The sequence below is a fragment of the Triplophysa rosa genome, linkage group LG2 (assembly GCF_024868665.1).
Source record: "Triplophysa rosa linkage group LG2, Trosa_1v2, whole genome shotgun sequence".
Classification (NCBI taxonomy): Eukaryota; Metazoa; Chordata; class Actinopteri; order Cypriniformes; family Nemacheilidae; genus Triplophysa; species Triplophysa rosa.
In genome coordinates, this window is record NC_079891.1 from 3,099,206 (window position 1) to 3,227,285 (window position 128,080).

The window sequence follows — 128,080 nt, forward strand, 5'->3', positions numbered from 1 at the left end:
GCTGCCGTTAATGTAGATTGACACCGAGTAAAATTAGTGTTATTATAATGTTGTGATGCCCTGTTTTGAGCATCTTTGATGCTTTTTTAATGGAATTAACCGTATCATGAATTTATTGTCATGAAATGTATGTTTATTTGACCTTAGCCTTATACGACCAATTAATTACAGAGAAAAATATGAATAAAAATTGATATGTGGACTTATAATATAATATAATTTTCTATGACTATACTACTAAAAAGTGTTTAATGCGCCAGCTCTTTTACAATTGCATTACTAAATTGTGCTGTAAATATCATTTTTACTTATTTCACTGCATTATGTAAACAGCCATTTGATTAGTGGTTTGATGTTTTAATTACACAGATGCCTAATGCCCAACATCTTTGCATCATTTTCTAGAAAAAACTTTAATAAATCAGTTGCAGACCTTTTCGCATTTTGGTACATTTGCATACTTTGAGACAAGTTTTAAATAATTAGACACCAAAATACTAAATATGTGAATATTGTCAGTAACATTTCAACATTCATAATTCTTAAATGTAGTAATCCTTTTAATAACCTTGAAAAGTGTTGCAAGAGAGAAAGTGGGAGAAGAGTTCCACAGTTGACAGACAGATGACAGGAATGATTCTTGCAATTATTACTAAAATTATTGTTATTATTAGCAATTTTAGTGGAAATACTAAATTTCTCTTAATGTAAAACTTGAACAAAATGTAAGCTCTACATTATACCCTTTAAGATTTTCCTGACAGGTTGCTTTGCTTGAACATATTCAACACAAACACTGTAAGCTTCTAAAATATAAAAATATCAATAGTTTCAGCTGACACAAATGATGCATTTTTCTTTACAAAACCAGCACATCGAATAAATCTGTCAGGCTGCTTTCTTTCATTTTCACTAATTAATTGTTGGTAAACTCACTTTGCAACTAAATCACTTTTTTGTATGGCTCAACAGATCAGCTAACCCACATGGAGTGATGCAGCACAAATATGTTTTTTCTTTCAGGATTAGTAATTTTACTTCATCTTTATGAGTTCAATATACAGATTGATCAAGTGTCTGTGAACTAAGGTGATACTTGGCACACTGCTTCACCGTTTATCCTGCTGCTATTATCCTTTCTTTAAAGCAGATTAAAAAATATCAAAACAATAATCAATGAAGACACTTCAGAGTCTCACGTGTAATGCAGCAAAGCAGGGAATGATCTGAAAAGGAGCAGAATTTGAAAACAGCTGCTGTCAGAGTCAGTGGGAGACAGAGACAGGTCTCACACACACACACACACACACGCACGCACGCACGCACGCACGCACACACACACACACACACAGCGGATTTGGCAATTCCAAGCCTCACATTTCATAGCGAGAAGGTTTCTGGTACCAAATGGAGCAGACTTTGTTCAACCAACCTGTTGAAAATGCAAGAAAGACTTATGTGTTGGAAGTCTTGTTTGTAATTAACCACATCATCTATACTTCTGAAATATGAAATCTTTTTAAATGGTGTCATGAGGCTCAAGAATCAGCATTCACACCCCTTTCTTCTTTTTTAAGATGCCAAAGAAGCCGGGCGTATTATCCACTAAAGCACTAAAGTAAAAAAGTCCCTTTCTATTAACGTCCATTATTAAGTCAATTCTCTACATCAAGTCTCTCTGATAATGGAGCAAAAGCTTGTTTTGTCAGCATTTAGGAGCCAGCACATAAATACGAGTTGTATAGCGGGTCAGAAAGGGCTCCCAAACATTAACGACAGACGCATAACCCCCGCGTACTGTTCTCAATTCAGGGGGATTTGATACAGCAACCTGTTACAGTGACAAAACTCAAGGTGAGAGTACAAGGATAAGCAGCGAGCACGCCGGAAACATGCAGATGCGATGGCAATAAAACAAGACCCATCTGCATTATTCCTGCACATAAGTGATGGCATCAACGGGCAATTTGCTTTTGAGAGATAAGTGCATTAAAAGAAAAGGTAAACGCTTGTAAAAGGTAAATACGCCTTTAACTGATGTGTGCATTTACATAATTCACCTATCATTCAGCAAAGAGGGAGAAAATAGCATGAGCCTCCTGGGCACGGGGGCGATCTTGACATTTTACTGGGGAAAACGTCGCCGCATCGAATGATCTGAAAACAAAAGACCTCTTAGTCCACACAATAGTCCACTTACGATTTTTCCTAAAGTTGGCACGAGTCGATTTCGTGACTAATGCATTTCAGAATTCAGGCTGAATGCGGTCCGTCGTGGAAGAAAAGCGAAAACCTCTTTTCCCACCAGAGCCTAAATTTTTAATCAGTGGTTATCTATCTAAAGGTCAGAGAAATAAATGCAGGCTCATCAGTATTTACCCTTCCACTTAAGAGAATATTTCCTGAAATAATCCATCTGCCTTTATGACAGTGTGGCACCACTCTCCCTACATTCACTATTCAATTAAGGGACACCTTCTGGGTCATTACCCAATAATTACTCGTTGGCGAGCAATGCCAAATGTGCTTTTGGCACCGGGGTGTGCGCGTACAGTACGGCTGGCCCATCAATTCCCATGCCGACACCCTCATAACGCGCCTCTTCTCCCGGCTTCCTGTCTCAAACTTTTCAAATGGCCACTTAGAGCTCGCGCGTAGGACATCAATTTTAAGTTGTTGCCATCTGATGTGTAATTACTGGTAAAGACTTGATGGCTGACATCATCGTCGGCCTGACCGCAGATGAGCGAGAGAGAGAGAACGTGTGTGATATAGGAGAAGGTGCGTGCTATGAGCTAAGCGTTTATGGGATGTACATGGGCTTGGTGCAATAGGAAAGCATATGCAGTTCACTAAAAAGTATTTTATAGTCGATAATTGATCAGTATTACTATTTTCAGATATAAAATTATCTTTAAATTTGAAACAAAATGTTATTGTTTAGATGTTGCTCTTTCATAGTTAATGAGATTTGATGGAGTTCTCAGTTGTGTTTCATTGAAATATCAATTTAAGATGTTTCTCAGTAAATAGCGTAGGAGAAAAAATAGAAACAAATGAGACAATGCGCGAAGAGTACGGGGGTGTAAAATGAATGTAGATTGTAGAGGTAAATCGTCTGGATTTGGGTAAATTTGATGAGAAATGTACGAGTTCATGTTGAGATCTTCAATCATGTTGACTTTTGATTGCAGACTTGACAAATCTGAGACATTTGTTTATTTTACAAACAATTCTGAGATGCAAATGAGCCCTAGGCGTTTGTTCTCCATTTAATCTTATTGACATCTAGAAGACAAAATTGAGATATCAAAGAGATTTCATTTGTGATTTTACTTTCTTATGGGTTGTAAGCACAAATCCTCAAAAGCTGTATTAGTCAAATTTTGAGTCTAAAATGTTTAAGTCAAATTTTTAGTCAAATTTGTTTCTGTCACAGTTTCATATCGTATATATTTTGATGTTTTTCAGGAAAACTTAAAATACTTTTTAAATGATTAAATACTTTTTAATACTTTTTATTGGTTAGATATTTGCAAAACCCAGTGACGAACATAAAGGGCGACTAATAATAATGATTTATAGCAAAAAAGAAAAATAAGGAAATATGGAGATGGTTTCAGAAGGACAGCAGCGATGTTTATCCGTTAATAAAAGTAAACATTATGACTATGAAGCACAATCAAAATATGACTGAACCCTTAAGTTTCAAGCTATTTGTTGACCAATGATTTGAAAACATGATTATTTTTGCAATTCTATTCGGTTACACTGATGGCACATAGTGGCCTCACAATGCTAAAAATGCAATTTGCCATCCATGAGATGTCCATCACTAGAAATATTTCTCAAGAGTCTCCTGAAAGAGTCACTTGGACACCCTCTTGGCATTCATTAGAATGTATTCCTCCATTCTACAAATTGCTGCCGGTTGTTATGCAAAGGTGAATATAAAAAGACTGCAGAGCCGCTGTGCTCCGACACGGCCCGATAAAAGGCCTGCGACTCCTCTCGACATTTTCCGCTAACATCCATGAAAATCAGAGACAAAAACAGACAGTGGTCCCAGCCACGAGGAGAAAGGCCATTCGAGGAACACCAGCAGCGGCTACCACCCCCATCACGACCTATGTGCGGGGGTTGCATTGCAACAACAAGCCAAACAGAACCGATTCAGCAGGGGTTATAAAGGAAAAAATCCAGGAGTACCCCCCCCACGCCTTTTTCTTCACCGTGGCAGATTGTGCGCATTCATGAAACGGTTTCCCCTTTCTGCAAAAAAGGCCCTCAAAGACCAGACAGCACCCTCTTCTTTGGGCCGGGCTCAAAAAAAGAGTGGGCCAGAGATGTCCGAACATCAATTACATGTTTGTTCACTTTTGGGGGACACACGGTTGACCCGGGGTGAACTTACGCTGAAAGGGCTGTAAAAAAAGCCGCCTCCTCCTGTTGGCCTTCTCCCAGTGCCAATAGACTACCCTCGGGCCATTAACCCATTGTCAACCAAATGCAACTTCTGCATTAATGAAGCCATTATGAGGTCTACAGTCGGAGAATGAGAGAAATAAAGACACCGACTATTCAATTCATAGAGTGGGCCTTGGCAAGAGGACATAATAAGAGAGTCTCAATGAAGCAGGTTAGGGGTGCCACAAGAGAAGGAAGGCTGGGCGGACAGCTGTGTGAAGGAATGTCGAACGGCTCAGCCGCAAAATCGGCCGATTCGCGTAGATCCCGCCGGTGCGCCGTCGAGGAGCTACTGGACCCCAAAAACTGCTGAGTATGGACAAACCCAACCGTTGGTTTCAATGAACTTAGAACATGTCCCTATTTGACCCAAGCATGGGAGCAAAATAAACTTGCCGTCGTGCGTGTCTCATGGCAACAATGCGAAACGTACTACATGAACCGAACCGTCGTGATCCGCTTGGTGCAGCATATGTAAAACCGCAGTCGCCGCATCCTTCTGTTGCAAACTGTGAAGACCTGCGGTTGCCAGATCCCCGAGAAGCACGTCGCTCCTACGAACGAATCCCGCATGCGGTATCGTAAACGCATTAATCACCCCGGCGAAAAGGTCCAGTGACAGCACCCAGACCGGCTGACTTCCAACCATATTGGCCCGTTTCTTATGTTAATGCAAGGATGGGCCCCTCTAAAAACCAGCTCTATTTGTCCCATTCACCCGCGCACACAAGGCACTTGACATTTCTATTGCTCGCTTTTTTCTTTCTTAACTATCATAGTTGCCGCTGCCCATCCATCCATCCCCGGCCTCCAACACAAACACGGCCACCAGTGCTCATCGCACACTCACTGCGACCAACGGCCCGTCCCTAAATGGTCAATGACTTTTAAATAGCAGGCAATAGAGTGTACGTGAATGGCAAATCAGCTAATTTGACTCTGTCATTCACTCATTCGAGTCCATCGCCTTGAAAACGGCTTTCATTTAAAGCCCGAAGCAATCTTCCAGATGATTGAGGGCTGTTATTATCAACCTCAAACAATTAATGTCACATTACTTTACATGCATTATCCCCTTCATTAAGCACTTTACGTAGGGAGCAAATGGTACTTTTAAAAGCCATATATACATGAGTGGAGAGAAAAAGAATAAAAGTCAAAGAGAGTGAGAGACACACACACACACACACACACACACACACACACACACACACACACTCTCTCTCTCGCTCTCCCACACTGGCCACCCAGGTGTATAGACTTCATTATGAAACTTAAAATGACTTCCTTTCTGAGAGCCGAACCTGGAAAATATTAAAGAATTAACATAATAAAACCTTTTCAATGCTCTCACTCGTGATGTTAGAATAGTCAATGTTACAGATAAAGAAGATCCTGACCTCCAAATAAGAGATCTTACAATATGGTAGAAAACATGAATATATAAAACCTACTGAGGGAAGAAGTAAAACGCATATGAGATACAAGAATTACAAGCCATTCCCTTAAAAAAAAGAAGTTTATTCAAGTGTGCGATTTGTGTGATTATACTTTCAGTCTACTTTTTATAGAAATATACTTAAAATATAAGTACATTTGACTTTGACTGAAATGTATACAAGGCCTATGCTTGTACTTCATTTTTTTGATAGACTTAAAAGTACAATGAAGTATTCAATTATTATAGTTATGTGTACTCTTTTTTTCACATATTTACAAACCGTCTTATAAACGAACTATAAATGTTCAAGTTTATATAACATGTCAGCTTTAGGGTGGAATAGCTTGATCTTTGTATACAGTGATCGAGTTAAAGTATACAGTTCAAGGTATTTCAAGTAAAAAGAATACCTAAATAGGAGCATAGTAATATACTTAAAGTGCAAGATCACGTTTAAATCGTCTGTATGTTGCTTACGTAAAAAAACTTTCCAGGTGAAAACAGTGCACTAAAGCCGTAATTCTCAAACGTTTTCGTTGTTAGGCCCCACTTTGTGTAGAGAGCATCACTTTGCAGCCCCCCAAATAAAAACGTATAATCTTAGAATTTTAATAAAACCAAAAACAAGTTTTGTACAATGCTGGAACATCAATACTTTTGGTTGGTGGTCTTATTTTTCTGATGTTGATTGCATAAAATTGATGATAATTTTCTATATTTCATATAATGACACAAAATCCCTGGCCCCCCTGATTCCGCTTGGGGCCCCCAGTTTGTGAACCACGGCACAATAAAATATAAAGTGCTCTATTTTCACTCGTTCATTTTGTACTTAATATAAAAAAATGATCAACTTAAAAACATCGAAGTGTACTCAATTGTGCCATTTTGAGACACCGTGAATAGAAGTACTAAAGACTATAATTTTTGTATATTAAGTACAAACTTATAGGGAGAACCTAGACGAAAGTAAAGCGGGACGAAAGTAACAAAGCGATTTTCTCAGAGCCCTGACTACTTTTGCATTCCAAGCTATGACAGCGTGTTCAGCACACAACCCTTGACGGAGCTGCCGAATATCACGTGATTTTGTCATTGTTTCCCGCAGTAAAGTTTGCAGTACAAATGTAAAAAAAACATAGTTGTAAACTAGTAGTGCACCCTAAGACTACTATAAGACTTCTGTTATACTTCAAAGTATGCTTTTATAACCTAAATAAAAGTGGGCAAATAGTATAGAAATAGTACACTTAAAAGTATAGCTACTGTTAGTACATTGATATCATACTTACTACATAAAGTATACCTCAAAATTGAACATTGCTTAAGTACACTTAATAAAATGAACTTGAAGAACTTGGGTAATGTGTTTAGGTCAAACATCGAGTCGATGTTTTGTGTGTGTTTGGATGAACAATGTGAATTCATGAGAGAACAATATCAATATGAGTTTATATACTGGGTAAATTGAGTCGACGTCACTTGCTGGTTACCCACTGTGAGCGAGAGAAAGAGATTGGAAGTTAATCTAACTTTTCATCTTTCTTACAAAACTTAATCCAAAAACAAATGCGGCCTCCGTGAGGCTAAAGAAGCAAATTGAAAGTGTAACGATCCAGGACTGATTCGATGAAAATGGAATGAAATGGCTACGTCAATATTTTCTATAACAGACTCTCGGTTGGGAGCTTTCTGCAGTCATCGCTTCAAAATACACGTAAAACGTTCGCAGGTTTAAGGTGGGATCAAACACTTCAACGCTCGTAGATCCAAGAGCTGAGCTGATAATATAATAAACCTCCATGTCTTTCATTCTCAGAATCGGGTATCACATGTTTTTGCATATTAAAATCGACCAACGCACAAAACACGACTGAATGTGCCAAAGATGCACCGTGCCAAATTCTGGAAGGTTAACAAGATTCTTCAGCCTCAAGATGAATGTAAATGCTTCCAGGTGTCAACAAAACAATTGGCAGGGGATTTCATGAATTGTGGCATGAATTTGTATCATTTGGTTATTAAACGTCTCATTGAAGAATACCACTGTTTGCAAAAACCAAAATCCAGTTATGATGGAAGCCCACAGTGCAAAATGGGCTACATTGACTTCCATTTGAACTGCGTAACCGTCAAGACATGTTTTATTTGTTGAAATAAAATGCAATTTTTACGGTAACAGACAGCAAGTCACAAAGTTGTATTTAGCTCGAAAGATTCCTTTAAATCACTTCCATCTCTGTGAGAATTTTAAGAAGGCTTGTAAATGTATGTAAATATGTCTTTTTAAGAGAAGACACTTGCTGTGCAAGAATGTCTACAGTTGAATCGCGGGACTCGGCGGCACGTATAATCTCGCCTTTGAAACCTGCCGTGTTTCCCTCATCACCACTTGAAATTTTGCGTCCTCAAACGGAGCTCAGACTGAAGTTAATCCAGCGGATTCCTGGCCGAACGTTCAAGCGCATTACGACACTGCTCCTTCTTTCCCACCCTTTCCCGTGGCATCTATTTACTTACAAAAGGGAAATAATTCAGGGCCCGCGGGATCATAATGGATGAAAAGATGAGCGTTAGGCTCAACAGTCGGACAGTAGCAGCGCTCCGCACAATAGTGTGTGTCACTCACTGCCAACCTAAAGCCTCTTTCTGTTTCTCTAAAGATGGTTAAGATCTCTCTCTTATTTCTCTCAACAGGACGAGCGTTGAGCAAAAGAGCCGTGAGGAGAGCTGGCTAAAGCGTCTCTACGTTCTCGGACTGTTTGCCATTTCAAGGTCCTATTTGCATTTACGCTGAAAAGACTCCAGCGTGGCCGAGGCTTAATGGACGGGATCTCTGAATACCCACTGTCCCTTTTTCATGTTTTTATGGTTGCTCTTCGAGTGCCAAAATGATTTTCTATGAGAGGATTTAAATACGGTTTAAACATGGAAAGTGAAAAATGCCAGGGATTTATGAATGCATCAGCGGAGGGATTTTTAACGCCAGTCTACCATTTCACGCTTTACTCATAATATTTTTACACGCAAAGCAATCGAGGCAGGACACAAGACAGCCAAGTTTCAATGAATAAATAAGTGGATAAACGCCTCGAATTTTGCCTTTTGTTGAGGATTTATTATTCATATTCAACAAGTTCTGCTTTCCACCTGTTCATATCAATGTCTTACAGGTTTAAAAAGCCAAAGATGACAAGCTGTATTTTAATAAAATAAAAAAAGACAGATGTGATCTCTTTAAAATGTCAATTATTTCTCCTAGACATCAATGCGATGTAATGGACAGTGTTGGGTAAGTTACTCTCAAAAAGTAATTAATTACTAGATACTAATTACATATTCAATAGTGTAATTAGATTACTGTACAAATTACTCTCTCCAAAATGTATTTAGTTACTTATTACTAATTACTTTCTATATCCTACATCAACCTTGATTAGTTAAGTGATTGAAGGATAGACATGAAACGGCTTATTTAATTCATTCAAATAAATAATATTAAACTACATAAAGTACTCTTATTAACTGACCAAAGTATTACAAATGTGAGAATTATACATTAAAGCACAGATTTTAAAGTTAGACTTTGAATTTTGATGTCAATTCCACTATTGCACACACATATATTACACAAAGTATTTAGTTTAATTACATCAAAAGTAACTAGAAAAAACAAGAGTAATCCCTTACTTTACTTTTTCAAGGGAAAAGTAATTAAATTACAGTAACTAATTACTTAGTAACTAGTTACACCCAACACTGGTAATGGAGAGCAAATGGTCACAGACTGAGCACAGATTTGTCAAGTCTGCGATCAAAAGCCAATGTTATTGAAGATCTAAATACGAACTCAAACATTTCTCATCAAATTGACCCATTATTTTAGCTCTACACCTCTATACTCTTCATGGATTTGAACAATAGTCTCAAAAGCCATTTTAGGAGAAACATCTGAAACTATGTTGACGCTTAAATGAAACAAAACTAAACTAAAATCTCAAATCTCATGAGCAATGAAATAGCAACTTCTGAGCAGTAACATATTTTAAAACCATATTGTCACTGGTTTGACGCATTGAATTAATAGTCCCAGCGTCTCCCAATTTCTATTTCGGGTGGATGGAATTCACTTTCACCTACACAATACCCTTCTCAGCTCATCTGATAGGTGATCCTCACGGAGGAAGCCTGACTCGCACCCTAACGGTCCGAAATCTAACCCCACAACCCGAGTGAATGAAGTCAATGCATCTCCTCCTCTGACCCCTCCGAGTGACAGAGGTGACCCAAGACCTGCCCTGGTCACACACCTGGCCTGTAGGTCCAGATGGCACTGATTGGAGCGATAACATAGATAAGAGATGCATTCTTACTGTAGCGGCATGTGTGTGTGAATGCGAGGTTTGGTGGAATATCGCATTACTCTCTCTCTCTCTCTCATGCTGATGACTTATCTATATAGCGAGATCGCTGTAGTTAACAGAAGGTTGAGTTACGGTTTGGCGAGAAGCAAAAATGAGTCATTTATTTTGCCAGTTCTCTTGGAAGTGCAAAAATATTTACAGTAGGACAGGCAAATTAAAATGCACACGTGTGGGTTTTTGTTATTTGATCGAAAGAACAGTTTAGGAAAAATAAAACAATTGCACTAACAAACAGGTGTCATTGCATACACGAAAATGTAAACGTTCAGGGCCACTCACTCGAATCAATGTTGTTGTTTTTTATAAAAAATAACCCAAAGGTGACTATGGGAATTATGCTAAGACTAAACAAATAAAAAATAAATAAAAACTGTGTTATATTTGATCATCTTTAGTGTAGTCAACTTCATCAAGCAGCTTCTTGAGGTCTCACCCCGAGATGCTTCAAACAGTTTTGAAGGTGTTCACATTCATTCTGGACTCCTATTGGCTGCTTTACTTCATTATTTAGTCAAACACATTAATTTCAAAACTAATAATAAATAAAATGTTAGTTTTAATAATTATATTTTTGTCTGCAAAACTGCTTTTAGAGATTCAATCATACGACTTCAGATCAAAAGGTTTGTACGATTTCACTCAATGATACAGTGTTTTCTCACACCCTGTGACATCGTGTTTTCATGGTTGGGCTGTTCAGGTAATCACAACCTTAAACAGGTGACTTCTCATGTTATCAGGGCCATCACTATTATTCACTAAAATTGTAATTGTTATGGGTGGGTCTTCTCTCCCTTAGGCCTGATGATGATGAATGTTACGTTGTAATTGTTATATTTGAATGTTTTACATACTGTATAATGGTTGCATTAGGAAAACGCAAGAATACCAGATATTATAAACGGAATAAAATGGTGTGATATTAATGATATGAAACAATCGCTGATGACATCTCTTTAATAATGGCATTATTTAGACTTCAGTTAAATAAATAAATGGAGAGCAATTAGGAACTTTTGCTTAAATCTCATCTGTGTCGCAGATATTTCTCCTGAGAAAAACCACCAATCTCACAAATGACTTCATTACAGTTTCATAAAAGATCTCAATATGAATTTAAACATTTCTCATCAAATTTGCCCAAATCCAGATTATTTTACCCACACAATCTACTTGTACATTCATTTCACACTTCCATACTCATCGTGGATTTCAACAATTGTCATTTATTTCCTTTTAATGTAATGCTGTTTTAGGAGAAACATCTAAGGCTTAATGAAACTCTGAAAAACCACTTAATAAACATCATCACAGACAACATACTGTATGTCCAAAGTGAAAAGACATTGATTTCCATGAAGTAAAAATGTACAAAGGAGGAGTCTTCTTAACCGTGTGATCCGTTATATCACATGGTTATATCCTCTTATGTAATTTATATCGGCTCACTAAACAGTGTTGAAAGATCCAAGATTCAAAAGGAGGTCAAACAGACCCAAGACAAGAGAATCAAGAACTACTATTCAAAAATAAACCTCAACAATAGTGACGCTGGTCTACAGACTCATTTGGTAAATGATCAAACCTTCCCGAGGCGAGAAACCTCGCAAAAACGTTATTTCCTTTCAGAACAAAACCTGCATCTTCACTAAGGCGAGAGGCCATCGGAGACAAATTGCCTTCATTTTTTACTAAAGGCGAGCGTTACAAAAGGATCCAAATGAAAACAAAATTACTTGAGGTAGGTATCTGTCTGAAATGACAACACATAAAAGCTCTGCGGAGGAGAAGAAAGAAAACAGTTTCCGCTCCTGTAAGAAATCCTCAATTGGATCTCCGAGGGTCCTCTTCTGTCTTATTACACTCCCCCTTAGCTTTTATTCATCTATGTATCTGTATTTTAAATGACTCAATTACCCAGAACCCTGTGGTGAAAATTACATACGTTTCCCCCGTGTTTCCTTTTTTGGGGGCCGGTGCACGGGAGCCTTTGGTGTACCGCATCCCCCCCACCCGGGTCTGCTTTTACCTCTCTATTCTTTTGCAGACACACAAATATCAAAGTCCACGGTGAGAGAGACCGACAGAAAAAAAACACCCACTGAGAAAAAAATCATTCAGCGTTTATAATATTATCAAACTGTTTATGAACTTTCTGAAAATCGCTCCGCAGGCACTGCACGGTGACATCAGAACTTTATCTGTGTCAGACACTCCATTTATTCTTTAATGCTTCAGGTCTCTATTTTTTATTCCCAACACTCCACTACTTCCTTTCAGACTATTAACATTCTTAGTTCTCCCATCTGTTTCAATCAACGGAGGCCTTTTCATCCTTGAACTCAATATGTTTCACAATAGCCTGTCCATTTTCAAGAGAACTGGCGTTTGAGTGGAGTCATTATGTGTTACATCTCAACCTCAGGAGTTTGTTTGCCGTAATTGGCTTAGCATTGTCTCTTTAAAATCTCAGATATTTACACACATATGCTCACGCAGGCACTCGCATCCGAACGCGTTTGACTTCAGCACATCAACGAGCCTGAGTCCCATCTGGAAACGCACAATCCTTAAAAGCCCGCAGCCATTAAGGCCAAGCTTGCATTTCTTATTGGTCACGATTGTTTTAGCCCACTGCGATGAAGAGAGGTAACGCAGAAGCGCAGTTAGAAGCTGATGTCATATGTGACCTGCGTGTCATTCTCAGACGCTCTTGTGGTTGTGTTTTGTGTGGAGGGCTCTCCAGTGGCCATGCTTTTCCACTTTCAGAGGCCTCTTTACACAGACACAACACAATTGGAAGGAGCCCGATCGAGTCAACACCCCGTCCCGCACAGAAATACGTCGAACGCTTAGATAAACAATTGTGCAGACGGCACGCATATACGCAAACCCTGCAGATCCCACACACGTGCGATCGACAGTCCCAGGACTTTAAAGAATAAAACTATGATCATTTAAAATGGACAAAAAATATTGTCATTTACTCACCCTCACGTCATTTCAAAGCTGTTTCACTTTTTTTCTTCGGCAGGACACAAAAGAAGATATTTTGAAGAATGTCGCTTACCAACTTTCTTCAAAATATCATTTTTCGTGTTCTGCGGAAGAAAGTCATACAGGTTTAAAAAAAAATTAGGGGGGGTGAGCTGTAACTCTTTAAATAAAGCTTCTTCAAAATCTTTCAGCAGCAAAAACCTAAATCTCTGTTTACTTTTCAACAATGCACTTACTCTTAAAATATTTTTTTCAGTTCACTACGCGGTGAAACGAGCCACATAAGTGCACGGTTTTGTTTTGCAAATGTTTTCCCGACAACATCAAAAACAGATCAAACGTCCTCATAATTGTGCTTGCAAACAGACGACCGCACTCTGGGGAATCTGCAGTAAAGCCCCCAAAAGTGAGATGAAGGTATTGATTGGGATAAGCTGCTGTTGCATTATTGTTACCCCGGGGTGTTACGGAGACCAAACCGATTGAACAGCCGAGCAGCTGGTGAGAGGTTAGACACCCCACACACACTCATCTCTATTCACCATCGTCTGGTCAATACTTGACACTGGACTTACACTCGGGTGTTTATAAGGGCTCTCCGCGACTGTGTCGAGGCTGAAGATTAAGTCCCAGCAGGAGGGAAAGTGTGGACTAAAGCTTGAACGTCTCGCACAAGATTGATAAGAATCTCATTACTCTGGAATCTGAGAGATGAAGGACGATACTGCAGTTCTGAATATAAAACAAGTTAAAAAGACATCATTTCGTTCTGAGATCTGGGATATGATTTAGATTACTATGATTTGCATATTTTCTATTACATGCAGATCATTTTTTTACCAGCTTTTTTTTTGAAGCAACAGTCAGTTGTTGGTATTTTTCCTCCTAACAAACATCATTTACACACGATGAGAGAAAAGGCTACTTGAGCACTTTTTAAATTTCTCCTGTTTTCTTAAAGACAGGTAATTAGGTTGTTATCAATATTTCAGGAAGTCAGGAAGTGCCATTAAACAGACCGTGTTTGTGCTCATCATAACGTCTGATAATGCACAGTAATGTACTTCCTTTCATAAAAATGCAAAGCGTAAAATGGCCTGAAACAACCCTCGGTTTAACCATTTGAAACTTTCTGCACTTATTGCTAAAGTTTTCTGGCACAAGGAGGTGGAAATGGATTGTTTTTCTTTTTTGAGCCAAACAGATAGTGCTCTATGTAGAAAATAAATAAATAAAGGTAGAAGTGTTTAATGTTGGCGTCAGCAGAGAAATGAAGAGACAAGAAAATAAAATGTATTTATTTTTTAATAAAATAAAATGGTTTCCAATACTTTCCTTCTGCCTGCCATTGTTTGGACAAACAGATAGTCTTGTCTCAGTTCAGATAACATGCGGCGTGTCTTGTTATTTCTTGTTTCAGCTTTTATCTCGTTTTCTTTATTAAATTACGTGAACAGACAGAGCTGTACAACTCTTTACAACTACATCTGTAATCTCAAATAAAAAACGTATTTATTATTTGTCGTTTTTATTTGTATTCTTTTTCTTATTAGTATTAATGATTTTAAAAGTCCAGTTAAGAGTCCATTCCAGTTAAGAGTTATCAGAACAGCATCAATGGAATACCTCAGCTCACTAAAACATATCATTAGTGCTGTGTTTGCTCTGTTTTGAGAAGCCCACCTTTGGTTCCACAAGAGCAGAGAGTGTGACTAATGTCTCCACCGTGCATCACAATCCTCTCGTGCTCTTACCAGGAAGACCAACACAGATCCGGGTCTTAGGTTACACCGGCCGAACACTTTACTGCCCTCATTTAGTAATTGAGCGCCTGCACGTATTGTTCTGCAGGCATCATGGATTCCAGCGGGCAGGTCATCAGAGCAGAACCTGGAAACCTGAGTGTCAGAGATTGAATGTGAATGGAGGCAAATCGGAAGAGAGAGAGGTGGGATAAGAGAGGGATTGATATCAATGGGAATGAAATATGAATTGAATGCAGATGTACAGCACTTGAAGGGCAGTTTGTAGGTTTTTTGGGACCAGTTGAATTTATAAAGGATTTAAAAAACCAATGATACAGAAGATGAGCAAGAAATGTCATACATTGTTAATGCAGAAGAAAAAATGATAACTGATATATATATATATTAAACCTTGTAAAAAATGTTCGTAAATCGTGAGGTATTCTTTCTAAAAATCACCTTAAACGTACTTCCCTCTGAAACAATAGCTCATATCTTAATGAGTGTCTAAGGGCTCCCGCAGGAGGCTCAGAGGGTCGTGTACTGTTATTAATGGGATATAATGGACGCAAGTCAAGCATCATTAATCTGACCTCCCACCACTGACAGGTAGGCTACCTCTTACGGCCCCTGGCATTTCAGGAACATGAAACCAAAGAGCCAAACCGATCGCTTGGCGCTCACGGAAACTAAGCAAAGTCCTTCATTTCACCAGAATTCTACAAAAGTTAACGTTCAGCACAGCATTTGATGTTTTAAGAGCCAACGTGCACTTCAACGAGTGATACAGCTGAGCCGCCGTGCTGCTTAATGATTTGATTTTATTATAAGATCATTTTCTTAAATTAGCAATCGTGGCACAGTAATTTACGGGGTTGCGCCTTAACTGATTTTCATAACAACATACTACTAATGTAAGTGTGAGATTGGTTAAATGGAGGGATACGTTTTAAAAGTGATTGAAGAAGACAGCTAATTATAGCATAATGAGCCAGATGGGAGACCTCAGGGGATGAAAGCTTTGCTTTCCACGTTTTGAGCAGTCTTTAGTTTAGGAAAAGAAAGAAAAAAATCACATGTGAGATATTTTAAACATCTCAGTTATTTCTCCTTGACATCCGTGAGATTAAAAAGACAGTAAATGGAAACTTTTGCTCAGGTTTCCTGTGTCTCAGTTATTTCTCCTGAGAAAAAGAGGAAGAAATCTCACGAATGTCTCCATTAGAGTTTCAGAAGAGGTCTCAACAATGTCTCAAACTGAGCTCAGATTGTGTCATGTCTGCGATAAAAAGTCAATATTATTGACGATCTCAATATGAACCCAAATCCAGATTATTTTACCTCTACAATCAACATTCATTTTTTACTTCCATACTCTTCATGTGTTTGAATGGTTGTCTCATTTGTCTCTATTTTATATCTCCAAAGCAATTTTAAGAGAAATATCTAAGACTAAGTTGATACTTAAATGAAACACAACTGAGAACTCCATCAGATCTAATTTACCTTAATAGAGCAACCTCTGAGCAACAAAATTGTCCTCTTGGAACTTGCAAAATATGCTTTTGGAAGTAGCACAAGAATAGTAAGGAAAAAAATAAAATGTATATTATTTATATCATTTTATAGTAATAAATATAGCCTTAACGTGATTTATTAGTTTTTTTTGTTAGTTTATTATGGGTTTTTTTTGTTTTTGTGGTACTAACCTTAAGATCAGAAATGCATTATTTGCAAATGTTTAATAATATTTTCAAATGGAAAATTGCTCATCAGTGTTTTACCTAGACATTTAAATATCACTTAAAATCGAAGCCTTTGATAATGCAATCAAAACTTTTCTGCATCTCATTTTGATTGGTTATCATCTAATCCAAATGACCTTAATAGTTTACAGGTTCCCAGATATTTCAACTGTGATCATTTTGGAGTTTGTACTGTGAAACAGTTTAATAAATACACCACTAACTTGTATTTATCACTCAAAATAAAACCAAGGTATTATTTATCAATGAACCATTCATTACATTTTTTATATATTTACATTACAATATTAATATAATTATGATAACATTATTATAGTTATTACTATTATAATATGAATATAATACTAATATATAATTATTATATTCATTTTTAATATACAATTTTTTAATTATCAATTTTTTAATGTTTCAATAAAAAAGAAAGAAAGAATTTGCATTTGAAACTCTGACACTATTCATGATGGTATAAAAAGAATATAAAACAAGGGCAAAAATGCAGGAACATTGAATATAAATGTGAGCAATTATTAAAGAATCATACAGGAGAAAACCCAGCAATCGGAGGAGAAAGCCAAATACAATACAATTCAACAATAGTCCAGGTCACGTGAGAGATCCCAGCCTTAAGCACTATGCGAGAGAGTGTGAAACTCTCGCCCCCCGTAGCCCCCTCTCTTCGTGCTCATGTCCACATGGGTCTCACGACCAGCTGACCAGCACACCTGCTGGCTCCAAACCCATCTGCAACAGATTAGCCTTTCCTTCCACTACAACAGAGCCATTGCAGCCTCAAATAGTCCCATCTCTTCCGCTAGAACTGAGAGATTGCCTATCGACCAGACTTGACCCCACATCTTTATACATAAAGATATATGCAACATGATTCTTTCTCCTGCCCACCGTCGCACCTGCCCGCCCTCCACAGAAAGAGAGAGAGGGTCTCTCGGCAGCAAATGACTAAAGCGAGATGGTTATTATTTACGGCTGAGAGCGAGATTTCAATAATTGTGCGAGGAAGAAGTAGTGGGTTTCAAAGCACTTAATTTTTATGTGAGGTGGACCTCCGTCTTGACTGAAGTTGTAATTGATGATATTTTAAACATGACCCGGACCTGTGCGAGATGGAAAGATAAAATAACACCCGCCGATCACAATATAGCACACAATGTCCGTGACAAAAGCGCGGCTTCAATAAAGTTCAGCGCTTCGTCTTTTGTACCTGCGGCGGCCTTCACAATCTTTAACAAAGCCCAACAGTAACAAAAGAGTGTAAAGTACTGTAAAATCAAACTTGGACATATCCATGAATTAATGTAATGTGTTTGAGGCGGAAAGCTGTTTATGTTTTACAACCTATTCGAATACTTTCTAATCCATTTAAACGTTTTAAATGTTTAAATATTATATATAAAAATGATATATTTTAATTTGACACCGAACAGCCCACAAAACTACAAAGTAAAAAACTTTGTAAAAGTCTGCAGGATTTACAGTACAGTAATATACAGTAAATGGCATAACTGTGTACATTAGTGCTAATACAATAAAACAGTAATAATATTTATGACTATTATTAAAGTTGTACTATTTTTATTAATTTAATATTTGATATCAATCCAATATGTTTTTCTTTCAAACAGCAATTGAACACCCCTGCAGAACCCCCACAGACACCCTTGGTCATTCTTATGTTGTGTCTTGTCTGATTACATTTTAAAAAAATGTATCATACTGGCAACTGCACGATTTTACACACCATCCAGAAAACCAAGGGCGGACATGCCATCTGGCGTATAGGGACTTTTTCCGGGTGGGCCGCATCTAAACATGGGCCAGAACCAGAGCTCGATTGGTAATCTGGCATAGCTGGCATTTTCCCGGTGGGCCGGAATGGGAATTAACAAAGAGGGAATCCCTCCGAAATGCAAAACGCAGTTGTGGACGGGTCAGAACGTAATTGCAGACAGAAAGCAGTCATAAAGGAGCCGGAAAACCTGGAAAACCCGGAACGCACGGACGGAACCAATGGACCGCTGGCAGACAAGTCCAGGGACGATTTTTGGTCCCAGCCCAGGCCGGAACGCAAACAAACGAAGGGGGACCCCCAGAACGGAAAACACAAGCGCGATTGGGCCGGTAAGAAATCGCGGACGGACAGAACACACAGAGGCCGATCTTAGCCAAGAAGTCCAGGGACGTTTTTTAGTCCCATCCAGCCCAGCAGAAATCCCTGGTCCTTAGCAACACCCTATCAACTGCCTAGAAACCACTCAGAACACCTTAGCGATGCCTTAGCAACCACACAGAACACCTTAAAACTAAGCTTTTTCGTCTTTTGATTTAGCCTCTTGGTGAGATATCATGGTGGCGAGTTTTGCCATGGCAAGCAGGGCTGGCCCGTCTAACAGGCAATACAGGAGATTGCTTGAGGCCCCATGACAACGCAGGAGCCTCAAAAGCCCCAAAATAATTTTGTTATTTCACCAGACGTGATCAGGCGAAATTGAGTGCTACATGCGCACTTATTGATTAACATAAGAATCACAAAAATGACAAGTAAAAAAACCCACAGGGATTTAATAACAGGATCAACTCTCCACGCGACAATCAACAGTAAAATGACAATAAATACAAAACATCAGAATAAATAAAGACAGAAAACATTAGAAAATAGGAGCAGAGTGGGCTAATCTGCATAATGTTTATGACGCGATTGCAGAGGTGCGTTAGATGATGTCAAATACGTCTCATTGCGCATACTTGGAATGTTCAGGATTACGGGTTATGTAGTATCTCATATCAACGTAATGTTCACATTACATCAAGAAATTCATGTCATCTTAATTGAATAAGAGATAAAGAACGAATGACTTATTTTAGTGAGGTTGCGGCGGTAGGTTTAGGCAAACAATGGCATCAAAACTGTACTTTTCAGGAGCTAAAAAGAGAAAAACAAAAGAAGAAAAGCAAACTCAAAATAAAGGTATGTTCTGCTTCACATTGTTTAATGTGTAAACTAATATTAAAAAATTAGAACGATGTCCATCACCCTCTATAATTCAACCCACATGAAAAAATCGATCATCATTTACTATAGTAAACTGTGGTCAAATTCCTTGTCTTCACTTATCTTTGTTTAAACATGTTTAAATATTTGTATTCATGCATACTGTACTGTAGTTCTGTTACGGTTGTTGAACTAAAACTATATAATTTATAAATTAAAGTGTGTTTTATTTTCACTTGTCAAATTGCAGTGCTATGACAATTTTTACACCAGTGGGGCCCATTTTCATAGTCTCGCCTAGGGCACCACAAGCCCCCGTGCCAGCCCTGATGGCAAGTAACACCTTTCTTCATCTACCTGACTATAAATGTCTTACAGAAAGAGAACAGAAGCTATAAAAGCCACATGGAACGTCCTTCACATCACATTAACTTCTCAAGCACTGAGAAAGAGGCGCTTTTAGAGGCACCAATGATAACAAAAGCCGTCACGACTTACAGTGTTTTCATTTCCATTTAAAGGAAATGTTTCTTTTGTTGCAGCAATCCACTCAGTTTTCTAAATCGATATTGTGAAGATGTTCTGTGGACATTTACGCATCCTTTAGTTTGATGACCTGATTCTGTATACAGATACTGTATACAGTATGAGGCAGACATCAAATCTTAAGATATAAAAGACAGTGACTACGTGACTGCTCTTTCAGATTCGGTCCGTCAATGCTGAGAGGTTTCATTTATTCAGAGAGTACATCCAATCCCATTACACTATTGATCAGCCACTTTAATAGATATTAAAATTAATGCACAGCTTTCAACGAATATCTAACGTATTGTACAAAATATTCTGAAATTTGTGTTTTTCCTTTAATGAATACCATAAAATCATATTGTTAATAGCAAGTGCATTAACATAAAAAAAACTTTTCGAGAAATACAGATTTTATCAGAAGACAAGAAACATCCGTGAGAAATATTCGCTCCCCAAAGTGAAGCCTTCAAATCTAAACAGGAGTGCATCACCACAAACACATGCGCGCAGCAGACAACACGGTCCCTACAAAGAGTTGCAATCTGAAAACAGGCAATTCTCCTTCGGTTTAAGCTCTTTCCCCATTACAAACCCCTACTTTCCTCGCACTCCACTTATTTCCCCCTTTTCTTTTCTTTCAGCATGAAAACACACTTGCTTTTATTTTTGTGCTTTTCTTTTTTTAATGCGAGCTGCGTGTTCGGCTCTTTTTCTCCTCCTCACTATGTCTGCGCTCTATAATTACGGTAGTTTCTACCTACTGCGCCAAAGAGCGCCCACCCCTCCGCCCCCCCCTCCTGAGCACCCGTGTCTCCCCATGCCTAATGTGACACCGTCAGTCAAAGCCTTTGGAGAGCAGCCGAGCATAAATCAAAAGACAGAGATGAAGCGTGAGGGACAAAGAAGAGAGGAGATGTGATAAACACAGAGGGAACCTGAAAGGTACCTGACAAGGGCCCTCAGCGCCGCAAACTCGGTTCCTGCTGCTTCTGAAGGTGCGAGGAGGTGTTTGCAAGCCTGCGTTTATCCGAGAGTGATTGCTCTAAATGAACGGAAGGAACTCAATGATCCCTGCTAAAGTCCAACCTGTTATTTTGCGTCAGAAGTAAAAGATCGAAGAGACGCAAAGTTAGCTTGAAAACATGCTTGGAAACTGTTAGTAATATCTGTTTATGTGCGCATGCAAAATCAAGATTTCCTAAATGCTATTAGTAGTGTTACCCAAACTTTAGCGTTTCAAACACCCACAGGCCCATCGGTGATCTCCAATTCAGTAATGCGCATCTTTTCATTTAGATGTATGAAATATTGCCTGAAATCTGTCGATGAAACCATCAGAGGACCTGGATTTGGGTAAATTAGATGAGAAATGCATGAGTTCATATTGAGATCTTTAATAATATTGACTTTTGGTTGCAGACTTGGCAAATCTGAGCTCAGTTTGAGATCTCTTCTGAAACTCTAATGGAGACATTTGTGAGATTTCTGACTCTTTTTCTCAGCAGAAACATCTAATGAGACTTAAGCAAAAGTTTCCATTTTCTCTCCATTTATTCTCATAAATAACTGAGATACTAAAGAGTCTCGTCTGTTTTTTTTCTTATGGGACCCTCGAGCTAAACACACCCCTGGTTGGGAAGCACAGTGCCGGTGCAGATAATCCCCTGGCCATCAGATGGTCATTAAGTACTTTAATCTGCCTATCATTTACACAGGGGCAGGTCTGCCGGCTATCAAACACCGAGTCACCTCTGTGTAAGCTTAGTAATTCTGACACATATGTTACTTGTCTGCCGCTCAAATAGGTGAAGCTCACCTTTCCCTCCCTCTCGGTGCTCTCTGACAGCTGGACTGGAGCCTGAGGACAGGACCCTATCAATGGAGACTTTCACTGAGTCCATCTGTCCCCTTCTGTTCTGTACCTCTCTCTCTCACACACACACACACACTGCCTGAGGATAACAGAGCATGACTCTTCAACACTTGTACACAGAACAACTCCTACCAAAGAATTAATGATGTTATTATTCATCATAATCATATTCATATAATACATGGATGGAATAAATTATAATCGTTAATTTAATATACATTATTACATTTAATTTTTGTGATCTCAACTTTGTATCATTTATGTTTAGCTGTTATACACTTACACTAAAGAACATTTTATTACAAAAATATACTGGTGTTACAATTAATAATAATTATATAATATGTCATAAATAATATTGATTTATTTAATGTACATCTTAATTTCATATAAATGTAATTATTTAAACTTTAAATATTTAATACCTTCAAAAACATAATCTGAACCTTAAACCGTTTTATTAAAACTTAAATTTAGTTAAATAATAATAAATTAAATGCAATTTTATAATTATAATCAATGTATTCATATATTATAATTATTACTTTTTAAAGTGATAATGTGAATGTTTCTTTAATGTTACGTTTTTTAAAAGTACATTAATAGTTTTAAAAATATATATACTTTTATACTTAATCATTTATTTTAAGATCATCCCTCAAACTCAAGGCATGATAAATTAATCCTAATCTGTCTTTAGCGATTGAGAAAGAACTGTCCTCATTTCCGTCCATTGACAAAGCACTCACAAACTAACTCATAAAAGAGAGCAAATCAGGAAAAAAGATTCAAAACGTCACACATTGGTGATAAAAATGATCCCCTTCACATTGACAGGCGCCCCCGCGCACCACCCTCCTTCTCCCCGTGTAGCCATTAAAAGGCATCTGTCATTACGGCCCCGCTGAGGGGCAGACAAGTCCACTCTACTTGCGGGACCCGCCGTGAAAATCTCCAGCTTCCCCATGGCTGAGCCGAGCTTGACGCAAGTAAATGACAGGGTAGGGCCCCGTTCGGCCGCGCGGCATCCAGGGCACCGTGCTCCTGTAACCCTGCAATTAAACCTCTCCTGCTGGAAGGGGAGGGTGCAGTGTTAAAGGAGGGGGGACAACACAAAGAGAAAGTAAATCAAATGAAAATTTAACTAGGAAGATCAACCAAAAATTCAACTCAATCGTCCTTTTACCAATAACCGTTTGGGAAGAATTACACCCAGCCTGAATGTTGCAGACATTTGGTGTTTCAGACGGGGTCAATGAGTGCGTTCTGCGTTTGAGGCTAAAATAAGTCCTAAGTGCTGTGTTGGGATTTAAGGAGGTGGAGTTGTGATGTAAGTGCGATGTGTTTGTGTGCATTGTGTTGAGTGTAAAGGGTTTGTGTAAGACGGCTCACTAGAGTGGGGAGAAAATCGCTGCTCTACACCTCCCAAAAAATGATATCCTCCATTGTGCCAGACGAGTAACTGATGCACTCGAAACCAAGCAGGACACAAACAAATTCTGCACTAGATCGTTCCAAATGGAAGGTCTGCAAACAAGCCATCCGTTCCGCTCTCAAGGACCCCGGGTCTATGATGGAGAAGAGACTCTCATTAGATCGGAGAGATAAGAAACAGCCATGGACAGATATGCCTGAGGGTCCACCTAGAGGTGTGTGTTTAAAAAACAACAACAAAGACCACCAGAGTAATAAACCAATAAACCAGACATGAGAATGAATCAGTGTCAATCAATTAGCAAGTCTTGATGCTCATTAGATAAAGGAAATCATTTACAGCCTTGTCAACCATCTAAACTTTGCTGCTATAGGTTCCATGGAATTTGTGCCCCTTAACGTCAGCAGAAAACTCCACAAAATTGCCTTTGTTGTTTGTTTATTAAAGCTGCAATAAATAACATTTGCCTCTCTATCGCCATCTCTGTTTGAGACATTAAATTGCAAATTTTGTACTTATCTTAAAGTTAAAGTCTAATTAGGCTACATTTCAACTGTACCCAACAGCTCAACTTATAGATAAAGTGAATCATTTAAGTTTTATTGTTCTGGTAAAATAACGTTTTTTTTTACAAAACAGTTACAAATATCAGCTTTAAATAGTATGGCTAAACGGAATATGCTTTCATAATATTTTATTACATACATGTATGTATTTAAATTATTTTTATATTTATACCATAACATATATACATATTCATAAATATTTAATATTTAAAGCTCATTTTGATTTCAATTTTACCCTCCTAAAATCATTAGCAAAAATTCATTAAAAGTCTTAAAATTTCATCTTGACCTGGTACGAATGCTTTCCATAAATGTGGGTTCCCTTATGGAAATTTACCATACAAATATCACGGTTAAACTATGGCAACAGTAGTAAAACCATGACTAATTTATGGTTTTAAATCTAGAAAACTATACAGTTTTTGTTCTTTGTGTAGTTAAACCACGGTAAATTTTCCTAATGGTTGGCCCCTTTAAAAAAAGTTGTAGCGCGTGCAGTAAGACATTTCTCTCCCTTCCGGTAACTAAGAAATAGCAGCGTGGGGTTTGAAATGAACCTTTAAAGGCGTTTATGAAGAGAGAAAGGGGCGAGTAAGGTAAGTGTACCTCATTTAATTGCTCTCTTGGTGGTTTGACTCACTGGGAGACGGCTCTTTTCAGCCTCTTGTGTGACTGCACAGCGGGGACTCCGTAATGGAACAGGTAGAAAAGGCGTTTATCAAATTTGCTTTTATTAGGAGGCGAATTTTAAGAGTGAGAAAAGGTAGACCCGCTGTGGAGAAAGCCCAGCACTCTCGCGAGCGAGCCCATCTCGGCAAATTAGGGGCTGCCAATGTCCACCGAGGGCTTTATGGGCTTAGCGGCTCGGCTGACAGGCGTCTGCACAATAGCGAAGATCAGGAGTCGGATGAAGATTTTCAATCCGCGAGAGGCAAATAAACCAGCGCGTGAGTGACAAGATCAATGGCGGGATGTGTCGTCTGTCGGATGGCTAGATTTAGAGACTGACACAGCGGATGACAACAGCTGTGCTCGGTATTCTCTCCACCCATCATGCGCGTGAAAACACGGTGACAAATATGACACGAGCATTTGCGCGGTGCGCGCGCCGCCCTCGCGTTCAATAGAGCGCCTGTCACCGCAGGCCTCTAGTTATGTATTTACCGCGTTTGTATAGAAAGGAAGGAGTGAGAAATAACCCGATGTGGAAGAAGACAACGAGCCAGAGAGAGACGCGGCAATCTTTCGAGCAATCAGCGGAAAAGTACGCTTCACATTTTTCAATTTCTACCTGCCACTCGCAACTCAGCCTGCAGCGGATATGCGTGGCAATTTGCCAATCAGTGTGTTGTGTTGCGCAGGGGGAGTCTGGCATGCTTCTCTGAGTCACACACACACCTCAAAACAACACGCGCACACAGATTCACAGCACTGTAATGTCTTCATTAGGAGTTGTTACGTGGGACCAGCAAATAGATAGATAAAAAGAAAGCATGTCTGGTAAATAAAAGTGATGCTTTTTAAGTTTCCATGACAAATTTACAGAACGCCAGAACTCAATTTTAGACAACAGAGCAGTCGATGAGTCGAGAAGTGATTTTAGGGAGGTAATCGACATGCATCCACAGGAGTGTAGATACGCTCGCATGCAATCATGTTGCGCACGCACGCACGCACGCGCGCACGCACGCACGCGCACACGCACAGTGATGCAGAAGTGCATGCGTGTAGATTCAGCCTCCTAATTGGCCCTCCTCCTGCGAGTTAAGGGGTCGTTTAATAAGTAAGAGGGGAGCTGAAGAGAAGCAAAATATATCAGCTCATGAGAAAATTCTCAGATGAGATCTCTTTAATATCTCAATGACTTCATTATTGAGATCAAATTGAGAGCAAATGGAAACATTTGCTAAATTGTCTTGCATCTCAGATATTTTTCCAGAGAGAAAGTGCCACAAATCTCACAAATGTCTCCGATAGTTTCAGAAAAGAGCTTGATGGCACAAACTTGAGCTCAAGTGTGAAATCAAAAGTCAATATTATTAAAGATCTCAATATGAACTCAAACATTTCTCAAACATCACCCCCCCAAAAAAACTCACATTATTTTACATGTTATACCGCCACACTCTTCATGTTAACAATGACCTCATTTGTTTCTGTTTTTTTTTTCAAACTTAGGAGAAAAATCTAAGACTTAATCATCTGATACTTAAATGAAACACAGTAAGCATATTGAAAAACTTAAATCTCAATCAAATCTCATGAGCTAAGAAAATATTTCTATAAAGTTCAACAGCTTGCATTTTTTTCCATTGAAGATCATAATTCTGGCCATTGAAGATTTGTCACGGCGATGTTGTTGTGACATCTCTGCATTTCTGTAAGCTCTTCACCTTATGACACATCTACAGTTTCTTTCCGTACCCATTGACATTTTTTCTTTTCAGTTGACTATTTGTGCTTGTATGGTAATTATTTTCCTTACATTTCTCTCTGCATTATTACCAAATGAATGTTACTTGATAATGAGGTAAGCTACTAAATAAGCCATACATCAAGTATTTAAATACAGTTTTTTTATCTTTCTATCCAAGGTCACCAACTCCACCATTCAGAGCACTTCAGGCTTGGTGTCATACCGTCTAAGAAACTGTATAAGGTGTATTGTTCCTGTGAATAAAGGATATGAATGTATTTAATATTGTATAGAGTCTAGCCGAGACGCTCGCCCATCCCCACAGAGCTGATGTTTGTAAAGCAAACCTTCCCTTTTGCCACCATAATTAATCGCTCTCATTAAAATGACAATCCTGTCAAATTGCCGGCGCTTTATTTGTTAGGCGGGCCTGAAAAGAGAGACATTTCTAAGGCCGATTAATTGAACGCTGCTGTGTTGTTGCACGAGTGTTGGAAAAAATTGTAATGAATGTTTTTTTTATTTGTGCGCCAAACAATTCTCTGCTTTCTGTTACCTTGATGCATTAATGTCTTTGTGCTTATCTAAATTCGGTACATTGTACCTCTTGTTTTGTTTCCATTACACCGCGTGCAAAATGGAAACCGCACAGGCAAATTTTACTTTCCTTTATTAGACAGACACCGGGATGATTATTTTCTAGACAAATGGAGAGGAAAACAAGGCAACAAAGAAGACACATTCTTTGCATTTGTTTCAAAGTGGAGGCGGTTGTGTGTGTCTGGCAGCCGACTGCCAAAATGAAGGCGGCCATATTAAGATGTTAATGTACCGATGCTAATAGAAACGTATGCTCTCATTAACATAATGTGTTTGTTTATGAATGGAAAAGAGGTGATAAGCGTGATTTTGCATCTTCTAGAACTTTGCATTATTCATTAGAGGAGACTAAAAACTAAAGTAATCTATATACTACATCGTTTTTGGTTTATGCTGATTGGAGGTCACAATATACCGGTATTGGCAATAATCGCGATATCAAAATGCCACGAATATTGATATTGTAAACATTTGATAATATCGTAAACAATCCAGCACCTGTTTAAATGTTTTCTTTAAAATCCACAATGATTACAAACTTGCCAAAAAAAAAGAGAGAAAACACAAAACAAACAAAATTAAAGATGAATTTGACCACTCAAGTGTTTTTATTATTTCGAATATATATCGCTGTAATATCGCCATCGCAAATTATTTCGTCCACGATAAAGTGTAATAAAATTTCGGTATGAAACAAAAAGGTTTTTACTTCCAGATAGTTTTCAGAAACTTTTTCAGAACTAATTAAGTTTTATTTTTTTGGTTGGGGGTTTACTGTGATGAATGTGTACTTAGCCTTCAGCTGGTCATGTGACCTCAACACGTCAGCCCCCACAAGGCGACCCACTCTCTGTAAAATAAATCTGCTTTTATTAGGCTACCGATACGACTGGACCCTTCTCATGTGATTATATGATTTAAAACATATTTCAAAAGCACTTTTTATTTCTTTAGGGCTAAAACGATGGAAATATTATTAAGTGCACTTACAGTCTCTGAAAAATGATAAATCCGTTTCCATCCGACAACAAACTCATACCTGAGCAATATGTCATTCTCGGACCCCCGATATAACGTTTTACCCACAATTACTGAGCTAAGTGCACTAACTGCACTTTATTTATGCGTGCTGCGTCGAGGATCGGCTCTCAGGGTCGTAATGCGCAGAATTGTCCAGCACACTTCAGTTCCATTATCCACTTCATTACATGTATCATCTCACGGACAGCGCAGCCTTATGGCCTCTGCGAGCGTCCTTCAGAACCTCAGGGCCACAAAGCTAAAGCTTTAGGAGAGGCACATCCCAACCTTAAGGACTTTGAGGTCACCTTTGACCCCACCCCAGGACCAGCCCTGCTTTACATAGTTTTTCTTCGCTCTGTTTGGCTGTCCTGACAGAAGGAAAAGCGCAGGGAGAATGGAAGAAAGAGAGAATATACAGAGGGAGGGTCCTGGTTCCTCCACAGGTGTGTGTGTCTGAAAAAAGGTGCTCCTAATCTGAGCCGATTATCTGCGAGTTGCATCTCTCCTAATAGCACCTCGTCCGTCACATGCTCAGTCAGGTATGGGTTGATCTGACAGGGAGACTTTGTCAGGAAAGGAGGGATGGAGGGAACTTGAGAGGGAAACTTAAACCAGTAATTAGGTTCGGCTCATCTAGGAAGGGGAAAGGGCCTCATTTCTGCACTGTGTTAACCAGAGAGCATCCGAAGAACTTTGAGCGGGCGATTCTGATGAGGAGGGGATAATGTGCTGGTCAATGTCGCCTCAAAAGTTGCAATAATAACTTCAAAGTTATCCCCCTACTGTTGACAATATTTAAAAGCCCCCTTTTCATAATTGCTACACAAGGGATAGATCCCCAAAAATATATAATTACCATGTCGTCATTTATACACCTTCATGTTCACAAAAGAAGATATTTTGAAAAGAATTCCATACAATGGAAGTTATGGGGGACAATGTTGTTTGGTTAATATCTTCCTTTGTGTTCTGCAGAAAAAAGAAAGTCATACAAATTTGGAATGACACGAGGGTGAGTAAATGATGAAATATTTTAAATTTTTAGGTGAACTATCCCTTTAAGTCAGGCCCGGATTAGAATTCAGGGGCCCCTGGGCACAAGTGTCTTGTAGACACTTTTGACATTTGTTAAACTTTATTTGTGTAACAAGCACCTTTCCACTGTAATGTGTTAAACGGCATTAACGAATATTATAGGTATACTTCTTATATGTTACGAGTCTTGCAATGTATGTAAAAGCACTCTGGATTTTAAAAATACGTCTTAAATAAGACGCATTTTAAAATGAAGGAACGAAGGAACGTCACGCAGTGTAATGAAGTAAAAGTACAGATTTTCTATTAGAAATATACTCAAGTAAGAGTAAAAGTACAGAGTTTTAAAAGACATTTAAAAGTACATATTTTCCTAAATGTTACTCAAGTAAATGTAACGAAGTTAAATGCTACTACCCACCTCTGCACCTTGCTTGGGCCCCAAGCGCACATGGACCCCTGTGCCCGTACCCATAATGCCCATTAGATAATCCGGCCCTGCTTTAAGTCATTTTAAGGCCCCCCTACTGGGCAACCCCCCCCCCCCATTTGAAAAAGGCTGAAAGAGATGACAGTACATTATACAGCTTATTACGCAGCTACTTTTCAAATAAAACTCACAGAAATATTGATCACAGATAAAATGATGTTCTTTTATGAGAAGAAAGAAAGAATAAAGAGAATGATGTGAAAGACATGAAACTAGCACAGTGATGTGGTAAATTGGTTGCTGGGGACAACTGTCATTTATTCTGTTTAGGATGCTGAGATTGATCAATAGAAATCAAGTATGCCGAGCGAATAGATTTTCTTTAGCATGCAAAAAGATGATGGTTACAGTTTGTGTGGTGAACATACTAAATAAATTACAGACAAGCTCTCTTAATCGCATTAATTTGACTTAAAATGTTCATATAAAGAGGCTTTAGTTTGTACAGTAGCAGCAGTAATATATGCAATATAAGAGGGACAGCCGGAACCCTTTTATCGATTATAGCTCATCTAATGGCCAAAACTGCATATTGAAAAAAGCATCATCTAATTGGGTTTAATTGCTATTAATGGGAAAATGTTTAATTGGCAGTTAGACATACCCCTTTTATCTCAGAGTGGTCCTCCAGAGAAGACCCCCTCCATCACACATGAACACACACACGTCTGCATCCAACCCAGGCGCAAACACACTCAAACACGGACCACACAAAGGCATGAAAAGAATTCATTTGTCGGGAGAGACGATTCATTCTCTATTGTCAATATAAAGGACAACATTTGTCGGCATTTAGAATGACAAATGTAACATGAGTTTATTAAAAAGTGTTATTTTGGAATACTGTAAATAGTGTAACTGAAAGACGTTGTTTTATCCAATTAAGTAAATAATGCAGAGATTTGATGAAATGGTTATTGATATGTGCCGTTGGTTAAATGGAGCTAATGAGGGATATGAGATCCTCAAACTGCTTTCAAAACATCAGGCAGAAGAGTCTGAGTCGATCTCTAATAGCCTGATCGTACATACAAACCCATTTACTGCAGGTCAAACTGCTCTGCCGGGATACAGACAGACGGTAATGAGATATTTGACATGCTTCAATCACATGTACTTACATGTGATCAGGGTTTATAAGCAGCTGAGGCGACGGAAGGAGTCTGGATTTTTACAATTAGTCCAAAACATAGTAATGGCCAAAAGTGATGTCTACCTTTGAAAAACTGGCGTTTGTGCTCTTTTTCCCAAATGTATTATTAAAAATGTATTTAAGGAGGATTGACAAAAAAATTACAACACGAGTAAACTTCAAGAGCCGGGAGAATGAATGCTGTGGTCAAAAACAGCAGAGCATCACTGATAAAACTGTACACAATGTTTGATTTATTTTCTGTGAGCTTATTGTTTTTATGCAGTTTTTGTATATTAAAATAAAACCCATGTTCTCTAATACAATAAAGTTTGAAATTGCCAAATATTTTTTAATAACAGCTTAGTGTTCTCTCTATTTTGGACCATACACCTCATATTTGGATGGTATAATATAAACTATATTCCAATAATTATATATAAAAGTATATTTTTATGTGAAATACACTATATAGTGTATTATATATTTGGGGGAAGGGCTTCTCCACAGAAAGTGATAAATACAGTACATGACAGTTGTTGAAATTGTTGTGCACAGAAACAGGCGCGGATGGCCATTTGGAGCTCTCGGTGGGCCAGCACAGCTCAATGTGATGCATTTGGAACTCAAACAGACAGAGGGGACTTCCGACCACTGAAACGCTATTGTAAACTGACAGAATAAATAAAAGTTCTTAAAAAAAAAAAAAAAATTCTATAACAAATTTTGCATGCAGTTGTTTTAACCCTAAGTTGGAGATACGGACACCCTAAATACACAAAGTACACGTATAGTCAATGCTTATTGACATCCTTCTAAGTACAAACAAGTATACAGCAGAAAGATGATTAAGCCATATTCCTAATATTTGCACCTTTACAAGCCATGACCAAGAGAGACAACGTCCCCTGATCTATTCAATTTCCATTACAATTTGTAACAATTATACGTCACTCTTTGCACATGAGGGCAGAAGCGTGAGGTGGGACCCCGTGAAGCCCTTCTGGTTTCTCTGGGGCTGGGGGGGGTTCGCTCAAACAGATGGGCTCAGACTGCCCTCCGCCCTCCATGGGCCCCTCCCACACGCAAATGTATACAAACTCTCTCCCTTTACCGTCCACACACACCGCGCGCAGACGTCCATACAAAGGACAGCTGCCCGTACCTGCCAACATTCAAGCCTGGACTAATTACTTCCCAGTCATCAGTTACCCAATGGGCCCTGGACAACAAAAGAAGTGGGCCGGGGATCATAACTTCACAGAGCTTTCTTAAGGGAGCCTCATTTGTCAGCACTAACTAGCCGGTTGACACGCCCCACTTTTAATTATAAGAGCTGTCTCTAGATCAGCTTTTCTTAAAAATGCTTCTTTATCAAGCACTTATGACAGCACAATCTGGAATATCACAAATGATTTAACAGAGGCGTGTTTATGAAACGCAAACAGTCACAAGCATTAAAATATTCTAAACAAGATTACAAGACTAAACAAGATAGCAATGAGTTAAAATTGTATAGTTATTGTAACTATGACTGAATATAAAAAGTTGGAATTACTAAACGTGGCATTATTAAAGCATCTAGAAATTTCCAGAAAAAAAACGTCTTAAGTTGTGTTAACCTATTCAATGCAAACTGCGCAAATTACTGATCTGATTTATGCTTCTCCTTAAAATGTAAGTTACAAAACAAGCAAAGGGCTTGTTATCTTCAATTACTGGAAACATCACATGAATTCTCATCATATTTAGATTCGCACGTAGAAGATACCTGAAAACAGTTTTGGTACGATCTGCTTTTGCGTCAGTGACGATTAGGTTTTGCTTTTTTCTATAATCGTACATTTGACATCGTACCAATGTAGCCACCTTGTAAAACAGTTACAAATTGCAATGCGATCGGGATAAACCTACAAAACCAATTTCAAGGGACAAAAAAGCATTAATATAACTAACCTGCTGTGCTCTTGTTTTGTTTATAAGTGAGAAAATCGCATAAAGGCACGTTACTTGTGTTACAAACGTGGAAACTTCTGTACAGAATAGAATTTGTTATGGCAGAAACAATACTGTCCTAATGTACGAAAAATCTGAAAGAATCAACTGGTGTACAGGAACAGGCCAAACAGAGAGGTCATGACCTCATTGTGAGTTTGAAGTCACGTTGGCCTTTTTACCATCAACAAAAACGTATTAGCCCAACAAAAATAACAAGAGAGAGAATATTTGTCGCAACTAGCAAACAGCCAGAATCTCTAAGAAAGAGAAAGGGCCGGAGGTGGGGTGCTTACTAATGAGAGCAATGCCTAGATGGGCTGTAAATGGGAGTACCAATATATCAAAAGCTATTCTCCTCCGTGAAGTCTGTGAAATCTCGAGCAGACCCTTTCCTAATTGAATTTCATGCCTTGCTTTTGTCCTGTCGCACTGCACCTTCTGTCCCACCAGCTCTCTATGCAGCAACGGGGTTTAAAAAGGAGGGAGAGGCCCTGAGCATGTGCGTGTGTCCCTGTGCATTGAAAACAGCTATGCGTGCGTTCTGGTCTGCGTGAGCGTCTTATGAATACCTAAAAGCGAGAGGATTATATAACTCGGAGTGAAAACAGAAGTTCACTGAACTTTACAGGGGCTACGGACGCAGGACGGCTCCCCCACCTGCACACACTCGGACCCCCTCCTCTGGCCAGATCAAGGGGCCGGATCCCATGAATTAATTACCGTCCGCCTCTCCGCCTGAAGGGGGGACGTTGGACGGGTTATTAATAGTACGAAATGAGCAATAAAAGGGCTTAGGAGTGGGAACAGGGGTGGCAGACTGCAGAGGTGAACGAGGGAGGGGGGGATTGTTCGCCGAGACTGAAACTTTTGTGGACACGGAGAAAGAGGACAGAAAACGCTATGGCGCTAATCTTCAATCCGTCTGGGCTTCATTAGCATTTAGTGTGCTTGCAGTTGCCAATCAAGCCTATAAAGGCGTGTTTCTCATCCTCTTTGTAAGAATGGCGCGTAAAAGATTTGACAAAATATTTTTGGACAAGCGCTTTTGTAAGCGGACCGAACCCCCCCTCCTCACGGATCGGCCTCTGTACGGCGCTCTCAACGGCACAAGAGCTCAGGCGTACAATTGGCCTATTACAGCCGCAAAGCTTATTATCCCCCAAAATAGTTAATAATTAGATTAAAACTTCAAATAAATGGAGTGGTGGTGTGAATGCGCCGGGCATACGCAATCTGCCACGCAGTCTATCAATATGGATCGCCACGATCTCTCTCTTTATCGCTTTCAGGAGGCGCGCACAATGCTACCGCAGATGGAGCCGTGAAGAAAATATTATAGCCATGCGTCCTTTCTTTCCAGCAAGAGGAATCCATGGCCTTTGCGTGAATGAAGGCAGAGTCCTTTCAAAAAAGAGTGTCTCCTATTAAATGGCGGTTCTAATACCTATTCACACCGGTTGTGTTTGCTCATTACGGCTGTGACGTGCGTTAAGGTTAAGAGCACGAAGTGAGACACAAAAACGTGAATGTGAAGAGAGGAAATAAAACTAGGCCTATCAGGAGAAAATGCATCTTTCTGTAGGTTTCGTTTAATGAGGTTGACATATTATTTTGAAGCTTTAAGCGTTTTAAACCAAGCATGCTTTCGCATTTGTTGCTGCTGTTTGTGAACGCTTACGGGGTTTTTTTCAACGTGAGGTTTGTAATGAGTATTATTTTGTCTTTGCGAAAAGGAAAACCTTCAAACCACAAATGGAAACGAGAAAACGAAGTCAGCTGAAGAGCTTTCATATGTAGTGTGGATTCAAATGTTTCATAATTAAAGTTTTTCTGTATATTATGTGCATACGAATCAGAGTGAATAGTTGATTAAAAAAATTCGGTTAAAAAATTAAGTTTGACGAAGGTTGCAGAAATGGAAACAAGCGAATGTAATCTCACGCATGAAAGAGTTCGCATAGTTCATTTCATGAATTGCGACCTAGAAAAATGGCTTATTTCATGTTATTGCCTTTTTTAAAGAATCTTCAGAAACTTAATTAACTTTGAAATATAAATTAGATTTTAAATTCAGACTAGGAGCCCAGTGTCTAAGTACTGTACGGTCTAAAAGCTTTTGAGAGTCCAGTGTTGGTAAATACAGGGCCTGTTGTTGAGGAAAAAATACAAAAATAAAGTCCGAGAAAATTGAATTGGGGGTGGCGGGTGTTCAAGCGAGCGCAGAAGTCAGCGATGATATTTTCTTGCCTTGATGGTTTCACCCAACCTGAACAAACATTCACAGCTGGAGCTGATAGAGAGAGAAAGAGAGCGAGATGGGGTGAGAAAGGGTAAATGAGAGCCAAAGAACGCTTGACATGTAGACCGACACGGTCTAAGAGGTTAAATACAGCTTTGTGCCACTTAGTTTGGGAGGTCACCTATACTTGATCGGAAATAAGAAACGTATTTCTGTCCTTAATTAAAGCGGTTTTATTGAAGAGTAAACAATTGGCGCTTTTCCCAACTGTATTTCCTGAGCGAGAAAAATGGGAAAAAATCATTTTCTGCTTCAAGCTGTGTGTCCCTGGAGCCGTCGTCAAGTGTTTCATCTTGAATTTGAATGTGAAGAGAGATGTTTTCTACAAGCATGTGCACCTGCCACTTGAATGCAAAAAACGTGACTCCTTCAGTAAAAAAAAAAAAGAATACGACGAAACTTATTTGAGCGAATTCACCATTAACGTCGAAAAATCAATGCATCCGACACGGCAACACAGACAGGTCATGCAAAACCTTCTCAATCGCTCTCTCACTTTTCCTCTCTTTAAATCCTCGAAACAGTTCAAGAGACAAATTGCTTCTTGTGGCCGTATCAATGCATTTCATTTAAACCTCCACAGCAGGGGGGTCCGGCCGAAAGATGTCATTCGGCTAGAGGGGAAGAGATCAAAATATGCGGGGGAGAAAAAGGAGAGCATTGGAGGCAAATGGGCCGTGAACTGAACCATCATGTAGCCGCTAAGAACCTGCTTGCAGGCTTTATTCAATCGCTTCTTATTGTGGAGCGGCAGGGAGCTGAATGCTCTCTTTCAGAGAGGTCTGCAGCATGAACTTAAAGCAAGTAAATTTCTATCTTTCTGCACATTAGCTGCCTCATTGCCCTTCAATTGAGGCCCAAAGAGCGGAGAGAAAAGAAGCTGGTGGCAGGGGAAGAGATGGAGAGAAGTTGGAAAGAAAGTTCGCAATATGGCCAGAAAGGATGGGACAGAGTGACTTGAATAAACTGTTGTTTACTTTAAACGAACAGCTCTAAATCAATAAAAAAATCAACGTTTATAATAAAACAATGGAGATGCTATATATAGGTTTTCTATACGGGAGTTCACCCAAAAATGAAAATTCTGTCATTATTTACTCACCCTCATGCCATTCCAAACCTGTATGACATTCTTTCTTCTGCAGAACACAAACGAAGATATTTTGAAGAATGTTGGACATTGGTCCCCGTTGACTTTCATTAGCTGAACGCAAACCCACTCAGACATGCCTCAAAAGATCTTCTTTTGTGTCCCACTGAAGAAAGACTCATATACAGGTTTTGAATGGGGTAAATAAATGACGAAAGTGTCTTTTATAAGGAGATATTTGATATTACATACATTTGGGGTCGCTTTATATCAAACCTCACTCGATTTAACCCGTGACCTCCAGAGGAATTCGTGGATGGAGTAACTGACGGTCCCTCAGGCGAGAGCCTCCTGGCATCGTGTCAGTCAAACAACAGGAGACAATAGAAATCACCAGCAGATCGGCCTCGCTTCCTGCGTGGCAATGATTCCCAGCATCCACCCCTCCCTCTCTTTCCTCTCCTCAACCACAACACCAACAGGTTCCCCTTGCCGTGATCAAAGAGCCTCTCGTGTTTATCCAACACTGACAATAAAGAGCAAATGTTGCATTTCATGTCAGGGATAGAGGGCTGTAGGAAGTGTGTTGAGAGCCTGGAGTGGCTGATGTTGACAGATCTCACGGGACTGATCACCTACAACAGGTGGATCCATGTGCGACCCATTTAACTGTGACTATATTTGCATAATAGTAAAGCCTGTTAGAAATAAGCAATATTAATGGGATAGTTCACCCATAGTCATTATTTATTCATCCTTCTGTCCTTCAAAACCGGTGTATGAGTCTTTCTTCAGTGGATCACAAAAGAAGATATTCTGATAAATGTCTGAGTGGTTTTGTGTGCATGCAATGGAAGTCAATGAAGGCCAGTGTTGTTTTGTCACCAGTGTTCTTCAAAATATCTTTGTTTGTGTTGTGCAGAAGAAAGAACGTCATACAGGGTTGGAATGTGAAGAAATGATATATTTTTTTCTTTTTTATGTTATTACATACATTTAATCCTATTGGTTTAGCCGCCAACGTATGTTTTAATGTTACGTATTTTTTTGCTGCTTTAACTTCTCTCTTTAGCTTTCCAAATTCTATTCTTGGATTTATTTTCCAGTGACAAACATATAATTTTTATCAATTTACATACAACAGGTTAAATTAAACCTTTAATGTTGTCAATTCTATAACAAATAGAAAACATGTTATTGAAAATTGTTCTCTTGGATGAATTTTTTTTTTTTTTTACATTAATTGTTTTACATTTTGTTCAAAACGTTATGATACTGCTGTTGTATGGGAGCTAAAGGATAGTAAAGGGATAATTCACCCTAAAAATAAAGATTCTGTCATCATCATTTATTCACCCTGCAGTCATTTCAAACCTGTGTGACTTTCTTTCTTCTGCAGAACACAAAAGAAGATATTTTGAGAAATGTTGGTAACCGAACCATTGACTTCTATATGGGTACCGCCGTTGTTCGGTTACAAACATAACAGATGCTAGAAACAGAAGATCGCTGAACAGGTGTTTCATGTCATAGACGAATTGTGTATTTTAGCATGACAGAAAAGCTATACCGACCAATCAGCATCTACAACCAAAACTATCCGTTTAAGAAAGCGTTTCATGGTTCGACCGATCGGATCATCTCGATGAAATTATCTGACGATCTGTCAACAAAATCACCCATTTCACAGTGGCAGCATTGAGAACAGACAACTGTTTAACCAAAGAATCCCTCGGATGATTGACAGCGCTAACAAGTGTGAGAAAGAAGCCACATTTCCACACACGTCACATCAAAGAGCAGAACAAGCATGACACCATTGAATCTGGGCACAACTTGACTTCCTGAACTCGAGTCACCCTCACCGCTGACCCTTTTTATGGCTCATGAGGAGCGTCGCTCATGAATGCCTTCGATTTTGCAGCGCATGCTTAATGGTGACATTTGGCTGTCAGAGAGCTCAGAATGAAAGTGTCCCCCACACACACAGTGGCCTGCGGCTGGGGCTTCAACAATGGCCCGGCCCACAGCGGACACACACACGTCCAGCTGTGGCTGACCATCGCCGTCTCTTCTCCGGCTCCCATGAAATTGGAAATTATCGAGGCCGTGTCTGGTGACAAATCGCTGTCTGTGTGTTCCGGCTTCTCAAAGGAGAGGCCGAAACGGCGAAGAAACATCTTTTTGATGGCACTTAAAGACCGACCTCTTCACCTTCATCTTCAGAACGGTGACCCCACAGAGGCCGACTTAAAGTGTGGCCCGAGGTTGACGCTCTTAAAGTGCTACATTGATCTTTAACAGTTTCCACATTTCCTGCGGAGGCAACGAGACTTTCGATATGCAAACGGGAACATCTTTAACTGGAAGAGTTATTAATGTGGCGATGAGGAGAGCTGGTGCGGTAAACCAGAGCCCTGCGCCATCTCCATCGGCCTGCGACTGAACTCGGCTGGCCCCACAGCATCTTTTCGAACCTGTGGCTAGAAAGAAGGCAGTATTTGTTTACAAATAAGAGAGTAAACGCTGCTTGGCTCAAGGCTGAGGAAGTGGACCCGCGGGCTCAAAGAGAAGGAGAACAGCCAGAGGGCCAAATCGAAGTCAAACACTACAAAACCCGTGTGAGGAAAATGTCCTATATTGAAGTGAATTTGTCAATAAACACTACTCTGATTTAGGCTACAAAATTACAGCTTACCCTTTACATGAAAAAAAAACATGAATTTCATTTCTTTTTTTAGATTTCGCATGTGTTTTGGGAAATTCGTGTGGTGCATGGGTTTGAAATATACAAGAGGCCTGTTGGTACCGATATTATTTAAGAACAAAGTTTTATGCTAAAAACATGGATGGTCCCCTTTATTACTTGCATGCGCTTGCCATTGTACCCCATCCAAAAACCATGGTTGCATCATCACTTTACAATCACGTCACGTGATTTCATAGAAATTTTACGTCAATATCGTTAAAACGACTTTGACTCTTCGAACTCTTCAGCGCGTAATAGCCTACTTGAGGTAAAAGTCATACTAAAGTAGGACAAATATATTACATTATATAATTCAATTATACAAATATATTTCAAAATGAAATGCAGTACCTTACTTGAAGAATTTAAATAATACGTGACGACGAGAGCAAATGTGTCAAAATGAAGGAAATCGTTCGAAGCGGTCGTGCCGAGGTTTGCTGCAGTATTAGAAATGCCGGGCGCGCCCTCTGCTGGCGGAACCGAGCACTGTCAATTGTTCACTACGGAAACTAAACTCACCAGTGTTCGCAAACAAACAAGCAAATTCTGTCTTTACAAACCTCGACAACAAAATAAATATCGTTATATCGCTCCCGAAACCCCATTGCAATAAATCCATCTTCATATGTGACCCTGCCTGTGCAAACCCATTTTTTGTGATTAACTACATTAAATCATCCTAAAGAAACATTATGTGAAAGTATAACCTCGATACATTTAATATTGACTGCGCAATACCATGTAAAATATTGATGACTTTGATGCTTGTCTAATAGATTTTGAGACTTATTCTGGTTTGCACTGCAGGGTCACATATATAATAACCTCATCCTTTTTTTGCGTTTCACTTTGCTGACAGCAAGTTATCACCGTCTTACTGTAACAGTACATTGTGAAACTTCTGCTGACCTCACATATCAAAAATATTATATAGGTAGTCTTAACACTGCAACAAAGTTCCTGCAAATTAATGACCAATCCATTTATTGAAGACAGCAAAATGAGGTAATTTAGCAAACTAAACTCGCATGAAAAAATAACTTTAATACTTTTAGTAAATTTCAGCATACCACAGTATACTATTTACTAGACTTTGTTACTGTATACTATAGTATTCTTTCAACTCATTTTGTAAAAATAAATCGTGAGTAAATCGCATGGTGAGATCAGAATCGTGAATGGCATAGTGAGCTGAGTGAATCGTTACATCCCTATTGACTACCATAGTAGGAAAAATGACAATGGTAGTCAAAAGTGCCACAGAACGGTTTGCTTTTCTACATTCTTCAAAATATCTTCATTTGTGTTCAGTAGAGCAAAGACATTCATGAAGCAATTTTTCCTACTATGGGAGTCAATGGTGGCCAAGAACGGTTCTTTCAAATATCTTTCTCTGTGTTCATTAGAACAAATAAATGTATAGATTTGGAACAACTTCGAGGGCGAGTAAATGATGACAGAATTTTCCAAATTTCGGCTGAACTGTTCGTTTCAGAACAAGTCTGACTGTCCAGCGATTAGTTTAGGCTTATCTTACTCTTCTGATTCATATTAGCTTGATTTTAGCTACCTTTTTATGTAACTGATATATTTATGTAACTAAGTATCTTAGCAGTTTATGAAACCGGTCATAGCACTTGCAGAATTGAGAAAAACAGCATGATGGAATCCACATTTATACTTCAATTTAACACAACAGCCTTTAAAATATGTTCTGCACTTCTGAATAGCACTGCCATTTTTGTCAATACATAACTGACACAGTTTTGTATTGTTGGTTCCCGCTTAAAAGTGTAAATAAAAAAACAACCAACATGTTTTTCTTTTCCCTTTATATGTCAAAACAAATATTTAAAACATTTAGAAAAACAATATTTTTCTGTTATTTCTTTTTGTACAAAGAGGAGCAACAATGAGTCCGACAAACCACAGGTTTTCATTTTTGTAACCCGACTTTTCTGCTTGTTTTGAGAAACACTATAATTCACCTTTTGTAAACTTCAAAGTGACCTGACAACACACAGCAAACACACAGCTAACAATTCATTACAATGCCGCAAGATCTTGGAACACCTTTTTTTTTTTTTTTAATGCTATTGAACGTTTTCGATTAATACTCCTGTGGCCTGTTGATAGGGAGACATCAGAGATTTACACAGTGAGCCATAAAACATAATCAGTGTGCAGCAAATTTCAACACGATGACATCCGATTTTAAGACCAGCCGGGTGATAGCAAACACCTGACTCATTTTCTTGCTGATACAGAAACACAATTTTCAATGACTTCTACTGTCCATCGTGTGTAGTTTTACTTCGGATTCTTGATAGACTGAACTTGACAACATTGGTGTTTTAGTGAGTCTTTGGTGAGCTCACTGCAGTTGGCACCCACACAAAAAGGCAGAGAGAAACGAAAGAGAATTATTTGTTATTACATTAATGGCTGCAAACCTTATAGAACACGTTTATAATGTGGATAAACCGGATTTTCAAGGGGGTTCTCAAACATCAGAAGCCCAAACCTTAGAAAATAAATATGGTTGACTAATGTCTAAAAGTGCTGGTAGACATAAGCAGGCAGAATGGAAACACAGACAGTGCATGATATGTGGAGAGCGGGTCTTTCTGTTGGTCCTGGGGTGTTTGAGGCCACGCCTCAATTGGCTCGTTTCTCCCTAAGTAGTGTACCTGCTTTGTATGATAACTGCACAGAAAAACTATTGTCGAAAACTACCGAGTGAGCCTTTCGAGTTCAGTCCGGTCTCACCACTCCTTCTTTTTCTCATCCATGGATACTCCACCTGGACCTAGCGCTACTACCAGCAGAAGGCCTCCGATCACCGATGTGGTCTGGAAGAAGTCGTACTTGAGGAAGTCGTGCATGGGCTTGTAGGCTGGAATGGTCCAGAAAGCATTGAAGTACACGTTGATAGCCAAAAGCCAAATGACCAGGGTGAGGGCAGCCAGCTTGGTCTTGAAACCAATAGCCACGAGGACAATGAGAGCGGTACCCACCAGATTCTGCAAGATCTAAAACCAAACACAAATGTGAATTAGGACAACCAAAAGAATTGTTTTTTTATCAGTTTTGATAAAGAAAGTAAAAGGGCAAAACACAGGAAGTAGGAACACCCAATCAGCTGTGCAAATCTGAAAGCCAAGTCTGACCACTAGTGGCCACAATGGGTTACTACAATGAAGGCATGCACAATGTTCACATCCTTTCAAGACATCAGTAAATATTTTGCTTCTCATATTTAAGACCAAATATGTTAGACATAAATGTTGTTAATAGACATCAAACATTTTAATCAATACTGGTTATGGTTTGACAGAGCTGACTTCCCCTTTGCATCGTCACGCAACTGACACAAATTCTGCCCACATCCGAGCAACAAAATCACAACACCATCTGCACTAATCACCAAGACGGAAGCATTGGCCTCCACCAACAGCTGAAAGCACGGCAATAAAATTCTGCAAACATACTGTATAAGATGGCAGATCTGACTTTCCGAGCACAGTTATAAACCCAGATAGGGCTGACTATAAATGTTAATGTGTCCCTATATTCAAAATCATTTGTAAAAGATATCTACAACCAATTTGAACATTTTGATCTATATAAAAGCATATATGCGCACTGGTATCAGGGTTCACATCGCGATAATTGCAAGGGCTTATCGTTATATACAGTAGTATCACAATATCATGTTATATTTGTAAATACAGCCGTGGAAAACATTAAGAGACCATTCTAAATTTTCATTTATTCAGCCTTGAATTTCGACAAAATCAAACCTCAGGCGTGACAAAGTCATCCGACAGCAATGTGAAAGACTGACAGCATGACAAGACACACGAAAACTGTGATAAGAATCCAGGTTATCACATAAAAAATGATTGTTGAACTTTTCCTAAATGCATGTAACATTATTACTTATTGTTTTGCTTAAAAGTGAATATGAACTTGTTTTCTTTGCAGTATTTGAGGTCTGAAAAATGACAAGAGCATCTTTTCTGTTATTTTCTGCAAATAATTGCAAATGGAAAGAATATTTTTATTTGAAATTTGGGAGAAATATTGTTAGTAGTAACATGCCTATAAATAGTAGATTTAGTTTTAGTAAAACTAAAAATAATTTTAAAATGGTCTCTTAATTTTTTGCGTGTCATCAATAGAAACGCTTTCATATGCAACAGGCACCATATAAATCTGCAGTATTTTAAACTGCCCACGTAACAATATAGTGAAAATCATTTATCATGATAAACCATATTATTGAATCTTTTTGCTCTTGAGAAATGATTGTAATGTAATAAATTCTATATTTTTACAAACAAACCAAGCTGCCAATATAAACCAATATATTGAACATGACTTTTATTTTACTCCATTAAAAAATATGAACAAACTGACTCTTATAATAAAGCGCCCCCAAGATTTCTCTACCCTGCCGTTATTTTCATGCCAAGTGAGCACAATGTAATGTCATATTTTGTTTTGCTGATTTCGTATTGAAATATTGGCTCTATCTGAGGTGGTCTGCTCACCGAGAGAAAGCTTGTATCGAAGTGAAGCAGAGTCATAAACATGAGGACCAGAAGGACTCTGCCTCCCAGCTGCATGTACTGCTTGGGAGAGCTTTCTCTCATCGTGGGAACTCCAGCAAACATACTCCGGCCTTCAGAACGAGACTCAGCCAACAGCAGCAACAGACCTCCACCCAGTGCCAAATTCCTGAGAGCGTCAAGAAAGAGAAGACAATGATGTCATCAGAGCATTACAATCGCGAGGATGACCATATCCAAGGCTCACCTCATCAAAAACTTCGGGTCCCAAAGAATGCTATAGGCTACAGTCTGGAAGAGATGGAGACACGTTATTCGGAGTGTAATTTGAATACGTTAACTAAAGAAACCAAACTCGGCTCACACCTGCAAAGCGATGATACCGAATAATCCAAAGCAGGCATACTGGACAAAATTTCTGCTTAGGATCAGTATACAGCCACCTGTTTCAAAAAAGAAGAGTTTAGAGATGATGCTTGTAAAACGTTACGATTTTTCCACCCTTACGGCGTCATTCTTACCCAGCTGTCCGAGTAAGTTGATTAAGACGAAGAGTGATGCGAGGAAGTAGCCGCATCCCCACGTCGTCTCGATGTATTCTCTCTGCTCGCTCCACTGAAACCACATGCGGATGCCGTCCTCCAGAAAGGTGCTGATCAGACAGAGGCGCGCTACGTGAGGCAGGTACTGCTTTGTCACCCGAAGGAACTGCAGATGAGTGAAAGAGCAGAGTTACCATACGCAGACCCTTCGCAACCGAGCTGATAAAGTGATGCCCGTGCGTGCGCTTATCATAAGACAATACCTGTTTATGTCTCAAACCGTTACGACTTTGGCATGAAACAGTCATTATGATAAAATGACAAGTTTACGGTATGTATGAAGGCAATAATTACAGCTTTCTGCAAAGATTATAAGTACAGAATGTTTTTAGCTTGGGTAAGCATTCAGGAGCCGACTGAGACGCAACAAAGACGTAAAAGTTTTATGTGGCTCAGATTTATGCATTAAGAAATCCATTTTAATTCCACTTCACTTACGACACCACCCGTCTATAAAGGCGTAAAATGCACACAGAAAAAGGTCTCTTCGTGTTATCAAATTTTACAATCTAGGAATCCAATGACTTTCCTTGTGTGAATGTTACGAGTAACCTCGCTTCGGCCTCCACGGCACATCAAGCAAACACTGAAGCGCCTCTTTATCCGAACACTGTTTAATGTTCAACCTTTAACTTTCATTTCTCCGTTTTCAGACACGCAGGTGGCCAGATCTCAAGAGCACGCTGGCTACATTTCCAGCATTTAAATAACAGTAAACCTTGCACTCCACCAGCAATAAACCTTTACTACCTCAGTACTGCCTCATGCAACGTGTTAAGCACAGATGCACAAGGATGTTGTAATGATCGCTGACACAGACTATATACTACCGCTAACACAAGGGTGCTTATTATAGGTTGCTTATAATAGCAGCAATGGCACTTTTTAGAAAACTTAATGTTCAAAAAGTGCTAAGTAAGTAATACTAGTTAAAGGCTTATAAGGAGGTAGGCACAAGAAGACTTGAGAATTTCTATTTCTTGAAAGAGTTTATGCATGTAAGGATATGCTTGTTTTCGCATCCACTATGTGACAATTCATTATGAAAATGATACTTCACCCAAAAATGAAAATTCTGTCATCATTTACTCACCTTCGAGTTGTTCCAAATCTGTATAAATGTCCTTGTTCTGATGAACACAGAGAATTTTTATTTGACGGAAATAAACTTTGCTGGTTCGATTTTTAATAACGATTCTTTATCAAAATTAGATGTGATATATGTTTTGCCCCTTAACTGGCGCTTCCTTAAAGATTTTGCATGTGAATTCTTATCTACATTATATCGTTGGAAAGTCTCTAGAAAACACATTTCATCACCATTTTATAGAATAATGTGTGTAGGAAGAGTAATTGTTGTTGTTTCTCTTTTTTTTTTTAAAAAAGAGTGGGCTTAAAAATGTTTATGTCCTTTCCCTTCTTGATACAACAATTGGTGATCCTTGAAACTTTGATTTATGAAATTTTGGGGCTGATCCGTAATTATTTTAAATGTATTTTTTTATCAAAGAAAAACAAAGCTTTTATAGTTTTTATTTATTACAATAAACATAGCAAGATCACTTACATTGTTTTTGTGATTTCTTTTTTTTGCAATAATCTGCTAATTTTCTTCTTTCAAAAAATTCACGAGTTACAGAAGCCATTATACCCATCAAATGGAGAAGGGATGGCTTTTGATGGAACATAAAATAGTTTATTTACATTATTTTAATTTTCATGTGGACCGTTATGGATGTGACAATCCTGAAAAAGGCACTTATCTGACTATGAAGACTCATGCACTAAAAATAAAACAAATGCTTTAAAAACTTGAGTAGAGACCTCACATGGGTATTTGAACCACCAAATGTGGACAATTGTGCTGTTAGTAGTATAGTAAAAACCGTTGGTAAAAACATTATTTTTCTTGGAATTGCCCAATTGTTTTACAGCAAGTCATATTACGGTAGATCTTGTATAAAAAATTGCAATAACACCATATGTTAATACCATGTATTTTATATGTTTGTGTTTTTACATCATTTCTTTTTCTTGTTGTTATTTCTATACTGTTTTTTCCTTACGCCTTTGACTCTCTATTGCAAAAACATGTAAAGCTGCTTTGTAACAAAATTGAGCAAAGCGCTATAAAAACTAATCTGAATGGAATACCAAGACACTAATAAACTAACTCACTTTTGGGCAAAGAAAAGGTGATTGTATGATTACTAAAAGGTCCATTTAATTAAAACATTTGCCAGGCTTACATCATATCACCTCCATATCGCCTACAGGCATCTGATAAGCCCCGCCCCCAGACTATCCACATCAGCACTAAGAAGAGAATGAGCCAATCAGAATTCAACAAGTACCAAGTGAAACCGAATGAATGGGAAGAGACCTCTCAGGGCCAATGTCTGCCTCTTTGTCAACAAACTATTACTTATCAGTGTGCCTAAAGAGATATGTTTCCAGGCAGCAATGGACTACACATTTAATTTAAAGCAACATATGTCATCATGGCAAAATATAAAAACAGCATGATGACAGACATGTCCCTGAAGCATACTCTTTGATAATCATCCCTCTTATTTCAAATAGTACAGATGTAATGACATCGACATCTACATCTTAGTCTTATTGATGTCTTGGCATTCTTAGAGGACTTAAATAAATAACACTGATAAGAAGACAAAGCATCTTATCTCGTATCTTTAGAGATGATGACACGCACGGCCTCGTGCTTGTTTCAAACATATTTAAAAGTGAGAAATGAACGAGACTCAACTCACGCAAATGCATTTTAAATGCATCATATTCGCTTTCTGCTTATCATTTTTCTTTTCCGATCTGATCAACACCATCTCATATTTTCTCACAATATGTGCGTAACGTTATAGTGACACCAACACATCTGCAGATGCAGCTGCCTCGAGAATACCCTTAGCACTGCTAGAAACCAGCATTAGGGCATCACTCAAAATGCCATATAAAATACACGAGGCCATAAGAAAACGTTATTTTTAAGTCCTTCAGAGTGTTAACAGTTACGTTAGCGCACAGTTCAGTTTCCTCATCCGAACACAAACCAAGTTCGCTGGGAAACAAAATGCTTTTGCAACAACTCAAATATGAGCTGAACTAAAAATAAAAGACACACTTTTCACGAGCTTCGCTCAGAGTAAAACACAACAGGCGGTTTTAAAGTCAACCCTCAGTGATTTTCTGAGGGAAGTTGGCAGGGCCTTAATTCTTACCCGATCCGCCACGTCCTCCGCGTTACTCATCAAATCATTCTGAGCCATGACACCACAAGCCGAGACACGATTCTTCTCTGCACGGTGACTTTTAAGTCTTTATGTGATGTTTATCGATCCCTTTGCCCACTGGCGAATGTTACTGGTTTCCTTCCTCGCCGTCGTCTGTACGCGTGCGCTAGAATGCCATCTCCGCCCCATAATGCCCGGCAGTTTGCGCATGCGCCCCCTGCAGGACACGTACGCATCTGCATGCCACGTGTACTGATTCACCAGAGCACAGAGCTCAAGCCTTGGTGTCAGTATATCATGTACTGTACAATAAAAATACATTAAGAGATAATAGAAACAATAAAATACCATTCCACTAAATAAATAAACAAGAATGCGTCATTAAAAAGCGTAATGTCCTATGATATGTCTATAAAGCTTCAGGTAACCACAAAAAATGACAGATATCTGATCTGTGCTTAACAAATCATATAAATAACAATTTTTGGAAATGTCCATACTACCCGACAGATAAAACTGAAATAACAAAGAGATCACAACTGCCTCTAAAGAGCAGACCAACATACAAGCCCCGTTTTTCTTTTGCTCAGAAAATAATTACATTTGAACAATAAGTGTACTAAGCGCCTAGTGGCAGTCTAGTCTAGCATTAAAGCATTTAGCTGAAATCGTGGTTGTGTTTGCTTATAAAAAAAGACTATTAACAGTTTGAAGCATGCTTTAAAAGCATTTATTTAGCAGTGCAGAGAACATAAATAATATATATATATATAAATACTGTGAATATACATTATATAAATAATATATAATGTGTACATTATTTCTATTATGCAATGCTTTAAGTGTATTGCATTCTTCAGGTATTCTTCACCGTTCTCATGGGGCTTTTATGAACATGAGGAGTTTGTTTTGCTTGATCTTTGCTGACTGTCTCTTTAAATTCCACAGATTGTGAAACATTCTCTTTGGGGTTTAACTGCGAAACATGGCACAAACTGTGCATTATGTTCCCAGTTTTGTGCTCATTAGGAAAATAATCAGGGTCATAAGAGCTTTTGTCTTTTTCAATTGACTTTACGGACAGTACTTGAACCCCTGACTTTTTGCATTCTTGGTTATACGACTCCTGGTTTGACCCCGAGCTGAAGTGTGAAGAACACACTAAATGTTTCCCGTCAACGGATACAGAGTTTTTCCAGTATGGCGTCTTGGATTTGTGATGTCTTTTAGATCGCCTTTTCTTTCTTGGGTAACGGATGCGTGATGTGTTGAGATCTGACTGGATGGCGATGAGCTCCAGTTCTGGGGAGTCCGCCGTGGGACTGCTGCGCGAGACATCACTCTCAGAGTCCTTATGAGGTTTCTTCTGCATTTTTAGTGCGTTGTACTTCTAAAATACGTTAAAAAGCCTTTTAAAAGACCTCCTACATTATTTACTCAAATTTGTCAACGCACAAAAATGAGGTTTCTCAAAATCACAAGCTTGAATTCAATTGGTAAGGTTTACAAATCTTCAGTAACATGACACAAAGTCGTTTCTAAATCTAAAGTCAAATCAGTCAAATGATTTTTTTTCTCACCTGTAAGTTCTGGAAGTGCATAAAAGACCTGCAGTGGGTTTCATGTGCTGAAGACTCAAAGTGGTAAAACTTATGACACAGCTTACAGAGAAAGCCAGCGACAGGGACCACAAAACTAGTGCCTGCAGGTCAAAAAACACGAGTTAAAGAAATGAAAAAGTAAAAATCCATAAATGCAGTTTAAGTCCATCACTCACCGCACTGTATATCTGGATCATACACCTCACAACCAGTTGCTTCCTCAGGACTAATCTCTTTATGAACAGCATCCTATAAACAAAATTGAAGAAACTCAGCATTCTTGTACAATAACACCAAGGTTTTGAAGTCACCTGAAGTCACGCAACTAACCTTCTCAAGCACCGGAATCTCTTCTTCAGTTCTGTCCTCTTCATAATCATCTTCCCCTTCGAAACAACCGACAGCATCCACTGTTATTAACTCCTCCATCACCTCCGGGCCGCCATCGTCTCTGAGCTGTAACACACATTCAAAGAGCCCCAAAATGCATATCATCTAACATAACTTTAATGTCTAGATTAAAATAACACGCACAAACCTCCTCAACCCTCTGTTTGTGATCGGGAGACTTCATGTGCTCCACAAACTTTCGAGGAGTTCTGAAATGGCGCTCACACACCGTACAGAAGGGTCTTGAGGAGATCTTGGCCAGCTGAAGAACAAGTTCAGTTTTTGGTATAAGGATTCCACCACCTCAATTGTTTGAACTTTTACTTTGTTAATGGACAAAAGTACAAGGACGCAGTAAATAATGAGCTCGAGGACACAGTAAATCATTTTTTAAGGACCTTCGCCCCAACATGCTTAAAGGAAGAAGCAGACAATTCTCTGAAACGTAACGGTATACTACAGCATCCAAGACTTGTCTTCGTTGTAACTAAGAATGCCTAGACAACTCCTAAGTTTGAAATGGGTCATTTTTTCTTTCGAAAGTTGTTATTGTGAAGACCACCTTGTGCTTTGTCGTTCGTCTGTGCTCTATGAGATCACCACAAAAATGACATTGGCATGTAGGACACCAGCGCTGGCGGCCCATCTTCCTCTCCCTGTTACAAAACAAAGATAAAGAATGTGTTACGAAATGCAGTATTGGAATTGTTTTCTCTTACAACTTCCTGAAATTACACTGTACTGTACATATGTGACGTTTAAACACAATTGTTTTTATTCGCTATTACAAATTAAGGGTGATCAAATTAACGTGATTTCACAAGAAAAGGTCAGTTTGACGACATTTCACTTCAACCCACGTTAAAGGAGCAATGTGGAGATTTTAGCGGCATCTAGCCGTGAGGTTGCAAATTGCAACCAACGATCACTCCACCACTCACCTAGGGCTGGGCGATATATATCGCGGTTCACGCTAATTATGTGTCTAAATCGATTCTGAAATTAATTCGATGTTTTATGCACAGCTCTTCCGTGAACTACGGCTCTTTGATCAGTAGGAAGTACTGCTCGATCTAAAATCATTACGAGATTGAGTCGTTTATAAAGTACATTTGAAAAAGCAACACTCGTCAAACATCATCACTATAAATATACTTTATTATCATGAAAATAACTGAAAAGGTTTGAAGAACAGCGATAGAATATGTATGACCACTGGCATTTCCTGGAACTAATTGTTCTTCTTCTGTTTCACATATTCGGAGTTTCTGCGCAAGAGCGCCCTCTGGCATTCGGATGTGGCGGCATTTAAACGCAAGTCATTGAGAAACTGAGAGCATAAGAATCGCAAGATATATCGCCCAGCCCTACACTCACCCCTCCCTTTTGCAGCACTACGGTGGCTCTTACAGGACAAATATGTTGTCACGTTTTCGCTTCTTTGCCGAAGGAGACAAAGTATTCACGAAACGCGCTCTGTAGAGCAGTTTGTCCGTTTAGGGCTACTGTAGAAACAACATGGAGAATTCCATGTAAGGGGACCCGCGGTGTATGTAGATAGAAATAGCTCATTCTAAGCTAATCAAAACATAACGCTCCATTATGTAAGGTCTTCATACACCACTGAAGACATAGTTATGTATATTATATTGCATTTCTGTCAATAGATCCTCCACAAAATTACACACTGGACTTTTAAGGTAAGTACATAAAGGGACCTGCAATATTATAATTTAAACAGAGATGGCGATAGAGAGAGGCAAAAATGACGTATTGCACCTTTAAGATTTGAAATAAATCAAATGTTGACAGCACCACTGACCTGTCAGTACCCAGCAGAGACTCTCGGCTTTGGGGTACCAGTGAGGCCAGGCAGGTGTTACTTGCACGCTGGACTTCCATCATACGCTGCTGATGATCCAAACTGACCATGTGTGTCTGAAACGCCTGCAGAGGTCAATTCATACACTATGTTTAAACTACACGTCAATATGTTGAAAATAAACATACTGTATATCAATATATGATTGACTCCTCGTCTCATTACCATACAGTTATGTCTTACTTTCTGGTCAGCACAGGCGACGTTGCAAACGTAGCAGGTAAATTTGCCTTTCTCTTTCTCTACATCCGTTTCTTCAGATGTAGTGCTGAAGGCTCGACTCTCACTGCTGCGCTGAATGGTCACTTTAAGTGAGGTGCCAACACTTTGAACCTGAGGAACACAACACTCAAATCATTTACAGTATATATCAATACATATTCAAATTAAAAGAATATTCCAGGTTTTGGGAATAAATGTATGTACTGGGATGTATACAGAGCCAAAAAAAAAAGAAAAATATATTATTGATGATGAGATACTCTACCCCTGCTGCTCTGTCCTGATCCACGCTGTCGTCCTCAAGCAGTACACTGGTGTTTTCACCCTCTGCATCATTTATTAGGGAAAAATAACCATGTTCATGATTAAAATTGATGAAGGGTATAAATGATGCTAGACTTATCAGTAAAGATGAAGTGTTAAGTCTAACTCAAACAGCATAGGGTGTGACACTTTTGCAATGGGTTTGTAATCTGTCGGAGACTAAAGAGATAAAAATTGAGTGCTGTATGGGATTTGTAATGTATACCTTCACAGTCCAATATCTTTGCAAAGTTTGCTTTTGGTGGCTGCTGTAGTTTATCTTCATTTGCAGACTCCGCCCCCAGCTCAATTGCCCTGTCAAAAACTATGTTGTTTTATAAGTGTCTTGAATTAAATCATGAACTGTAATCTATCTACAGAGATATTCATTTAAATAACAGCACGACATCTTGAAGTCACAGCACTTTTAATAAGCAGCACATATCATGATTACCTCTGACCTCTCTGCTTTTTCAAAAGAGGCTCTCCATATTCCAGAAATGAAGAATGAATTTGTCCAGTGGTACCTTTTCCCGTGTCTGAATCTGCTTGATTACTTTTTCCTGCTGTTTTAAGATGATTTTCCTTTTTGTCTATAATCTGCACAGGACTGTCCTGAAAAAAAAACATGAACAATTTTTATATTTAAAGAAACAACCTTATTTCTCCTCGATCCACATAAATAAACGCTAAAACATAGCAAATGCCAAAAGCTTTAATAGTTATATATAAAATAATATAATACAGCATGTAGACACAGACACGAAATGTAATGTATAAGCACTTTTTATCAGTAATATGCTTTAATGTCACAAACAAATATTTCCTTTGAATAAGTTTTTGTTTTCGGTGCAAACAGGGCAACAAGTATTCTCCTGGTGTGAACAGGTTACTACGCCTTTGTTGGTGTTAAGGGTACATAAAGAGAAATGACAGCTACCCTTTTGATGTAAGATTCACATAAATGTGGACAACGACCAGGTGAAAAGATTCTGTAGAGATCTTTTACAGGTGAGCCTATGGGAGGCTGTCCCAGAATAGACTGCCTAACCCCTCCCTCTGGAAACGCTTTAGGTTCCCGCTTGGAGTGACTTAAAGGTACTCCTACGATAAAAATAGATAAAAACATTAAACCTATTAAATGAGGCTATCCGCAGGGGCGGTGAAACAAGTAAATGGGCATATTTAGCATGAAAAAGTCAAATCTTCTACCTTGCATTGGATGGATGAATGCTGACTGCCGTGGCACAGAAATTGGATTCACGTGGTTCTGTGAGGTGTGTGGTCTGACTGAGGGGAGACTGGGGGGAGGATACGGTGCTGATGGTCTGTTTGTGAAGGAAGAAATGTGTGAAATGTCCGAATATATTTCACAACTAATGTAAACGGGATAAATATTGTAATTCAATTCTATTTCATTCTAAGAAGATTAATATAGACAGACAGTTGCAAAGTCATAAACCGATAATGGCTCATTACCGTCCGTGAGGAAGCACATGTAGTTCATTGGTCTGTTGAGGAGACTGATGAGAAGAATCAGCTGATGCTCCTGGTCCATGAGGCTCTGATGGGCCTGTTTCAGGTTCCCTGTGCTGCTGGTTGGGATGTTCCCCTTGATTCATTTTGAGAATTCTTCTTCTTGTTGCTGTTATGGCCCAGATCCACACCGCAATAACCTGATGTCTGTTTAAAACACAAAGTTTGCCTGTTTTTAAAATTCTAGGGAATAAAAGAAAGTAATGAAGTATGATGACTGAGACATACCGTGCCACAGCAATATTTTGTCAAATAAACCCAACACGATCCCTTTTAATCTATCTCTGGACTTCAGACCAGTTTAGATAGGATTCCATTTGGTTCATACCATTAAGACCTTCGGTCACCAGTACAGCTGGGCTGTGTGTCCATTTCCTTTTTTACACTTAAAAAAACTAGTTTACACTAGTATATATTATATAAGTGACTACACAATCAAACTGTTTCCATTTAATTCAGAAAACGTTATACTGTAGGCTTGCAGCCAAGAGCAAGTCCATCCATTTAAGCAAGCTGACATCATGTGATTTAACCAACAATCTTGAGAACAATGTTTCTAGAACAGTTGAGGATAATTATAAAAATAGGGAAAAAAGAAAAGGCTTTCCACACTACTATTCTACAACAGCCAAGTTTCTAGTGACCACCAAAATGCACTGCTATATAAAGCAATCACTACCGCAATACAAAGTTTTAAGTGTGCACTATAATAAAGTTGAATTGACTTTGGGGTCCAAACTACCGAGACCGCATACAAATAATAATGGACTGAAGTTTTTAGTATTGGATATGCTGAATATGACATAATTGCACGATTTGTAAGTCCTATGTTAATATCAATATTCAATATTTGTCTGATATATACATCGAAAAATATAAAGAATTTCTCTTGGTGAAGAAGATAGTAAATAAATTCTACTCCTACCACACAAGCCTTGACAGTTCTTTAAGCACAGCACATAACAGTTACTTTACAATCAGACTCAGAGTATACATCTGTTCGTGACAGCCGAAGGCAGATCTTACTATAGTCTGTATAAAATCTAGCAATACACAGCAAACATTCCACGGCTGTCTGCGAATAAAGACAACTTGGTATGAAAACAGCTCACCGTTTGATACAAAAATTAATTTTCACTCCATCAGCGTTTAAATCTCAAGACGACTCTTCCTCTGTCGCTGTTATCTATGTGGCGCTGAAGTTCATTTACAGGTGGTGCGCCCTCACTTGGCTCGGAGGAAGAGCTGCTCGTAATACATTTTAAAACAAATTCCCATCCTGTATAACGATGTGGGATCAATTGTGTCCCAACTATTATGGTACTAAATGAGGATCTTGGTTAAATAAGTGAAATAAACAATATTAAAATTAAGCAAGATACCGGTATTTATATAAAATGTTCAATTGCGCCTCCCAACGGCTTCACTTGGTACTGCAAGTGGCACATCCTCGCATCCCTCCTGCGGATCATCATAGCGAAGGTGAACAGACAGGCGGCAGCGGGTGGGAGCGAGGACGTATGTCGATTTATAGAGAAAAATTGAAGAAAACGCGGGGAGGGACAGCATTCAGATATCGCGGGGCCTGCCCATTCGGGTTCATCTGAGACACGAGTTCTCCCTTTTCTCTTCCACTGTGAAGTAACGTTACCCATTTGTCCCACAAGATGGGCAACCGGGGAATGGAGGACTTGATTCCTCTGGTGAACAAACTGCAGGACGCCTTCTCTGCCATCGGACAAAATGCCAACCTGGACCTGCCTCAGATCGCCGTGGTCGGTGGGCAGAGTGCGGGGAAGAGCTCGGTATTAGAGAACTTCGTCGGGAAGTAAGTGTCATCTGATGTGCAACGTTAACGTAACATGCATGGTGACTGATAACATCTACCGTTAATGCATCATTTATTCTCCCTGCCATATACAGGAATCACTCGTTATTACATGCGATGCACAGATTATATTTCTATTTGCTGTATTCATAATATTATCGAGAAAGGTGCTCATAAATATTAACAGATGCATCATTTTACTGCCTTATATGCATTAGGTACATTTGTTATGTATTTTAATCCAGCGTTTTGACAATGTCTAGTCTATGTATCTAGTTTTATTGATTGATTAACATCAGCCGCATAAAAGCTTTTGTCAGTCTGATCTTGACATGTATTGTACATCCTTCTCGGCATCCCCCGACAAAAAAGTGTCAAGAGAATGATGCTCTCTCTCTCTCTCTCTCTCTCTCTCTCTCTTTGTGTGTGTGTGTGTGTGTGTGTGTGCTCTCGTTTGATTGAGGCCATCATAGGCTCTAAATCGAGCTGCCTAAACACATTGTGGGCATCAGGGCCGTGCACAGACATTTTGAGGGGCAGTGGCCGAAACAAAAAAAGGGCACTTTCTACTTGTGACACTGTAGCACTCAGTAAATATGTAAATCTATATGTTATGTTGTACTATGTTAAGGTACAACTCTTTTAAAACATTTATAGTAACCAATACGGCATTTTCACAATAATTTTTCATCATTTCAAATAGGGATGCGCGATAAACTATCGGCCATATCGGTATCGGCCGATAAATGGTCGTTTTTAATGTTATCGGTATGTATATTATATTATAGCCAATAAATCATAAATAATTTCCTCTTGTTAAACTTCTTCATCTGCACACTGCTCACAGTTAAAATACAGTACAGTGCTGTCTTTCTGTTGTGATCATTCATTTACTGCTATTAGCAACACCTTGTTGATGTAGGTACAGTATTTATGAATGTGTAAATTATAGAAACAAAAGCACATTGTTTGAATCAGACGGCTGTCTGAATGCTTTCTGTTTGGAGACCTGTGGATATTAAGAACACTTTTCTGGGTTGGATTATACTATACGTTTGTTTCTGAGTACGTGCAATCCCTTGGATCGAACCCATGACCTTGGCATGCTCTAACCACTGAGCTAATGGAAATATTGATGCATTAACATTAACAAATGATTCAATGGTTTTCACACGCTCTCCTGCTATCTGGGCTAATACTGCTTTAATGTACAAGAATAATGTCGCATCGTTAATGGCTCCGAAAATTGGTGTTCTGGCTCAATTATTTCATGATGTTTTGATCATACAGAACAGATATAAATGTATCCAGAGGTGGCGTGTATAACGGAGGTGAAGTCAGTCAAGGGTTTAATGTTCACCGATCAGGTTTAGCGGGGGTATGTGAGCCACAGGCCTGTATCGTATTCCCTGCTGTATATTTTATGTTCACAATCTCGACCAAAAATGCATTACAATGCGTATTTTAGTGCTATATTTACAATTGCTTGATAAAACATGTTGTGGTTGTGTTAAAAAGAGTATTGCACGCATGATCAAAAACGCCCCCGCATGACAAACTCCGGTAGTATGTTATCCTGTTGTAGCCTAATTTTAGTATAGTATAACACTTAGAAATTTTGCTACAGTTTACTATAGTAAATACTATAATATACTATAGTACTGTGGCTCAGTGGTTAGAGCATGGCGCTAGTAACGCCAAGGTCATGGGTTCGATTCCAGGGATTGCGCATACTTAAAAAACAAATGTGGAGTATAATGCAATGTAAGTCGCTTTGGATAAAAGCATCTGCCAAATGCGTAAATGTAAATATTACAGTGTATTTTATGTGGGCCCTTATGAAAATGATTGTAACCAAAGTTTACTATGTGGTACATCTCCATCCAACCTCTTCTTAAAGAAGAAAGTTCTCATTTGAATCCTTTATCTTCTTTTTTATTTTGTGTCTGGCTTTCAGGCAGATGATCCCTGTTTGTTTTCAGGACCAAGGACAGTTCTTCAAAAAATCTGTTCGTGGGGGTCTTGAAAATCTCTTCCTTAATCTCACGTTTCCCACTCCAACATTTGCATTTGTAAAACAGTGGGGTGATTGTAAACCTACGCACATGGATCATATGGGCCCCAGGTTTCTCTTCCCATTTCAACAAGCTCTGAACACTGTGAGCTTTGTAAGCTGCTTTTTTTTTTGCGTGCGCAAGCCCAAACAAACACAGCGGCAGGGTGCTATTGAAGAGTTTACCCAAAAATGATAATTCTGTCATTATTTATTCACCTTCACAGCATTCACAACCTGTATATGACTTATTGTTCTGCATGTGAAACACAAAAGAAGATATTTTGAGAAATGTCTTAGTGGTTTTGTGTTCATACAATGAAAGTCAATGGGGGCCAATGCAGTTTCGTTACCAACGTTCTTTAAAGTATCTATTTTGTGTTCTGCAAAAGAATGAAAGTCATACAGGCTTAATATGACATAAGGATGAGTAAATGATGAAAGAATTCAATAACATTGTGACTATTAGTGCACTCTGCATTGTTATTCACTTTGTATTATTGGTCACGCCACACAGTACGCAAAAGCATCGGTCGAGCCGGTCAGTCACAAACCCCTCTTGAATGCTAGTACAATGCCCACAGCTGTTACAAGAAAGGACTTCTCGATGGCGAACGAGGGCATTGGTTTGTCATAACATTGTGTAGCGTGGTGCCCTCCATGCCTGCTCAGACTAACAGTCATGAAGTGATAATTATTTATGTGATGGTGCAGTTCTGTGGAAAGCAGCCGGGGTTTCACAGCTGTCGTATGACTGTCATTATAGTGCTTGTCAGAAGCAGATGGGACTTCTGTGCATTGACAATGCACGTGCGTCAGTAAATGGGCTGTTTAGGGATGTAACGATTCACTCAGCTCACGATGCGATGCGAGTCACGATTCTGATCTCACGATGCGATTTATTCACGATTTACTTTTACAAAATGAGTTGAAACAAATTAGAAATGAACAACTTCCCTTGCATTATTTCTTAAATGCTTCACGTTTCTTTGTATAATAAAATAATGTTTTATTTCAAATAACAAAACTAAACTGCAATTTTATAACAAATTAATAATAGAAATAGTCTCTTTAATATAAACAAACTAATACTGTCTGAGCTTTTCTTGGATTTTTTTGCATTTAAGAAATATCAGCATGTCCACGTTTAGGTTTGCAGTGAAAATAGCGGCCCCTGCTGTTCAAAAAATGTATCGCGAATCAGTTCACACCTCAACCGATTTGAATCGTCGCTCATTATAACCGATTTTCAACCGGCTCACGGTGAATCGTTACATCCCTAGGGCTGTTCATATAGCAGTGGAAATGCGAAAGGCTAAAACTTGAATAGGTATTTTTATGGAGGCTATGTTTGGAGACATAAAAGGTCATTTCGTTTCTGACAACAATCGTCTTTAGTCAGCGCACTGGAGAATGTTTTATAAAATGTAATTTCTTGAAAACAAAATTTGTGCTAAGCTTTTTTGTTTCTATTAAAGAATTTTTAGCAGTATCTAGTGGTGAGGTTTGCGAATTGCAATCAACGGCTTACTCTAGCCCTCCTTCCCTTTTGAAGCACTACGGTGGCTGTACAGAACTAAGATGTCATTGCGTTTTCACTTCTTTTTGTCAAAGGAAGCGAAAGAAGAGTGCTGCTAAAATAAAATTAAAGCTACTATTTACAACTTTTGCCTCTCTATCGCCATCTCTGTTTGAAATATAATATCGCAGGTTGGGTGCAGTTTAACACACATTGATGATGTTAAAGACAAGTTATTTCAAAGTAAAATGAAGTTTACAGCGAAATGTAACACAACAGCTCAAATTATAAATCATTATTACAAGCTTGTGAATCAGATAAGGAGACTGTTTTAAACACTCATTTTTGCACAGTATACGTTTTTTGCAGCTTTTAAATGAAATGAAAATCTTTTTTTAGACATCAGTACATAATTTTTACTACGAAAATGCATGTAAATCTCACTGTCCCAATATTTCATAAGTTGTACTAGGGCGTTGCTAGGATGATGCTGAGCGGTCGCTAAGGTGTTGCAAAGGGTTTCTGGGACAGCATTAGGCTCATGTATGAATCTTTTCACTGTATGTGTGGCCCTTTTTCAAAAAGTCAACAACATAAATATCAATTCACGGCAGCAAGCTCCACTGAATCAAATTAGGTTATATAATATTGCAGCAGCAATCTTTTAAGTTATTGTCAAATCAATTTGTAAAGTAATGGTTTGCCCTCCTTCTGCAGAAATGGGCTGTGAGGAGAATATCGACCTACGACTAAAGCACCTAATTCATTCAGAGCATCCTTAAAATAAACCGTGTCTGGTATAACTTACAAACTTAACCTCATCATTTACTGCTCTGAATACTGTCGTCACCCACTTACGAACCCAAAAACTTACGAAGCAGTTTATGAAGAATCAAAGTGTGAACATTCTAGGTCGATAAGAAATGATCATCAGTTGTTAGGTCTGTAATATCACTATCGTGATTGCTTTATCGTGTGACACTGTCAGGTTCATTTGATAATATTCCTAGGCCACATTTGATTATATTACAGGCTATTAGCTACCTAAAATAAACAAGATTAGATTATGGAGGCTAAATGATACACCCAAACTCTGAAAACCCATTTCAGATCAGCTGTGGTCAAGAGGTGCAATGAAATGACACGTTTTGTCTTTCCAAACACTGTGAGCACTTCTGCTTAATGATCTCGTACAGTGATTTTCTCGCACGGTGTGAAGGTCTTTCTCCAAGTTCTCTTAATTACAACCATCTCTTTTTGCTTCTTTTTCAAGAGAGGCTATGACACATAAATATAGAACAAGGACAAATGTGTCAGGCAGGACTAATGTTTTTTTTTTTTTAATCAGTAAATCTGTTTACGCTATGAGCTGTTTAGTGTGAACGTACACAGCCATCTCTAGATTAATCACTGAGACTTTCGTATTCACAATATGTACGTTTTTTTCTCTCTCAATGGCTCATAAAAGCAATGTCTGACAGCAGCATGGCATCTTACGCTCTTCTGCCAAATGATTTTTTTGTATGATTTGTGCAGAACACAAAAGAAGATATTTTGAATAACGTTGGAAACCAAACAACACTGACCCCCATTGACTTCCACTGTATATAAACACAAAACCACTGAGACATTTCTCAAAATATCTTCTTTTGTGTTTCACCGAGTCACAAACAGGCTTTAAACAACAGGAAGGTAACTAAATGAGCTCATTTTCAATTCCTTCTCTTTTAGGGATTTTCTGCCCCGTGGATCTGGTATTGTCACTCGGCGCCCCCTAGTGCTTCAGCTCATCAACTGCCCTACTGGTAAAATCTTGCTTTTGTACACCGATGGTTGTTAAACGCGTGAAATGTTTTTCAAAAGTGCAATCATGTTTAATACTCTTTATTTGTATTTTCAGAATATGCCGAGTTCCTGCAGTGTAAGGGGAAGAAGTTTACTGATTTTGATGAAGTCCGTCAGGAGATTGAAGCAGAGACAGATCGCCTCACCGGACAGAATAAAGGCATCTCGCCAGTCCCAATCAACCTGCGGGTCTACTCACCTCATGGTATATCACAACATGACTTAGCCTCATTAGCCTTAAAGGACACCTTATGAAGTCTAAAATAATGAACTTGGGGGGGTCCCCTGGTTTTTCCATTAAAACTAGACTACTAAAAGCCCCAAATTATTTTTTGCAATTATCACGCTTAAACAAAACACTATTGACTGTTATGTGTCCAAATTTCATAAGACGCAAATTAAAATGACATTTTATCTGAAAATCTCCATGCATGCTCAAGCGCGCCACAGTGTTCAAACACATGTACAGACAGAGATGCCGCACTGAGTGACACTGCAGCGTGCGGATCCTCTCATATTCAAAGTGTTTATCTTAAAACTCAACAGTTACCATAATTTTGATATGCAAGTCTTTCTTTGTGTACCATGTTATCTCACATTGTCAAAACAGATGCGACGCAGTACTGAGCCACTGGCGACACATGACATGCAACATCATGTGACCCTGGACCACAAAACCAGTCTTACGTTGAAAATGATAGATTTTTCTTTTATGCCAAAAATCATTAGGATATTAAATAAAGATCATGTTCCATAAAGATTTTTGTAAATGTTCTACCGTAAATATATAGAAACTTTATTTTTGTGAGTGGATGCAGTAAAATCGCTAACAATAATGGCCAGAAACACGCCTACAAACTTAACTCGCTGCTACCCGCTCTTAGGGAATTACCCACTCAAGTTTGGTATCTATGTAGAGCTTAGAATTTCAGCTTTATAATTTTTTAGCGTTAAAACAAACTTGTTTCTTCTTAGCAACGGCCTGCTACAGTTCCTCTGATTAACAACTTCAAAGGCAATTTTCTCAATATTTAGATTTTTTGCACCCTCAGATTCCAGATTTTTAAATAGTTGTATCTTTGCCAAATATTGTCCTATCCTAACAAACCATGCATCAATTAATGTATTTATTTATGATCAATTATTTAGCTTTCAGATGATGTATAAATGTCAATTTCGAAAAATTGACCCATAAGACTGGCTTTGTTGTCCTGGGTCACATATGTTTTGCTTTTTACTGTTTTAAAAGTTCTCTCTTAGGGATTCGCTTTCTTAATTTTTTATTTTATGTAAAAAAAACATAATTATTTTTTCAGTGGCAGACCTATTCGGTTTTTATTCATTTACACGGAAGGTTCAGTTACAGCTTGAAACAGCTTCAATTATATAAAAGGTTAGACCACTAACATAAACAAAGTTGGTTGGTTTTTTAACACTGCACAAATGTTTGAACAGAATACAACCAACACTTTAAACTGAATCAAAATGTTAACTAAGATTTTATTATATATGTAATATTAAAAAATATATAAAACCGGACCAGTGTTTACATCTTGCGAAGTGCTCTTTACATATAAAAAAACATTGGAAATTGTTAATGTTTTGGAAATTAATTTCTCATTTGAATTTTAGTTACTTTTTCAAAATTATTTAAAAAATATTGTGATAATATCATATTGAGAACCCAGTTTTGCCTACTTACTACACCCCCCGATTTAGGGCACAAAGAGATACAAAACTGCTACTGATGGCCAAACAAAAACAGGTGCATGTAATCTAAAGTCACTTCTTTCTTTCTCCGCCAGTTCTCAATCTCACCCTCGTGGATCTGCCTGGCATGACCAAAGTGCCCGTAGGTGACCAGCCGGCTGATATAGAGTCCCAGATCAGAGACATGCTGATGCAGTTTGTGACGAAAGAGAACTGCCTTCTGCTGGCTGTGTCTCCTGCCAACTCTGACCTGGCCAACTCAGATGCCCTCAAGATTGCCAAGGAGGTGGACCCTCAGGGTGTGTTATCATCCATCCATGACTAAAAACACATTTCAAAATCCACCAATGTAATATTACCAGAAACAGATGATGTTTTGGGATCAGGTGTGGCTCATGATTGGAGACTTACCTTGATGCGAGACTTTTATGAAAGCTTCCAGCTTTGAAAAGTGTGATCACACTTTTATCTGAATGTGTTTTTAACCAGGCTTGAGAAGCATAGGTGTGATCACTAAATTGGATCTGATGGATGACGGAACTGACGCACGTGACATCCTGGAGAACAAACTTCTGCCCCTACGTCGAGGTAAATTTTTGTGTCATTATTTACAGTAGAGAAGTTTAGAGCACTTTGTTCTTTACATTTTCGTAATAGCAGAGTTCCGAACAATTCAAAGTCCCAAAATTTAAACTTTATTTGAACCACAAAAAACAGCATTTAACATTAAATAAGTAGTGTGAATTTTCAGGAAAATCTATTGCACGTTTTCTGGTTTGCAGCCATAATATTTACTAAAAGCGATACTAAATATTACATAATAAATATATAATACATTTCTTCTGGACTTTGTCTAGTTGCTTCTAATTTGTAATCACAAACTTTAGCTTTATCAAGAATAGTGGCACCCTTTAAAAACCCTACCGAAAAAACTCGCATCTAAAACATTAACTAGTATCTACTTACATGTAAGTTCTACATTAACATTTTTCCATTTTTTACATATTAAAAAACAACATTAACTACTAAATCATGCTCACAAAATCATAAAGAAGGTAGAGTCAGCTTGATGCGATCCGCTGTAAATCTGTCTGTAGGGATGTAACGATGCACTCAGCTCATGATGCGATGCAATTCATAATGCTGATCTCACGAAACGATTTTATTTTTACAAAATGAGTTGAGACAAATTAGAAATGAACAACTGCCCTTTAATTATTTCTCAAATGCTGCGCATTTCTTTGTAAAACAGAAATATCCTTAATGTCAAATAAAACTGAATTGCAATTTGAAAACAAATTAAATAAAAAAATCATAATGCAAAAGTCTCTTAAATACAAACAACCTTAGACTTTGTCAGTGCTTTTCCTAGTCTTTTTTTCCTAGCAACATGTCCCAAGTTTGCAGTTAACACAGCGGCCCCTGCTGTTCAAAACATGTATTGCGATTCAAATAACATCTCAATGGACCACATATTATAATCTATTTTCAGTGTTGGGTGTAACTAGTTACTAAGTAATTAGTTACTGTAGTTTAATTACTTTCCCATTGAAAAAGTAAAGTAAGGGATTACTCTTATTTTTTCTGTAATTTAATTACAGTTACTTCTGATGTAATTTAACGAAATACTCTGTGTAATATATGTGTGTGCAATAGTGGAATTGACATCAAAATTCGAACTTTAAAATCCGTGCTTTAATGTATAATTCTCACATTTGTAATACTTTAGTCAGTTAATAATACTACTTTATGTATCTTTATCTATTTTCAACCGGCTCACGGTGAATCGTTACATCCCTATTCTTTAAACCCATCTTTTACCAATTTGCATGTGCCGTAACAAACACCAAGGGATAATGATGAAACATGTCTAATCTCATAAAAAGAAACAGGTCTTCAAAAGAGAATATAAATTGCTATTGCAATATTTCAAAGCAAAAAAGAGAGGTGGGCCATTTCTTTCTTTATTTGTGTATAAGAGCACTTAGACAGAAACGCTTCAAAGAATTCAGGAGTGAAATAATGGCTGTTATGCTTCTATAAAGAACATTTGTGCTTTGAAAGCCTTTGAAGCATTATCAAGTGTACTTATGGATTTAAGTAACTGGTACACTGTGCCTGTCCTGCGCCCCTTTATTATTTACTGACATTGACTGTATACACACAACACATCAGAAGCAACCTTGAGATGTCTAACTAACGGATACAACAGGTTCCAGGAGTTGAAAACCACATGCGTGGTTCTGTGTTTTAGCTGATGATGTTGGATTCTGATGGCGTGTAACTGCGTGAAACTCTCTGTCGGGGTGATGCTCTCTGCAGGATACGTTGGGGTGGTGAACCGCAGTCAGAAGGACATTGATGGTAAAAAGGACATCGCGGCTGCTATGGCGGCAGAGAGGAAGTTCTTTCTCACCCACCCAGCCTAACGACACCTGGCGGATCGCATGGGTACTCCATACCTGCAGAAGGTCCTCAATCAGGTAGAGATACTAGATGGGTTTCATATCGTATCATCTGAGAACAGTAGAAATATCGGTTCCAAATGATTAGAAAACAATCATCAACCGATAAATGTTGGCCAGTAACCAATGGTCTCCACATGCATATAGCAACTGACCAACCACATCCGTGACACTCTCCCCGGACTGAGAAACAAACTGCAGTGTCAGCTGCTGTCCATTGAGAAAGAAGTGGAGGAATACAAACACTTCCGGCCCGACGATCCGTCCCGCAAAACCAAAGCCCTGCTACAGTAAGTGTCACCCATTGAAGCGTTTCCAGCATTCCCAGCCCACGCACGCACACATCTGTGTTTCTGTGAGAATGTATGCCTGTGAGTCACTGGTAAAAACCTCTCTGATTCTAAAGGATGGTGCAGCAGTTTGCTGTGGATTTCGAGAAGCGCATCGAGGGTTCGGGAGATCAGGTGGACACGGTGGAGCTGTCCGGGGGTGCGAGGATCAATCGCATCTTCCACGAGCGCTTTCCCTTTGAGCTGGTTAAGGTGATTTTCAGCATGTTTCTATGAAAATAACGTGGGTTTTTTTGTCGAATAGAAGACATTTTGTAGACAAAAAAAATTGTACAAATTTGACTGAAGGAAGTCCTTCAATACTAGAGCATCTCATGAGATGAGAACATTTCTACAAATTCTAGACAATAGGTGACTACACCGAAGATGATCAAATATAACCATAATCAAATACAGCCGCGGAAAACATGAAGAGACCATTCCTAATTTTCATTTCAAATGAGCTTTTCTAGATGTATTGTGGTCATTCCAGTTCAGTTTTTGTCGAATTACAACAAAATCAAACCTCAGGAGTGACATAAAGTCATCCAACAGCAGTGTGAAAGACCGACAGCATGACAAAATCCAGGTTATCACATGAATAATTCAACTTTTCCTAAATACATGTAGAAATATGACTGTTGTATTGCTTAAAAGCGAATATGAACTTGTTGCAGTATTTGAGGTCTGAAAAAATACAGAGCATTATTTATTATTTATTTTCACCTGTTTCTCCAGTTTTCATTTTCTGCAAATAAATGCAAATTGAGCAAATGAAATTTGGTAAAAATATTGTTAGTAGTTCACAGAATGAAACAAGAATGATCATTTTACTTAAACACACATTTTACTTATAAATAGTACATTTTAAAATCAGAAAAACGATCTCTGAAATGGTCTCTTGTTTTTCCCCCGGCTGTAGTTTTGATTTTTTGTTTATTTTCATAGTTCCATTTGTGTCCTTACATAGTTTTGATATGTTTACTTAAATGTGTGAAAAATATTTAGTGACCCTATACATCTAAACAGTTGTGTAGACTGTGGTAAACAGAGGTTTGAAGTACTTCTTTGTTTTATAAAAATGAAAAATGCAATTGGCATGATTAAAGTTGCATCTCAATGAAGTATATCTTTTTTTTAACAATACCTAGATGGAGTTTGACGAGAAAGAGTTGCGTAAGGAGATTAGTTACGCCATCAAGAATATCCACGGTATCAGGTATGTGCGTTTCCAACACACACACGCATTCACGCACACACACATAACACGCACACACGTGTTGGGTTTCCATGTTTTATGGGGACATACCATAGACGCAATGGTTTTTATACTGTACAAACTGTATATCATATTCCCTACACCTAACCCTAACAGTCACACTAAACTTTCTGCTCTTTTAGATTTTCACAAAAGTTAATTCTGTAATGATTTATAAGCTTGTTTCCTCATGGGTACAAAAAAATGTCCCCACAAGGACAAGGATTTTGGATATTGCCATCTTTGTGGGGACATTTTGTCCCCATACCGTAGGGTTTACCCTACCCCCCCACACACACACAAAGCAGTGACTCACCTGCTCTGACATTAAACTCACTTTGATGTCACTGTGACATTCTGAACAACTGTTCTCAAGATGCACAGCATTGCATAACGGGAACAAAAACAAAATGACAACAACATTATTACGCGGCTCTCTGGAATACGAGTATTTGCTTGGTCAGCTGTGAAAGCTGCAGTTTAATATCACAACTAAATTAAAAACTTGAAAACGTATGGGAGGTTTGCATTTTTTTTTTACAAACAAGCTAATTAAATGTTTGAAATCATAATTACTGTTATGTTTCAGGACCGGTCTGTTCACTCCAGACATGGCCTTCGAGACCATCGTAAAACGTCAGATCGGCAAAATCAAAGAGCCGTGCCAGAAATGTGTTGACCTGGTGATCACCGAGCTGGTTAATACGGTCAGGCAGTGCACCAAGAAGGTAAGCTGTACTGTACCACTGACACTGTTTTCATGCATTTCTGTCTCATTCGGTTTGACCCGCTCTGTGTTTTCATGAGCTTTATCCTTTAACTAATAATCCAATGGTAAAAGGATTTGCTTCAGCATAAATTCTGCTTTTTGTGTCAGCGGTTGTGGTTTATCCGCTGTGTGTTTTTGTGCGACAGCTGGCTCAGTACCCTATGCTTAGAGAGGAGATGGAGAGGATTGTCACCCAGCACATCCGCGACCGTGAGAGCCGCACTAAAGATCAGGTGCAGACGGACACCCGTCACACATCAACACTATCGAAATATACTTAGATTTGTAAAAATGAGAGGTTAAATGGGTTTTGATGTTTTTTAGGTCATGTTGCTGATCGACATTGAGTTGGCCTACGTGAACACCAATCATGAGGATTTCATCGGTTTTGCGAAGTAAGAACGTCGCCCTGCGCTTTTTAGTTGTATTATTTGCGTTCCTGGCGCTCGCATTGTAAAGGTCGTGGGTTTGATGTTTGTGTGAAATTATTAGTCGACTTGTGCATAAGTTACGCTAGATTTCCTTGCTTTCGTTCTCTTCTTTATGTCTTGTTTTCTGTCCGTCCCTTCAGCGCCCAGCAGAGAAGCAGTCAGATGAATAAGAAGAAAGCTGCTGGCAATCAGGTAAACACAAACAAGAGCGAACAGATGCTACAGATGCGTCCATCGCACAAACCTCGCAGATGTTTGCAGCTTCACTCAAACATGAATACATTCAGTATGAATCATATTCTATCATTCTGTGCTTTTATAAGATATGACGGTGGCTGATGGTTCAAACCGATTAAACTGTTGTACTAATACATTTTTAAGTACTTCTGTTTTGCAAAACTCGTATAGAAAATTGTCACGATGTGTGCACAGAACCCAAACGCAGACAGTAAAGGGGTAACCGAAACGACTTTTATTAATAAAACAAAAACCCACGAGGGGGTAAACAGAACATAAACAAGGAACCGAGGGTAGAATAATAACAACAAAATAAACGCCTCACGCAAGGGGGTATAACGAGAACAAAAACTGGAATCAACAAAGCTTACTATATTACAGGGACTGGGCAAGAACAAAACGGACAAGGTACCAGGGAATCAATCAAAATGAACCAGCCCGGGACAAAAAACAAGAGGGCCTTAAAGGAGCTGTATGTAACATTGACACCTAGCGGTTGAGCTTGGTATCGCAGTCCAAATTCAAAATATTGGCGAGTGTTTTTCCCCGCCCCTCCTCAGACTCGACGTTCACAGGAGTTGCCAGATACTTACAGGAGTGTAATGGAAAGCATAAACTCTTACAATAATTTATACGTTTGCAGTGGTTTTGTTGTTTGCAAATACAGCTCATTTCAGAGGTTGCGTCTTCCGGTCGCATTTACAGGCCAAATATTGCTGTCTTGTTTAAATAACCGCAATAAAATTGTATATTACTCCTCATAAGTTGTAAAATGATATAGTAATTCTTTCTAAGTTTGCAACGTAATAGTACCGGAAATGGTGGAATCTGCTCTGACCCAGACCGTTTGTTTGCTGCAATATGCAGTGATTGTCGCCAACTGGCAACCGAGCTGTCGAAATACACTAGTGGGTAAATCGTCAGTGGGCGGGGTCACACGGACCAAAACAAAAACAGACATGCCGGCACGTGGAATAGCTGGCTATAGCATTGTTTTTTGGACAAACCAATATATGAACTTAGCATGTTTCCTAAATGTCTACGAACATATTAAGGTATTGTTTTGATTTAATAGAGTAAAATTATTACATTCAGCTCCTTTAAGTAGGGGAAGCTAACAAAGGATAATTACATAGGGCAGGTAACGGGCAGGTGACGGGAATCAACACTAAGGGCGAGATTACGGGAAACAAGGGGGCGGGGCTAAGAGACGCGACAGGAGGACACGTGGCGCAAAGTCACAACAAAGGCCACGTGTCTCCACACATAACACAACAAGCACAAAAGACACGGTACTGTCACGACACTATCCACCGAACTAGAAAACTCATGACAAGAAGGACAGAATCATGACAGAAAATGTTTGGACGTTTTAATTACTTTACATTCAGAGAGAAAACAAGAAAGTCATTTTCAAATGTTGCCTCTCATGGTGAGAAACTCTTTACTAAGGCTGCGTGCCAGACACCTCGGACTTTCCCACCTCAACCCAGAAATGATTTCTGTAATGGCACTCTTTCAATGTTAATAAATACTTTAATTTGTTTTATAATATGTTTTAATGCACACTTATGTTTAAATAACAATTGAACTTAAATTACATTGCAATGCTTATGAATGTTTGATCATGGAGGGGACATTTGTAAGATTTTTGTGATGTAGAGTTTCGCTCATACTGTATATTGGGTTTATATATAAATACAGCTGAGGAAAAATGTATAAGAACCATTTCAAATGTTCATTTCATCAGCATGTCAAGATGTATTGTGGCTATTTCAGTCCAGTGTCTGTTGAATTTCAACAAAATCAGACCTCAGGAGTGACATAATTTGTTTGAACTTTTCCCAAATAGATAAACAAATATTACATTCATATTCATATTATAATAATATTCATTATTATATTAAATATGAACTTGTTTTCTTAGCAGTATTTGAGATCTGAAAAATACAGAGCATCTTTTCTGTTATTTTCATTTTCTGCAAATAAATGCAAATAGAAACTATATTTTTTAATTTTTTAATTACCTATCTCGAACTTATCTCTTGCTTTCCTACTGTTGCTATGCCAAACGCACCTCAGGATGAGATAATGGTAAGTGTGTAGAGAGCGTATCCTCTGTTGTGTGTGTGTTTGCTAATGCACTAATGCAAAATAGCAAATTGAAAAATAGCATTGCATGATGGTTATTATGGGCTGTAATGCAGTGTATTTTTGAAAAACAGGCCCATTTCCCATTATGATCATTATTTCTTAATAAAGAATGCTATGCTTTCAGGCAACAGCTATGAAATAAACAAGGTTTTCAATAGAAACACATTATATTTACATTTTATTACACAGCACCCTGGGATACTTGATTCTGATTGGTTAACTGTCTGTGGATTGATTTTTTTATATAATGATCGCTAAACTTTAAAGTCAGCTGATTTTCTACATAGCTTTCTTGTCTTTTTACAAATAGTTCATTTAAATCAAGCCATTTATGTCTATGTATTAACCCTTCATGCATGAATTATGACAACCTCAGTCAAGATTAGTTTCCTGTGAATTTTAATTTTTCTTAGGGTAACAAAAAACAACATTTCTTACATAGTTTTAATTTTTTAAATATATTTCAAGATGTCCACCCATGCGTACAGAAGAAATGGCTTTTTATAGATGCCCACTATACTGATCACCATGCGTGAAAGGGTTAAAAAACCTTTATCGATGCATTAATGGCGGTCGCACTGTCTGTTATCTCTTACATCTCTATGTCTAGGTGATCAGAAAGGGATGGCTGACCATCAATAACATCGGCATCATGAAAGGTGGAGCAAAGGAATACTGGTTCGTCATGACCGCTGAGAATCTGTCCTGGTACAAAGACGATGAGGTGAGCCTCTGTTTTCTGAACGTTTACACAATGCTTTTTAACTCGGACGTTGCGGGTCACCATATAGCAAAGCTGTTCACCAGTTTAGTTTTATGTCATGGGATGAGCTATATTTAGTAAACTCGCAGAATCAAAGCTTCTTTTCAAGGCGAAGTTGGAATAGGACGGATGAGGTCATACAGTACAAATGAGCGTGGCAGTAGGTCTGCTTTTCATTTCAGTAATGGCCAGGCATTTGGCCGTCTCGATGGTCTGATCAAGCACAGGTGTTACGGTACCGCCGTGACCCCCCGCCCCCACTGTCAGTCCAGACCGCAGGCATGAGGAGATGCAGACCAGGGGCTGCTTTGGGGGTTGGGGAGATGGCATATGGTTTTCATTACCCATACATACCAGATTGTGGTCCAACACTTCCCAAAAGCTCGAGCCGGAGTTAGTTTAGGCATGCAGCGAAAGGCCTTTTAAAACAAAAGACCACTTCTTTTGCATTTCATTGTTTTTCGTTTAATCTCATCGTTTCTGAAAACCGCAGCTATGTTGTGCCGCCGCCAAAATAAGTTCCTCATGCTCCAAAAAGATGAAATAAGAGTCTGAGCCAAGAGAATTTTACACAGGGAAATGGCTTTTATTTTCCATCGTACAAACATTATAACCAATCGCATCGTTTTGCGTTTTCTTTTTTTTTTCTTTCTTCTTTCTTTCATTCTTTCTCACAACTGAGTTGATTTAGTTATTTAAATGTGAGATATGTTCTTTCTTTCTTTCCGTCTTTCTTTCTTTCTCACAGATGAGTTGATTTAGCTATTTAAATTAAATATCATTTTCTTTCTTTCTTTCTTTCTTTCTTTCTTTCTCACAGATGAGTTGATTTAGTTATTTAAATGAGATTTCATGTTCTTTCTTTCTAACTTTCTTTCTTTCTTTCTCACAGACGAGTTGATTTAGCCATTTAAAATGATATAACCCAAACCCTAGTCCTACACCTAAGAGTGGATTTGTATTTATTCTTCGATCTTTTTTAAATGAGGAAGACCTCATGTCTGTGGATGTCTGTCACAAAACTATAGCTACTTACCCACACACATATACACACATTACATTGCAGATAACGGCATGGATGTGTGCAATGATAGATGTACATAAGCGATGATGTGTTTGACCCCTCACACAGCCTAACCAATGTGCAGACTACTGTACAATTTCTACGCCCTGAACAGGTAGTCTGAACACTGGGAAAGCGGGGTGGGTATGACGCTTCACATGGAGACAAGATGAGATGAGTCTTGAGCGATGATGATGTGATTTAAATGCATGGAAATCCCTAAAAGTGTTTTTAGTTCAATGCTCTTGTCTTTGTTTGACGTTGTCATCCTGAAAGAGAGAGAGTTCATGTTTAGATTGGATCATTGAAGTTATCATAATAGTGCTATAAATATCACAGTTTGGTCATTGATAAAGAATTACTGAAAAGTTTTAAATAATAATAATAATTTTAAAAAATGTATTCAGATATCTTTGGAAAAAAAAACATTTTAGCCCGTCAATCTTAATATATACAAAATCTCCCATTTAGAGTTCCTAGATTTAGCTTTCGTACATTTTCGGAAAGTGTTTATCATTGTCCCACCTTTTAACTCCCCAATCCGTTTCTACCAAACGTGACTAATAAATACTTCAAAGGGACAAATAAAGAGAGATAGAAATACCTCACAGTTCGTGCATCCGTGCCAATTAGCAATCTGATGTTCCGACTGTCCTTTGAGATCCTCCATCAATGAGTTTCTTCTCCTGTCTCTCTTTCGCTCTGGCTCCTTTCGGCTGGACGTCCGAGTGTGTGAGATGCCAGAGAGAGGTGGGTGAGTGGGGGAGGAGGCCGAGAGGTGGGTCCATTAAAACCACCGAGTGTTTGATGGTGGTAGGAGTCAAAGAATGTGGGTGGTAAGAAGCGATGTATTTTAAATCCCTTTCAAATCAATGGAAAAGTGTACAGTAACATAGGCTTACATGTTGCAGAAAGTAAAAATGTTGGCGTTTCGGATTATGTCACGAATCCAGATCTGGCGCGAGTTATTCCGTAGTTTTTATATGTGGGTTTTTCTGAATCGACGTGGCAGACTTTTAACTTTCCCTTGTAAGAAAAAGAGAGGGCGCGAACGAGGCGGAGCTTTTCTTTTTTCCAATTCGTCTTTGGTTTATGTTACTTCGCTTGTTAAACAGGAAGTGAAAGGTCGGAGGTCAAAAAAGAGTGTGCTGGCACTGATGAAAACCTGTCAGACTCAACATTTGCTTTTTTTATGCATTTCTGGCATCTGTGTGTGTGTGTGTGCGGGGGGTGGCTGGCTGGTGTTTCTTGGCATGGAGACAGAATTGTAATATCTCCAGATGTGCAGTCCTGTGGTCTGTACCTCTCTTCATGTAGCTATTTCTTCTGACTTCCTCTCTACGGACTGGATAAAGAGTTCTTTATACTGGCTTACGCGCGCGCACACACACACACACACACACACACGCACACACGTTAAACTGATGACTTTAAAAACATAACCTGTATGACTTACTTTCTTCTGCGGAACACAAAAGAAGATATTTTGAAAAATGTTGATCACCTAACAACACTGAACTATAGGGAGGCTCAGAGATGATGTATTTTTGTAAGCAAAACCCGGAAGCGAGGTAGCATTTTAGGACTTCCGGTTCCATCGCTCCAATGTCTATGGGTTTTTTGAATGGGTTTTTGGTAAATCGCCGAAATAAGGTCTGTGGTAAACAAAACCTCTAAATATTTTTACGTTTTATTCTATGACATAAAACACACCAATTATGACCCGCTTGTGATTTTTTAAAGCCTTATTGTATCTTAAAAACGGTGGTTGCTAACAAGTTGCTAAAAGCGACTACTTCCTTTGGCGGGGACGTTAGATATCATCGCGCATATAAAGTTCACAAATCTCTTAAAACGTAGATATGGATTCATTCACGGAGTAATTACTTACCAGGGAACACATTTTTAATAAAGTTTGAAAGAGTTGTCAGAGGCTTGGTGGTGGTGACGTTGATTTAGAGCGACCTTAAGTGTAGTCTGTTGATAGCATTGTGTTAGCTTTTTACTTCTGCCGATTGTATTTCGGCTTCAAAAAAGATGATCCTGATAGACAAAACGTGCAAGTGTCATAACCCTTTGTTAAACACAGAGCTTATTTTTTGCGATTTTCCAAAAGTCTGTGGGAAAAATGCATAGGCTTTCGATCTAGGGAACGAGTGCGCCTCTAACTTCCGGGTTGGCATACAAAAACACGTCATCTATTTGGCTCCCTATTGACTACGCTGTATGAACACAAAACCACTGAGACATTTCTCAAAAAATCTTCTTTTGTGTTCCACGGAACAAAGAGTCATATACAGGTTTTGAATAACAAGAAGATGAATAAATGATGACAGATTTTTTAGGTGAATTGGGTATATGCTTATGGGGCGATGACGTACTTCCGCTACAGCCAAGCCACTTCTCCTCTTATTGCGCGGAGGTCATTTTTAGTGATGTAACGATTCACTCAGCTCACGATGCGATGCAATTCCCGATACTGATCTCACGATCCCATTTATTTTTACAAAATGAGTTAAGACAAATTAGAAATGAACAACTGCCCTTTTATTATTTCTAAAATGCAGCACATTTTTTTGTAAAAGAAAAATCTTTTGTCAAATAACAAAACTAAACTGCAATTTTATAAAAAATGAATAATACAAAAGTCTCTTTAATATAAACAAACTAAGACTTTGTCTTTGCTTTTTTTTACATTTAAGGAATATCAGCATATCCACGTTTTTAAAGTTTGCAGTTAACACAGCGGCCCCTGCTGTTCAAAATATGTATTGCAATTTAGATAACATCTCAACCGGCTTGAATCATCACATATTATAAACGATTTTTAACCGGCTCACAGTGAATCGTTACATCCCTAGTAATTTTTCACCAAGCGATATAGATGTGTTTAGTAAGAAAGAGTTTACATTTTAGTGAACAACACTATGGCTGAACATTTCTATATGCTTTTGTGATCATGCCTCGAGTAAGTGCATAGCTTGAAGCGCTTCTCCTTTTTGGTTGTCGATGTATGACATAGTATTTGATCATTTGACTCCCGTCGTTGACCGTATATGTGCATCTTGAAGCGACCGAGTGAAAAACACCATTGTTTGATATGGATGCTGCTACATGCGCCGGATGTATCAGAGCTGGCTGAGATTTTAGCGGACATATCCGTGTGCAATGCATATACCCCATTGTCCCTTTAAGATGCTTTAGTGAAGCCACGGGACGAAACTTGAATGTTCTTCTGCGATGCAGGAGGGTTGTGACATGTAGATGACCTAACAAGCAGACATAAATCATCTTTACAGCATTTGATCCGTCTCTGGGGTCAAGGGCTCTTCTTACACTGGTCTGTATGGACATTCATCTTTGAAACACATAGTTTGGATGAGCTTTTTTCTGTTATGAGATGCAGTTTTGCGTTTTCGGTGAAAGACATAAGGTTTGTCTGCTTTGCGCAGTGATTCTGAAGAGAGTCTGTGGTCCTTAAAGGGACAGTTCAACCAAAAAGAAAATTCTGTCATCATTTACTCACCCTCGAGTTGTTCCAAATCTGTATAAATTTCTTTGTTCTGATGAACACAGAGAAAGATATTTGGAAGAATGCTCGTAATCAAACAGTTCTAGACCACCAATGACTACCATAGTAGGAAAAATGACAATGGAAGTCAAAAGTGACCCAGAACTGTTTGCTTTCCTACATTCTTTTGTGTGTAACAAAAAAAAGACATTTATAATGCATTTTCCTACTGTGGCAATCAATGGTGGAATATTTGTTATGGTACAAATACAAAACCAATCTTTGAATCATAGCCAATGAGACACAGTCACCTTCATAATTTCAGGTTTGGTACAAAACTGCCAGAAATGTCAAATGATCTTTCACTTGAAAAAGCAGATGACTGTGTTCTGGAGTCCTCTGTGCGTGTAATTCGACATTTTTGTTTACCCAGACTTCGGAGTCACTCCAATGTCTGTTATTACTGGATATCACGCCGTGGAGGAAAATGATCATAAATTACAGGATAAATTGTTGAACCAAAGAAGTTGGTTGATGTTTTTTTTTTTAGTTTTGGGGGTTTTACACTTGTAACCCTCAGTTAGAAATAGGGCTGTTTTTTATTAAATTATTTTAAAAAATAGCCTACCAAAATCTCATTAACATAGAAGTAAAGTTTTATTGTAGTCTTGCAAGTGAGAAAAAAACAGACTAGCTTTTCCATGACTAATAGCATTTTAATGGTGGCTTCAATTCACTCCTGATCAAACGCGTTTTACACGTATTTGGCGGCTGTATTATTGACATGTAAATCGTAGACCTTAAATATACTGTATGATGACCCCATTTTTTAAGAGAAAGTAAAACATAGTCTTATATTCAGAACAATATGGTCGTTTCAAAGCTGAATCAAAAATGTATGAGAATTAAACCCTGGATTGTGCGTCCTTACAATTCCTTTTAAAGTTAGATGTAATTAATTTCATTTATGTAAGATCTTAGCTGGTGTTTTAAACTTTAAAACGGCTCCCATAGAGCTTTTGGCAGAAACACAGTATGTTCCTTTCTAACATGAATGGTCAATCACAGCATTCGAATATTTCTACATAATGACCATCAAACTGTGTGTATTTTACCATTATACCTGGACACCGGTGTGCTATTGACATGTAGCACTCAGCGTCTCATTAATCTCGCATAATTAAATCATTTTTAGTTAAATAAATTTAGAATATCTACATCTTATTTGAATAAGTAAAACAAACTGAGAATCCAGATGGATGTATAGTCATCTCATCATTATTGAAGAATCAATGAGATTTTAGTATTGAAATTCATTGCTCTGGTTGTTTGTAAGTGTGTTACTCTTCTGATGTGTTAACATGCAAATGTTTTAGTCCTCACTGCCTCTTCTCCTCCTACTCACTGCATCATGTCATCTCTACTACTCCTGCTTTTATAACTTGATAAGCCTTAAAGGGGAACTCCCACCAAAAATGAAAATTCTGCCATTGATTACTCAACCTCAAGTTACATCCCTAGGACCTCCGTTTTTAATTAATAGCAGACTTTTCCTTTTTGGTAGGAGTTCCCCTTTAAGGGTCCAGTGTGTAGTATTTAGAAGGATCTAATGACAGAAATGCAATAGAATATACATAACTATGTCTTCAGAGGTGTAAAAAGACCTTATATAATGAAGCGTGATGTTTTTATAACCCTAGAATGAGCTATTTACTGTATATCTACATATGCCATGGGTCCTCTTACATGGAATTCACTAGGTGTGTGAGATAAAACTATTATACTGTATGTTAGCATCTTCATTGTACTAATGTGTGATGAATCTCTTTCTGAAACACTATTTAATTACATTTTCAAAACTCAAACATTTTCATAAATAATTTATTTTAAAATGCGAACTATATTGAATTGTACTTATTTCTTTTTATTCGTAACTGTATTCACTAAAACCATGTGACAGCCAAACTATTATTAACATACCGTGTTTATTGTTAAAAATGTGAACTGTTTAACGTGCCCTTTGTATGCCGAATACAGAAATGTGAAGCAGAGCCCTTTGAAGAACTTTTTTCCCACTGCCATTGCCAGATAGTTACATCTAATTCAGGCTGACGTTTTATGTCATGACATGGAAATATAGTCCTGGCTCAGCTGTTTTGCTTTCTAATAGCTTTTCAATGCAGGGCCTGATGTACAGAGGTGGAAAGAGTACTGGAAATTTGTACTTAAGTACAAGTACTGTTACCTTGCTGAAATTGTACTCAATTACAAGTAAAAGTACTGGTGTTAAAAAAGTAATTGAGTAAAAGTAAAAATTACTCTTCTCAAAAACTACTCAAGAGTACTAGTTACTCGTTACTTTTTAGTTGGGGTTATTTAATGAATTAAGAATAATTATTAATAATCAAATTTGGAGATTTATATAGAAAATAGCTACTTATAACAAAACACACCTTACTGATAAAGCATATAACTAGATACAACTCAGACAAAATAACCATTCATTGTGTTGTTCTGTCTGTCTGTCTGTCTGTCTATTATGAGCTCAGTTTTACAGGTAAAACCATTTATGCACTTCCAACACTGTTCAATCATGTGTACTAGGCCCCACAATGCAGAGATTAATAAACAAGAGCCCCAAATACTGCATGCAAAAAATGCTAAACATTTGTAACCTAAATTGCATTGGATTAGCATTAACAGTCATATCTGTAGAGGAGCTGGCTGATCAATTATTCAAACTCAAGCCATCCAAGATGTACGTGACATTATTTCTTAGGTAGAACAATAAAGATTTTTACCTGGAGTTGTGGTCCATGGTTTTTCATGGTTCATGTCTTTAAAAGATCAAAATACAGATAGAGGCAACATAAAAGTAATCCCTGCGGCTTCTTTTGATGTAATGACGTCTTATTTAAGCGAGTCGATCGAACTGTGCAAGAAACTGAACGTTATTTACAACATTATAACGGGTAATGCACAGTTTGTTCCCTACTCACTTATAAGGGCAGAGCACTTAGTGTAGAGACTTTGGAAAGAGATGGACAATTTTATCTCATGATATAGCCGTTTGGATGAAACTTGGCGAACGGAGTGATACAGGAACTCAATATTTCTCCATATCTCGGACGAGCCTCCGTATTGTTGTGTCTCTTTCCCGCAGTGACTTTCAAGTTTGCAAAATCGCCGTTTGATACGCGCCCTGCCTGCCGCACACGTTCGTCCTCCTCCGTGATTAAACTAAATTGGCGGCAGATGTCTTGAAATCTGTGTGACGCAAGTTTTCCATGCGAGATTTGCGTGGACGGGGTCACGTGACGGGACTGATTATTCTCCTTAGCCAATCACATGAAGATTAAACGTATAAAGTAGCGACGACAATGTGAGGTAAAATAGCGCAGTAAAAGTACCGATACAGCACTAAAAATGTACTCAAGTAAAAGTGCACTGTTTTTAAACTACTTAAAAAGTACAATTCCTGAAAAAAACTACTCAAATACAGTAATTTGAGTATTTGTAATTCGTTACTTTCCACCACTGCTGATGTAACAGTGTTTGTATTTCTCCTTATTTTGAATTCTTGTTGTCGCCCCCTGCAGGAGAAAGAGAAGAAGTACATGCTGCCATTGGACAACCTAAAGCTCAGAGACATTGAGAAGAGCTTCATGTCCAGCAAGCACGTGTTTGCCCTCTTTAACACTGAACAGAGGTTAGAAAGATATATTTAACTCACTAAAGCAGTGATGCCCAACCACAGGCACTTGGACGAAGGGATAAAATCTCTCACATTTGTAGTCATTTTGGATAAAAGCATCTGCTAAATGAATGAATGTAAATGTAATAAATGTGCTTAAGCAGTTTCAGTTAAATGATTTAAATTTTGCACATGAAACATAAAAATATATTTTAATGAACTATCGTAAAAACAATTAGGATAATATAAAAAATAAAGTGTATTATATATAACACTCATAGCAGATGTTTTTCGTTTTTCATTTGCATTAATTGTTTTAATTTTGACTTATTAATATTTTGAATGTTTTGAAAATATTTAGTGATTATTCATGATTTAATTAGTATTTCTTTAGTGTTATATAGTATTTTATTTTTACATTTTATTTTAGTTTATAAATGATAAATAGTAATGGATCAATATGAAAGTATTGTTGAAAGAATATATGAAAATGAAAGAACGTGTCATTGTTGTCTCAGGAACGTGTATAAAGATTACAGACAGCTGGAGTTGGCCAGCGACACTCAGGAGGAGGTGGACAGCTGGAAAGCATCGTTCCTGCGTGCTGGCGTTTACCCAGAGCGCATCATCGTATGTTTCATTGATCATGCTAACTTTCACATACAGCGCTGTAAAGCTTTCACATGTCCATTAACTCACTGTTAACAAACTGCAACAAACTGATAACTTACCCAAACATATTCATGTTATTAACATCTAACCTTTCTTTGATGGTTCATGTCTACATCTGCAGGATAAAGAAAAGGTAAGTTATCTGTTAAGTTATCCCTTCTCTAAAATTCACTGTCATATTTCATACGTGTGGTTAGGGATGTCAACAAAGATACAATGAGTTAAAAAAGTGCCACATAGAGAAGAACGGAACCCACCAGAGTCATATCATATAAGTTAAACAATCTAAGTAGTCATTTGAGCATTCGTAGTATGTGTTTATCTTCATGCGTTTCATTCATCTGCATGCATGTCTTTATCAGAGTGACACCAGTGAGGAGAACAGCTCGGATGGCTTCACTCACTCTATGGATCCTCAGCTCGAGAGGCAGGTGGAGACCATCAGGAACCTTGTGGATTCCTACATGGCCATCATCAACAAGACCGTACGGGACCTCATGCCCAAGACCATCATGCATCTCATGATCAACAATGTAAGACACGTTCCATCCCATTTAATCTCATTGATGTCAAGGAAAAATAAAGCATACATTTCTTTCTTCCCTTTATTTCTAAGACTAAGGAGTTTATCCACGCGGACTTGCTGGCTAACCTGTACTCGTGTGGAGATCAGAACTCTCTGATGGAGGAGTCAGCCGATCAGGCTCAGCACCGAGAGGAGATGCTGCGTATGTACCACGCTCTCAAAGAGGCCCTCAACATCATTGGTGACATCAGCACCACCACCGTCTCCACCGTCATGCCTCCGCCGGTCGATGACTCCTGGCTGCAGGTACAAGGAGGACCTTCAGGACGCAGGTACTGTGCCTTTAATTCATTGTCGTTTAATGGAATTTTAGTGTTTGCTTTAAGATTGGATTTAAATGATTGGGTTGGTCAGTTTTCAGTTTTTTTCTATTTGATCCTATTGGTTGAGCTGCCAACATGCGACCTACTTCGACATCATGTTTAGGGTGTTTTGTTGTACTTTTACAGAAGCTCTCTCTTGGGGAAAACTGTAATTTTATGTTAAAATGTAGTTTTATTTTTCAGTGAGAGACCTATTCAGTTTTGATTAATTTATGTACATGAGGTTAGCCTGAACCTTGAATATGGTCAATTCTGTAATTCTATAACAATTCTATGTTATTGTAAATAATAATTTACGCACATCCATAAAGCTAACACAATCAAACTGGAAGACAAATCTCCAATTTTGATCCGTCTGTAATATTATGTGTTTGTTAATGTATGGTCTTTTCATTACCTGAACAGATCTCCAATGTCTAGTCCGACTCCCCAGCGCCGGGCCCCACCCGGACCCCCTCGCCCTGGCGGTCGCACCGCCCCAGGCCCCCTTTCTGCTGGAGCACCACCAGTACCATCCAGACCTGGAGCCTCCCCGGACCCCTTCAGCGGCCCACCGCCCCAGGTCCCCTCACGTCCCAACCGTGCCCCACCAGGCGTACCCAGGTGAGTTGTAGAGGACTTTATCTCTAACACTGATTTTACAGTAATGGAAATCTAACAACATTTAGACATATAGTATGAATGGCATTTCTATAATAATATTTATTATTACACACACAATAAATCAAAGTACAAACAAAAAGGATGCTTGAAATGTTTGGTATGATTAAATTCCTCAATCTGGCAACCGTATAGTGCCATAGATGTGTGTACTGTGGGGAGTGATACAAGTGCTAAGGGTGTCGAGAGCAATGATCTACAAACTACCCTCCATGTGCACCTTTACAGCCCTCCCGCACTGACCCGATCCCTGTTCTTTAACACAACAAAGAAAAGATCAGTAACAATCTCACATTCTGCACGTTCTACGTCTCTGTCCATTCACAATCCATTACTCATACTCAGCTCGCAGTTTAACTTGTATTCATGTATTCATGCATAACACTGGATCTTCTTCCATCGTCCATTCATGTGACAATTCCCATCCATATTCGTTCAAATTGACTAAATGCCATTCAAATAGCCTTCGTATTTGGACACTTAAAAATGTAAGAATTGCATTAGATCACAAGATATCAAACAATATATTTGAATTCATTTATTAAAAAATAAAGTTATAAATTTACAGTTAGAAGCTTAGCGGAGACTCTTTATACAATTTATACATTTTTTCATTTATTTATGTAGCGCTTTTTACAATGTGCCTCATTTACAGAAAACATTAAACAAAAGCCTTTGACATCATTTTTTTTTAAAGATTATATAACAGAACAGGAAAGGCATTTAAAAATATGCAAAAAGTGATATAATACATACAATAATATGTATTAATAAATACAGGAAAATAAATTGATAAAGTAATAAATTAAAATAAAAAGGTTTTGGCATCATTTTGATTTACTTTTGTTACAAAATCCCATTTATTTTATATGAAGTTCACTTAACTTCGCTTAAGTGTCCAAATACTTTTTGGGGCCACTGTATATAACCGTCACTGCATCAGCTTTGTGAGATCATTCTCTCGTGACTTCTGTGTTTTAGAAGTTACAAAAAACCAAACATAGACATTTTATAGAGTAAGACCTCCTGCCATTGCTGTCGATCCATGTTCTCCTCGATCTCAGTTCCACTAAACCCCTTCCACAATGATTCCGGTTATTCTTTCAGAATTTCTATCAGTGACCAATGAGGAGATACGCAAATGGTATGTCTGACACATATTGTCCTTGTGTGACATCACTTCCTCTTCTGCATGATTCCATTTATAAATGTATTCAAACATTACATTGACACTCGCTTCTTCAGAATATTTTATTTTTCTAATGTTTTTTTACTGCCGTTATTATCATTACAGATGTGACGCTAAAAAGATTCTAATGTATGTAGCATTAAATCATTTACATTGTGTATGGTTCTAGCGATGGATTCAAGGTCAACGTGTGATTTGTGTTTCTAATATGTTTGTCCTTTCATAACTACGACATGGTGTGTGTTCTTGAGACATCCTTACATAATTTTATTAACAGTGTTGATTTGTAAGACGTAATGATGATCAGCTATGAATAATTCATCTAGCATGCTTGTGTTATTTTGGATTCATTGAAGGGTCAATGATATGACCCGTTCATTTTTAATGTGGTGTCGATGTTCGTAGCGACTGTGTGTGTGTTTTGTGTCGTTCCTAATTGTGTGTCTTCCCCTGTTGTCTGTCTGTCCCTCTGTTCATCTGTCTGCATCCATCAATCTGTCTCTTGTCATCTTTGAAGTCGGACCAGATCCAACAGAGACTCACTCACTGAGCGTTAACGCTGGACATCAGCAGGCAGAGACCACCACTGCCCCCTACTGACACACACTTACATGATCACGTTTACTTGAGAAGGTGTACACTGTATGTTTCCCTTCCACATTGTATATATACAGTATCTGTGTATCTTAAATCACATAAATATTATAAATGGACCTAAAAGCTGTTCTCATGAGCACAAATGTGGTGCCATTGTATTTCTTTGACCTGCAGAAATGCTTTGTATTTTGGAAGGAAGAACATGAATAATGAAATGCACAGGGGTTGTCGATGTAAACCAGCCTATTTTCACTGTTCGCTTTATCGTGTATGACATTGGCCTTTATTTCATCTAAGCCTTTAATGACATTGGACGATTTTTAATAAGAGGCCCTGGATGTTTTTATAAAATAGTATTCTACTAGATCGTTTTTTTACACACACTTACTTTCCATTAAGTCCTATTTTCTTTTCTTCCTGCATTGTTTTATTGTGCTAAGAATTGGTTTGAACTCATCGTGGAGCTGTGCTTGATCTTGAAGGAAAAATTCTGTCAGTATTCACTCACCCTCATTTTATTCCAACCGTGTTTTTGCATTGAACGACCAGAATTTTGAAAGAATTTCATGTCCACTGTTTTGATTTAATAACTATTGAAAGCTGTCTCAGACTCATGAAGACCTGAAATATACATTAATATTATTTATTATGTTACATAATATGAAGTTACATGAACCACTTTTATTATGGAATATACTGTATTTTGGATGCTTTTTTGTCATTATAGACAAAAAAGTCTTTTTTTAATCATCTTGTGTTAATGGAGAAAAGAAAGTCATTCAGGTTTGGATCACGAGTGTGTGTGTAAATAATGACAAAATTTTCGTTTTTTTTAATTCCACCAAATTATTATACATATTTATTAATATTTATATATATATTATTTATTGATTGATTGATTTTGCTTGTTATTAACCAACAATGCAGAATTACAAAGTCTGCAATATTTTATCCTATTTTTATTTTGTGATTGGGCCTTGGTTAGTTCATATTCCTATTTTCTCTTATCAGATGTTGCCATACATGATCGATTTACATTAGTCATACCCACAAAGTGCTTTTTTGAGCCTAAACAGATACAAAAAAATGCCTTCTGCAGGATGTTGACCTAGCCACACTTGTTCCTAATATCCCGTTCTTTCAATTCCACTTTTCTCCCTCTTGTTTTATTCGCTCCTCTGTTTTCTGTCTTTTAGCCGTCCAAGCAAAGGAAGCCCGTCTCACAGCGAGAGTCAGCATCCGTCGTTTGACTCTTAAAGCCAATCCTCCCCTCCTTCGCCTCCCTCTCTCTCTCTCTTTCTCTCTCTCTCTTTCTCTGTGTTTTTCCTCTGACCAAGAGCCTGTCAGAATCGCTGCAAATCAAGTGTAGCAGCGGAAACAATGGCTGAAATTAAGGCATACAGGAGAAATTCGTGTCATGGGCTCTTGAATGATATGCCCATGCAGCGTGTCAACATTTAAAGTCACTGCAGTGTTTATTATATGAAGATACTGTGTGGTGTTTGTGTTTACACACTAGACAATGTTAACATGTTCTATATTAAGCTGTCACTCGAGCTAGAGGTGTATAAGCCGTATATAAGCTTACAGTATGTACTGTATGTGTCCCTTCACCACTACAGGACGGTGGACGCACAGAAGTTAAACTCCTGATAGTTGCAACATGTAGTACCGTGTGTGAGTGTTATCTATGGAAAAAATGATTTGAAACCCAAAATGTTTGTTTTGTCCAGTGTCTCTTCACTAGAAGCCTTTGTATTTCCCAAACTAATAAGATATGTTTGACTGAAATGCACTGTATATACATTAGGATATATATATATATATATTATGAAATATCTGGTATGGGGGAAAACGTGTATTATGCTCATATCAGAGTACTAGAGAAAATATTTTACTCGAAGTTTGCGCGGTTTGTTTATTTGTTGATGCAATCGTAGAAGAATAGTTGATATGAGATGGATCTCAGATGAAGGTTAAAAATGCATCCTTTTGACCCAAGCACAAGTTTGAGAGTAAATATGGGAGCTGTTTTGAGTGAAAATTAATGTGTTGTTGTATATCTGTTGTGCATCTCTGGGATTTGTTCTTCTGTTGCTGTGTGTCAACATGTTACTAAGTATTCATAAAGACGTTGTTGTATTGAAAATGAACTGATTGTAAAAATATAAGTATACGGTTTTTATGTGTGTATATACATATATGGAGGTGTCTCCACTAGAAATGGAAAGGGTGAATGTGAATCTTACTGCTGCCATCTGTATCTTATTGTGGTCTGGTGTTATAAACTGGCCAATGCTTTGTGATGATATTAAAGTGTCTGTGTGGAAGATACAATGAGCTCACGTGTGATTTATTTGTTGTTTTTATAACTTTACTACAATAACATATTTTATTTAGGGGTGTCTCTGTTTTGTTTGTTATGGCATACCTCTTGTTCTGTATTTAGTTCAATTATATAGATTTGATTATTATGTAAAATGATTTAAATTATTTGTGATTTCCATCTTTCAAACTAAAATCTGTAAATATTCGAAAAAACTAAACCTCACTGACATACATAAGGCAGGAGTCCAATGTACAATATAATGAAGGTTCAAATAGGGCATGTTGTCACGAAATGTCAATGTGTGTACAAAAGCTGGGTTTCTGTATAAATCTTTAGATTTCTGCTTAGAAATCTTTAATAGCTTTTGTAGCCAAAATTAAATGGTATTATGTTCCTATGCAGAAATTGACCGTCAAAAATAAACCTATATATAGTGTAAAGTAGGAAGTGTGAAATATTAGCCGTTTCGCTATAAAAAGTTAAGATGAATAATTGTTCATAATTTGCTCAACCATACAATATTTAATCTTCTTGAGAAATGCTTTTATAATTTCCATTCTTAGCATGTTGTCACATTTAATTTAATGCAGCGGTATATTGTGTCTCTTTATAAAGCAATGCAAATAAATTCTTCTGTATGGTTGGAATGTCACGGCAGAACTGAAAAGGCCAGTTCATTCAGATGAGGAACTCTCTGGGAATTAGATGTTGAGAGCAGAGGAAATGGAATTCCCAAATTACCAATGAATAAGCTGATGTAGACTATAGATATCATCACAAACTACAGATTTCCTGTTCATGCTGGAAAAGCCACCAGCCTCCTAAAAAAAGAGAAAATTTGTGGTAACCAACAAACTAAATATTACATTTTTCTTAGACCACCAACACCCCATTAACATGTTTGACTGTTGACAATATATTTCCAAGCACACAACTGTGAGTAGTTGTTTAGTGCACTAATATGAATTGGTAAAGTGTTTTGGGGAAGCGTTCGTTCGCCTCCACACTGAGTATGATGTTTGACAATCAGGGTGTAGTATGTTGTATATGTCTCACACTATGTGGCTTTATTTATGTTAAGTGGGTCGACACTGCATAATGTAGCCTAATTGGTTTCTCAACAGCAGAGCGACTGGTGAGTTTGTGTATGTGTGTTGGGGGGGGGGTTGGGGTGCTGCATAATATACAGGGCAATAAAAGTATGTTTTCCTTTCATTTTAGTCAAAATATTAGAACAGTAAAGATGTTCATGAAAATAACCCCATAATTTAAATGTACTAATTGAAACTTCCTACATTTGCATTAATTGTATAAATAACTGTATTAGTATAAAATCAAATAAAAAGGTGCTATAACTTTTAGTCAACGGTTCTTAAAAGAAGCTCTGAGAACTTTATGTGCAACAGAAAGATTCTGTGGATGTTACTTTTCTTTATAGAACCATAAAACCCGAAAAGAGCCTTTATATTGAAGAGTGCATTCTAAAAAAATCTATACATTTAACCTCAGGTATTAATTTTTTTTAGAAAACCAAACCTGTGTGAACAGTCGTTGATGTGCAAAGGGTTTTAAACACGTTCATTTATCACTAATGCCCGCTGAAGGGTTCTCACATTATAATGGGACACATCCTTCGTGTCGTTATATCTTTGTTCGGTGACAACACTTCTTTTGTTCCTTCTTTCTGCAGTGTCATTGTGTAGGACAATTGCTGACTAAAAGAGATCTACTGTATTGTGTTTGATTCTTCACTACTGTAAAATAATTTGTATAACAATTGTATAACAACAACAACAACAACAAGGATTGTTACTATTTTCTTTAATAAAGGGAAAAGACACCAAAATGCAACAAGAGAAAAAAGTAGTTGTGCTGAAAGATATATGTTGACATAAGAAGCTTTCTTGGCTCACAATCCTAAAGGACTCATTCTTTCAAAAAAATGCTCATTCTTGCAAGACACCTGGCAACAATAATGTCTTCAGTGGTAGTTAAAGTAGAAAGAACAATCTGCTTCCACAGTTACTGTAACCGCTTTCTTATCTTCTGTGTACTTTAAGGGTTTGTAAGAAACAGCTATTCAGTATGTATTAACTGATGCATCACTGCATGCTACAAATAGGGTAAAAAACTCAAATGTAACACAACCGAATAAAACTTTAAATAAATAAATATTTTTAGGAAACAGTTACTCTCTCACTAAAGGAACATCTGGAAATTTGTGAATGTTTACTCAAACTCTCCTGCGTTCAAAATGCAGCTCTCGGATTGGTGGAAACATGCATACAGCCCTATCTGTCTCATTGCGAACGCTTCGGCTATCTTCGGGTGTGTTCGACTTTATGCGGAGCGACGCAGACGAATATGCGTATGACCTCAAAGTACCGCGAGAGCAACTCGAAAGCCGTTTTTCCCAATATTTCTCGCGGTACTTTGATGTTGCACGCCGATCGGTCTGCACAGCGCCGCATGAAGTCGTAGACCACACTCACACTTTACCTCAGGCTCTCAGCGAGAGCGATGGGGGGAGTTTCTAGAGTTTGAACGTTTTCATCTGGACTTTTCGGACCCTTGTACAAAAATAGACAGAAGAACTGGACATTTGTGTTTATAGACATGGACTATGAAAGAAAATACACACGATATATGGACATCCGAGAAAGGTAAGTGTAAATCACCTCAAGTGTGAGAGTCCGCGTGGAAACGCCTTCTAAGGTATCTCCAGTCAGCTGTAGCTTTTTAGAAATACGTTTACGAATCTCTTTAAATTCGTTATAGACAGTTGGGTAAAATGTAAGGTTATGGATATAGTTTACGATCATTTTTGAGCAACAGCAATAATGGTGAACAATCGGAAAAGTTTCTTAATCAAAAATCATGCAACATACAAGCACTAAATCCCTCAGAAAACCCCAATGAAAACATGTTTTGAAATTCTTTATTGGGTACTTTATTGAAGGAAGTGAGCGATGAAGTTTTTCAAGTTTGCATTTATTTGTGTGCATGTGCTTTTTGTAAGCACAAATAACAACAACAATCTGAAACAAACCGGTAAAGGTATTAATTCTTTACGTATTTATTTCGTTACGTAATATTTAGCAACAAAAAAGGGCTATAACATATCGAATTCAAAACAAGGTAAATGTTGAAGTAAAACCAGGCTCCACCCAAATGAAATCAGTCATTTTATCAAAAATATTTAATAAAAGTCTTTCTTTGTATTTCTTTTTAACTGACGGATCCCAAGGTAATATTTAGTGGGTGTATGAAGTCATTCTGGTGTCCTAGAGACCACAGGTCTAGTTAACCACATTAACTATTAACATGTTCCATTATGTGCAGTAGTGGATGTTAGTCATTAGGGATGTCCAACTATAAATAAAAGGATGTTTTTGCCCTTTATTTACAAATATTAAATACGGTTTAAAAAGTATATGCATGTTGTGCTTGGAGTGTAAACTGAAGCTCAGTTTTGGGAAGAATTTCAGTTCACCCAAAAATAAAAATTCTTGGGTTGTTCCAAATAAGTTTGAATTTCTTTGTTCTGATGAACACGGAACAAAGTTCTTGGCCATAGGAAAAATGACAATGGTAGTCAAAAGTGCCCCAGAACTTGCTGCCCTCCATTCTTCAAAATATCTTCTTTTGTGTTCAACAGAACATCTGGTATTCAAAGATGGCCAAAAACTGTTCGGTTACAAGCAATCTTCCAAATATCGTTCTCTGTGTTCATCAGAACAAAGAAATGTATATAGATTTGGAACAACTTGTGGTGATGCAAATAACGACATAATTTAACTAAAAAAAAACACACAAAGTTTTTTAAGTCAAGATCCAGGAGAATGAACGCTGTACAAGGTAAACAAAATATACATAACTGATTTTGTTTTTCTATGCTGTTCTTCTATATTAGAATATCAAATTCTTTGATATGGTGTAGTGTGCCTTTTTTTCAAATACGTTAACCAAGTTTATAGTTTTATTGTTTATCATAATCCTCTTATTTTGCTTAGGTTAATCACCCTGAGGGGCATTAGAAGCAACTATTATACAAGGTTACCCTCTGTGAATATCACTTTTGGATACTACTTTATGACAAGCAGAAAATGCCAGCATATCTTAATCTAAAATAGATTTCATATAGATTTCAGCCTAGAAATATAGAAGATGTGTTTTTGTTCTAAGTGAACTGTGACCTTGTAATCTTGTGGTTTCCTGCTGGGCTGTCAGAAGTCATTCCCTTCAGTTCATGCGCAAAGCTTTAATTTAACTTAATCAATGGCACATTCAATACTTGAAATGTTATCAAATCTTCTACAAATAAACATCTTTTAGAGTGTAAGATCATTTAAAGAAGCATACCATTTTAATAAATATAACTTATACATTGGAAGCTTTTTCACGGTTGTTTAATTTTTTATTAAATTCCTTTTGCTGTAGTGTTTCATCTTTTGTATTCAGTGGATAAAGATCACTCTGAAACCTCCTGTCGGGTGTGTTCATGTCTGAATCAACTATGTGAAACATAAACGCCTCTGGCTGTGCCCACAGGAAGAGACTTCACAGGGAATCCCTCTGGCTACGCGATCCGTTGCATCCTAAGGGACTGTCATCAAAGAAGCCGTGCAGAGAAAGAACCAGCCACACAGACGAGGTTCGAGGGACGAGGTCGTCAGTGAGACGCATCAGATCTGTGAGGGAAAAAAGGCCACAGGCTCCAAGCCAACACGTAAAGTAAGAAACCACTTCGTCATGCGACAGACCTGCATGTGAATGGAACATTTTCTGTTTAATGTCGCGTGACCAGATCAAAACAACCCATACCAACTGTTACAGTATCTGATTAGTTCTGTATATCAGGCCAGTGGAATAATACATGAACCAATGGTATAATCCTTCTTCCATAATCAATAATGTATTAACTTAGTTAAAAGTCAGTCGGGACTGTTGCTAATATTAAGGACTGGGATAGAATCCTGATGCGTGCATAGTGCTTTCTTTCCTAAGTCCAATGAAAAGGCCAAGCTCTTGTGTACTATTAGGTTTATTGGTAATTGCTTTGAAATAAAACTGATGAACTTTATCCTAGTTCCTCAGTCAAGTAATAGCTTATGAGCAGTGGTGTTGTCTAGTTTTTTGTAGTGATATACTCAGATCCCCCCGGGCCTACTCACCTGTCCAAGATCGACAACCCATGAGCACCACCACACTCACGAATGCATAAAGTACGCCTCTATATGTAAGATTTTTTGCAGGCAAGATTTCAACAGCCTGTGACAGCTGGGGGGACTTGCTGGTTTTGTTAATCACTGTCTAACATTTAGCCTTAGATGGTCTATGTATACAATCCCTAAAGCACAAGTTTTATCAGCAACGTTTGCATATTTGTGATCCATGTGAAAGCCCAGCAATAAAGTCATTTATTTGTGATATACTATTTCTAAATAAACCCACCCTGCTAAAAAATAGTATTACATAAATTCTAGTGGTTTCCATTAAAATACCATTATGAACCACACATTTTTCTATTACAAAATTTAAAAAATGTCTTCGGGTGTTCTATTGATTCCCATCTGCATCTACTGTGTTTTGTTTTTTTTCAGCAGGGTAACCAACATAATTTAAAGAATATCTTGTGAAAGTATAATCTTTAGATTTTAATTTAGTTTGATTTTGACTGACTAAGGCCATGTCAAAGACTTACGGTAAATCATATTGAAATAAATGGTTAAAATCAAACTCTGATGCTCGTCCTTTAGTTTTCACACACTGGGTCACACGTATGAGTGCAAGTTGCGCCTATTATTGACATAGATTGTTAAATATAATAATTAACAATGATAATTTGTGCACGTTTATCAAGCACCTGTTGCACTTATAGATAGCTGGCAGTGTCTCTAGCATGACATTCACAAGGCTGGCCAGGAGTTCTCATCTCTTATAATCTAAAACAATTACAGTATATACATTGTTGGATAAATTATCTCTCCCTTTCTCCCTCATTTAATGATTCACCACCCAAACTAACGTTTGTGAAGTTGGCTAGTTAGATACCATTTAATATGCCAACAATCCCCTTACAGTTATGTTAATGATAACAAATATGCTCATTTTATTAAAGAATACGCAGTGGTTTTAAAAGTGGGGGTGAGTTATCAGCAGAAAGTATAATACACCGGCGAACAGAGTATGCGATTGCGACCCGGGACGCTATCGCGATGGAGGGGGACCCGCGTACAGCGTAGCATGAGCCTCGTCGGGCTCATTTTCTGTAACGCCGCTGCAGCAGCAGAAGGTGTAGCTTCAGGGGCAGGCTTACGAAAACAATGTTTAAATGATTGCCTTTCATGATCGCCTTTTGTTTTATATCTCCCGGTTGCAAAAGTAAAAAAAAAGTCAGTGCGTCGCTCACAAAATGATGTTGTTACGTATCCTCACGCTTTTTTAAGTGGGTATACGGTGGGTATATGGCGTATACCTGCGTATCACGTAGTAGACTATACCACTGCTTATAAGTCATGTAGAATGTGATATTTTTAATATAATTTATGCAGTTTCTTTGCATTGTTTTGTCATTGATGTTTTTATTTTATTTCTGCAGCCTCAATGCCAATAGAGAAGGTGGTAGTGACTGGGGCAAAGCTGTGAGCCAGACTTCATCTGCACAGGTTAAAGTGGCTGCTGTGGTCAAAACCACAGTCAAAACTGATTCAGAAGCTGCCCCTAAAAAGAGGAGAAAGATTCACCCCTCTGGTTTCACAGGAAAAGGTAAGAGATCAGCTTTTTCACACATTATCGAGGTTACCTAGACATCAATGTCACACAGTTGTTTGCTTTATTGTTTCCCAGTCCATTCTGATTGTGATCCCATAATAAACGTTTACTGCTGCAGTTCACAATGTACCATAGATGGCAGTGTTGAAATTCTCATCACAAGACAAACTTCCTGTAAAGACTTCCTTCTGCACAAGGAAATAGGTTAGAGCTGGGTTTTTTTACTTTTGCACATCCAGGAACGCCATCTAGATCCAGGGTCCCAAATATATCAAATCTTAATTTTAACAATTTTTCCTAGCATTCGTTGCTTTAGCAAACATTATTACCTTCAGATTATCAGCAGATCAAAGTACTCCATATAGAAATATATTTTGAAAGATATTTTACTGAAGAAAATAGTTTTATATACGTTAACCCCTGCAGCACCTTCACAGACCTCTAGGGGGCACTTGCTGCTAAAATGGCATTTCTTTAACCACAGCTTCAGTTTACATATCAAAACTGTTCCAGTAACAAAAGATCACCATGCAATATTTTAAATTTGTGAATTACTATATATCTTATATCTTCAGAATCTTAAAATCTGAGATTAAGGTGCCAAAACAAAATGTATAACTTTTTATCGCCTCTTATGTATTTTTGGAGAGAGACAATTCCTGAATTAATTAGAGTAAAACTGGTTGCATGCATTTTCCATGGCTTCTTTGTCCCAGAGGACACCAGGAGACAGCTCAGCACTAATACTTTATGCAGCCAACATGCTTTTGCTCTTGATGAGAGTTGCAAAATATTCACAACCACATGATGGATCATAAAATTTTGAGTTTGAGTATTGTCTGTATGTTAACCAGTGAATTCAGTGCTGGCCTGACAGTGTTGGCCTGACCAAATAATGAGTGTTTAATTTCTTGTGTCAATAAATGACTCATAAAGATTAAAGTCCGTCAACAGACAAAAAGAAAGTATTTTCCTTGAATTTTAAATGTGACATTTCTGTGTTTCTAGGTTCCCCAAACAGAACAATAATAATAAAAAGGCAGCGGCTATTTACACTAAGTTTAAATAGCAGTAGGTTCTGTTTACACTAACCGAAAATAGCTGTATTTTCTTTGGATTAAGTAGAAATAGTAGTTAGATGCTATTTGTACTTATAAATAGTGTCAGATAACGTTACTATTTGCACCTCAGTATTGTTGGGCATTAAACATTATGCAATAATATCAGAGTTTAAATCATTTATATTTGTAAAAAATATTAAAATGATGGCAACTTGTTGGGATATTAAAGCCCTACACCTACCCCTAACCTTACCCTAAACTTTATGAATAAAAATGAATTTTAAGTCTTAAATCAATTTGATTGAAAACAAATGCCTTTATGATAATGTGATAGAAAAAGGTAAAACAGCGTATTCAGCAAGAGGTGGATTAGAACCCCAGTCTCCGGTGCCAAAGCTATACAGACTTTACACATTACGCCACTGGAGTTGCTCTTTGAAGTGGCGACGTTCTTACTTTGTGTTCCCACCAGACGCGAATGAAGCGTGAGTGTTTTACATGTTAAGTCAATGCAAAGACGCGATAGGACATCCTGCGGCACGATTCGCGCGAATGAGGCGTTTGACGCCCGTAATGCGTGATTTGAACGTGCGCCGAGTTGAAAAATCTGAATTTTGGCGAAGATTCGCGCCGCGTTAACCAATCAGGAGCTTGCTCTAGTAGTGACGTGCAGCGTCTGTGCACGAAGGCAGCCCAGAAAAACAGATAAGCAGCGCAACTGAAGTCTATTTGAATTATAAACAGAGAGCGTCTTTGCAATAACTAATCACATATTTAAAAACTACAAAACTAATTTCTCGCTAGAAATGCAATCAGAAGTTGTTGAAAGTGAAAATGAAACTTACATTTATACAAAACTATGCTCCAACGGGCGTTTCGGCCGCCATTTTATTTTTTAGAGCTTGCGTATGTTGTGAATTTCACGCACGAATGAAGCAAGTAAACTCAAAATGTTCAAGCGTCCAACTACGCGCGAATAGCGCGATTCATTCGCGCAAGTCGCGTTTGGTGGGAACGCTCAGTTACACTTTCTCGATTCCAATCACATATTGGTGGGCGGAGCTAGTGCAAATAGTCTCTTCCAACCAGTGTTGGGTAAGTTACTCTGAAAAAGTAATTAATTACTAGTTACTAATTACACATTCGATAATGTAATTAGATTACTGTACAAGTTACTCTCTTCAAAAAGTATTTAATTACTTATTACTAATTACTTTCTATATCCTACATCAACCTTGATGAGTTAAGTGATTCAAGGATAGACATGAAACGGCTCTTTTAATTCATTCAAATAAATCATATAAAACTACATAAAGTATTATTATTAATTACAAATGTGAGAATTATACATTAAAGCACAGATTTTAAAGTTAGACTTTGAATTTTGATGTCAATTCCTCGTCTGCACACACATATATTACACAAAGTATTTAGTTTAATTACATCAAAAGTAACTGTAATTAAATTACAGAAAAAATAAGAGTAATCCCTTACTTTACTTTTTCAAGGGAAAAGTAATTAAATTACAGTAACTAATTACTTAGTAACTAGTTACACCCAACACTGCTGCCAACAAGGCGGGCTATATGTACTCATTGTAAATAGACCGTCCGTAATAAAAAACAATGAGAGTGTTTTCAAACAGATAGAGATCTAATATCCTAAAGAAGACGTGCAGTATTGTACTGTCTAAGAATATTTCCACACAACTCAGACCAGCAGAAGTGACAGGTTTTGTTTATTACTTGCACAGCAGGTGGACTCATGCTGCCTTCCTCCACACGCCCCCTTTCACTCTCGCTGACCAATCACAGCTGCTCCTCTCTTATCAGCTATTCAAAATGAAAAGGCGGTTGAAATTTATGCCTGTTTTCTTTTGTTGTCCTTTATTCTTCAGTTGCAACATATGCACCGTGGCAGCTGTGAGCCTATGACCCATCAAATGAATAGCCTTTTGATAATTCATGTGTTACACATATAGAGTTTTAAAATCAGTTTAGTCTTTTTAGACTTGTATGGACTGTAAGCGTGCACAGAAATGACACTAAGCTGTTTGAGCCAATGGCAGAGATCGTCTCTTATATTACAAACGTGTGGTGAGTCAGATCTTTATTGAGCTGCTGTGTGTTGAAGCTTGGATAACTTTTAGCAGTTAAGTGTTGTGCGCTGTTTGATGTCACATCTGAAGTAAAAGACTTACAGCGATGTTACACATTGTGACCTGTTTGTGACCGCAGGTTTGGGGATGTTTGTGCTTCAGTGCACATGTTAGAGAGCGGGTAACGCCAGCTGGTGTTTGGTTTTTGAGTATGGTGTTTTAGTCATATAAGTTATGCTCTAATAATTTGACTCTCCTCTGGGAAGACCACAAAACTTTTTTGGGGGAAATTAATGGAATCATAAAAAGTCTTGGAAGTTCAATATCTGTAATGGGAATGAATGAAACTTGTGGTAACCTTTTATATATGCTCATTATTTGCATATAAAGCCATGTTTTTTGCCTCTGAACACAGGTCAGCTGAAACTAACAGTAACACCCGGCAATGGACTGCTCTATGTTCACAGTAAGCATGATATGTTTTTGAACTTTGTACTTTGAGGTTCAACAGTTTGTTTGCTCTAGATCAAGCAGTTTCCAATGTGTCCAATTGTAATTTTAGTAAACAAGTTGTGCATCACTGACATAATTGTAAACATCGCTCATGTTTCCACAGTTTTGGAAGCCAGAGGACTCATGGGAAGAGAGTACAGACCATGTGACGCGTACGTCAAGGTGGGCTCTTTAAAGCACAAATAAAGCCGTTTGTTTTAAAGATTCTGAAGGATTTTATGTATGAGTGAGCCTTACAATATAACCAAAACTAATTTCGTCTCGGTAGAGAGAGACAGCAATAACTTTCCTAGTCCGAGTAGGTGATGATGCGATATTATTTTTGTCATTATTTGATATCTAATCCGCTTTGGATGTCTGCCCTCCAAATGAACCCATTTTCATGTCAGCTCGGGCAGGTTTCAGGCCTTATGAAGTGTCAGTTGTGTTGGCAGCTGTCCTCTCACATCCAGATACAAGTGTTGATTGATTTCCCCTCCGTTTATGATGAATATGTTCTCCGGCAATGTGAAACTGATGTACTTTATTGCATTGGCTAACACGTGTCGTATGTATATTGTAGATAACCATGGCTCCAGATGTTGATCACAGTAAGCGATGGAAGACCAGGACCGTTCTAGACTGCAAGGCTCCGGTTTTCAACGAGACCTTTATGTTGTGAGTGATATTTGTCTTGTTTTATTGTTCGCAATGTTCTTTGGGTTTTATAAGAGGAAGCACGCAGTGTCACGTTATCTTATGGATGAATCAATTATGTTAAACATTTTGTGCTCTTTGACGTCTTTTAATGACAGGCTCTATATCTTCATCGGTCTTGTTGGCTTTTCGACCTGACAGAGAGTTCAGGTCTGAGGCTGCCTTTTGTTTCGCTGAATCGGACGAATCTCTTTTAAGTCTTCGGAAGACAATGCCATTGTGTTTTGGGTGAAGCTGGACATTGATGGATGAGCTTTTGAAATGTTGATTTTGTGTTCCAGAGACGTGGATGAAGATAATGAGAAGAAGAGGCTGGTGGTGACAATCTGGAATCGCGACCGGACTTTCAGGTAGATCATTTAAAATGTAAATGTTCCGGGATGTTTTTATTTGTGACATCCTGCATTGGCACAGTCAGCAGAAAATCAATATGTTATTGGGTTACCAGCAGGGTCCCCGGGCAGCGCACATGATCTGATGAACTGATATTAATACATGGAGAATTTATCAGGAGTTCAGAAATTCCCTGCCTGTTGTTTTTAAGCGTTTGACTCTGCCCACAGGCGCAGTGATTTCCTGGGCTGTATGAGTTTTGGTGTCCGCTCTCTCATCACCTCATCCAAGGTAAATATTGTGCAATCAATGAGCCTATGCTCGACGCACATCTACCCATGATGCATTTCCCGCAGTGTTTTGACAATGATTTGTTCAAATATCCTTATACTTTAAAAAAGGGATAACATAATAAGATGCTCGGTATAATATAATGTCTGCATCCTTTTAAACTATAACTAAGAAACTTGTAGGTTGATCTCCCTAAAAATATTACATAGTGTGGCTTTGTGGTGCTATCAAAACATTGCTCTTTTTGTTTGAGCATCCCAACCAGCATGAAATACCAATCTTTGATTCGGCCAATTGCGTGAATTGTGGGCGGGACTACATTGACTCCATTTGGCAGACAAGGTGTTTGGGAAAACTAGAAAACAATATTGTTTTTATTAGTGATGCACCGATATATCGGATCAGGGCCGATATATAGTTTAACTAGCCTTATTCTGATGAAGATTACTTGTTATTTTCTTCAAAAATGGTCCTCTTGATTTCCTTCTCTCCTCATTGAATCTCCCTCTCTAATTACACAGTGGGGGAAGCGGCAGCTTGTTCACTGAGGCTTAAAAAATGACCCACAATTACCAAGAGCAGCACACACTAGCATACTGGTTTTATTCTGCATGGAAACCAGAGATATATCCCGTCTGTGCTCCTTGTTCTTTTGCGTTTTGTCCTGTTGTCAAATCTAGGAATGTTATGATTACGGGTTATGATATAAGACAGCGAAGCTTTTCTCTTAAGCTGATATGTTCTGAAAAAATGAGATCAAGGCCCGATGGATGTTTTATATAACGTGCTGCCATCCGGCTGAGCGAGAGACAACGTGGGCATCAGCTGCGATGGGCCAAAGGTTTCAGACACACACACACACACACACACACACACACGCACACACACACACACACACACACACACACACACATAACAATTCTGAGATCAGCACACAACCACTGGGACTGACTTTGTACTCTCTCTGTGAGGGATGAATGAACAAGTCTGCAGATATTAGGAACCTAGCGAGAAAAGAGCAGTTTCTTCCCATGGCTGTCGTTCTTACTCTGTCTGTATTTTCACATTATCTGCTGACAGGAGATCAGAGGTTGGTATTATCTCCTGGGAGAAGAGCTGGGCCGGAGCAAACATCTGAAGGTGGCCGCACGTCGCATCAGACAGACAGCTGGTAAGAGTGAACGTTGTTTTTCTGTCTGCCTGTCTTGCTCTTTTTTTCTGTTTTTCTGAGGTGGCTTATGGTCACTTACCGATGGCTTTTAGGTATAACAGCGAAGCCGGACAAATTCTCAGTGACAGTCTCAGTTATCTTCACCTGGAAGTTTTGATGTGATCAATTGTGATCAGTTTAAATGTATATTAAAATATAATGTAATTTTGACCAATTAAAAGTAATTGTAATGTAATTGTTAATTGCCGTATGCATCCGGCGAGGTGATCGGAACCACGGCCGTGACTTAATTCTCACAAAAAAGCTGCTGTTAAATTAACAAGCAATGCCTTGTACTTATAAGCGGGATATAGAGGACCTGGTGTTAAAATGTACAGCATCCCTGCAGAGAGAAGTAACAAAGAGACGGGGGCCCGGGGCCAACGCTCTTTGCAGCAGTACTGATGAGCTGTGGGAATAAGATGAGAATTAAAAGGCTAAAGCGTCATGGCGTGTCCAAGTCAGATTAAATCCACTTTAGAGATCTTCCTCCCTCCCACAGCCAGTGCTCATAAAGACCTTTATAAAGAAATGTGGTATTTTAGTGGCGATTGGAACGTGTGGTCGCTTTCCGTCCGTTGCGTTCAAGGGATCATCTTAATTCTAGATCAAGAAGGATTTTGCTCCCAGGGCGGAGACGGAAGGACACGTGTGCCATCTAAGAAATTCAGCCGAGATTAAGTTTGATTAGAGAGAGAGAGAGAGAGAGCGAGAGAGAGAGAGAGAGAGAGAGAGAGAGAGAGAGAGGGGGCTCGAGTCAAGGCACTGGGCTGACTTCAAGAGAGAGCCAGCTGTATTGTGTCTCCCTTGAATGCTGTTTCTATGAAGAATGTTTAAAAAGACATTGTTTCCCGGGAGCGTAATCTCCATGGTTACAAAGTGGGGGAGCCTGTCGCCTGTGGTTAGGGGGCAATGCTTTTAGGGGACTAGATTTCGTGCTCTCTCTCTCTTGCTCGCTCGTGCTTTTCTAGGGCAGTAAGCCTTGGTGACAGGGATGCGGGGTTAGGTCATCTCATATGGTGCAGAGTCACTTTCATTTGATGCCTGCAGTCAGTTGTGACCGGATTCCGCTGTTCATCTCTGCTCTGCTCGAGCAGCGTTCTGGTGGAGAGAAGTCGACCCGGGGCTAACATGTACTCAAAGAGCAATCTGTCTGCCTGGGACTCGTGGGACTCTCTTGTGTATCTTGCAGAAGCTGCTCCGTCCAGCTATGAGGCAGGAGCCGAGAGCACGCTTCCGGAGAACATGCAGTCGTTTACAGTAAGTGTGCGACATTACGTTTTGATTTTTGAAGGTTTGCAGGTCTTTTGCAAGAAGCTGTTTGTTTAAAAATATTATTTTTATATTTTGATTTATGAAGACGACGTGTTAATATTTTTTACGAAGCATTTCGATTTTAAGCAAAAAGTATTTTTTTTACTAGTTACTATTAGTATCACAGTATTAGTGAATTAATTTCATTGACTATATTTAATTGCATATATTGAATATATATATATATATATATTGAATACATAAATCATATTTTTCTTAATTTATGCTACAACTGCAGTTTCTCTTTTTACAGTATGATGTTATTTTTGGACTTACAGTAACGTGTTGTGTTGTTTAAATGTTGTGAATTTCTCTTTGTAGATCTGTTGTTATGAAACATTTGTAAATACCATTGCAATTTAATTTTGCTATTTTATGTCAAGAATTCTCAAGACGATTTGATGCCATTGTAACCACCAGATCCGATGAGATAAAGCAAGATTGAACTAAAAAATTGTTAAAGGAGTGTGTTTTAAAAAGAGAAAGAGAGAGAGAGAGAGAGAGCTTAAAACAGATGATTTTTCAGCACGGAGCCATCAGAGACATGACAGACTCCGTCGCTTGGGAATACAAGTGCGCACGGATGAGACAGACTGCAGGAATATGGGGAGGTGTGTGGATGTACTTTGGATATTGCATGACAGCATGCCGCCACAGCTCTCGCTCCCGACACACACGCACTCCAGAAACCCTCCCATCCACTTTAGCCAGCAACTTTTCCCAGGACTGTTCTCCGCCCGCTCTGTTCTCCTCAGACAAAGCTGGGAAACGGGAAAGGCTAACAAAGTGGCTGTAATAGGAAGCTGGATCCCGCTCTCTGTTAATGATTTATCCCTGTTTGATTCCCACCTCGCTGACACTCTTGCTGGCTCCCTGGGTTTTCAGGTGGAGGCCGGTCGAAAACCCTGCTACTCAATCTCGCATTTCCTTCCTCTTTTTTCCCTAAAATGCGCTTTTTGTAGCTTTTTAGGAATTTCTTATCTGTGATGACTGGTTTTAATGGGAGCGCTGGTAACGATATGATGAAACATATCGGCTGGCTATGGACTGGTCAGTTTTACATTTACCAGACACTTATCTAAAACGTCTTGTAGCTTATATTCAAGCTGTACATTTCATGAATATGTGCCATCTTACATTTAATAATTGCTTAAGTTGTTTGGATAACTTCACCTAAAAGGATAATTTGATTGTACATAAAAATGTACAGTATGGGATTCGAACCCATGACCTTAGCGTTGCTAGCATGACCAGTTGAGCCACTTCTGTTTTCTAAAAGCAATTACTCAATTGTGTTTTCACATCAGATCCGTCACAGGTCTGTGTGTATTTTGGAATTGTAGATTTCTGGAAAACCATTCACCGCGTTTACACCGGGCTGTACGTGCGACGTCTCGTTAAACAAACATTGTAACACACTTTAACATCTCTGGCTCGCAATTAATGTTTGTGTTTACGCTAAATCCGAGCAAGCTCCATCCCAGTGTACGCATAGAGAGAGAGAGCCGCTACTGTTGAGAGCTGCTCCGGAAACATGTTGGCTTATCGAGAGCAGCCATACTGCCTGGGGGGTTGGAAGGTGGTTTCCTGTCATTCTTCTGCTCCGAGCTGTTCCCATGAGTGGGCATGCATAGCCGCACAAGAGCAACGGAGAAGGAAACTTCATCACCTGTGTGACTTTACTTTGATTCGAGGCACCAGGAGTCGACCAGAGCGTCTTAGATGTAGGTGGATGTATATGCGTTGAGCGATGCATACGATCCACGGGCTGTGCAGGCTGTGCATCCAACGAAACCTGCCACAGGTTTGTTTCATTTGCTTTTGGCTTGATGGGATTGTATTGGTTTTAGTGTTAGAAAGTGCTTTTGAATTGTTATGGTAAGTTCGGTCTTAGGAAATATGTTGAGCGAAATTTCGGGGTTTTTTAGTAATGGAAGTTGAAAAGCTTGAGTTTATAGTGTTGTGGTGTAGCGGAGTGTTTAAAGGTCTGGGCTCTATACAATGGATTTTTTTGGGGAATGACTTACCTGAGGTTTCCCCAGATTGACTGAACGTCAGTATAAGTGTCTGTTTTAAGGTGTTCAGGGTTGGTAAATATATTATGTGGGTTGACATCATGCAGTTCAGGAGTTCATCTAATGTCAGATGGTGTTAGCGTAACAGATTTAGTCAAACCTTAAATCCACAAAGAGTCTACAAGCTAGTTAATATGTAAAGGAAATAATAGAGATAAAGGTGGATTTGTGGTGGTGGGGGGTGACGGGCGAGGGGGGTTGATGAAAGATTTGTCTCGGGGGTGAGGTATGCAGCCACATATAATCTTGTGTTGTGATTGACAGGACTAGATAATTAATAAAACCACAAAGTGAGACACACGGTGGACAGGGTCTCTGTATTTTATTACTGGGGTGTATGGACACCATATAGATCAGAGGAACCATTAAAAGTCCTAAATAACCATTTAAAGGGAAAGTTCACCCAAAAATAAGAGCTCTGTCATCGTTTACTCACCCTCGAGTCATAGTAGGAAAAATTGCTTTATAAATTCCTTTGTTCTGTTGAACACAAAAGAAGATATTTTGAAGAATGTAGGAACGCAAACAGTTCTGGGGCACATTTGACTCCTGTTGTAATTTTCCTCCTATGGTTGTCAATGGTGGCCAAGAACTGTTTGGTTTGGTTCTTCCAAATATCTTTTTCTGTTTCGAACAACTCGAGGGTGAATAAATGAAGACAGAATTTTCATTTTTGGTGAACTGGTCCTTTAAGGGGAACATCAATTTCAAATGTGTTCAAATACTTGTCATGGGAATGAAAAACAGGACCTTTACATTTACAACCAAGGTCTTAACCGTATAAAGCGTTCGATTGGCTAATGCTATGCATGTTGCTTTTTGTTCTTCAGAGATATTTCATCATGTTATGTTTCCTTAGAAACTTTATAGAGCGTGTAACCAGTTTAAAAGAGTGTCCATCGTAAAACGAATTCTGCAAAAAGACAATGATAAATACTATATTTATTTTGCTTCCTGTTCACAAGATTTTGTGTTGTTAACATCTGAAGCCACCCGTACGCAGGATAATATTTGATGGAATTTATGCTGATACGATAACAAAGATTCGCAAGATTTTGCGTTGTTAACATATTACAAAATCTTGTGAATCTTTGTTATCGTATCAGCATAAATTCCATCAAATATTATCCTGTGTGCGGGTGGCTTCAGATGTTCCACAGTTGCACTGAAGTTAGAAAACCACAGCTATACCTCACATTTTTGTTTTAAACTCCATTTATTGTAAAAAAAAAAACTCCAACATGTCAGGCAAATAACTCCCCGTTTGACTGGAATGCGACGTGATACATACATGAATATTCTCATAACAAGAGCCAGTGTTCATCCAGTTTACACAGGTGAGCGTCATTGTTTCAAGCATTTGAAAGTGGGACAATAGTTTCAAGAGAGTTTGATTTGGATCATTATTTCATCACGGCATTTAATGGAGCTTGTAAATGAGGGCGACCGTGTGGACCCAGAAGAGAAGAATGTGCACGGTGGGTTCTAAAGCTGTCATCGCTCTCTCTCTCTTTATTCTCTTTTCCTCTCTAAACAAGCCTCTTTGTTGTTGTGCGGTCAATGTCATGTTAAATGCGAGACACTGCCCCCCCCTCCCCTTACGTTTCCTATTTAGTTTGGCTCCAGGTTCTGTTGACATTTTGAACTTCTACTGTCCAAATATTCTTTCTCCGCTGTTTGTCGGTGGCACGGCGCTTTTCTGCAGCCGTCATTTCCTTTTCTTGCCAGGGAAAGAGCAAAGCTGGTGGATCACCCAGCAACCTCGGCTCATGTCTCGGCTTGAGGATTTTAATATCGCTGACTGTTTGCCGCTGTGGTTTTTCTGTCCTCGTGCAGCTGGGGCACAGCGGCGGTCCGGGGGGATTGTTTGTTTCTGACTCGCAAGAACTCACATTCTCTGAACTAAGTACTATTTCACTGACGTTCCTGTAAACCTCGAGGTCATTGTTCGTCATTTAAAAGATTCCTTTCAATGATCTTTTAATGGATTTTCTAAGAAAGATGTTTATTAATACATTTCACTGAAATCTTTTGGATTAAATCTTGGTTTCGAAATGAGCTTGACCCTGACCCATTGTCATTCAAAATCATTGGTTTACCGCTATAATTTCTTTGTGATTGTGCTGTCTCACACAGGTGACTATTTTGAGAGGGAAAGATGGTTTTGGCTTCACCATCTGCTCTGACTCACCTGTACGGGTCCAAGCTGTTGATCCAGGTAATTTTTGACCTTTTAGAATCATTTTTAGGAGACTTTTAGGAATCATTTTACTCAGGTCTGACTTTCTGGATTATCTTTCTTTGTGTTGTTTAGATGGACCGGCTCACCAGGCCGGTTTGCAGCAGCTTGACACGGTATTGCAACTGAACGGCCAGCCGGTGGAACACTGGAAGTGTGTGGACCTGGCCCATGCCATCAGGTTTGAATGAAAAAAACAACGACTTTATTTTGGAATTATTGTAATTCTGTTACGGTAACATGGGAACGTATTATTGATCTTTATCCTTGAAGGAATTGTCGGAATGAGATCACAGTGGTGGTATGGAGGACGGTGCCGGTCATGAAACCATACTACGAGGGGCTCATCCACAGGCCTTCCTACAAACCCTCTGGTTTCGACACTGTCTCTTCTACTGCAAAGACACAAAGCAAAACCCCGCCTTTGCTCTCTCGACCCACCAATCACAAAGCGGGTCGCCGCAAGAAAGGAAGTGGCCCTGAGAACACAGGAAACGGAGTTGGAGAGTCATTGTGGACTTGGACCGGAAAGCGAGAGGAGAACGATTACAAAACGCGCACCCAGACCCTCAAAGGTACCCGTGTGACGTCATCAAATGGCGACAACTACATCATCCTCTCGCCTGTCAGTCCTGGAAATCAGGTAGAGATTTGAAATACAACACACACTCACGATTTATTATAAAGACTGACGCTGCGTCCGAAATCGCATACTATGACAGTACGTACTGATTGAAATGAAGTACCAACCTATCGACCCTTAAAACAGTACGTTCTAGTAGGAATAGATTTCGGATGTACTGCATCCGACATGTTTATTGTCATGTTACCTGTATGCTCTTTGACATATGACATAACATATTAACATCAACGGCGTGGGTAAGAACATAATTTATTCACGAGAAATTCATTAATCTGTACTTGCATTTAAAAAACGGACACCCGCTTTGAAGTTTTCCGCTATTTTTTTTATTTATTACATTTTGGAATTTGACCGTTGCATCATGGGATAGATAAGTGTCCATTCGATGCACAAATCTCGGCGGAAGCAGTAGACCATCCGGGTATTTCTCGCCTACTGTTTTTTGCATACTGAGGTTTCGGACATCATGACTCATACTCATTTTTGCCTACTATATAGTACGGAAGTAGGCAATTTCGGACGCACGGTGAGTGTTTGACCCAGAGGTTCAGGAAGCAAGCAGCATTGCTTGTGAATTGGCCAAGTAGGACATGTTTGTAGATCAGCATATTTTGTTGTTCCTGGAACAATTCCTATGTGAAACAATCAATTCGTAACTCTTCACAAAAGGAAATTGTTTTGTTCGGAGTTTGTTTGTTTATAGTTTAGTTTAAAGAAGAGATCTGGGCTAATAGATTTCTCTATTTTTTATAAGTCTTAACCTAAGTTTATGCACATCCTGGATTTTCTTTGAATATTGAGCACATTTTTCAGATCTCTTACAAAACTACAGGAGTCATATACAATTTCTTCTTTAGACTTGAGCAAAAGCCTGTTTAATCTCTAGGTGATCTCATTGCTGTCTTGGAGTTATTAAAGTTATTAAGATATTAAAGTGATTTTTATTAGAAAATGAACCGCACTGAAATCTAGTTTTGTTGCCCCAACCTTAAACCTGAAATCTGATTGAAAGACTGGCCATCCAAGAACAAATCTGCAACATAATACCAAACCGTAGCCAGATGTTTCATGTTTATTATAACCGTTCTGTTTCTGTGCAACACATTGCAGATATTGCAGCCGGTGTATTCAGACACCAACGGAACGCTGGGAACTCTTGGTAAGACATGATTTCCTGTTTCTCTATTAACTTACTGTGGTACTGTGATGTATCGGCTAATACTATGGTATTGTGATATATACAATGGGAATGGATAAGTAACGGATTCATATGTCATGATGGATCCAAAATATTTGAAAGAATGCTCATCTGAACAACAATGTTCAAAAACCTAGTAATAACGTGGTACATTTTGGTACATTGTTTGTCAATGTTTAGGACGGATCTATCAGACTCATACCAACAGAGGGCTGCAGCAGAGCCCGGGATACCTGCAGGATGGAGCGCTGCCAGCTCAAGCCACATTATGCAGGACTATAAGCAGTAAAACGACCACACTGCCCCCCTCTTCATACAGACAGAGCTATGCCAACTACCAGAACTGCACCATCGTCCAGTCCCACCTGCCACACTCCAACTACGGCACATATGTCAGCCTCGCACCTAAGATTCTCATCTTTCCTGTTTTTGTACAGGTACATTCAATATCTGTTCACCTACCCAAGTTAAATATATCAGTTATTATCTACGTTAAATGTTTTGATCAATGAAGCGTATAGAGATTGCGCAGCGTATTAAACGTGTAAATGGGTGGATGAATGTGCCAACTTAATATGGGTTAAAGACAAAGTCCATTTAGGGAAGTCGTGCCACTCGGCGGCCATCTTTGCAATGCGCCTCCGGGCAGTTATTACGTAATTCAAACAGCTGTAGTTGGGGAAATCCCAATTAAACGACATATTTAAAAACGTTTGTTAACGTTTGTTTCCTACGATCAAATTGTGCTTAAAAAACATGATTTTTCATGTTGCTTTAGATACTACGCATGCGCAAAGCTTCGCAAGGGCGGCCATATTGAGCGTTGCGGTCCTCCCCATTCATTTCTCTGGCAGTGACGCATTTTGTTAATAATAATATCTTTGGCTAAAGATTATGGGTTCAAATTATTTGTGAATATCTGTACATGTAAATATATCATTCACCTCTTTTTCAGACACGCACCTTTTTACAATTGTTAAATCACATGATTAAATAGAAAGACATGTTGTGGCTTTAATTGTGTTTCAGCCATTGGATCTGTGCAGCCCTGAGAGAATACTAATGTTGTCAGAGGAGATGACTCTTCACGACAGCAAACACATTTCTCTGAAGGTAACACACCAATAACTTTCAATGTTCTCTGGGAGAAGAGAGGTTCTTTACGTATCAACTCGGAAATAGAAGTTTCTCCTAAAATTGCTAAAACAGAAAACAAATCAGACAACTGTTAAAATCCAAGAAAAGTAAGGAGGTGTTAAATGAAAGTAGATTGTAGAGGTAAAATAATCTGGATTTGGTTCAATGTATAAGAAATATTTGAGTTCATAGTGAGATCTTCAATAATATTGACTTGCAGATTCGAAAAATCTGAGCTCAGTTTGAAACATTGTTGAGATCTTTTCTAAAACTAATGGAGACATTTATTCGATGTCTGCCTCTTTTTATCAGGAGAAATATCTTTAGTATCATAGTTTCAAATGTTTTTGATCCTTCCAAACTCTGGACGAAAAACACATAAGGCTATTGCATATCACTGCTGTCCCGTTGAAACCTCGTATCTCCATATTTTGTGATTTTTGTTTTGCTATCAAGCCTTATTATCACCCTTTGTTTGTCACTGGGTTTTGCAAATATCTAACCAATACAAATATTTAAAAAAACATTTCACTTTAAATGATTAAATACTGTGGTGTAAGTGTTTTTTCCATTTCCTGAAAAACAGCGAATTTGGACATCCAAGGATTCAGGAGGACAGCGACAGTATTTAGAAAAACAAGACATCACAGGCAGCGTTCTTGCTCTCTATAGAGCTTGATGGGGGAACCCAGATGTTTAAAAGATCTAATTCAGTCACATTCACCACTGTGATTATGTTCTCTTCAGGTTTGGACTCCTTTAAGGTCTAGTGTTACTCCAGTTCCAGTAATCTAGTTTGGGACATGCTGTCTAAATCTCATCTCTTGTCTTCCATTAAAAGGATTCTTGTAATATCTGAAGGTGACCTGTAACTGTAAAGAATCGGTGTCCTCTTTCAAAAGAATTGATGTTTTTGCGCGCTCAGGATTTTAGCCCGTTCTCATGATACCTCTCTAAAAGCCTGATTGTCTGGAGACCCCGCTGCAGTTTTCGGCTGGATGAAACACAACCTTTTATATTAGATCCATTTCATTGAATGATGGTTTGAGAACCAGAGAATTATATCTATCTCTGTGACAGTAATGCCCGACACAAAATACGCGCTCCTCGCAGAGGGCTTCATCCCGGTACTTTTTTCAGCTGGAGATTTACAGAAACCTGCAGTTTGGGAATAACATGACCTCTGGTTTCCTCAGCATGAGCAATATTGTGCAAAGATAAATCTCAGAGTTCCACAATAGCCTCCGAAATGTACTTCGTATCTATAGCGATTCCCTTTCAGAGCGCGTCCCGTCTTTTGTGCTGGCTCGCCGGGCCTCCGTCCGTTTGCCAGCTGACCTCAATTTCACTTGAAGACGTGTTTGAGTAATGCAGTCAAGAGTTTCTAAAGATCAGAGTGTTTAAGAAGGATGAGCCGTTCATCACCAAACACATTCCTCCAGTGTCCTGGAACAAGTGTGTGTGTGTTTCACCGTGATTTAGATGGGCTGATTTTATTAAGTTGGCGTAAATCCAAGCCTGGGCCGTGGGTGCGGATAAAAGCAAAGTGCCCCGACCTGCTACCGTTTCATGTGTGGGAATCAAAGCGCACTTTCTCTGCCCTCATCGTAACCTTAAAGATGCCGGCGGTAATTTATTCAATGTTTTTTCTTATCCCAGCTGCAGACACAACTATGAATAAGCTATTCGTAAGTTGAGTTCCCCATTCAACATTGCTCTGTTTGTTGGAATGGCCCGACATAGCAACAGTGGTTCGACCAATGGAGGAAGATTGACAGGCACAGTATTTGTAAAAATGGTTTAGTCGTTTTTGCATTTCCAATCATTGACGCTAACAGTGCAGAAATTACATACTTCACCTTTAAGGACACTTGACCGTAACTTTACCTTGACATGGCTAACTGTAACATAAACAGGATGCAAACGTCTGTGAGAAGCATATAAAAAAATGATCTTTTACTTTTTATTCCTGGATGGAACATGACCATATTTTTGTTCATTTTACCCAACTAGCGTTACAAAAATTGGTACAGCACAATGCAGAATACTGTCCCGAGTCCAATAATGAGATGAGGGCCAACTAAGGACCTCTGCGCTGCTGTACAGAACTCAATAGTCCAGCCAAAAAGTGGCCAATCACACAATTTTCTCAGGCCTTGGTGTTGGTTTTAGCTGTCTGCTATGAAGTTCAAATGAAAGTTGTAAATATTTGAAGGTCTAGCCTCATGTCATCCATTATAAGGGAAGGGCAGAAGCTGAGAGAGAGTGACATTGGAGGTCACAGAGGGATGTTTCAGTGTGGAACTAATTGTTGACTCTATCGGCCCCTGCAGGTCACAGTGTTTATCTACACCGATCTGATTCTGTTGACCAGAGAAGATGAACCGGGCCGCTGTAATGTCCTGCAGAGTCCCCTCTACCTCCATCAGATACATCTGCAGGATGGTACGCATTACTGTTCTTTACTAACTCTGAGTCATGTGATATCTCTGGCTATCTGTCAGTCTGTCTATGGGTAGTTGACACAAAAAATGGCAAACATTTAGAAAAAAACTAACAATAAAGATACATCTCACTTATGTTATTTTATGTAATAAAGATAAGTATTAATAATATAAAACATATAAAACAGTTTGTTTTCTAAAAATGTTGCTGTCACACCATAGGACACATTTACGGTTTATTTGTCCAATAAATGTTACATGTGTCATTCAGTCTTTTCTGTCTGTATATCTGTCTTTCGTTTTGTATGTCTGTGTTTGTGTCTTTCTGTCTTTCTAATAGAAATGGATGAAGTCTTTTTTTTATTTTTCAAGTATATGTACGTTATTGGAGTGCTTTTACTTTGGAAATTTACTTCACTATATTATAAAGCATAAATCATACTTTTTACTCGACTGCATTTCATAAATACATTTTTGGATACTTAAGTACATTAAAAATAACGCACTTTCTTTCACAGAAGTAAAACTACTGATTTTTAATGTACTTAAAGATAAAAAACGACAACATGTATTTCTAAAATATATTGAAGTAGAAAGCATAATGTAGGTTTTTTTCTAAGTAAAAACATTTGGATAAAATACATCTGTCTATCTGCGTCTTTCTGTCTGTCTGTCTGTCTACTTTCTTAACCTACCTAACCTATAGTCGTAGAAAACCTTTTTTTCCAGATATAATATTTTTGGGCTCCAAAATATTGGGTCTTGTAGAAATTGTTCAATCTCTAAATCTACACAATCATTATTATTTTTTTAATCTTTATCCGGTAATCAGAAACAATTAGAAGGTTATGGAAGTTCATACTGTATGTGGAAAGGTGTGGGAACGCTCCGTCTGTATCAGTGCAGCATCTGTATATCATGTCTCTGCTCTGATTGTTTGGAGTAAAGGGGATGTTGAGGAGTTCCACCCTGTGTTATTTGTCATGTGTCAGCAGCGACAGTCAGGAAGGAGGCGATAGGACTACGCGAATGTGTGTTTGCGTGTGCCTGTGAATGTGTGTGTGTGATGAGAATAGAGTGCTCCTTGCTCTGTGTGTCTGCTGGGAACAATGGTCACGTCTCCGGTTATGGTGCATTATAAGCAAAGTGGGCGGGACGGTGTATTCTTTAGCTTCCTGCGGACAGAAATACAGCGGCGTGTGGCACAGAGGGCATTTCTATCTTCAACCAGCCTTTATTTAACATCTCGGTTTTAGAATAACTATCGCTGTTGACCTTTGTCCCATAATGATAGGAATACTGTACAAGAGGGATGATCGGCAGCTGATGTGGTCTTGATTTGACCTTTGGAAGTGACTGGTGTAGCCTAGTGATGTCAGATTCATTTATTTAAATATTTTGATTGTAAAAACTACAGCACATTTTGAGTTCTTTACAGGGTGGATAAAATGTTCTAATCAGACAGGATGCTGGGTAGTTATAGGCCAAAACCCCCTACGAAAGGAACACAAACAAAATTAAGATGAATTTGTCTGATAGCATTATTATTATTAGATTATTTATTTATGAATATTTTTATATGTAAATTATCATATTTTTTATATTTTAGTTAAAAGATGATACCATCAATTCTAGTATAGTATATCATTAATTTTCACATTTCAGTTTATATTTTTATATATTATATATTTTGTTCACAGTTCCTATACTTCCTCTTTTGTCCAATAATACAAAAATTGAGGCACTATGTGTAACTGATCAAGGGCTGGAAAATAGGAACACATATGCTGCGTTTACACCAAATGCGAAGCATCACGTTCCTGGCTCTTTATTTCTTGCGGGATTAGTTCGTTATATTATATTCGTTATATTCAAATCATCATAAAGTTGTTATATTTTGAATTATAAATCTTTTTTATTCATTTTGATAAACATTCATTTTGACAGTTTCTTTGAAAGCATATGGAGTTTTTTGTAGTACTTCTGGGAAATTGTCACTCATCATGCCACATATATATCAGGTCACATGTGGGTGTTCGCCTCCCCGCGTCAGGAAATGTTAAAATAACACCCTGGCAGTCCTTCATGAGATCTTCACGATGAAGAAATTCACACCTCTGTCTCCTTCTTTCCAGTTCCCGCAGACAAACTCCGGCTGTACGTCTCCTACTGGATAGAGGTGAGATCCTGCATCCGAGCACCAACCCACACATACGGCCACAAGTTACGATTTAATCACGCTTGACACCGGTAACCGCACTAAAAATCACACACCACCGAATGCGTTTCCCAAAGCGGTGACCAGACAGGAAGGCCCTGCGGTAAACATTTACAGGAAGTAAATATTGCGATCCTGTTAAGTGGAAGGCCTCTCGAGCTCGGGGTTTACGTCACATATTAGATCCCTAAAGCTGCTACTTCTCTCCAGAGGAAACGTGACTCCATGCTAACTCGAGCAAACAGCCATCTGCCCATCTCCCTGACAACACCTCGCACGTACACACACACTCTCTCTCTGAGAGGAACATGCGAGCGTGCATAATTGCATCTTGTCTTCTGCAACGAGACTTTTTTTATGCGCCGAACATGCGTTTAGATAAACCTGGTTCCTTTTTTCTCAAATAAATGAGACCCTGATGAGTCATTTGCTTCCTTCTATTTTGTGTACGTATACATTCACTCACTCAATCGCTCACTCAATGTCACTTACGTGCTCTCTCTTTCTGTCTGTGAAGAGAACCGAGTGCTTGTTCAGTCTGGAAGCCTTTTCAGCGGAACAGAAGAGGAGGGTCGTCCAGTGTTTAAGAGACAATATTGACAAGCAGCTCGCCCTGAGGGACAGAATAGGGCCTGATCAGGTACAACATCTCTCACACACGCAGCCTTCCGTTTAAACACAGCGTGTATCACTTGGAATACGAACATCATCATTGATTCATTCATGACTCTCTTTTGTTCTGTGGAACACAAAAGAAGATGTTTTGAGAAATGTCTTGGTGGTTTTGTGTCCATACAATGGAAGTCGATGATGAATTTTCATTTTTGGATGAATGATCCTTTTATTATATGCAATCTGACATGAGCCACGAGAGCTATTTTTTCATCTTCAGATGTCTTTTAGTTTTGCTTTCTCTTTAAAGTTGACTTGAAGTGGTACAAACAAGCCACGTACCCATCTCATTTTATTTCATCGTGCAAAGTTGTATTAACATTAGTGGTTGCAGGAAAAATGCAAATAAACGAAATATAAATGATATGGTTTTTAACAAAAGTTAAATATTCCGTAGTGGTTTTTTAGGGCTGAATCCAGAATAAAAGTTTGTGTTCACATAATATATGTCTGTGTACTGTGCATTTTAATTTTGTTTTCATAAACACAAAACATACATGCACATATTTAAGAAAAATGTAAAATATAAAAATGAATAACATTTATTTATAATTTAAATAAAAAATAAAAAAATAAAAACGTAAACATTTCCTAAACATATAAATACACGTATGTGTTCGTGTTTATAAATAGACTTATTTATTTGAATATTACTTTGATATTTTTGACGTTCGCCGTAAAGTTGCTACATTTCGAAAGATTTTTTTCTGTAGATTGACCTTCGATAGATGCATAGTTGACAATGAGCGTAAACACGTATTAAGATGCTCGGTACTCGACTCTCATAGAGCTTTAAACATAATGTTTTCTCCCTGCATCTTCTGTTTCTTATTCATGCTCTCTCTCACTTTCTCCTCTCGGTGGGCGAGTGACATTGGGAGTGCAGCGACATCATCATCAGACTAGCACAAACAGACACGCACATGTGACAGCGTGAAAGAGAGAGAGAGAGAGCGAGTGCGAGAGAACAAGGCAGTTGTAATGCATGCTGGTATGATGGATGAATATATTATATGTTTGTAGAGCAGAAGCGTTGGATCTCTGTGGAGGTGAGGTTGCTTTTTGTGCTTTTATGTTCTGGTTTGTTTCATGCGTTTACAGTTTTGGTTTTATACCTAAAATCTTCATTGTGAAGTGTTTGGCATAAGTGAGGAGTAAGAAAGTGCGTCGGATTGAATGTAATGCAATGTTTTGGAGCAACAGCTTGTATGAATTGTTATCGAAATTTTGTGACATTAGTAAGGTTACGCTGTGTCTTGTATCTTGTACATTTGAACAAAAGACAAAATGTGTCTGATTTCAGGATTATGATTTTTCATAGTGACACGAGTGAGCGTACGTGCACATTCTTGCCTTTTGTGAAAAGAATTTGTGTTTATCTTGCGTTGTCAGATTTCCAGCGCTGTGTCTTTAAAGAGCACGGGAGCGCGTAAGTCAGTCGCACCGCCAGTAAACTCCTTTATGAGCTTATTAGATGTGCAGGGTGCATGAATACATTAACCTTTTCCACTACGATAGGGAGACTTAAAAATCCACATTGATTGAATCTTTCTCTTTCTTTTCTCCGCCTTTGTGACCTTTCTTTTGTGCCTTTCCCTGCTGCAGCAATACCCAGAATAACACAGTATCGCCGCGTTGACATTCGGTTAGTTAGAATACTGGAGGCTTGTTTTCCCGTTCCTCTTAATGTGCTGTTTTTATGATGTGAATGAGGGCTGTATTAATAATTGAGGTTTGTTTAGAAAGGGTCTCGGCATTGACTGTAATTCAACTGAATGAAATTTTATAACGAATAGCTTTTTCCATTTACTTAATAGCCTATATGTCATTTTATTTATTTCATTAGGAATTTAAAGCTATTAGGTGATTTAATAGCAGTGTAATTTAATTTAATAGCAATAACTTTTAGTATTACTCATGCTTATTATTATTCTGATTTTACTTTTTCAAGTGCTGGCGGATTAAAAAATCTTTAGACAAATTATGCCACCATATACATGTGTATGGAAGCCCGTTTCCGCCAGGGTTGGGAATTTTTTTTAGATTTAAAAGTCATTATTATGACTTAGTATCTCATAATAATGAGAAACTAAGTTGAAATTTCCATAATAATAAGAAACTAACTCATAATAATGACTTATTAGAAACTTATTATTATGAGATACTAAGTCATAATAATGACTTATAAATAGGGCTGTCACGATTATTAAATAATCGTCTCATCGCGATTGTTTCACCTCATCGCGATGGTTTCAGATCATCGCAATTATTGCACATCTCTATAGAAGACACTAGGGGGAGCTGTAGTGCATATGCATATTGCATAATTTAGTGTATATATTGTTACTAAAGCATGGTAATACTTGTAAAATGTACCACCAACAACACAATCACTTAAAAAAAACTAAAACATATACAAATTACCTGCAGTACAATTTAATATTATTTAAGCAAATCTCAGTGTGAAAACCAGTCTACCAAAATTTCATTAACATACAAGTAAAATTTTATTGTAGTCTTGCAAGTGAGAAAAAAACAGACTAGAAGCTTTTCTATGACTGATAGTATTTTAATGGTGGCTTCAATTCACACCTGATCAATTTACTTCATTTACAAGTATTTGGTGGTTGTATTATTGACAGGTAAAAGCCTAAACCTTAAATACGTATATGATGACCCAATTTTTTCCGATGTATTTCCAAGAAAAAAACAGTCTTGTATTCAGAACAATATGGTCATTTCAATCGCTGAATCAAAAATGTATGAGAATTAAATGTCAAAGCTCAAAAACAGACAATTAATCGTCATAATCGCCAAAGCCCTAAAACAGACAATTAATCGTCATAATCGCAATGATTTATTAGACAATTAATCATCAATCAAATTTCATAATCGTGACTTATAAATTATAAATACTTATAAAATCTAAAAAAAATTCCCAACCCTGGCGGAAACGGGCTTCCATACATCTGGGCAACCACCCATTAGAATGAAAAATCACAGATGAGATTTAATATCTCAGTAAGATTAAATGAAAAGCAAATGGAAATGTTTGCTTAAGTCTCAGATATTTCTCCCGGGAAAGAGAGGCAGACATCTGACAAATGTCTCCATTAGAGTTTCAGAAGAAGTCTCAAGCTGAGCTCAGATTGGTCAAGTCTGCAATCAAAAGGCAATATTATTGAAGATCTCAATATGAAACTCAAACATTTCTCATCATATTTACCCAAATCCAGATTATTTTCGCTCTACAATCTACATTCATTTACACATCACCACACTCTTCGTGTGTTTTAACAATAGTCTGAAACTAAGTAGGTATTTAAAGGAAACACAACTGAGAACTCATCAAATTTCTCTGGTTTTGTTGACATGTAAAGCCGTCTGCTAACTTTGTCAAATAAATTTGACAGATGCTGAAACCAAAAGCATCTGAACAGGCTGATCTGGGCCTACTGGGCTTCGCCTCTCACAGTGTGTCTGAGCCGTGTTCTCCATCATGCCCGTCTGCATCACCCATCACGAGGAGAACCACCTGCAGCTCCCCAGCTCAGCGCCTCTCTTACCCAGACCTCCACTGCAGCACCGGAGACGCCAACCAAACCTCTCCAACTTCACGAGACGCCTGCAAACCTGCTTACATGGAGACCTCCGAGATCTGGAAAGAGAGACGGAAGGAGGCGAAGGGAGGCGGGGAGGAGAGGGAGCAGGGGGAGGGCGAGAGCGCTTCGGAGACCATCAGCGTTGGCGCCCGACCCACATCTTTGTCGTCCTCATCATCCCCTCTCATCATTCCCAAACTGTGCCTGGATCGCTCCTTCAACACAGACGCTTTGACCTCGCCCTCCACCGACGATGATGACGAGGAGGACGAGGAAGACGACGAAGAAGCGGACTGCGACGAAGCCTTTCCGAAGAGGAGGAGCATGGTGGAGGCGTCCCCATCCGGTGGCCAGCAGGACGGGGGATTGTGCGTGCAGAGGTCCCTCCACAGACGCACGCACAGCGAGGGCAGCTTGCTCCAGGAGCCGCGCTCCCCGCGCTTCATCTCCGATCAGGCCATCGACTGCATCGAGGCCAAGCGCGAACCGCAGGAGCGCTGGGCCATTCCCTCACCGCAGACTCTGAGGAAAGAGCTGACCAAGAACGGAGGGTCTGTTCATCAGATCTGTCTGCTCTTCACCGGACGGAGGGTGTGTGTCTTTTCTGTACAGAGCAACAAACTTAAATAATCGATACAATGTGCACTTTAGTAATTCTATTCAAACGGAAATCTCCCGTAGGTTTGTGGGAAGCCAAACTGTAAATGCGACACGGGAAAAAGTGGTCTGAAGAAGAAGAAATCCAAGAACCTGTAAGTCAAACCACATTTTTTTCTTGAAGCGATTTAGAGAAACAAGAAACCAAAACACTTGGTTACATCAAGAATTTGTAACTCCTAAAAAAACATCCAGCTCATACAACTCAATAACGTGGTACAGCACATTTTACATTTACTCATTTATATGGATTTAGATTCAATATTTGATAGACGTTTCAGCTGCAAAAACAGAAACAAACAGCCCAAACTTAACCTCCGCAAAGAATCTATAACTGTTGAGTATGCAATACAATTAATATACAATCAAATACTAGTTCAATTGTTATATTACAACCAAACACAGACCGGAAGTTACCTTTGGGCCAGGCGCGTGTCCGATGAAAAAAACATTATTTTTATTAGTATTTGTGCTTACTGTATGTAAGGTTCTGCCAGGAATCATTAGAGAATCTTTCATTTTAAGAGAGTTGTACATACACTATCAGTTTTCCTTCTGCAGTCAGGCTCTCGGCTCGACTCGGAATCTCTTCCCACTGACTCACTTTGGCAGACGCTTTTATCCAAAGCGACTTACAAGTAGGAGAGCATACAGTATAAACATTTTGTCAACACGCTAAACAGTACCGTTCGTTTACAAGGCCATGCTACTTAAAGCTGGAGTAGTGAGCAAGGGAGAGAATGGACTGCAAGTTTTTTTTTTGCAAGTTATTGGTTAGTCAATAAATGCGGAACAGGTAAGTTTTGAGCTGTTTTTTGAAAGTTGAGTGAAGAGTTCACAAATAAACGTCTGTCTTCCTTTCACAGGGCCAAAGACATGAAAAATCGACTGACTTTCCTGCGGAAGAAGACCAACGACAGACATGGAAGCAATGCAGCCAGCAAGCTTGAGAAGGTCCATAAGTCAGAGAAGTGAGTCAACGTGATTGTTTCCTCATTCACCTGATCTGACCTCAGAGCTGAGCTCTCGCTCTAGAACACGCATACAAATGTACTTTTGAATGCTTTCTGAAGAAAGTGTAAGTTGTAAAGCCTACGCAAAAGTCGTCGCCATGGCATTTATGTGGTGTGCTGTATGGTGAGGCTTCCCGGGTATTTCCATAATTTATAATACTGCTTTTAAAGTTTGAGAAGGCGGTCACAATCCACTCCAATAATGACCAGAAAACACCAAAAGCAGCGCTTTGCTTCCAAAGATCAAAGACAGCTAGAGGGGGTGTAAAAGTGAATAAATAATACCAAAAGTATCAGTTTTGCACAATGCGAGTTTGCATTACAGTTATCCAAAAACACAATGTTATATGTTTTGTTAACTTGTCTTCAACAATGTTTGAATTCAGAGAAATTTGCAATGTGAATCAGTGTATTGTCAATTGCATCGTCTGTCAATGGCGCCACGTTATCCTCGATTTCAACTTTTGCTGTCGTAGAAACTATTGATGTTTGACCTTATGCGGATCGCTACGGTAAGTTGTGTTTTTGATGCTATGCTGTTGCTAGGGTGTTTCTAGGTGGTATGCTGAAAAGTTCTCAGTTCTCTGTGATGTTCAGGCCGTTTATTTAATGTATAATGGTATTTTTTGCCCAGTTCGTTTAATGCCATATGAGTGTTATCAGTCTGCTCTTTTAGAAAAGAATTAGCACACGAAGTGAGTAATCGTAGTAATAATGTTTGCCCTCGCAAGCTTCACTAATGAAGATGATGACTGTTTATTACGTTAGATGAAGCCTGATAATTGAATCGAAGGATCTGCTGACGTTCAACTTCCTTGTCATGTGAAATGTTGAATGGATGAATAAGCCGGACGTTGATGTAAAACTGTTGAGTGTGCGATCCAAACAACCGTGACGTTTTGAGTCGATGGCCTATTTTATGTGCTATAATTATATTGGAATGGCTCATTAGGGTGAGTCACGGTTTTGTTGTCTGCTCTCATTCATAGACCGACTCCAGAGGAAGTGCTCAAATGGGCAGATTCACTCGACACACTGCTGTCTCACAAATGTAAGATCTCCATCCTTAATGATGTCATTCAGTTAATACACATTCACTTCTGCGCTTGGATTCACACTGACTTCCAAATGTATGCCAAATCTTGTCCTTCAGATGGCCTGGTGGTGTTTCGTTTTTTCCTGCAAACAGAGTTTAGTGAGGAGAATGTGGATTTCTGGCTGGCGTGTGAGGACTTCAAGAGGATCAAATCGCTGTCCAAAATGGCATCCAGAGCAAAGAAGATATTCACAGAGTACATCTCCATACAGTCCTGTAAAGAGGTGAGCTTTAACACAGTTTTATCACAAATCCTGTAGAGAGGATTATAGAATAATAATCAAACGATTTAAGGCAAGGTTTTCAACTTAACGTCTACCTCTTAAGATTTACTTCACGTTCGTTTTATTAAGTTCAACTATATTTTGAAGTATATTTAATGTAGTTTATGAAAGTGCACTTTGAAGTATACTCTCAGTAAATGATTAGTTTTGTGGTTTTTATATGTCGACAGTACTTGTAAGTTTTCTTTAATTTTGCACTTTAAGTATACTACTTTATTTCTATTCAAGTATAAATTTTTACACTTGAAATATATCTTTAACTGACCTTTAAGTATATTTTGATGTAACAAACTATAGGTCAAATATATTTAGACTGTTCTTGAAAAGAAGCACACTAATATCACACTTGAATAAACTTCTTTTCCATACTCGTTGCTCAGAAAAAAAAAACAGAATTAGTTTGTCATTCATTTGCAATAATTCACACTTGGTATCACATGCCCCAGAAAAGAAATCCTGAATGAAATAGTCTCGTTTTATTTCAAAAGGTGAACTTGGACTCGTACACTAGAGAGCACATCAAGGAGAACATGGAGAACATCTGTGCAGACTGCTTTGACCTGGCTCAGAGCAGAATCTTTGGACTCATGGAAAGAGACTCGTACCCTCGATTCCTCCGCTCCGACATTTACCTGGAACTGACCAACCAAAAGAGACCCAGCTCTACCACAGATTCATGTTAAATCGCTGAAAACATCCGTACATCTTTAAACTTTAAGATCAGTATTGCTGGATTCAGAAGCAGTCGAGTATGAATCAAATGGATTTAGTTTATGGGGGTGTGTCTACAATCACATTGTCCGTTTGATGCACAGCACTGTGGAGAGCTCAACTAAGGGGATCTTTTACTGCTTTCGGATGCTTCAGTGCTGCACCCTGTTGGACGGTTGTGGCTATAAGATGGTGATGTAATTGTTTTGAACATGCCCATGTCTTCATTATGACAAAAGTCAATGCATCTGTGCTCCCTACACATTGGAATCTGAAGCGTCGGTCATCTTGTTGTTCGTAGAAGGTGCAAAGCATGTTGGGAATTGTGGAAAAGAAGACATTTGGTACTGTTTTGTTTATCTTTACCGAGGTAATTTGCTATTTCAGTTACCTTCCCCTTCCTATATAGACCTCAGTGTATACCCGAGATGGATCACAATATATGTTGAGATTATATTAATGTCTTTTAAAACTAGAAGGCAAACAGTGTGTACAGTGTGAGAGATGACATTTCTATGTTTTATTATCTTAAAAAGATAAATGAGCAGTTATGTGTAGAAACGAGAATAACATTTCGGCTTAAAGCACACCAATGGTTTTTTATAGTCCTTCAGTATTACTCTGGAAAAACACATTTTTATTACTATACAAATTTATGGTAACAAACCGTTTTCTTCATATAGTTCCCCCTGACTGACTCTAACCCCTTCTTGTTTTAAATGTGCAATATATAGTTTTCAGAACGTACATGTTTATAAATGCCCTTCCATAACATCAGTCAGGTTTGTGGGTTCAAATGAAAATGTGATTTCTGTAAATAACCGAGGTTGAGGTTTATTGGCTAATAGTTATTGTGACGTTGAAGGTATTCTGTTTGTTAGTCTATTCCTCACACGTCTAAGACACAAGAATAAAAGCCCAGATTGCTATTGAATAGCTGCTGTAGAGGAGCATGTTTTTGTTCATAGACGTCTTCGGTTTTCTGTGTCCATTTACAAGGCACCAGTCAGTTCGGTGGGACACTCAAATGTTGTGTCAGTTTCCTCCTGCAGTCATCCTAACAACTCAATCCTTCTTTCTCTAATAATATTTCTTGTATTTATTTGTGGGTTCATATTTCACTCATTGCTGCCTTTATATGTAACATATTCAGATCAAATAAAAATCCACTACATTCAAGTCCTACATTTTTATATTTCTTTTAGTAAAAACTAAAAAGGTTATCATAAAAAGAATATATATCCTTGTAAACATCGCCAGGGGGCAGCAAAGCTCCAGAATAATACACTCCAGAAAAAAGCCACTGATGTTTAGCTTTAAACGAAAACGTTAATGCACTTTTTAGGAAAGTAATTTGTTGAAGAATCTGTGATTTACATAAAGGCACAGGAAGGTGCAGTTTATATGGATTTTGGTCAAATAAAAGAGCACGCATAATTGAAAATAACATCAATTCTATTCCTGTTTAGCTCATGTTATAAAAAATACCATAAAACACGCCAACTTAAGTGTCTGAATATCGGTGCATTAGATCAAAATATAAAACCAAGTTTTTTAAGATAACAAAAGCAAAACATTTACCAAAAATGTGTTTGGTAGGACTTGGCTGTATGACGTTGTGAAGTTTTTCTGCTAGAATGACTGACTTCGGACCTCCAGCAGTTAATTGAAAGCAATTACAGAAAATGGCTAAAAAAAGGTTAGATCTGTGAAAAGATGAAACATCACATCACTTGTATGCACATGCCACTTGTGTTGATGTTTCGTTGTCTAACACGATGGAAGTCACACCTTTAAAGCGTGGTTTAAAATACTTTTAGGGCCATATGATACCTTATAAGTACATTACAGATGTGTCGGGCATTTGCAACGATATGTCATTTTTAACATTAGTTGTTACGTTAGATTAGTATCTTCACGGATGTCGGCACACTATGGCCCTAAAAATACAATTTATTATAATCCCCCCTTGGTGACGTTTCGAGCCACCCAGCTCTTCATCAGAGCACGAGATCAGAATTAAAACAAAAACAATTACTGCAAAAGGTAAATTACAATCTGTTTCACTCAACGCCCACTGTGATTATTCCTCAAGGAAGAAGAACATCTGGTGCCAGACCACAGTGCTTCCTCTACTATAGCTTGGGTTGAGTTTTTGAAGGTGTGGAACACGCTCTCCTTTAAACTTAAGGCTAATGTTCTACAAAAACAAATTAAAGGAAATTATCCATGTTTAAGAAAACAGCAACATAATTAGAGGAAAGTGGAAACCATGTTTTTCATAATGTATAATGAAAGCCTTTGATTTCGCACGGCCTTTCCAAATGTTCCTACCATATACGCACACGCGCGCACATGTCTGGTTTATTATCTCCGTGGGGACAGTCCATAGGCGTAATGTTTTTTATACTGTACAACTGTATATTTTATCCCCTATCCATAACCCAACCCCTAAGCCTAAAGATCATAGAAAACTTTTTGCATTTTTTGAATTTTTAAAAATATTGTTCTGTACAATTTATAAGCTTTTTTGCCCATGGGGACCTCAATTTTGGTCCCCACGTGTTGGTGTGCATTCAGGTTTAGGTCCCCACCGGGATATATAAACACGATCGCACGCACGCACGCACACACACACACACACACACACACACACACACACACACACACACACACACACACACACACACACACACACACACACACGCACACGCACACGCACACGCACACGCACACGCACACACACACACGACTCCCTCAGCGCAAAAACAACCACTCAGTGTACACACAGTTTATGGCACAGACAGTGAACTGGTTTATGCTTCGACATGCTTACCAATTATTGCATCTGCAAATGCTGTAAGAGCTATTTCCTCTAACCTTACACCGAATTACAGTTTATAAACTGTAGACGTTTATAGATTCTGGATTTCCCAGATTAAAACATAAACAAGGAGATTTTTCACTTTGATGTCAGTGCAATTTTTTCTAGCATTGGTATTCTTGAAAATCAATCTCAGTATAGCCGTTACATATTAAAAAAACATTCCTCGACAAAAAAGAAGTACACTTCAAGATCATTTTATTAAGTATACTTAAAGTATATTTTTGAGTATACTTTATGTACAGTACTAAGTAGTGGTAGTAGTAGTATACTTGTAAGTGTACTATTCATGCTGGGAACCAAATATGCCCACTTAATAGTTTCTAAAAGTGTACTTTTTATTATTACGTATGTATGCATGTATGTATGTATGTACAAAGCCAGTTTGCAACTCTATTCTAATTCCATGTATTCATGCTGTACGTTTGATATATTTATCATAGTTACGTCTCTCTGATTCTATTACTACTGTGTAACAGAAATACGTTTGTATTGAATTGAAAATGTTTTTCTGTGAAATACATAAAAAGTAGATGCCATAGAAGAACCATTTTTGGTTCCACAAAGAACCATTCAGTCTTTTGGTTCTTTAGAAGAATACAATAATAAATAATACAATAATTCTTTAAAGAACCATTTCTTTGTCATCTTTTTATAATCTAAAGAACTTTTTTTGCCAAAAAGAACCTTTTGTGAAACAGAAAGGTTCTTCGGATGGTAAAGGTTCTTTATGGAACCATTTGGACGAAAAAGGTTCTTCCATGACTCCCTCAGCGATCGTACAGGTTTTGGAAGTATTTTTTTCTAACATGAAATTCCCTTACGTAACAACGTTTCTTAGTCCCTTATTGGACAATTCTCCGTCAACCAGCGAAATGAAAGAGCATGCCCACAGGTCAACCAGCTGGAGCAAGAGAAAGAGAGCGCACTGCGTTTGTGAACCTCAGACGGTTTTTAAACGGTTATATAAACTGTGGATATAACATTGGATTTAGAGATTGTTTGAAACTGATAGATGGAGCTGTCGCAGCGCTAAAAGGTGCCGGTCATAAACCCCAAGCGGTAAGTGAAACTGAGTCATATGTCTGTGTTTTGCTGGCAATCGGCGCGTACGTGCATAAAGTACACCACACGAACTTATAGTGAATCAACCCTTGTGCAGGGATGATGCCATGATGTATTGTGTGCTCGTGCTGTAGTCCCGCCCCCCTGCACGCGTTCAGGGCTCGCCTGTTTTCGGAAATAATCGTACAGCTGTATCTGTCTTTTATAAATGTGATCAAACTTAAGACTCTTCGAAGATACGAAGTATGCAGTATACTCTTCCTACTGAAGATTAATATGAGATTGGCAGTAACTGCGTGTGTTACATCCGCTTTAACAAGATGGTTGGAATTTTCCGACCTCTCAAACACTGGTTCTCAACACCAGGGGCCTCATTTATAAAACGTGCGCCCACTGCAACGTTCATATTTATAAAAACGGTCTTCGACGTGTTAAAGTGCTGCTTAGCGCCACGTCAGGGTCTTTGCAGGTGTGCGCACTTTTGCTTGTCGGAGTGCTGCAGGTTTTTGGAAATATATAGCCATTCCTGCTGCTTGAAATAGGATTTGGACGTTGACAGGTGCCCTTTCATATACCAATGACATTAATTAGACATCATTAAAAGGAGGAGATCTGAGACTGTTGAGCTGCGAGCAATTTCACGATCGTTTGCGATTTATAGATTTCACATCTGATAGGCCCGATTCACATTTCGCGTCTAAAACCGCGCGGGAAACGCGAGCTTTACTGCGTTCTCCTTTTTTTCCCAAAGCGCCTGACTTTGCGCTCTCCTGGCGTCTGTCGTCGCTAAGCAACCATGGGCCACGATAGAGGTGAGACGAGGAGGTATAATGGATTATATGCACTGAAAATACCTTGCAATAACTCTGCTACTAGATTTAGTTATGCTGTGATCATCTGTGTCTCCATCTTCATTGAGCTTGTCTATATTGGCTGGTTGGTTGTGTCACATGACCTGCGGTGCGCTTGCGGCTTTCTGAAAAGTTGAGATTTTTTCATCTCCATGCGGCGCCGATGCGGAAAATGCGCGCGGAAAATACGCGAAATGTGACTCGGGCCATAGAGAGGCGTACACGCGTTTTATGTGCGTACGTTCTTTCTATGAATCACACGTACGCACTTTGTAAAAGAAAATGTGGGTTTCTAGGCAACATTTTATAAATGAGCCCCTGCTGACTGGATACCAAACATTTAACAAAAGTTGTAGCTACGTGCTGTTTAAATGCTTAAGATTATGGCAATGTCATGCATTTTCACGCACTTGTTGATGTGAAGTGTTCTATTGTTGCAAACAAATATTTCATTCCCTTTCCAGAAATGCCAAAAAAGGCAAAAATCTACGTGAAATCTAGCCGTTCTGTCAGAAAATGAGGGTGTTTCTATAGGAACACCGAGTGCTATAATAGTGTCAGAAATTAACTTGCATTTGGATTTGATTTTCAGGGCAATTTTACCTGCAAAAAAAACAACATTAAAAAGTATCGTTGAGTTCATTTACTTGCTAACTCAATTTATTAACAATTTCTCAATGTGCAGATCGTGAATGTAGGCTATTACCAACCCTTGTTCCAAATAAGTTTATGTGCATCTTACCACACAATTGAGATGAATTGTCACCCATTCACCCATAGATGGTGCTACAAGCGTGCGGCTGTAATTGAAACACATTGGGACTGATGTAAGGATGCTGATGAGTGTTTATTTCTGCACTTCTGTGAGTGTGTATGGCTCCGTTTGAGAACTAACAGTATGAAGAGAACCGTGACAATAACTCTTCTGTCTTCTAGTAGAGATGTTCTGTAAAATTCAGATTTTCAGTGGAAAAACTAAAACGTTATTAGTTGAATTTTGTTCAGTTTTCTCTCACTGAAGTTTTTTTTTACAACTTTACACGCAGCGATTTTTTTCATGTCCACTAACGTGGGGAAATCAACAGTTATCAACAGAAGAATATAGATACAAAAGTGTATCCGACTGCATTTTAAAGGAAGATATGTTATATGAAACTGACATTAGAGGGATAGTTCAACCTAAATGACAAAATCGACTCCTTGTTATGTGGACCCAAAAAAAGTGGTTTTGATTCCATATAGAAGTCAATGGGGGCCAATGTTGTTCGGTTAACAACATTCTTCAAAATATCTTCTTTTGTGTTCTGCAGAAGAACGAAGTCATACAAGGTTTGTAATGACATGAGGGTGAGAAAATGATGAAAGAATTGTCATTTTTGTGAACTATACCTTTATATCATTATATTGTTTGAACAGAAGATTGTTTAAATCTTCAATAATCGTGTAACTAAAGCTGCAATTCATAACTTTCCATGTCTGTTTGAAACTTTAAATTGCAGGTTATGTCCTTATCTTTGTGTTGAAATCAAATGATGTCAAACTGACAGCTCAACGTAGAAAATATTATCATAAGTTTACCGTTGTGAATCAGGATAAAGGACACAGTTTTTAACATTAATATTTTCTGTAGGGCCATTTGCACAATAACTGACTTTTTAAATATTAAAAAAAAAAAGTTCCAGATTGAAGCTTTCGTTATTATTTTGTGGTATGTGTGACACAGACAAGCGCACGCACACACACTATAAATTCAGTGTCAGACTGCCAGTGAAGCGGCTGCACTCTTGCTCTTTTCTCCTCTGTCGTACAGAATGAACTCATCGCTAAAAATGGATCTCGGTTCTTCCTCATCCCAAGTCTCATCATCAGCAGATTGGAGAATGGGCTTTAAGCCAAACTCTTCATCTCTTAAAGGAAACACAACCTTTTCCTCTCCATCTTTTATACACTCACACAGGTTTGCGCTTACAAAACGAACACAAAAGTTCTCACTCACAGATCTGTCTGAAACGACATCAGAATCAAGATTTAGCGAGCTGAAAAAAACACCCTAAAGGAAACTTGTGCCATAAATTGATCCATAAACCGAAGGTTTTTTGGGGCTTTTTGTATGAATTTGTTCTATGTGTAACTATTGTGGTCAAAAAAACTGACAAAATGTAGAAGATAGAAACATTCAAAACGTACAGTCTCTCTTTTTCATCAATACGGATCAACGGTTTTTTATGCCATCATTCTGCACTCATTAGATTCCAGGCTGTGAGGTAAACTAAACTCTATTGGCTATTTCAAAAGGGGGAGGAGCCACTCAATATGTCCCGCCCTACCTACCTGTTGCAGTGGAAATGGTCAACGCATCGAACAAAGGCTCTTTAGTGATACTTTTATCTCATAATTATTCAAATTTATTTGACATTCTTGACGTCTTGAAAATATGTAAATATACTAGTACAATATTTTGGGGTTTAAATCCCATCATGCATTGGGAAGACACGCCATCCTGGACAGCATGAATATAAATATCAAAGTTATTTTATAGTTCACGTCACCGTCAAAGCATTTATTTGCTTGCTTTAGTTTAGAGAGAGCAAGGGAGCAAAAATGCCTCACCCTCCCCTCCATTACTCCATGATCTACAGAGAATTCATCAGTTGACCATTTTGATGGAGTCATTTGGCAGCTATTCAGATTGGCGGGTTTGGACTTTTATTATGTCGGACAGTGATGAAGTGCCGTCTGCGTGGAAAACATTCACAGCTCACACAGAGAGAGTTTACAATCCGTCCCAATCTCGTCTCGCGTTGTTATTTATTTCACCGTCACACAAACTCTTGAATATCACCGGAGAGCGTTTAAGGTGAAACCTGGTCAATCCAAAAATATCATTTAAGGGCTTAAACATCTGGGCAGCCGCTCAAGTTGTGTGTGTATACACGAACCGTTCGTTCCGTTCTTCTGTTTGCCTGCCTTCTTTCAATGTTTCCTATTATATCTTTCATTTTTCCCGCTGTAAATATTCGGCTCTCAAATGCTTCTGCCAATGTTTGAAATACTCCAAAGTTTTCATTTTGCATTATTCACCCCAAAGCATGCCTTAGTCAGTATCCTTCAAACGGTGCCACGGATTGATTAGAAAAATATGGACAATTATAGGCAGCTTAACCTCTTTTCTGAGGCTGGCTTGCGTTTCCTCGGTCTCGAACCTGGGGCCGCAGAACAGCCAAGGAAAATAGATGTTAATGATGTATTCCACAGTGTGGCTTTTACGTTATAACCGTTGAGGGAGCCGTCCAAAAAAAAAACAGACCCGTGGACTGTGCTGGCACATCCGCCGTGCCTCCGGAGGTCATTTCAGACCTCTGACTCCACATCGCATCGCTCTCGTTGGCGGGCGGGAGACCAAAGGTGGAACGCGAGTGGTACGGTTTTATTGAAATATTTCCTGGGCCTTTCGGTGCGAGAACGAGGCCGCTGTCCAAAGAGAGAGAGAGAGAACAAACAAATAAGAGAAACAGAATATTCTGTACTGAGAAAACAAAACAATTTAGATGCCAGTCGGTTAGTAATC

General features: G+C 38.5%; 4 protein-coding genes across 6 annotated transcripts; 2 read left to right on the forward strand and 2 right to left on the reverse strand.

Annotated features, from left to right (window-relative positions):
* Window positions 1-40,902: 40,902 nt before the first annotated feature.
* surf4l (surfeit 4, like) lies at window positions 40,903-47,694 on the reverse strand. The gene is made up of 6 exons (XM_057327617.1): window positions 47,503-47,694; window positions 44,183-44,369; window positions 44,028-44,104; window positions 43,909-43,952; window positions 43,644-43,830; window positions 40,903-42,119 (listed from the first exon to the last, which is right to left on the reverse strand). The coding sequence occupies exons 1-6, from the start codon at window positions 47,548-47,550 to the stop codon at window positions 41,853-41,855; spliced, it is 810 nt and encodes a 269-aa protein (XP_057183600.1). The 5' UTR covers window positions 47,551-47,694; the 3' UTR covers window positions 40,903-41,852.
* Window positions 47,695-48,228: 534 nt separating this feature from the next.
* Window positions 48,229-54,659, reverse strand: ciz1b (cdkn1a interacting zinc finger protein 1b). 3 transcript variants are annotated; one of them, XM_057361398.1, is made up of 15 exons: window positions 54,561-54,659; window positions 53,392-53,595; window positions 53,125-53,240; window positions 52,853-53,016; window positions 52,367-52,527; window positions 52,139-52,227; window positions 51,875-51,936; window positions 51,571-51,720; window positions 51,328-51,452; window positions 50,068-50,161; window positions 49,654-49,767; window positions 49,446-49,571; window positions 49,292-49,364; window positions 49,095-49,216; window positions 48,229-48,901 (listed from the first exon to the last, which is right to left on the reverse strand). In XM_057361398.1, the coding sequence occupies exons 2-15, from the start codon at window positions 53,532-53,534 to the stop codon at window positions 48,371-48,373; spliced, it is 2,070 nt and encodes a 689-aa protein (XP_057217381.1). In that variant the 5' UTR covers window positions 53,535-53,595; window positions 54,561-54,659; the 3' UTR covers window positions 48,229-48,370. The 3 variants fall into 3 exon arrangements, with proteins under 3 accessions (XP_057217381.1, XP_057217361.1, XP_057217370.1); XM_057361378.1 differs by having other exon boundaries at window positions 48,229-48,904; XM_057361387.1 differs by having other exon boundaries at window positions 48,229-48,904; window positions 53,677-54,630.
* A 227-nt stretch (window positions 54,660-54,886) lies between these two features.
* dnm1b (dynamin 1b) lies at window positions 54,887-85,435 on the forward strand. The gene is given in 22 exon segments (XM_057360341.1): window positions 54,887-55,276; window positions 60,580-60,653; window positions 60,749-60,898; window positions 62,499-62,702; window positions 62,893-62,991; window positions 64,726-64,886; window positions 65,016-65,158; window positions 65,275-65,410; window positions 66,349-66,416; window positions 67,045-67,183; window positions 67,371-67,457; window positions 67,549-67,619; window positions 67,796-67,847; window positions 69,975-69,986; window positions 70,657-70,770; window positions 78,983-79,092; window positions 79,596-79,707; window positions 79,871-79,882; window positions 80,112-80,282; window positions 80,366-80,607; window positions 81,064-81,261; window positions 84,301-85,435. Coding segments are annotated over 22 exon segments (2,577 nt in total). The 5' UTR covers window positions 54,887-55,115; the 3' UTR covers window positions 84,362-85,435.
* Window positions 85,436-88,014: 2,579 nt separating this feature from the next.
* Window positions 88,015-120,903, forward strand: LOC130546352 (regulator of G-protein signaling 3-like). The gene is made up of 25 exons (XM_057321569.1): window positions 88,015-88,096; window positions 89,985-90,167; window positions 92,035-92,201; window positions 95,782-95,832; window positions 95,983-96,041; window positions 96,442-96,536; window positions 96,857-96,925; window positions 97,139-97,199; window positions 98,280-98,370; window positions 99,602-99,669; window positions 103,935-104,016; window positions 104,113-104,218; window positions 104,311-104,680; window positions 105,791-105,839; window positions 106,059-106,315; window positions 106,908-106,991; window positions 109,349-109,460; window positions 111,595-111,638; window positions 112,195-112,317; window positions 115,763-116,542; window positions 116,633-116,703; window positions 117,475-117,579; window positions 118,611-118,672; window positions 118,775-118,941; window positions 119,490-120,903. The coding sequence occupies exons 1-25, from the start codon at window positions 88,050-88,052 to the stop codon at window positions 119,682-119,684; spliced, it is 3,498 nt and encodes a 1,165-aa protein (XP_057177552.1). The 5' UTR covers window positions 88,015-88,049; the 3' UTR covers window positions 119,685-120,903.
* The last annotated feature ends 7,177 nt before the right edge of the window (window positions 120,904-128,080 follow it).

Coding starts and splice junctions, on each gene's coding strand:
- surf4l (XM_057327617.1), bottom strand. CDS start 47,550: ATGGCTCAGAATGATTTGATGAGTAACGCGGAGGACGTGGCGGATCGG. Junction 44,370..47,502: donor CGGAGGACGTGGCGGATCGG/GTAAGAATTAAG, acceptor ACTCATCTGCAG/TTCCTTCGGGTGACAAAGCA. Junction 43,831..43,908: donor GACCCGAAGTTTTTGATGAG/GTGAGCCTTGGA, acceptor TGACGCTCTCAG/GAATTTGGCACTGGGTGGAG.
- ciz1b (XM_057361378.1), bottom strand. CDS start 53,534: ATGAATCAAGGGGAACATCCCAACCAGCAGCACAGGGAACCTGAAACA. Junction 52,528..52,852: donor GTGAATCTTACATCAAAAGG/GTAGCTGTCATT, acceptor TTTTTTTTTCAG/GACAGTCCTGTGCAGATTAT. Junction 51,721..51,874: donor ATCAGGACAGAGCAGCAGGG/GTAGAGTATCTC, acceptor TGTGTTCCTCAG/GTTCAAAGTGTTGGCACCTC.
- LOC130546352 (XM_057321569.1), top strand. CDS start 88,050: ATGGACTATGAAAGAAAATACACACGATATATGGACATCCGAGAAAG. Junction 95,833..95,982: donor TGGACTGCTCTATGTTCACA/GTAAGCATGATA, acceptor ATGTTTCCACAG/TTTTGGAAGCCAGAGGACTC. Junction 99,670..103,934: donor AGAACATGCAGTCGTTTACA/GTAAGTGTGCGA, acceptor TGTCTCACACAG/GTGACTATTTTGAGAGGGAA.